Source organism: Lepeophtheirus salmonis, chromosome 13 (assembly GCF_016086655.4).
Source record: "Lepeophtheirus salmonis chromosome 13, UVic_Lsal_1.4, whole genome shotgun sequence".
Classification (NCBI taxonomy): domain Eukaryota; kingdom Metazoa; phylum Arthropoda; class Copepoda; order Siphonostomatoida; family Caligidae; genus Lepeophtheirus; species Lepeophtheirus salmonis.
Genome location: NC_052143.2, coordinates 38,376,197 through 38,486,493, shown reverse-complemented (window position 1 = coordinate 38,486,493; position 110,297 = coordinate 38,376,197). Strand labels below are relative to the sequence as shown.

The 110,297-nt window shown below is 33.6% G+C and overlaps 7 protein-coding genes and 1 long non-coding RNA gene across 11 annotated transcripts; 4 read left to right on the top strand and 4 right to left on the bottom strand.

The window, feature by feature from the left end:
- Positions 1–14,931: 14,931 nt before the first annotated feature.
- Positions 14,932–41,634, top strand: LOC121127657 (cytokine receptor). Of its 2 annotated transcripts, none has more exons than XM_071892841.1 (17): positions 14,932–15,129; positions 15,192–15,424; positions 18,651–18,944; positions 20,394–20,526; positions 24,728–24,927; positions 28,436–28,698; positions 29,741–29,973; positions 31,351–31,496; positions 31,549–31,854; positions 31,914–32,280; positions 32,345–32,616; positions 32,678–33,037; positions 33,099–33,340; positions 33,406–33,577; positions 33,638–33,761; positions 37,562–37,823; positions 38,905–41,634. In XM_071892841.1, the coding sequence occupies exons 2-17, from the start codon at positions 15,235–15,237 to the stop codon at positions 39,019–39,021; spliced, it is 3,681 nt and encodes a 1,226-aa protein (XP_071748942.1). In that variant the 5' UTR covers positions 14,932–15,129; positions 15,192–15,234; the 3' UTR covers positions 39,022–41,634. The 2 variants fall into 2 exon arrangements, with proteins under 2 accessions (XP_071748942.1, XP_040579014.1); XM_040723080.2 differs by lacking the exon at positions 24,728–24,927 and adding an exon at positions 21,817–22,049 and having other exon boundaries at positions 14,990–15,129.
- Positions 41,635–46,561: 4,927 nt separating this feature from the next.
- On the bottom strand, positions 46,562–48,560 carry LOC139907097 (zinc finger MYM-type protein 1-like). Its single transcript, XM_071893114.1, has 3 exons — positions 47,625–48,560; positions 47,366–47,568; positions 46,562–46,571 (listed from the first exon to the last, which is right to left on the bottom strand). Exons 1-3 carry the CDS (start codon positions 48,411–48,413, stop codon positions 46,562–46,564), a joined length of 1,002 nt encoding a protein of 333 aa, XP_071749215.1. The 5' UTR covers positions 48,414–48,560.
- A 4,669-nt stretch (positions 48,561–53,229) lies between these two features.
- On the bottom strand, positions 53,230–60,281 carry Blm (Bloom syndrome helicase). Its single transcript, XM_040723331.2, has 2 exons — positions 56,384–60,281; positions 53,230–53,697 (listed from the first exon to the last, which is right to left on the bottom strand). Exons 1-2 carry the CDS (start codon positions 60,088–60,090, stop codon positions 53,472–53,474), a joined length of 3,933 nt encoding a protein of 1,310 aa, XP_040579265.1. The 5' UTR covers positions 60,091–60,281; the 3' UTR covers positions 53,230–53,471.
- A 1,316-nt stretch (positions 60,282–61,597) lies between these two features.
- Positions 61,598–65,859, top strand: LOC121127448 (ATP-dependent DNA helicase Q5). 2 transcript variants are annotated; one of them, XM_040722813.2, is made up of 2 exons: positions 61,598–62,075; positions 62,889–65,859. In XM_040722813.2, the coding sequence occupies exons 1-2, from the start codon at positions 61,779–61,781 to the stop codon at positions 65,742–65,744; spliced, it is 3,153 nt and encodes a 1,050-aa protein (XP_040578747.1). In that variant the 5' UTR covers positions 61,598–61,778; the 3' UTR covers positions 65,745–65,859. The 2 variants fall into 2 exon arrangements, with proteins under 2 accessions (XP_040578747.1, XP_040578748.1); XM_040722814.2 differs by having other exon boundaries at positions 61,666–62,115.
- Positions 65,860–66,747: 888 nt separating this feature from the next.
- mip40 (Myb-interacting protein 40) lies at positions 66,748–69,225 on the top strand. Its single transcript, XM_040722815.2, has 5 exons — positions 66,748–66,870; positions 66,940–67,033; positions 68,211–68,483; positions 68,553–68,859; positions 69,053–69,225. The coding sequence occupies exons 1-5, from the start codon at positions 66,861–66,863 to the stop codon at positions 69,206–69,208; spliced, it is 840 nt and encodes a 279-aa protein (XP_040578749.1). The 5' UTR covers positions 66,748–66,860; the 3' UTR covers positions 69,209–69,225.
- A 1,724-nt stretch (positions 69,226–70,949) lies between these two features.
- LOC121128131 (uncharacterized) lies at positions 70,950–72,099 on the bottom strand. Its single transcript, XM_040723703.1, has 2 exons — positions 71,781–72,099; positions 70,950–71,727 (listed from the first exon to the last, which is right to left on the bottom strand). The coding sequence occupies exon 2, from the start codon at positions 71,634–71,636 to the stop codon at positions 71,055–71,057; it is 582 nt and encodes a 193-aa protein (XP_040579637.1). The 5' UTR covers positions 71,637–71,727; positions 71,781–72,099; the 3' UTR covers positions 70,950–71,054.
- Positions 72,100–83,032: 10,933 nt separating this feature from the next.
- On the bottom strand, positions 83,033–85,246 carry LOC121128026 (uncharacterized). 2 transcript variants are annotated; one of them, XR_005868008.2, is made up of 3 exons: positions 85,156–85,242; positions 83,508–83,752; positions 83,033–83,450 (listed from the first exon to the last, which is right to left on the bottom strand). It is a non-coding gene; the product is annotated as an uncharacterized lncRNA (long non-coding RNA). The 2 variants fall into 2 exon arrangements; XR_011783399.1 differs by having other exon boundaries at positions 83,033–83,752; positions 85,156–85,246.
- Positions 85,247–90,520: 5,274 nt separating this feature from the next.
- LOC121128072 (F-box/LRR-repeat protein 14) lies at positions 90,521–92,883 on the top strand. Its single transcript, XM_040723637.2, has 2 exons — positions 90,521–91,416; positions 91,497–92,883. The coding sequence occupies exons 1-2, from the start codon at positions 91,009–91,011 to the stop codon at positions 92,571–92,573; spliced, it is 1,485 nt and encodes a 494-aa protein (XP_040579571.1). The 5' UTR covers positions 90,521–91,008; the 3' UTR covers positions 92,574–92,883.
- The last annotated feature ends 17,414 nt before the right edge of the window (positions 92,884–110,297 follow it).

Sequence of the window (110,297 nt, the reverse complement as noted above, 5' to 3'; positions counted from 1 at the left end):
CAACCCCTTGGAGGCCCTGCAAATTGCACTCAAAGTACCTAAAATGGATCGTCACAATAAAAAAGGATACATTAATTGATTTTATTGTAAAGGGGCCATATTGTAGCCAATATGTCTCTTAAATCCCAGTCATGCTCTAATCTACAGTTGCTTCCTTGGGTATATTAACTCATCCCAGAAATTTGAATACAAGGCCTATTATTGATTCCAATATGTTATAAAACATTGGGCTATATATGTATATTTTATAAGAAAATAAATGGGCATTTTCTCTCTATCTTGATTTTTGTAAAAGATAGTTTGAAAGTTTACGCTCCACAAATGACCTTTCTTTAAACATATTTTATTAATCTTTTTCTAGTGATTTTTTAGATTCGATTATTCGAAATATTAAGTTCCCGTAGATAGAATAGAAAAATATATACAGCGTGAGATACACATGACTAAAACCACCGTTTGGAAAAATAATGGATATCTTTTAGTACAGTTATTATACAGCGAGCGTCGTTGAATGAATTAAAAAACCTAGCACAGTCCAATGACTCGTAGAGGCTGCGGGGGATAGAAAAAATATTTATTTATACAATTTACTTATTTAAATATTCAACTTTCATGTATCAAAATGTTAACTTTCTGCCTCAACCATGGCTTTAATTCTGGCTTTGAAGGTACTGCAGAGCATCATAACATATTCGTCCGGCATGACAGTCCATTGCTACAGTAGTATTAAGGGCATTGCAAGACGAATGGGTTTGGAACAGCCTCTACTTTCCACATATCCCCAGATAACATAATCTAGGTGAACACAGTCAGGAAATGATGGGGGCCAAAAGTTGGATGGCCAGAAATCAACCACATTAGATCGGCACCTCTCCTGGACTGTTTTGGCCTTGTGCCTTGGAGCACCATCTTCCTGTCATAAGAAGTTACCCTCAGGATATGGCTTCTCCAACCAGGGATTCACAACTGTTCCCATGGCCTCAAGGTACTCTTTGGCTTGGACATTGAGTCCCTTTGGGAACCAGTACGGGGCATGCACTTCCCATTCAAGGCTCCAACCCTTCATCCACCTTTCACTGCGGGCATTTCCGGCTTTGTCCAAATTCCAGTTCTTCTTGGCTGAGAAGACTAGGACTGTGGATCGCGGTTTCTTCATCACCCAATTAATGACCCGTTTTCCACTATGCAGTCTGCTGATTTTATCCGATTCAGTAAGTAGCTGAAGTTTCCTTCGGACATATGAGGTCATATCAATGTCCACCACCGCTCTGTGCATGTGATCTTTGAGACACTCAACTCCCTTGAAAGTTTACGCTTTAACTTTGTTTCCCCCATTACTACAGAAACTCCTCAGTTCCTCAATTTGTTCTGTCCTCTACTCCCCTGATTCTTCTACAGATTTTCCCCATCCTTGATCTTCTTCTTTACCTCATCAACAATTGAAAGCTGAAATTCGGAACTTTAAAACCTTTGCTCTACGAAATCTCGAAAATTGGTTTTAAAGATGTTTCCGCGAATTGGTGAAACATAGTTTATTACAAGACATCAAGGTTAATAGAAATACAAAGTTATACCATAACGCGTGTACGACTGATGTTTGACTTCTACTACGTTTTTAAATATTGACGTCATAGTGTATGAGTGGTTGCCTGTTTTTTCAAACACTGACTTTCTTATTGAGCAGTCGGTACAATACATTAACTAGAAAATTCTAACAAGCCCGTTTACATTATGCTCTAACCTTGTATTTATATTAAAATTGGGTTAGACCAACGTGTAATCGGCCTTGTTAGAATTTTCAATTTGATGTGCTGTATCGACTGCTAGATAATACAGACAGATTTTGATGTGATAGATTATAACAACAGTATATTACCAGCTTATAATACTAGAAATTATATGATTAATAGTAACAGTATATACTCTTTGATGTCACTATTAAAAAGCGTGGTGGAATTTTGGTATATCCTTGAATTTTCATTAATCTTGACTTGACAGTAAGTCACTAAAGCAGAGGTCTAAGCAACTATGCAACAAATACATACATGCTTATTTAGTTTGTAGATAGTTACATAGAATTAAGGAAATCCAAATTCCTTGGAAAATAACACAAAATATGTAGTTTAAAATTCATACTAAAAAAGTCTATTTTTATGATTCTTTCTCCTTGTAACTCCTAATAAAAATTTTTTGCTTTTAGACATCCTTTCTAAGTGTTTTTCAACTATTTTTGAAATGTATTTATTGAATTTTCCGGAGTTGGGCATGCGTCTTAAATTTTTTTTTATCATATTTGCTCTTCGTCAACATTAAAACAATCTTGAAAGAAAATCAAGAAAAGGAGAAAGTCTCAATTTATTTTTTTTACTTCATTGATACATGCAGCTCAATATTTCATAGATATATTTGAGTCAATTATAGACATATTATTCAAATTAATCGGATGAGTTGATATATTCAAGGATTTTAGCTATAGATTAACATCGTTAATTTGATTTAAGGAACTTATAGTACTAATATCCAGTAGCCATTTAAAAAAAATGGGCAACTCTTGATTAACATCGTTAATTTAATTAAGGGACTTATAGTACTAATATCCAGTTGCCCATTTTGAAAAATGGGCAACTCTTAATCTGACACCCGGTAGTAGTATACGATGTCTGCATTATTGTGTTTATAATAAAAAAATCAGAGGTTTGTTTATGATTCAATGAGGTACCTACAATGTTTATTTATTTTGATTTGATGATTTTTATTATTGCTCATGTTTATAGTAGTGTTGTTACTCGGTCTAAGACCGAACTTTTTGTCCGGTTTGGTTTTAAGTGATTTTTTAAAGACCGATTTGAGTCCATATTTCGATCCAGACTGCGATTACAAACCTTGGACTAAAATTATATCGTTTTCAAATCGTGGATTGATTTTTCCGTCTCAATCAACGGGCCAATTTAAGTACCGAATTAGTTCAGTCCATCAAAAATCATAGGGGTCTAAAACCGGTCTAACATGGTTTTCCACCAATTTTGACCGACCTATATTTAGGTGTTCCAGAACGAAATATTAGACACTCTACAGAAATTATATTGTTTTCAAATAGTGAATTCCAAAATTAAATTTTTAGATTAAAATTTGTGGAACGAAACTTTCAAATATTAAATGTTTTGGAGAAAATTCAAAAATTCAAAGTCAATCACAAAAACTTTCCAAAATAAAACTATAGATATATACATTTGTTTCTAAAAAATTTCAAACATTACATTTTTTGGACAAAAATTCATAGTTATTCAAAAAAAAAAATCCAAAATTCAATTTTTAATAACAAATTTTATTAAAAAAAATCAAATATTAAATTTCGGAAGAAAAATTCATAGTTATTCAAAAAATTAATTTTTTTGTAAAAAGATGTGGAAAATTTAAACTAAATTTCAAATAATAAATTTTCTAGTGAAAAAAAAAAATCCTTAATTTGGGAGTACAGACCCTCCAGCCCAACCTCTGCTGACGGTCCTGCATTTAGGCCCATTTTTTTCGGTTTCAACCAATTGACCAATTTTCTTCTCTATCCTGATCTAAGAACTCGACAAATTTGGTGCTTCGGAAATCAAGGAAATGAGATAATTACACTTATATTTAATAGAAATATTTTAGTCAACTATAGGCTTTGTATTCAAACTTGTGGGATGATTTAAGATACTCCATAACTTTGGATATAGTTTATGACCTTTTATTGGATTTAAGAGGCTTATTTTGTCATATGATAAGTATTGTTTATATGCTAAGTGAGCTATATCTCACGTTTAATACATTACATCAAATAAAAAGCTTAAAGTATGCTGAAAGTTTCAGCTTACACTTAAAAAATATTACCTCATTTGTAAGTTGTATATAAGTAGGTTCTCGAAAAAGAGGGGAGAAACTAGGAAATACACGTCAAAAGCAATAGATATATTGGCTTTCAGCACAAAAGCTAGCTTTGAAAGATTATTCTAAAAATGTACATAAATGATATACAATTATCGTTAAGTGCTATCAACAAACCCTTTAAAGGACTCCCAAAACGCACTTAAAATTACCAAAATGGATCATCACAAAAAAAGAATGAGAAATCGATAGACTTTATATATTTGAAAGGGGGCATATCGTGGCCAATATAAGAGCCTTAAATCAAATTAATGTTTTAAACTACATATACAGGTCTTGTGTATCTTATTTCATCACACAAATTTGAAGTCTAAGCTTATAATTTACTATAATATGTCAATGAAAGATTGGGCTGTATGTGTATTTGAAGAAAAACATATATAGGGGATGAGAAAAGTAATAAAATATATATTCTCCGCATGGTGGTATGACAGTCTGTAGCTTGTTGTTTAAAAAATGGTGCATGCTCTGAATAATTTAGAGAGGGTCTCCTATGTGAGAAACATACGTAAAAAATAACATACATATTAGCATAAGTAAAAATTTCTTGAGCGTTTTTCGCTAGATATCTTTAGTGAGCTATATTTCACCCTTAATACATTGCATCAAAAAGGTTTCAAGTATGTTAAAAGGTTAAGCGTATTCTTTAAAAAAGTTCAGTTACTGTTTTGTCTTTTATGAAGCCAGTTGTTTGACAGAGCGTCCTAAAATGTAAGTATAAAAAAAATTCATACATTCTTCAGTATCACTACGTCCAATGGGAAAAGGCGTAGTAGGCGGCCAAAAATATTTGGGGTCCACTGTATAAATTTGTTCACACTCCATGTTATCTCTTTCTATCTCGAAATTGGAGACAGTAACAGGGGAAAGTTGAAATTCAATTATCGCAAACTTTAAATTATTAAAAATTTTTAGGAGATATTTGGACAATTGGCAATTTGGAGGATCATGAAAGTAGAGGTGGATGTGGAGATGGTTATGAGTTTCTCTCTTATGGGTTATACAAGGGAAGGGGAGGAAAAAGAGAGACTGAGAGTTGACCCAAAGACTGAAGAAACAGGGTAAAGGAGATCTCTTCATCGGGCCTCATCCTCAGTCCACGGATCAACTCCTAATCTCTCTTCCTGTACTCCGATAAAATAATTTTCGGGTCACTTCACTTAGCGAAGCCATTTCATTATTATTTGAGATAGAAAGAAAAAGTATGATATGCGAAGAAACTTATACAGTATAACCAATATTTGTGCTGTTTATAAGCCCAATACAGTATGGAACGCAGCAGCAAAGCGGGGGTTCCAACGATTCCATGCTGGTAATATGGATGTCCAAGCTGTCAGTAAAATAATGGAAATTGTCTAGTGGGACCAAAATGTTAATTTTATTTATTTATTTTAATTTTTAAAATCATTTTAAATTGAATTAAAATATACAATAGATTAAATATCATTTATTGGCCAAATATTCAAATGCCTATTTGGCAAATTGTCATTCGGGAAAAATGTTGTCGGCTTAAAGTTTCCTCACGATGTTCAACATTTTGAAACACAATTCAAGTCACCGACAATTTAAATATAGACTCGGTCTAGATCGAAATTCAAGTATTAAACTTTTTGAAAAAAAAATTCAAATATTAAAATTTTTTGAAATTTTTTTAATAAAGCATTGCAATTCACAATAAGTTTGATTTTTTTGGAGAATAGTTTCAAAAATCCATAGCTATTGACAGAAGATTCAATTTTTTGGGGAAAAAAAATTCAAATATTAAATTTTTTTGAAAAAAAAATGCAATTATTATAGATATTCATTCAAAATTTCAAAAATCTATAGATATTTACAGAAAATTAAATTTTTTAGTAAAAAATTTTCAAATAAAAAATATTTTGAAAAAAAAAATGCAACACTTATAAATGTTCATTTAAAATTTCAAACATCTATAGTTATTCACAGAAAATTTAATTTTTTGGAGGAAAAAAATTCAAATATTAAAAATTTTTGTAAAAAAAATTATTTATTACATATTTTGAAAAAAAGTACAAATATTAATTTTTTTACTCTGAATGACGAAATTTTAAACAGCTACAACCCCTCAAATCCACCCCTTGTGGACGCCACTAAAAACAGACCGAAACCCAATATTAGATGTTGTAGCATTCATTTTTGTAGGAGATTAGAATCCTTCAATAATTCTATTATATAAACTCTTTTTCCCTATTCCCAGCTGTCTCAATCTCTCTCTTTTTCGAATCTTTCTGCAAATATATACATATTACGTTAGTATATACTATCAACACATATAATTACGCAGTAGATTTCATATTTAGTAACCGAAGCACTTTTTATTTTGTATACATGATACTCATATCTAAATAATAGTGTTCTGCGAACTCGGTCCGTGACCAAATTAGTTATCGGTTGGATCTTAAGTGATTTTTAATAGGTGAGGTAAAAAATTTTGAGCGTTTTTTCCTTTTGTTTTGACAATAAAATCAACTTAGTTGGGATTATTCAATTTAAATGGTTCCAAACGGTTTTTATGCTAATCTTCCGTTCCTGGGCAATGGAATAAGTGCTCAAATGCCGGTCCAATTCTGCCAATTTCCATTATTTGATCGATATGCTGTTGCATTCTATACTGTATTGGGTCCTTAAACATAACTTATTTCTCTTTTTTGGCTTTAACCTCAACTTTTTCACCTTACTCGTAGTGATACTAAAGATTGAATCTAATGTTCTAACTGTAAATCAACTTTTTTACGTTTACACTTAACCTTTAACCATACTTAAAGCTTTGTATGATGCAATGTATAAATCGTGATATATAGATCACTAAAATATCTAGCGAAAAACGCTCAGAACATTAACTGAGCACTAGAACGACGAGGGTATCATTTTTGATAGCCATTTGGGATTTAATGCAAAATTGTGAGAAACTCCTTGATTGTATTTGTTTGTGAGTATTTGAATTTTCATAACTTATTTTATTAACCAGAAAGATGACTGACTTGAAGAACTCAATAATTTCTGCTGGGGGGTGCTGTTGAACTTGCTACTCATGGTACTCCACCAATAAAAGTCCAGTGGGTGCTCAATGTTGGGAGATGATGGGGGACAAAAGTCTGAGGCCCTGAAATTTGCAAATTTGAACTTGAGAAAGGCCTGGTTCTTTCTGGGCTCTTATTCACTCTCCGACAAAATCATTATGTATCGTTTTTTCATCTCTGATAGCTGAACCAGAATGTCAAAAAATAATCACGAAACCTTCCTACATTCATGAGGAAATTAACATGAATAAACAGTCACGTTTTGTTGTCCAACTTTTTATATATGATAAAAGGTATGGAGGACTTTTTTAAGCCAGTTTAGTCTTTCTTTTCTGTCTAATAATGACGTCATTGTAATATATATTTTATGAAAACGTCGCGGAAAAGAATCTCGCTCAAATGAATGTTTCTAAGATGATTAAACTTGCTTAAAATAACTTTGATCAAATGAATACATGATTTATATTGGTACCCGTCGTCTGACAATACTAGTGGCGTTATAATAATGATAATAATTATCGTGAAATGTTATAGGGTTAAAGTGTCGTCTTATTTTGCTATTTGCAAGGGTTTTGTGTCATATCAAATCTGTCTGTTTTCAATAGCAAATAATGATCAAGTACACTTTATAGAAAATTATTCATTTTAATTCTCGTTTTTTCTGTTTAAGGATAATATTACGTATTGAACCGGTAGCTAGAGCTTTCTTCTCCCCCCTCTTGTGCTCTTTAAAAGAAAGGTGCAGTTAAGGAAAGTCATGGATGACGAAAGAACGAATTAAAGTATATTTACAACCCAAATAATTATTATTTATTGTTGTATATCAAGTACAGTATCATCTTACATTACGAATCTTTGTGAATGTCGTCATACATTATATAAATGTAGAGGTGTTGTAAAAAATATGACTTGTAATAGGGGCGTACGTAGGATAAGGGTTAAAAAAATTTAAGTTAAATTTAAAAAAATTACTTTTTAAAAATTTCAAAATCAATAGCTTTCTCAAAAGTTTTACTTTTTTTGATTTTTTTTTCACAAATCCGTAGTTATTCTCGAAAAACTAAATTATATGGAAAAACTATTAAAATATTGACTTTTTTTCGTTCAAGTATATAATTTTTGAAAAACAAATTCCAATGTTAAATATTTTGGAGAAAAATTTGAAAAATTCATACCTATTTAGAGAAAATTACGTATTTTGGGAAAAAATTGAATAATTAAATTATTTGAAAAAAATTTGAAAAATTAAATTATCTAAAAAAACTATTGAAATTTTAAAAAAATTTCCTTCAAATATAAAAATTTTTTGGTCGAAAATTTGAGAAATTCATAGCTTTTCAGAGGAAATTACATATTTCGGGGGAAAATATTCCAAAATTAAATTATTTGAAAAAAATCTGAAAAATTAAATTATTTGAAAAAAATTTGAAAAATTTAATTTATTTGAAAAAAATTTTAAATTTTAAATTATATCAAAACAATTTGGAAAATTAAATTACTTGAAAAATGAAATCATTTAAAAAAAAAATGAAAAATTAAATTATCCGAAAAAACTATTCAAATTAAAAAAAAAAATCCTTCAAATATAAAATTTTTGAAAAAGAAATTCAAATAAAAAATTTTTTTTGAGGAAAATTTGAAAAATTCATAGCTTTTGAGAGGAAATTACATATTTCGGGAAAAAATTAGAAAAATTAAATTATTTCAAAAAACTTTCAAAAATTAGACTATTTGAAAAATTGTAAAATTAAATTTCAAATAGTAAATTCTTAAGTAAAAAGCAAAAGTTGCTTTACTTTTTTCCTTTTTTGAGGAGAAGGGGGATACAGTCCCTCTAGCCGCCTCCCTGGTGACGCCTTTGTGTAAAAAAGTAAAAAGAAACCCTTTTTAATTTATATTTCATAGAGTAACCCATATTTCATACCATACACCGATTTTTGGGGCTCAAGGTATAGAACAATTTTATCGTGTCTCAATCTAAGAACCGATTTATGATTTATGTGTTGTAAAAATATGACATATACAGCAATTTTACTCCATATGACGTCATTATAGGCCAATGTTTGTAATTTTGAAACACAACTGACCCCATGCCAATTATCTACCCATAGAATCAGAAAAGACCAAATTTTAAATGTGATCGATCCATCAGGATTGGTTTGTTAATCTAATCGAGAGCGAATTTGTCTTTCCGACGCCCTAATTTTTTTCAAACCGAAACCTGTCATTACTGATAACCCATAAAATTTGAAAGAGAGCAGCTTAGCTGTCAAACGTTTTATCGGATTAGATGCTAGCAGCTGTTAGAGGAAGGAAAGAAATAGGAGTCCAATGTCGTAATTTTTTTCTTTTCATTTTTCCGGTTTATTCGCTCTTTTTTTTAAATAACAAAAAAATAATTTGAAAAAAAAAACTTTTCAGACCATATGTTACTTTAGCTAAAAGTTCTGTTCCAAAACAGTGGTTGCCCAATTCTTATTTTAAAGACCCAGAGAAGTACTCGTGTTAGGACTTGAAAGAAAGTTTGGAAGGGTTGTGGACTACTGCTTCTGAGAGTCTGTATTTGTGAAACCGCATCAAATTGCTTTGGTACTATTATCTATTCACGTAAATTCTTGGAATGTACTTGGATAAAAATATATGTTTTTCCATGTTCTACATGCTTATTTGAAGATAGATTAATAAATTATGATGAGGTAGACGTAATATCATCCCGTCCTACATGGATGTACTTCTTATCATCTGTCTATTTAAATTTGTCAAAATATTGATCAAAACACTGCATTTGTATTTGTGTAACCGCTTCAAATTTCTTTGGTACTCTATTATCTATTCACTTATCTCAAGATAACAAAGTTATTAGTAAATCACAAAGTAGTAGTGAGTCTCCCATTTTTGGTGTCATTTCAATTTTTTGACTCTACTCATCATATAGAAAGAAACCACCCATAGAGGCAAGAGGATGCATAAATGTTTGAGCAAAAGTATCAGCTGACAAAATGAGTAGAGTATGACGTCACAGTGGTTTGTTTTTCTTTCATTAATAAATAGTCGACAGTTCCAAATAAATAAAGGGTATTCGGTTTACTTTGATGTTGTAATTAGAAGTTGACCAATCAACGTCTTTCCTTTAGTTGACAACGTTTCAATTCCAATACAACTTTATACTGTGGGGACTCTAAGCTCGGGGTGTTTTGTAGTTTGCAGATCACTTAGAGTACTTATATTAAAAAACGAAGAAAATGGAATAAGCAAGTACATCAAAATAAGACATTCAAAACTTTTATCTCTCCTAAATGTCGGAAAGGGGCATTTATTCTTCAAGACATAGGGAAAAGTTTCCAATGGATTTCCTTACTATACCAGTGTAGAAGACTTTGTCTAGTAAAAAAAAAAAATATTTAGTTCGAAGACAAAAATGATGTAATTTATTTCAAAATCTATCGACTATTTTAATTTCGTGTTGGTGCAATTCGACCACGTTGAAGACCCGTCGAAGCTAGAAGTTGATTCAGTCTAGGACCAAACTTGAAAGCTCGCCGTCTGCACCTCATTTCACCAAGCCTGGAATGGACATTGGCTGAACCTTCCATCCCGAAATGTATTTCTAAAATAATTCCTTTAGAACTAATGGATGACGTCATTTTTTAAATGACACAAATAAATAAATTTTTGTTTTGTACAAAAATATTAATCTTTTTAAGGATTCATTTTCTAAAAAAAAACAAATGATGCAATAGAGCAAAAAAATTTAAACCAGCCCAACCCAAAATATATATATATAATCCTGCGGATGTCCCTGTTGTATAATATTTGACTGAATCGATTAGTTATTACATTCTGATGTTTTAAATGTATTTAGCTATCAAAAGTATATATTGTAATACTTTTATCGTATAGATCTTCATATTTTGGCCCACAAAATGGCCCGAAACCCGACACTTCGTAGCCGGACTTAGCCTGAAGCCCGATACATTATAGCCCGATCTACCTCCTTAGACTGTAAAATCATTTCGACTACAAATCCAGACTGTATTTATTACATGTATATTATTTCCTGAGTCCTGGATATCCACTGTACAGTCCGGACATGGCACCAAGAAGTGACTACCACCTTTTCATCCATGTGACCAAAGCACTTGGGAGTGCAAATAAGCCTCAATAGAGTCCTGTGAAAATTGGTTGTCCGAGTTTCTTTACCAATAGGTACAAGGGATTCTACGAAAAGGTCAATATGAAGTTGGATTCTCGTTGGAAAAAAGATATCAAACAGAAGGGGCCATACTTGGTTTAAATCAAATGATTGTAACACGTCTTATAAAGCATTGAAATAAAGCAAAAAATACAAAATTATTACTCTATATATATTATGTACACTCAAAAGATATAAATTAAGTAATTTAGGTATCCGGGTATCTAATCTGATTAAGATATTATTTTAATTATGGTTAAGTTCTGTAGAAGTGAATTCGACGGGGTGTTATTAATTACTGTTTGTCCTTGCTCGTTTTAAAAGATCCAATCCCTTCCCCTCAGATTGAATAAAAAGAGATCCCCCTGAGTAAGTTTGTTTTGTGTCATCTTATCAATTATTATTTGTAGTTCTTATTACAAATTTAATCTATTGATAAGATATTCTGTTGTTGATATGTTTTTGAATGTTGTATTGACTCAAAGAATGATGGATTCGGTTCGACTCCACTTGAGTCAATTATTTTTTAAATTCAATTAAATTAAAAAAAACTCGAGTGGACTTCATGTTATTTTATTAAGTCGGCAGTTTTATAAAATATGTCCTGCTGCTAAGTACTAATAAAATAAAGTGAGAATAAGCCTGATAATCCTCCCAATTTGAAAAATGTTATGAAGGAGAGCAGCTTAGCTGGCATGATGTTTTATTAGATAAGCTATCGAACGGAACACCGAGTGGTCCATTGATATATGAGCACTTATTATTCAATAATTAATGAAGTGATTAAGCTTAATTCATACGTAGAAATATTAAAGCATAAACAATTAGATACAAAACAAAACAAATTTGAGCTCTCTAGCTTATGTACAAGTTGAGAAAATGACACTTGAACATGATCGACGAATTTCCATTCGCGTACTCCAAGCAGTAGGGTGTATCCAGAACTACCTCTACGCCATCAGTAATTCCGAAACGTTGGAGAGGAAGAAGGGCTCTGTCAAAAAGGTAAACCTGGACCCGGAAGAGTTAAAGAAAACAGTCAAGGCCAATCCACTCAAGTGCCTTTGGGATGCTAGAGATCTCGGAGTTTCACACCAGACTGTGTTTAGAGAGCTATCAAAAAAGTGAGCTAAAAGAGCCTTGTGTGGGTGGAGAGGCCAATTTTTACGTCAGCAATGAAAAAACCAATATCGTCCGTTGTAAGACTCTTTTGATCACATTTTACAGCTCTGATATCAAGCCCTTGACGTCACTTTTTGGCTGCATGTATAGTGAAAAGCCTGCATGGTCTGTTATCACAACACCGAGGTCCTCAAAGCCACTTTCACCCAGCTCATGGATACAATGACAGAAAACTACACCTGCAGTGGATGCCAGGCCTTCCACCTCCGCCTGGAAGCCATCATTACCGCTAAGTGAGGCTACATTTATGATTAAGAGAGCTCAGCCACATATCTTTTTATAGTATTAATTTAGTTGAAATCATATGGTCAATTGTTAGATTTTAATGTACCACTCGGTAATCATAAGTCCAAATTCTTATATAGCGAGGACATAGGTACGAATTAATCCGATCCCAGCAAGGACTTACGCTTATAACTCCCGAGAGAATCCTTATTGTAACTCTCTGTCTTTCATGAACACACAAACTACTTATCACATCCTACTTAAAAGTTTTCTCTTCAATAATTAAATATTAATGATTATTTTTTTAGAAAATACAAAAAGTCTAACACGGGTTTTAAATCATATTTTATACAAATCTTGGGATTTTTATCAATTATAATTTTATAATTAAACAAAACAAAAACATTTCTCAATTAAATTCACTCATTCACTCACCCTCGATCAAAAAATGACTAGGTATGTGAGGTTTGTAGAGCGCAAAGTTTATAAAATTTTAATCTTTCTCTACAAAAATCCCCTCAATAACAATGTCTCTAGTCAGAAGAAGATCATAGGTCATTAGATGATCATAGGTCATTAGATAATTTTAATCATTATTCAATATGCTAATCTTTTCCTCATATTGATTTGTTTAGATTCTTAGCTTTTTATCTTTTTTTTTTTTAAATTTCCCTTTAATTGGTCATATGGAGTTGCAATGATTTAGTATCAGTCAACATTATAGTATTACGTTTACTCCATCTAAACCTAGGAATCTTCTTTAAAGTTCATAAACATGAAGTATATTATCTTCTCTAGGAACGACCGGGGCGCAAACCTAGACACGTTGAGGTCAAGAGAAATAATTTTCCCGAGTGCGTTGCCCAATGAGCTTCGTCCAAAATTCGTTTGCCTTTTTTTAAATTGCGTGGCCTTGACCGTGACCTCTCAAAATTTAATGGACTCTTGCCGTTTACATTTATATAACCTTCCAACAAAGTTTCACAGGATTCGATTTTTTTCTTTTCTAATTTATGGCCTTAATTGCGGTTCCACTCAAGTCGACAAAATACTACTGGTTACCTTTGTATAATACAGGAGTGCGTGTCTAAAACTGAGCACTTCTTTAAATTTTAAGCCATGCACATATTCGTGATTTTATTGAGTTGAAACCGGTTTATACTTCGAGGCAAGGGTCTTGGCTAGTTATAAACAAAACTCCAGCAAAATGTAAATAGCAACAGTGAAAAGACAGCTGATAATATGTAGAGACGTGGAGTCGCAATTTTGGAATTTTCCCCGCGGGGAGAAACTCCCACGGAAATTGACAAGGTTCTGAACTGCAGCCGCACCACTGTTTACAGCGTGGTAGCCAAAGGGACTCCTGGGGCGACCACAAGATCTAAGTCAAGGCCCCGAAGGTCGGACGAAATGGTTGCTGCCGTGAAAAAGTATGTCGAGGACAAGAGAGGCATGGTCACCGTCAGCGGCCTCTCCAGGGATTTCAACGTCAGCAGAAGGACCATAGACCGGCTAGTTAAGAACGATCTTGGCCTTAAGGTCTTCAAGGGTCGTCAAGCCCTCAAGCCTTTAGACAAGGAAACACGCCTCGCAAGGTCGAAGATTCTTCTCAACAAGCTTCATAAAACTCGCCTCACTCGCCTGATTGTTCGCCACTTGATTTGGCAGCGTTTGGGCGTTTAAAGGGGACTCTTCTCTCTCTTCTCCCTCGTCACAGCTGATTATAACTGATCTAATGAAGAGTAATGACAGCTAAGCTGCTCTAACATACATAAGAGAGAAATACCAAAAAACAAAAAACAAACGGTGCTACGTGCACAAGCTTGCAGTTATAATTGTAAATCCTTGTTAGACTCAAAGTATAATTAAGAATAAATAATTCTCGCCAATGTCCGTGTTTATTTCCTTCTTCCTCGTCACAGCTGATTGTAGCTAATCTAATCAAACGTTATGGCAGTTTACCTGCTCTCCTCTAAAACTTTCTTTAAATTGTCAGAGTTACCCTGTTTATTTTCGGTTCCTTTTTTTAAACATGCCTAAGGTACACAAGATATTAAGTGCACGCTCAAAAGTGAGCTTTCCTCAGACAAACAAAACTTTACTTTTTAATATAAGAAGATCTAAAGATTAATTGACTGAGGAGAGCACACATAAGGTTCCAAATTTAAAAAATTAAAAAACCCCTCCTATGTACAAATATTTTTTCGTACTTATTAGACCAGATAGTGGGACCAATTTAGGAGAAACCGAAGGATTTGTGCATACAAATCTTCAGAAATATGATGTATTAATGTTACTAGTAATATGTAGAAGATATATAATTGTTTCTCGCACATTGATTTTCTTAACTACTTAATTTTTTATCTGTAGTTTTTTTTTTTCCTTTTCTCCATTCCTCACAATAATAGTTCTTTTCCTTATTAATAATACGGGTGAGGAGGCCTCTTAGGAAAGAGCAATTCATAATCAATAGATAATGATAAGAATTTTGGAGTGAAAACAATCCAATTCTTTGTATATAATGTGATCTTTCTTATAAAGAAGATATGTCCTTCTTGGATATGAAAGGTTTTGTGGTTGTTTAATATGTTTTGACATAATTTAAATTTAATTATTCCTTCTAATTTCAGAAACACTTTATCTCAAAATCACTATGAATCAAAACTTTTACGAATGTCCTCAAATACGGCTCGAACCAAAAAATCAATGCTAAGCAAAAACACCAAACAAACAATGGCTATTGAAAGAATATGGAGTTGTTTTTTGTGTGCTATATTTACACTCCTGCTTGGACTGATTGAAGTGTCCTCTAGTGATGACTTTAATTACCAATGTTTTGAGGGATTTGCCATTGCGTCTGGATGTGAGTATTGTAGTTATGAGTTATATAATTAGAAATGTGTGAAATAATGCTGAAAAGTGGTGTGCGTGAAATGATAATTAATTGTAGTGATGAGACGATTAATCGGAATCGGAAAATCGGGAGTGATATAATTAGAGATGTGTAAAATAATACTGAAAAGAGGTGTTCGTGAAAGGATAATTAATTGTATTCATGGAATGATTAATCGGAATCAGAGAATCGGTTTTTTTTCTTCTGGAATCTGGATTGGTCAAAATATGGTTTAAATAGTGATTCCGATTCTTATTTATTAAGGGTTAACAATTAATTACTTTTTAGGTTATGAAAAAAAAAAAAAAAAATAGCACCTTCCAAATGAAAGAATTTTTCCTTTTTACTAGAAAATTTGAAAAATTATTAAAACAAATTTTATGTTTGAAATGAAATTAAATTTTTTTCCAAAAAATTTAACTTTCTTTGAATAACTATGTATTTTTCAAATTTTTCTCCAAATAATTTAATTTTTTTGTGAACAGCTGCAAATTTTGGAACTTTTTTTTTTTTTTTTTTTTTTTTTTTTTGAGAATAGCCATAGGTTTTAGATTTTTTTTTGTAAATAGTGGTTGATTTTGTAAAGATTTTAACTATCAAATGGTATATTAATTTTTTTATGAAATAATTCCAAAATATAATTTTTTTTACACCTACAAAGGGAGTGAGTTATTCATAGGGATGGTCAGAACGTAGAGAAAAACGACAGTTTTCAGTTTAGAAAAGCAAAAGCGTTAGGTGCTATTGTTCTTCTTTATTTTTGTGTTCATTATTTAATAGATTTCAGGGTGTAACATCCCTTTCTGAAAGATGAATAATTATGGTATAATTTTTTATCTTCAGTACATAATAAAATAATAACAAATAGTCAACGAAATGAGTATTTGATCCCATGGCAATTTTGTAAGTTTGCACCCCGATAAACTTTTGCCATGGGATTGAGGTTCGGAGACTGACTAGGTCACTCTACAACCTTAATGTGCTTCTTCTTTAGCGACTCCTTTGTTGCAATGGTTGTATGTTTTGAGTCATTATCCTGCTGGAAGAACCATCCACGAATCATTTTCAGTGTCCTGTGAGAAAGAAGTCGTCTCTCAAATTTCCCGGTAGATGGCCCTGTCCATCCTCCCTTCGATTAGCGTTGTTTCAGTCCTTATTTATTCAGTCCAATTCAGTCTTAGGACCGGTCCATAAGACCGTCAGTCCTTGGAACTGACGTCAGTACTAGAACTGATATAAAAAAAGAAATAAAGTTGGGTGACGTAATCAAAAACCGAACTTTATATGGTTCAATGAACTCAGGTAGATGAGTATACAACTACTTGGGTATACAACAACAAAATAATTAATAAATGTGAGAATATTGTCAAATTATAATTATTACTTATGGTTGCTTGCCTTTGTCCCTGTGTGTTTAGTTTTAATGTGATAAGGTTGAGTGACTATGATTCATGTGTCCCTTATCATAAATAAAATTATTTTTTTATTCGTAATTTTGATTTGACTTCTTTTTATGTCAAGCATTTTCACATGACGTTATTATTGTTAGTGTTGTGAAATACCTTTTTTATTCGGTCCAGTCCAGCCTTAGGAAAGGTCCTTGGACTGTCAGTAATAGAACTGATTAAAAAAAGTAGAGATAAAGTTGAGTGACGTCATCAAGGACTGAACTTTATAAGATTTTAAGGCTGTTATGCAGGATTCAATTGGATCGGACTGAGATTGAACTGGACGGGACTACAGTCTTCCGTCCTAAATAAGGATCGATACAACACACCTTCGATGCAGTGATTTCGTTCTATCTCCTTAGCATAGAAACACCCCAAACATAATGTTTCCCCCCTCATGTTTTAGGGTGGAGATGCTGTTTTTGGGCCGCTATACTTAACACTTTTCTACATCCAAAAACTTTTTTGGATTTTCATTTAATGTCTCTCGCTGTTAAAAATATTATTTCATTAAAATTATAGTCCGTTCTTTTCTTTCTGAGTAGGCAAACTTACAAAATCTGCAAGGGATGAAATAATTATTTTATACTATATATCTGAACACCTTGAATTTCAAACTTCAACAAGATATAATTTTTTAATTAACTTTAGAATTTCAACAAAATTAATACTACTAATAGATGTTTATCTCAGCTCTCTTAATCATTAACGTAGCCGCCCTTAGCGGTAATGATGGCTTCCACGCGGCGGTGAAACACCTGGTACCCGTTGCAGACGTATTCCTCTACCATGGTAGCCTAGCACTAGCTGAAATTGTCTTTGATGTCCTCTTTGTTTCGATGAAGGACACTGCAGGCCTTCCCCTTGACATGCATCCAAAAAGGTTTTGTACAGGGGGTTGAAATCAGGGTTTAGGGGTGCTTAAAGTGTCAAAAAAGTGTTCAAAATAATTCAAAAGAGTCTTGTAACGGAGGAGATGGGGTTCTTTCATTGTGGTTGTCTAAAGAGGCCTCTCCACCCTTGCAAATCCCTTTCCACCCACTCTTTAGATAGCTCTCTAGACAGTCTGGTGTGAAACCCCGAGATCTCTTACATGGGCCATCATGGTCTTGAGGGGATTGGTCTGGGCTATTTTCTTTAGCTCCTCCGGGTCCAGTTTGGTCCTTTTAACAGAACCCTTCTTCCTCTCCAACGTTTTGGACTTTCTCACGGAGCAAACGGTGGTTCTGGAGACGCCCAACCGCTTGGAGTTCGGAAATTGAAATTCGTCGATCAAGTTTAAGTATCATTTTCTGAACTTGTACGTAAGCTAGAGAGCTCAGGTTTTTTATTTTAAATTAATTGTTTATTATTTTTATGTTGGAATTTGAATTCAATCACTTTATGTTCCTTAATTATTGAATTAGTAAGAGTTTAGATTTGAATTTATTATGGTTTATTAGAGTATAATTTTAATACTATTTTAAATGCTGAAGATTCTCTTTTTTATAGTAGTAACAAATTTTCACTACTACAAAATCATATAACACGGAGAGCTTATGTTAACAAGGGCATTAGTTCAGTAGTACCACAAGTCTCGCTCCTGCCCTCTCTTTGCACTCTATGAAATACCCATTCCTATTTATGCAGAATTCCAAGGGAAATGTGTATTATTATTTAGCGCGTGCGCCTGTTTTAAGTATTTTTTTACTCTTTGATATTTGTAATTCCTATCTAATATTCTACAATGTTCTACTCTTCTTTTTCAGTCATAGCACCACGGCATGATCTAAACGTGGAAACTGGCTCAGCTCCAATCACCTTCTATTGTACTCTCAATCCCAACTTTGAGTACTATTCAAGGGATGGTGCCCGATCCTCAAATTTGACTTTTAATTTTGAAAGGAATCAAGACTATCCAATAGAGACTCGTATACTCAACGAAACAACGATAGCATTTGATTTTGTTCCTAATCATCCCATGTCAGATATTCTACTATGCAAGCTTGTCACGCCCAATGCGAATAATAAAGGGATCTGTTCTCGCAACGTTAATGTCGGATGTAATAACCATCGATTTTTATTAATAACACATGGCCTGAAAAGTTCAGAGCTTAAAAATTAAAATACTTTCTTTTTTTACGTTTAATTATTATTAAGTATTTTTTTGGTTTATGAAGCAGAGTCCTCATAACAATTTTCAAGCCATTGCTTCGATGGAATAGTATTTTTTCTCATCAAGAAGCATTGCAAAATGCAAAACACAAAATTGTTTTTGACCCATTGTTTTCGTAATAACAAAACTAGCGTCCCACTTGGCACAATAACTCACAATCTAAAAAAAAAAATTGTTATGAAATTTTCACTGCTGTCCTTTGAAGGTTGGTACTTACTGAAAATGATGTTAATTTAAGAAAAATAAAAATATGCCAACTATGTGTGATCAGCCCATTTGTTAATTACAATGTTCAACATCAAAAACGTCAATACAACGAAATATACTGAAATTAGGAAGGGGATTTTGATCCCTTGATTACAAATATGCTTTATATTTCTCTTTATAAGCCTCATAGCCTTTCGGTAATTTTACCTATTTTTAAAACTAAAAGCTTTTTTCAGCTCTCTCTTCCTGTTTTTCCCTCTGGCCTGCTAATAAACGGACTTTTTCTTATAAAATCAATTCAAAAAAAGAAGTTTTATTCTTTCAATATTGTGATAGACTTAAAATATTCACCGATATAGAGGGGTTTGAAGGGTTGTCTTTAAGAAAATTTTAACAAAGGATATGTATTTTTATACTCTCTGGATTTATTCATCTTGGAACGATGAGTCTTAGAAGAAAAATCAAGCATTTTTAACTTTGAACAAAGATATTTTGACCTGTACTTAAAATTAAAAATTCATAATAAAATGGGTTTGAAGCCTTGGAAAAGTATACTTCGAAATATACGAGTATTAATTGTAGTTATGTGAAATCTTTTATATTTAATGAATTTTTTTTCCATAAATATTTATTTCATTGGAAATCAAAACTGTGCTTACATGATGGTTGGACTCGATGATTTCCATTATTTTATACAACTTTTTGGCAATTGCTTGCCTTCCAGAGTAAGATGGCGTATTTCCTATTTGCTGGTGTCTATCCTTGACAACCCCTCAAACATTACTGTGCCACACAATCAAAAAACTATCTGCAAATATGTGTTAGTCCGAAATCTTTTCTTTCTAATGCCATCTAGCGTGAATCAATTGCATGTATACTACGTGAGATTCACATTACCAAAGGCATCTATTGGAAAAATAATGGGTTTTTTTTCTACTACAGCTATTAAATAACAAAAAAATTTAGCGTCTTCTTCTCAAGACTTTGAGGGTAATAGAGAAATATTAAGGTCATATTTGGAATCAGGAGAGGAAACTCTACTAAGTTGGGTATATTTCATTTTTGTGCAAAAACAACAAAAAGTGTGATTTTGACGGATTATTAATCTATTAAATTTATATATTTTTAGATTTACCCAAGGAGCCTGAAGACTTTAATTGTATTTCAAAAAACTGGCAATCTCTCAACTGTACATGGAGCATTTCCGACAATCCCATAGTTACCAACTACGAGCTGACATATTTTACAACTAGTACCAATCAGTAAGTGTAGCCTTATCATTTGGTTTATGTACAATTAATTACATTTAAAGTCTACAAACTAGGATAAATAGAACCCAGAGTTGGGGAGGGACTCGAATACATCTTATAATACAAATTTCCTGGCAATTATTATTCAATTGATCACTGGTTCTAAAGTACTACTGAAAATATCTGTTATAGCAGGGGTTTGGGAACAGGGGTAATTTAGAACATTTTTGGGGTAATGCCAGCAAAATTTTTCTAGTGTTAAATCAAATAAACATCTTGTCACTATAGGGGCGTCTACAGGGACTTGGATGGAGCCCCCCTAAAGGAATTTTTGCTTTTTACTTGGTCAAAATGAAATTTGTATGTGAAAAGCTATGGATTTTTAAAAAATTTAGCAAAAAACTTTTTGAGAATTGCTGTGGATTTTTCGAAAAAATGTAATAAAAAATTGATTTTTCAATTATATTTTTTTCAAAATAATTAATTTTTCAATTTTTTTCCAAAAATTTAATTTTTTGAATAAAAAGATAATTGATGTTTTTTTCCCAAAAAATTAATTTTTCAAATTTTTTCGCAAAAATTTAACTTTTTTTAAATAGCTGTGGATTTTTCTTAATATGTTTTTTTCCAAAAACTTAAGTTATTTGTGACTAACTTTGGATTTTTCAAATTAATTTTGAATTTTTTCCAAAAAAATTAATTTTTTGTAAATAGCTATGGTATTATGAATTTTTTTCCAAAAAAGTATTATTTGAAATTTTTTACCAAAAATTTAACTTTTTCTAAATAGCTATGAATTTTTGAAATTTTTTCATCAAAATATTTGATTTTTTGTGAATAGCTATCGATTTTTGAAATTTTTCCAAAAAAAAAAAAAAGTTTGGTAATTTTTTTTCAACTAAAATTCGAAAACCATGCTCCCCCCTCAAAAATATAATCCTGTGACGCCTTTGCACTAATTTGGTGTAAGTTAATTTTACTACTAGTTCCTTTGAGGGTAACATCCCGACTCCTGTGATATGTGGACAAAAATACAAGTAAAGTCAGAATAATTAGCAAAATACCAGCAAATATTTGTTATGGCCAATACTTTAGATTTATATGCCTGAATGTTGGTACTCCCCGTTTTCTGATCCCAGGATTCCTTGTTAAACATGAGTACTCCTCTCACAAACAGACACATTTTGCTTCATGTACTTTATTCGCCCACCTCTGCAAGAACTATATAAACCTAACATATACCCATCTCAATTTATTTATGTATATTTCTTTTTGCACAAAAAAAATCATCACAAATCCCAGGTCTAAATCCTGCTATAAAATGTCAAAAATTCAATCTAAGATTTATTGTTCTTTGGCCGTATTGGAGTCGGCCACCTATGATTTGACTGGTGACGGAGAGGAAGGGAATTTCCAGATTGATGAGGATATACATTTATTTTTCCGGAATGAAAACCATCATACAGTTATATTAACACTAAAAAATGAGCTTGGCTCCTTAAAGAAAAAATACGAAGTGCACATTTTTGATTTAGGTACCACTTTTCAATTATGTATGATTTGAAAATTTGGGGGTATTTGTCCAATGTACTCATTCAAAAATCAAAAAGGGTTATTATATATTACATAACTAATAATAGTTGATATTAGTATAAAAGTTGATAATTAGTTAATTAATTGATTTCAAAAGTGTTTTTATTGTGTTAATATATTTAGTCATTATGCAGTTTAGTAGTTAATTACATATTATATTATACAGAGTGGATCCTAAGGACTATAAAAATGTTAAAACTCATCTAACTTATTTTAAAAAGTTTAAAGTTACTTTAAATTTATTGTATTTAACGCAACCTTTCATCTAAACAGAAGCAGAATAATTGTCCAACAAAATTTGGTAGCAGATAATTATTAAATATGAGCAAACTAAATATATACATTATCTGCAAGGTGGCATGACAGTATGTAGCTATTTTTTTAAACGATGTATACCCATAAAAATTTATTCATTAAATAATATTATCATGTCGGGAGTTGTATTATTTTGCCACCTGCAAGACGGCGCCAATCTCTGTTGCTTTGTGTACAAAAAAATATAAAAGTAAGCAACGCAGATGCACCATTCTTCCAAACTATGGAATTATTGTTTGCACCTTAATTATAAGAGCTAATTCGAACCTCACCCAATCAACAACGTTCCAAACATTGATATTGCAACCTTTCATATCAAAAGATACAGAAAAAAGGTGCAAATGTAGTTGGTAGTTAGCAAAATCCTTCTCAAATATGGAGTTATTATTCAATAATTGTGGCAAAGTGTAATTCTAATTCAACGATTCAACGTTCCGAACTGATTTGGAGAGAAGACGCAAAAACATGGACAACTGACAACAAAGTTTGCGTGTAATTTTGTATGTTTTAATGAGATATTCCTAGTTAAATTTATAGCTATTGATTAATTGTCTACAAGTTTGCTTAAAGCATTTTTTTTAAATCATCGTGGTCAATTAGACATTGGAAAATAAACTTAATGGAAGGCAGAAACTTGTTTGGCAAGTCTACCAGCATTGTTTTTAGTTATTTTTTTCGTTTAAAGCCATATTTGACAAACAAAATGATTAGTTTTGCCCCCAAAAATGTATAATTGACTCTAAAGAATCCTTTGGACGTAAAACCACAGTCAGTGATTGTCTGAGATGTTTTCAGCAGGTAAATAACGCAGTACTTCCCAATCTTTTTTGAGTGCGATATGTGGCTAAACAATGTGGATCCCCTACACCTCTCATTGAAAAATGAATATAAAATATGGAGAGCATTTTATGCAAAAAGATTACTTGGTTTTTGGAATTTTTTCTTTGATACATAATTTGCATTACATATTTTCACTTTTTAAGAAAAAAAAATATGGGAAAAAAATTTGACTACCATTTTGCGGTAAAAATTTTTACTCCAGAAAAAAAATAAAAATAGTAGAAAGCAAAAATTCCTTTATATAGCAACTCCTGCCCCCAACTCACGAGGCCGACACAACTAGGCCTATCCAATATGTTATTATGGAGCACTATCTTCTGGGAAATACTTTTTAAAATGATCCAGATTAGACTTCATATCGCTACTCCTCCCTTGTTTACTGCGACCCCCACAATGAGAACCACTTGAATAAGGCACTCCTTATATTTGTCCATTTTTCCACCATTCTGGAAAAAGATCATTTCAATTTTTTGCGGTCTCCAATTTCCTGTTAGAAAGAGAATGTATTACGTGCGGTGCCCATACACAGTGTACCCATTCTTTTTTTTAAAATTATATAACCATAAGCAGGAACAGTTACCTGTTAGCTACTTTAATTTAAGAATCATTCACAATTTTTGAGCAAATACTCAAAAATTTCAATTTAAAAGACAACAACAATTATTTGTTCTAGGATATATACTTGGATTCCATTTTCAAAAATTATGATTGGGCATGGATCTAGTGGGCGTTATAGACTTAAGAGATTGTATTTCTTTTGCATAAGGAAGATACCATTATGAATATTTTTTGTTTATCACAGATTGATATAACGTCCACAGTTTTTGAATTTCTAAATTTATATACAATCATTCATTTTAGAGCATTTATGGTCCACTCTGAATATAATTATGAATATATATATATAATTTAGTTAATAATGTATTATTATTCGTTAATAACCCTGGTCAGGGTCGGTTTTAGCGTGAAATCCCCTGGGCAACATTAAATTAAATTTACCTTTCCTTCTTTTTTTTTAAATTGGATTTAAAATATTTTCACTTCATTAGAAAAATAATTTCAATGTATTGTTAGAATGACTTTTTTTATTTCTTTGAGTAAATAAAATATTTCTTATTATTTTAAAAATAAAAAAAACATTCTTAAATATATTTATTTTTTCAAAGATATATTCAGCGTGAGGCCCCTAAAACCGAACTTGACCCTTGTCATTATTGGTATTATCATGGGATTCAATAACAAAATAATGTGTAAAACAATTTTGTTTTTATTTCCTCTCTTGAAGGAATGGAGTAAAAAAAAATATATTCTCCTCATGTGGGAATACAAACTCAACCTGAAGTAAAGAAAAGAAAAAACCTTTAGAATTCCCTGATATGCCTTACTTAGTTACATTTTTTGTCCATTTTTTCGTAGTTAAAAAATGATTAATACTCCATATGTTTGAATTTGAATTTTATTTAAGTATGCAAGAATGTCCCAAACTGGATTCTAAGACTCTTCCTGGTTTTAAATATCATCCTAAGAATTTCTGTTACTGGGATCTTCGAACTCATCCGCAATATAGAGCAGTGATTGAAACATATCACTTCCTTCTAAATTGCACAAACAAATTAAATCCGTCTGGAAATTTGTCATTTTTTTCTATCAACAACTACGCCGTTGGTAAGTAATCACGAAAGGCATTTCAGATACGTACATGATTAATTATGTGGTAAGTTAACAACACGAACACAAGCTAGAATTATTATTAGTGATGGATGATTCCAAAAAATTCCGTATTCCGATTCTGTAATATTATAAATAAAAGTCATTAAATATCATCTTGCTATCTGGGGTGTTCACAGGACTATATTTATATATTGATTTTTTTAATTAATTTTCTCTAAATACCTATGGTTTTTTGAAAGTTTTTTCCAAAAAATTTGAAATTTTTATGGAATCGCTGTAGGTCATGGACTACACGCTCAGGAGAAGTTATTCTCTTGAATTCAATGTGCGTTCGCGCCCAGGCGATTGTTAGAGAAAGAAATATACTTTCTGTATATGGATTTCACCAAATGATACCTAGGTCAGATGAAGTAATCTTAATATTATAATGTGTACTTATACTTAATCAGTGCAACGCCACCTAATCAATTAAAGGAACATTAAAAAATAAAAAGATTAATTTTCTCTAAATAGCTGTGGAATTTTCAATTTTTTTTTCCTAAAAATTTAATTTTTTGTCAATAAATATTGTTTTTTTCCAAAAAAAAAAAAATCCAAAAACCAAGGGACCCCCTCCCCAAAACAATATCTATATAGATAATCCTACGGACGGTCCTGACTATATGTAAGCTTCTTAAATGAGTTGAAATACTACCTGATAAGAATGGCAACCATTTAGTATCCTCATTAGATTTATAAGGCTTAATTTAATACCTAATCCAGCAATTTTTAATTTTTTCAATATGACGATTCATTGTGTAATATCCCTCGACAATTCCAAAGGTTTAATCAGAAAAGAAGTTTTAATTTCTCCGTCCAAGAATATAAAGGTTGTGATCCAGACTCAATTTTGACAAAATTAATTCTAGCTTGTTTTCTGTTTTGACGGGCCACATATGTATGTACTAATACAATTTTTGTAGATTTTTTCTATATTTATTAGCTATTTATCGTAGTGTGTCATGTTTAATTAGGAATAATCAAGTATTAATCCACTTCTCTTTCTGTATTCTAAACATAATTTTGAATGCCACATCCGGGTCTTGCAGAAAGATCATATAAACACTCAAGTTATGTAATTATTCATGTAAAAAAACAACTAAAAATACTCTGAAAATAGAAAGGCTGGGATGATTATTATTGAATTAAGTTAGATTTCCCCCCGGTCCCATCCATTGGACACGTGTTGTATAAAATATGGCCTTAAACCTTTTTGCCTCAAGGATATTACGCCTTAATATTTAAATAAATGAGATTTATACGTCATTTTTGTTATTTTTGTGCTATGTGTATTACTATAAAGCACATTAAAAGGTTGTTTTCTGATAGGAAAATGATGGAATCATACGTGAACTGAATCTGACTATATAATTAATTCTAACCAAAAGACAAAATAGGGATAATAGAATTTGTATAATGAGAAAAACAAAAATAACAAACAGGACAACGGTTCGAACGGAGGAAGTGCTAATCACTACTTCGTAATTAAGAAATTATCATTGGACATGATGGATTATTCATAATAGAAAAGACTCATGGATTGACGTACAAGTATAATTTGATTCAAAAGCATAATTCTATCATTATTCAAACATACATTTTACGCATTTTATGGTCATAAATATTACAATCCTCCATGTTTTTATTACTAAATTCAAAAGGAACATAAGTATCAATCAAAAATAAGCAATAAAAACGCATAAACTTCATTTATGTATATATTAAGGCGAAATATCATTGAAGCAAAATATTTTGGACAAAATTGTTTAGGCAAAATGAAGATTTAGATACGTGAAGTTTAGCTCCCATAACTTTTTATTATAACACCAACAAGATGTTATGATATGAAGAAGATAAAATACACAAACCCCACTCCGTATCTAGCAAGATAAGGTAAGGAATTTACCTTAAATCTATCCTCAATTCTACTCCGAGTCCAACAAGGACTTACAATTAAAACACCCCAACCAACCTTCAGTTCTACTCTTAATTATCCAAGAGCTCAGCCCAAACTCAGTTGATAGTTGGCCAATGTATCCCCTCCAGCAATGGAATACTATTCAATGATTGTTGGGAATTGTTCAGAAATCCTTTACAAGAGCTACTTATAATCAGAGATTCAAATAATATCATGTTTGAGAGGAGAGCAGCTTAGCTGTCAAGGTGTTATAGTAGATTAGCTGCGAGCAGCTATGAGAGGAAGTACATAAACACAAATCCCACTCCGGATATAGTGAGTACAAAAGAAGGAATTACTCCTATGCCGATTCTCAATTTGATTCCGAGTCCAACATGGACTTTCACTAATTACAGGGACTCCCCAACAAATCATCAATGGTACTTTCCATCTTTGATGATCATACGTTGGTACTTTATGATTAAATGTTCTCTCTTCAAGAATAAAAGAATGGTGATAACAACTTTGGAAAAAAATCACTGTTCAGGTTGCAACTACAAAAACGTCATATTTTGTACAACTATACATTGTACTGTCCCATTATTAGATTAGTATCCTCTCCTCTTCCCTGCACAAATACCTTTTCTGCTGAGGAAAATCAAAAAACTGACTTTGGGAAAGTGTAAGGTCTCTAAACGCATTTTTGCCACTCCGTCACTGTACCGGATGGTCCATTGAAATCTGAACACTTATTAATTCAATAATTAATGAAGGTTGAGAGATTGACATTAAGTCATACAAAACAAAACGAACCTGAGCTCTCTGTGGTTCTTTCAAAAGACCAAACTGAATGCTTAGGAGTGAAAGAAAATAGCAAAATCCCCCCAAGTCCATGAATACCCATGCAATAGACCTCGGGGTTTAACACCAGACTGTTCAGAGAGCTATCACAAAAGAGGGTGGAAAGAGCCTTGTGATGATGGAGAGGCCACTTTTGACACGAGCAATGAAAGAACACCATCTCCTCCGTTGCAAGACTCTTTTCAATGAGTTTTTTGAACTTTTTTTTTTTTTTTGGACACTTTTGGGCCTTCTTACAGTCCTGATGCAACCCCCTCGACTACACCTTTTGGATACATATTGAGGAGAAGTCCTGCAGTGTCCTTTATTTAAACAATGAGGCCCTCAAAGCCACTGTCAGCCAGTACTGGGACGCCATGATGGAACACTACATCTGCAGCGGGTCCCAGGCCTTCCCCCACCGCCTGGAAAGCATCATTGCCGCTAAAGGCGGCTAAATTAATGATTAAGAGAGCTGGGCATTTGTCTCTCCTAAAAACGGACATATCCGGGGAAATAACCCTATGAATAAGACATTGATATTTAAAAAAATTGGCAGTTCTCTGACTTAATCATTGCAGTCGTCTTTTTATTTACAAGATATTGATAAATTAATATTTACAACAAAGTTAGGAGTTTCTAGATCTTTTTGCAATACCCAATCACAAAAAAAAAACAAAAAAAAAAACATATTGTCTGTTATCTTATCTTCCAACTATAATTTAGTTCAACCTGATCCCGTGAACAAAGTTCAAATCACGTCTCATGATCAATCCACTCTTATACTCGAATACCAAATCCCATTGGAACTAAGGTATTTCTCACCTGGTCTATATCAATGGATTCAATACAAGTCTGAGTATGAAAGCAGTTGGATAAATTTAGATGTAGGCAAAGAACCCATGAATAACTTCACTTTCAAGTACTTCCTCACAGACTTGAAGGCCTACACCAATTACACCGTTCGAATACGGCTTCTTTCGGGAAAGGTATGTACATTCTAGCTATAAACCAAGTGGAAAAATGGGTCTGTTAGCTTGAGTAGGTTTCTTTTATGCAGATGACGTCAGTTAATCATTTTCTCTTAGGACATATGCAAACTTTATTTTCTCTTCGCAGAATTTACTCTATTAATTAACTTCAGTTAAAATAGTTTATTCATAGCCGAAGAAATATATAGAGGCCCCAAGTTAGGAAATAAGCTTCATCTAAATTTCAGCTGTTGACTAAGATGGATGTAGTTGAGAATATAAGGAGAAAGAACAGAGTTGCAGGAGACAGTCACATTATTCACGAGTTAATTATCCTAATATGGACTGTTTAACGTCCGGAACAACTTGTCTTCAGATGCGCGGAGCTAGAATCGTGGCAAAACTCAATATGATTTTAAACGATGATTTTGACTACTTCTTATCTTGGATTTTTCATATTTCATGTATATTTTTTAAAGTTTAACTCAAGGGAAAAGGCTGCCACGGAGTAATTTGAATTTTTGACAGAAATTGGACTTCCTCTTTAGAGTTTAAAAATTGATAATCTGTTGTGATTTCATAAAACAGTCCCTATTTATTTTTTATTTTTTTGAGAAAAATTTCAAAAATCCATAGCTTTCCACAAGAAAAATAATTTTTTTGAATAAAAATTAACAAATTTTAATTTTGTTGGGATTTTTTTTTAAATGTCATTAAATTTCGATTATTATTTTTTTTTTAATTCTTCAATTTTACTTTTTTAATAAAAAGCAAATCTCCTTAATTGGGAGAGAAGCTCCCCTTCTGCAGACGCTCCTGCAACGTCTTACCTGCGTATGTACTCAAAGTTCGTTGTTAAACAACGGCCGCACATTGTATATATTTTTTCATTATTGACAAAATTCATGGAGGTTGCATAGACAGCTATAGAGGAATATTTAAGTCTACTCGACGCTTCTAGCGGAAAAGAAAGTTATCATTTCGCCACTTGGTTTAAAGCTTTGATTTTTCATCGTTTGAAAAACCACTCACTCATCTTTTCTTGGTTGCTCTTTTTTAGCGTAATTTTAGTCATGAGGATCCTCTTTGGAGTGAGGAGAGATTGGGCAATGCTCGTACACTTCCGTCCGTTCCTGTTAAATCTCCAAATACAGTTATTGGAAGCTTTGAAATAATTAGTGGATTCGATAGTCGGGATATTTATGTATATTGGCAGCAAGTGGAAAAAGAAGAGGAATTAGGTCCAAACTTTGGTTATCGCGTCACGGAAGTTTTTGAGGGAGACAAAGTTGTGTAAGTTTAGGTTTTTTTAACAATAGGATAACAAAGTTCAAGATGTGTATAAACCTATAACAATTTAAATTATAAAATATTATTTTTCAATAAACTTGTTCCACCGATTTTCCCGTTTGCTAAAGCCTTCATTAAAGGCCGTTTGTTTCATACTGCTTATGGTGATCCCCATCTAGAGATTGTTGACCTCCTGGGTTTCCTCAAAAAAGTGGTAAGTAGTGCTGTGTCGGTCCATATTTAGGACCGCGGTCCAGTCCCACGTGTCGGTCCTTAAAGAAGGTAATATCGATTCCTCATGACGTCAATGAGGCTGTTTTTCCTCCTTTTAATGATTCCCTTTTTTAATAATGGATTATAATCTTCATAAATATTTAATTCCAAGGACCAACAGTTAAGGACCGGTCCCAAGGAGAGACAGTCTTAAAGACAAGTCCTGAGGACCAATGGTCTTAAGGATACGACCGGTCCTAAATCTGGACTGGACCGAATAAATAAAGACCGACACAACACTAGTGGCAAGTCAATCTCAATTTTCTTTCATAAAATGGAAAATAATAAGTCCTGAAGTAATGTCTGGACTTTATAAAGGAATTTTTGTGTAGTCTTCAAAAAAATATTAATGATACCCATTTTGCACATCATTTGAAAGACCAAAATCTTCGTGTAAGCAATTTAGTGCAGCTGTTTAAGATATTCGTTCAAGGTTATACCGGCTGGAAGCTAGGAATTTACACGCTTGGAAATCAAATAGAAAATAGACTGTCATTCTATATTTATATTTATACATTTAACAAAAATATTTAATAATCTTTTTCTGATACATACCCAATGTCAATTCGATTTATTCTTTTGGCGACAGGCTTCTTGCAAAAATAGTTCCAAGGTTTGCGAATGGAGTCGGGTCCACAGCATGCATGGCTACCTATACAGTATACAGTTCTAATTTCCCCACACAGATTCCCCATTCAAATCAATCTAATATATGTAAGTGTGTAAGTTTCAAGTTTCTACGCGGTATGAGATGTTGCACGACAATTTTTATTCATCTCTTTCCGCCAAGGACATTATTTTTATCCTAACGGCCCGATGTACTTGAGATTTTAGATTTTTCTAGAGGATCCAACGCTCTCATGAGTCAGATTACCATTTAAAAAAACTTTAGAGTATAGTCTATAAAGACAGTTAAATTAGGGAATTTCATCATTGTTATTGAGTAAAAATTCTTAAATTTTGCCTCAGTATCAATACATTTTAAAATGGAACTAGCTAATGCCTACGAATCGAGATACTGGAACCACCGCATATTTAATTTTGTTACCCTTGTATTTAAAATAAATGCATATATTTCTTTTAATATGACACATTTTACTCACATAGGCCCATTAGTCCCAAATGGGTGACTTCTGCCTATGCATACTTTCCAAGGATGTCTTTAAATAGTTATACATTTTATATAACGTCAGAAAACTTTGTTGGTCAGGCTCCATCCACATCTAAAGTATTTGTAGCCGACTATGACAAATGTAAGTAAAATTTACTTCGTTTTTGGATGAAATCTGTATGTTTTTTTTTAAGTGAAACAACTCCAACCAAGATCCTTTACAAAAATTGCTTATGATGACGATAAGTTTGAAGTTTCTTGGCTTAAACCAATCCATTATGAGATGGTTGATAACTATACAGTTTTTTGGTGTCAGTCGGAACGTGATAGACCGTATCAATGCAAAGGATATTTGGACTGGGTTTTTGTGGATCGGGATGTCCGCTCCACAAACATAACCGTTGATCCTAACTTCTTGTACCAATTTGCTGTATCTGCAAACTCAAAAGAGTACTCCTCTGGAATGGTTTGGGCAACTTGTACTATCATTGCGAATAAAGGTATTTTCTCTTGGTAGAATCATATAATTTTTATTTTTTTGTCATTTAATTTAAAATAGTGAATGGAAAGTTAAAAAATGTGTTTGTTGATCTGGTGCAAACAACCAGGCTCAAGGTTCGTTGGCGCTTGGATTGCTCTGATCGTGTTGGCATTGTTAGTGGCTATAAGATAAGTTATTGTGCCATTAATTCCCCTAACCCAGATGCCAAATGTGACAATAATTCACTCAAAACAGCCATGGCTGATCCGGACAAGTCAGAGTTTATAGTCAATGATCTGGATCCATATGTATATTATAAAGTTGGGGTTTCCGTTGTCACTCGTGGCGGAGAAGGCGAAGTATCGGATTATGTTGTAAATCGAACATCTCCAGCACGTCCCGGAAGTCCTCCTAGAAATTTTCAAATTACAGTTAAACCTCCTAGGTAATCATCAAATTCTTAATTGTAATGATTCGTCTATTATATTAACATATATAATTTATTATAGAAAAGTGTTCCTATCCTGGGATCCTCCTCTAAAGCCCAATGGACCGATTTCCTTTTATCAAATAGAAGGATCATACATCAATTATGCCGGAAGCTTTATCCGAACCTTTTTTCAATCCAAGACTCTTACCTCAGAAGTGCTTGACTCCAAGTTTCTAGTTAGTAATACCAAATACCACATTGCAATAAGAGCTTGCACATCTATACCACAATTTGATGCTCCCTCCTGTGGACTAGTTTGGAATAATCAGAGTTTTGTCACGCCCTCTGGAGGTATGTTAATTGTTTTAAGATTATTACCATGAATATATTTTTTTTTTTTTGTCTTACACAGAATCTGGAAAGATGAAGGATCCAATCGTTTACTTTGAGAACTCCACGTTGCTACAAGTATCCTGGGACATGGACAGTTTTCATAAAGGAGGAGAAATAAGTCATTATGAGGTCCGATTAACCAAGGGAGAAAATCTCGTAGCTCCAATATTCCCATCCACTAAAGAACAGTCCGTCATGAGTGTATCCCTCAATGACTTAGATGATCCTGATGATTGGATCATTTCTGATTGTGGCTCATCCTCTACAAAAGCTGAACCATATAATGTGACTGTTAGAGCTGTAACATTTGGCTCTGGATCCAAAAAGGAGTTCTGGGGTCCTTGGAGTAATCCTACTTCCACACTTGGCTATTGTTCTCGTATGCTGTTTTATATTCTGGCTTGCTGGTCGTGGGGTTTATGCTTAAGTTTTTATTTTAGGTTATATCCCAATTGGGTTCTACATGGGTATAACGAGTGCATGTGTACTGGTTGGGATTTTTGGGATTTTGTATGGGGTTCGATTTTATATATTGAGCAAGGACAAACGGATTCAGTTTGATGAGGTGGAAAGGAAACTGAGTGCTGGGTTTATATCAAAGAATATGGTTGATAAGTTCAACACGGATGACACAGTCTACGGTACAAAAATACATCAAAAGTTTGATCGCTCCAACTCAATGGTAATCCGTGAATTAATCAAATTGTTATTCCTTCATATTTCTTTTAAATGTGTGTTTATTTACAGACGACACTTCTTAACAAAGATCCTAAGGTGATTGTTGAATCGAGTAACTCATGTTCTTCCATTACGAGTGGACGAACCTCTAGTCGCATCGATGATGATACATTTAAGACACTTCAAAGTGATTATGAGTCAGAGCAAACAGAAGAGTCGAGTAGCTTAAATAGTGATAAAGGTTTTAGAGAGATTTGCTGTTTTCTTATTTGTTACAATAGTCTTATTAATATTATTTCAGGCCCTCCTCCAACGACACTCTCATCAGGATATGTTTCATGCTCCAGTCCTTCAGTGATGAAACCTCCGTCGTCGTCGGAAGAAATACATAAAGATATCACGATGAATCCCATCACATCCACTGGGTAATGAATCGCACAATTTATATTCCATGGATCTATACATATGTATATTTACTGAGTGTCAGATAACTATTATTTCCCCACATCACCTATCAAAAACTTCAACAAGATACAGTTGCCGATTTTGTAAGTTTGCCCACCGATATAGATTTTCTATGGGAATGATGTTTGGAGACTGGCTATGTATCTCTTCTTGAGCACCTCTTTTGTTGCCATGGTCGTAGGTTTTGGACCATAGTTGTCTTGGAAGACCTATTACACGACCTTTTTCCAGTGCCCTACACATAAAGAAGAAGGCTGTCGCCCAAGATTTATCTTCCATGAGATGGGATCGTCATTTCCCATTAACAGAGAAACACTCCCGAAACATAATGCTTCCACCACCTGCTTAACGGTGGTTATGGTGCTCTTGGACCGTTATACTCAGAATTTTTCTTCCTCCAAACCTTTTTTCCTTTATTTATATGATGTATTTCACTGTTAAAATTTAACTTACCTATAGAGCCTTCTTTTCTATGCCAGTGGGCAAACTTACGAAATCTGAAAGGGGTCAAATACTTATTTTCTCCCAAATGTGTTTATCATAAAATGTGCTCCCACTAATTTTAAAGCTAATTATAGCTACTCTAAGCCTTGACAATGGTCTCCAAACGAATCCTGAATAGGCCTTTCGTCCCTCTTCTCCAACACTTAATTAAAGGAAACTATTAGAACCTTGATTAGCTTGCTCTCAACATACGACCAGAAACCGTAGCCAAGGTTGTTGGCATTAAATGAAAATGTTGGTCAGAATTTGTTGTCCTAATAGGAAAATCCATCATCGAGGAAGCGCACAATCAAATTGATAAAGTCTCCAGGGGATCATCTTGCTGTAGGACAACATTCACATCAAGAAATGTTAGTTTGAGAGTGACCTAAGAGTCCCAACGCAGAGGAGTTTAGGGATATTTATTCAATTGTGTCACTCAATCGTCTTCGTAACCGTATTTGAAGGATATTGTATCCAAATAAACACTGTTTGTCACATTTTTAGCCGTGGTACATCTCGATTTTTAGTTATTTTAAAAATGAGGGAATTTGTAGTTATATGACACAGGGTAACTATACATATGTATATATAGAAAGGGTTGTAGTACATAGATAATTTATTTGACTATGTATTCTGACCATGTTTAGAGTAATTCATTAATGTTCCCCAAACTTTGTGTGTTTCAGCTATATATAAACAAATTTTTAAAGGTTAGCTCATTGAATTTCCATTTGTATACATAACTAAATCTTCCTCTTAGATACACGCCTATTTTTCACTGCATGAAACTAGATGAAAAGAGGCATAATTTAAAATGTAATAAGAGAACTCCTTCCATAAAGTTGATGCAAGAATATACATAACTTTTTAAAAAGTACGATTTTTAAGCACTTTTTATTACAACATAAATTAATATATACATAAATATACGGGGTGCGGTGGTATTTTTTAACACTTACTAAAGCATGAATCAGGTACAAGATTTAGGAAACATTATGTACGAGGTATGTTCAAAAAGTAAGGTGTCTTTTCAAATTTCGCGGGTAAGGTATATTTGATATCCTGGATGGATTTTTTCATGTTAGTACACTCGCCACGAACATATATTTACTGTTTCTACTATATAACATGTTTATTTTGTCTGTGAGTTTACATTATAAGTCTATAAAATTAAGTTTTTTAGGGAGATTCTTAAGTTCATTTCAGATTGAAACTATTCGTTTGTGTTGTCATTTTTTTTTTTTTTTTTATTAATAGCAATTCTTTCATTTTCCACTGAAAATGTATTAAGTTTTATCTACTTATGTTGTAATTAATTTAAGTAGTTTAAGGCCTCAAATTGCTTCCTTTGAGTTACTGAAGTTACAACATAGTCCATAACCTCTTTCAAAGAGACACGATACCTGTAGGAGATGTGTGAATAGAACGTATTATACGTTTTAGCTACCATTCATTATTTTCTTAATTCTTAGTCCTAAGAACCTTTGAATGGTAAAAAAACATCGGACTGATAAAAATATAGATTGAAAGGGGTGGGGGGAAAAGACTGATACGGCAATTAGTCCTAAGGCTGATCCAACACTAATCAAGTGTTAAAAAAAATAATTCCGCACCCGGTATGTATTTTGATTGTAAAAAATTATCACCATCTGCACAATTGATTCATTATAAACTAAATTAAATATTAATAACCCATCTCTTATTATTCAATAATTATAACTAATTAGTATATTCGCACAAACCATTGTCAACCTTTACGTGTTGGCATGAATATAACCCACATACATAGAGCTGTAAATTCCTAGTATTTCCTCACGTGTGAGTTTTTTGTTGTTGGCAATCTGAACAGTGTTTTATAAATTTTCTAAAGCTATCACCATCTTTCTTTAATTATAAAAAAGAGTTCATCTAAGTATGAAGTAATCACAAGTCTTTGTATAGGGGCGTACGCAGGGTGTGGGACCCCCAAATTAAGGAACTTTTTCTTTTTACTAGAAAATTTAGTATTTCAATTTTTCTTTTCAAAAATTTAATATTTGAAATTTAATTTAATTTTTCAATTTAAAAAAAAAGTTTAATATTTGAAATTTCATTTATTTTTTCATTTTTTCCCTAACAAATTTAATTTTCTGTAAATACCAATAAATTTTTGGAATTTTTTTCAAAAAAAATTATTATTTGAATTTTTTTTCGAAAAAAATTATTTTTTTCTGAACAACTGTAAATTTTTGAAACTGTTCTGTAAAAGTTTAATTTTTGGATTTTTTTTTTAATCCATACATCAAGCCCCAAAATCATACTCCGACCAACGCCCTGGTGTACTGCTCATGAGGATTGGATAAAGAGTTCTAAGGTAAAAGTTTTTTGAAGAACTTGACATAAAGACAATTTTTGTTACCAGAAGCTTGTTAATGTGAAAATTATGACAATAACGTAGAATAATTGACAAAAAAAATTTCCTTTTCGACAAATTTGACAGCACGCTTTTAGTCAGGGGTGACCTAGTGTTCTGTCAGTACTTTTTAAGGACTGTGTTATAGTACAGTCCCTTCCAGTTCAGCCTCCCTTGTCGGTCCTTTAGTAAAGAAAGTAAATTCGGCCCATCAATGAGGGTGTTTTTCATTTTTTAATTATTCATTATACAATTAAATAAATGATATAACTAAGTGACATTATAATATGCTCGTATTAAGATACATATTTCATATATATCTGATTTGGCTTCATAAACCATTGATATTTTTATGAAAAATTCGTAGGACTGACCGTTAAACACCGGCCCCAATGATCGACTGTTCTAAGGTCCAATAGGACCGATCCTAAGACTGGACTTGACCGAATAAATAAGGACTAACACGACATTAGTGCCACCTCATACTATGTAGACAAGGGCCTGATTATATCCTATATTTATCCTATACTTATTTCCCCTCACAGCTGGGTGCAGCTAATCTATTGAAACGTCATGACAGCTGAACTTCTCTCCTCTCTAACATTCTTCAAATTGTCAGAGTAACTCCCATATCATTCTTCGGTTTATTTTTTTACATACGAAATGTGCTTACAATTTACAGCTCTATAAATCCATACATATTTTTTCCGGCTTTGGATATGTGACCTTCAGTGAGTACATATTAATGCTCTGCTATGCTAACAGAGATGAGGGCGGTTGCGGTGGGGGCTTTCTTTGGGATTTACAAATCTATCTCTTATGAATGTATCTCATTTTTCGTCTCTAATCCTCTAATTTCCTACTTTCTTTGCCTTGTTTTAGATATGTGTCATTTGACGAAGTCGTAAGAAAAGAAGCCATTCCATCCTTGTCATCCAATGGCTACGTTGCTTTAGGAGATGTTAAATTAAATACGGGGGACTTTCATTCAAACGTTGACGGGGGCGGTAATGCTAAGGATATAATTTCCTCAACGCCAGCTTGTCTCAAAAATAACTCATATACTAGAGTATCTATGCTCATTCCTCACGAATACAGTCTGAAGAAGAATCATCCTCACGTCCATAACTTTGGCTATCAAAATGTAAGAACCCTTTGGTGAATTAATTATTATAATCAGGGGCGTCTACAAGGTTTTATCTCCTGCTTTCTCATTAACTCTTTTTCTTCCAAAACGATATTTTTTCAAAACTTCCGTCATATGAGCAGGAACTACAACCTCTCCAGCCCACCCCATGCGGATGCCCCTGATAATATTCCTATTTTTAAAATTCAAAGCTTTAAACCAAGTCCTGAAACCTGCCTATTCAATTGAGGAGATTTCTTTAGCTCCGTAAAAACTTTTCTTCCGGCAAGATACTGTTGCTTTTGAGATACCGGAGATTATTTTCCCTCGTGTTGTATGAAAAAATAGAACTGATCTTTAATTTATCGCATCCTGGTCGTAAATAGACGTAAATATTTGGGTAAATTTTGGGAACCCGAACTTTCGGATCCAGATACTAAAATCAATAATAGTTCATAATTATTAACAGCTCAATAAAAACTAATTCGAATTCAACCATCGATATTAAGAACACTGGTTAGAGGTAAAGAAGAAGAAATATCCACAGTTGGCACTGGAAGTATAGGGGCCATTGGCCCCACTTTATCAGATTTTTGATATTTATCATTAAAAAAAAATATCTTGTCTAAAAAATTTAAATGTAATGATTTTGACAATGAAAAATCAATTTACCTTGTTTTAAAAACATTGTTATTCGCTCTAATTTAGTATTTTCTGAAATATTGTAACACTAAATTAATTTAGTATTTATAAAAAGCCCAACTGCTAATGTTTAATTATATTTCTTCTAATCCATCTAAGTTTTAGATAATTCTTATATATTATTTGTTATCTAAATAAAGGTATTTAAAAAAAAAAATCATTGGGACGCCCCCTGACGACGTCACCGTTTTATAATTTGGCCACCTAACTGAAACTTCATTTCGGCGCCGTTGCACCACGACAATCTATATAATAATCTACTAAAAATAGCACAGTGTTGCTCTAACAGTTGATGCAACCTTTTTTCCTTTTCCAATCTGAGTTTTTTATCTACAAAAATCCCACACTATTCATTATGATACTTAAGTAATTAATAAATTGTTAATTTATCTTTCAGCTACACTCAGCGGATCCTTCTAAGAATCTTAAAAATATGCATGTGGAATTAAAGAAGGACTCTGGAGCCATTTCTCCATTATCACGATTTCATTCAGTTAAAACAAATATGATTTAGAGAAAAAAAGTATATTATTACTATGGGCGGACTCAGCTTATGAGGAATGATTGAACTAGTACCTCTCCTCCAAAAGATAAAGTGTATTTTGAGTGTTGTCGTTTATTGTGTCAATTTCAGAAAATGTATTATTTCCCAAAAATTTTAATGTTTAATTTGTATGTTTTTCTCTCTCCCCCCCCCCGGAATCGGTTTAAGGGCAAAGATCAGCCCCCCTTTCCTTTCCTTCATTAATCGAAATTTGATTTTTATTTCTAACATTTGAAAGGAGTCAAGAGACAGAAGCTTGATGACAGGAGCAGTCTTGCCATTCCAGTTAAGAGGCGGGAAATTCAAAAAGTAAAGAACTTATTAACTCGTAATAGTTTTTTTGTTTTAGAAAATAAATTTCAAATCAAGCGCGGGAAAATTCCCCCCCCCCTCTAAAACAGGCACCCATCCAACCTTTCTCAATGTTATTGTTTAGTTTAAATTGTTATCATGATTAGGATAATTATAAAATCTAAATGGAAGGGTTGCAGCTGCATTTGGAGAAAGAATAACAGCTAATATTAATGTATGAAATCAGGGCCGTCGCTATGATTTTTTTTTTTTTTTTTTTTTTTTTTTTTTGTGGGGATTGGTGCTCAAATGGTTGTTCTTTTATGAGCATTATAGGAAGTACGTTTTAAAACTCCAATACTCATACTAACATCCAGTGTTGTGTCGGTTAGAACTGAAAACTGCAGTCCCGTCCAGTTCGGTCTCGATTTGGTACAGTCAGTCCTGCATATCAGTCCTAAAAAATTATAAAGTTCCGTCCTTGTTGACGTCACTTAACGTTGTTTATTCTTTTTTAAATTAGTTCTATTACCGACAGTCTTAAAGACCGTCGATCTTACGGACCGATCCCAAAGACTGATAGGATTGGTCCTAAGACTGTACTTAACTAGACCGAATAAATAAGGAGCGACACAACACTACTGACATCCTATTATTTATGTATACAGAAATATATTAAATGGCCTTTTTTAAGTCTATAAAAGACATTTCTCCCGTTATTCCATAAAGAAGCAACTTTACTTACGGTTTTTCTTTTCCCAAAGTAAATAATCCATTGGAGGGGTGTCACCCCTCCCCCCGGCGACGACTATGATCATAATGACTACAACTAACTCAACACAAATCATTGTATTATAATATTGTTCTTACGAGCTTAAACTCTCTAATTTATGATTTTAGTTTGGATAATTTTTTGAATTTTCTTTTTCTCTTTTAGGGTTCATTCATAAAACCGTGGTTCTTCACATAATTATAACCCCCCTGTGGACTTGATTATTTTGCTTTTGGTTACCCCTTCGTCCCCCTAAAAAAGTGAATTTAATTTATACTAATCAAATGCAGAGTCCTTTTGACCTTTTTTCGAAAGGTCAAAATATTTTACAAGTGCTCATTTAATATTTTATTTCTAAAACGCCATTAAATTAATAATTTTATTATTTTTTTCAAATTTTTCGGCCCCTATTTTATATTCTTTTTTATATAAATATTAATGTGTTAATCCTTATTTATTCAGTCTATTCCAGCCTTAGTGTCGCTCCTATCGATCCTTAGGACTATCGATCCTTGGGACTGGTCCTTAACTACAGGGCCTATGAGTTTTTCCTTAAAATATCAAATTATTTATATGAAATATGTATTAAATTTGTCATATGGTGTGAAAATGACCTATACAAAATTGCATTTTTCTTACAAGGTCATCTTTAGGTCGCACATCTCCATAAAAATTATGAAAAAAGACAAAAACTCTTTACTTAGTCAATATAGATACGACATTTTTATTTATTTTTCATTAAATAATTTTGATCGACATTGTTTTAACCTACAAAAAACGTTAAAAATATTTTATTCTAAAATTTCTGCTATGGGACAAAAAAAGAGAAAATAGTTATAGTCCCATCATTTTATTTACATTCCCAGAAAAGAAATATCAAAATTTTCTTATGTTATTCACTCATTTTGCTCCATAGGGTATGTTTAGAAAAAAACTTCAATAATATTTTCTCAACTCATTTAAATAGATATATGCATTGTTCATAACTTTGGACTATATAATCATAAGAGTGAACCAATGATAAGGCATTAATAATATGCAAAACTACAAGAATGTACAATAAAAAAGTAATGTCGTTGACAACAAATGAGTCATCCTTTTTTTCTTTTTTTTTTAATGTTAGGATTTTGACCAAAAGTTGTCATCTTGCGGCTTACGGATCTGTTTTTTGTTTTGTTTTTCCTCGAGCTTCTTCTCTAGTTCTCAAGTCCCTGTTATTTTGACTTAGTTACAAAATCATTTTAATTTAGAAAACCACCCTGCGTGACATCATGAAGGATCAATTTTACCTTATTTAAGGACCGACTGGAGGGGATCGAACTGGACACGACATAAATTCTAACCCATTTTCACTCTCCTGTAAATTTGCGCTAGGTTTTTTTCCCACACCTTGCCATGTGTTTTTTTTTTTTTTTGTTAGAACCCCCCTCCTAAAACCTCGAATGACCCACTCCCCCTCTAAGTGACCACGTGTGGTTTTGCGAATGTCACACCTTCCTTGTGTCATATTTTTGTGATTTTTTAAAAAAAAGTACATTTATTTCATTTTTTAACTAATACTGTTACCCAAAATTCTCTATGATTTTCTTTAACAAAGAAAAAATCATGTCTGTGTTAAGTACTTAAATATTTTTTTGGAAATTAATATTACCTATATTTTTATCTATATATATATATATATTAATGTTGTGTTCAAGTTGGGATTTTGTACAAGTCCAATCAAAAAATTAGATGAATAATTTTAAATTTAGCTAATGCAATATTTGAAATTAATGGTATTTGTAGCTATTTTGATACAAATTGCTACAAGTATCAGGTTTCTGTGATACAATATAAAGTTCAAATGCCCACAGTTATATACCTCATATATACATAACAACTATGTAATTTGAATAGATCAAAAACAAATGATAGTGTCTATGTATATCTGTTAATTAGAATGGACAATGCTCTAAATTAAATCATTCATTTTAAGAGGAAGAAATTACAACTTGTACAAACATCTCAAATTTACACAATAGTTATATTAATTATGTGTGTCTCTTAGTAAAAGACCTGCTCAAAAGTTAAAGAAAAAATATAATTTTTGTGTGGACAAAATTAGTTTATATTTATTCAAATATACTTATAAATAATACAAATATATTCATATATGTTTTTATAAATAGTCATGTTTTTTGCTTTTTTTAAGGCCTTGTTCTTAATGCTTGTAACTAGATTTGAGTTTTCTGCGAGAATGAATTGTTTTTCTGGTTCGGTAGATAGTGGATTTTTTATAGGACGATCTGGAGCATTGAAATATGAACACTTACTAATTCAATAATTAATAAAGTTTGATTGATTGAAATTAATTTATATTTCGATATATTAACGAACACACAATTAGTTACATAACAATACAAGCCTGTGTTCTCTAGCTTACATACAAGTCGAGAAAATGACACTTGAACGTGTTTGACGAATTTCCACTCGCGCACTCCAACCAGTTGGGCGTCTCCAGGACCACCGTCCACTGCGTCAGCAAGTCCGAAACGTTGAAGATGAAGAATAGATCTGTCAAAAGACCAATCTGGACCGGAAGGATTTTAAGAAACAGCAAAGGCCAATCCCCACTATTGAGGGTAACTGTAAGAGATCTCGGTGTTCCTCACCAAACTGTCCAGGGAGCTGTCAAAAAAGGGGGTGGAAAGAGCCTTGTAAGGATAGAGAGGCCACTTTTGATACCAGCAATGAAAGAAACCCATCTCCTCCGTAGCAAGGCTCTTTTGAACTATTTTTTGATACTTTTGCCCCTCCTCCCCTGCAGCCCTAATGCTAACCCCCTCGACTACAACTTTAGGGGGTGCATATCGAGGAGAAGGCCTACAGTGTCCTTCATCCAAACACAGAGGCTCTCAAACCCACTTTCAGCCAGCACTAGGACACCATGACAGAGGACTATATCTGGAGAGCGTGCCAGGCCTCCCACCATCGCCTGGAAACCATCATTGCCGCTAAAGGCGGCTACATTAATGATTAAGAGAGCTCATACACACAATCAATGTATATATTTTCTCCCCAAAAATCATATAACGGGGAGCTAATATTAACAATCCCCTTAATTCAATCATACCATGGTAGCTAGAAATACAAGGTATGTCAATAAGCAAAAGTGAAAATCCAGCGAGGAATGGGAATGTTAAAAAAAAAAAAGAAACCGAAAATCAACATGGTAACCCTAACAATTTGAAGGAGAGAAAGAATAATGCTCATGAAGTTTCATTAGAGCAGCTTTGACAAGGGAGGAAGGAGAAAAATATATAAACAAGCAAGGTTAATAGAAATACAAGGTTATACCGTACCGCATGTACGACAGATGTTTGACTTCCACCACACTTTTAATATTGACGTCATAAACTATGAGTGGCTGCGTGTTTTGTCAAAATCTGTATATCTTACCCAGCAGGCGGTACGATACATTAAATTGAAAATTCTAGCCATAGTGACGTCATAGACTATGAGTAGTTGCTTATTTTGTCAAAATCTGCCTGTTTTGCCCAGCAGTCGGTACTCTACATCAGATTGAAAATTTTAGCAAGCCGGATTTCACGAGTGTATAACCTTGTGTTTCTATTAATCTTGATCGTAGCAAGATTCAAGGCTTAGGGTATCCTTTCCTTTTCGTGTATGTAGGCAACACTCCGACAAAGATCTACTATTGCCGTAATTACCTTTAAATCAGCTTCGGGGAAATCAATGAAGACTAACCTTGTATTTCTACTAACTTTGTAAATAAGTACATTTGCTAGAATTACTCCGATGTCGATCCCAAATCTACTCTGAGCCCAACAAGTGCTTAATATTAAAACTCTGCAACAAATCCTCAGGATTACCTTCCGTCTTTCATGAGCACACACGATGATCAATCAGGTTTTTAATCTATTTAGGAAATGATGTTCACTACCCAGGAATTAAATAATAATGACAACTGCTAAGCAAAAGAAAATTCCTCCTTTATGTTACTATTTACAAATTAACCGACCAGCTAAAAAAAAGAAACACACTGAAAATGTATGTCAATAACATACATCCGGCCAGCCCTCATTTTCAAATTGTTGTACCGTACCGATCGCTGGTCAACCTAAATATAAGGATTGTTTTTGTGGCGTCAGAGTCGATGTGAATAGTTCAAAATATAAAATTGTTTAGTCATCGTTTTAGTAATAATTAGTAATAAATTACTATTGTATTAAATTAATAAAGTTTCCTAGTATACGTCTATTTATATAGTGACTGGCAATGGAGTCACGAAATAAAACTTGGATTTGTGCGATTGCTATTTGTGTGAATTTATATATTAATATATGATAATGCTTCGAACCACGTTCAGCTTATCTACCCATAATAATGTCAACAAATAAGAAAATCCATTTTATAACTCCAGGGATTCATTGTGAATCAACTTCTGCACATTTAGATAACCAAAAAAACCAGTTATCAATTCATGAAATATATTGAAAAACGTGAAGAAACAGTTTCTTGCTATTACATTTATAATGATTTATTTGATATACCCAAGGTTAATAGAAATGTAAGGTTATTTCTATTAACCTTGGGTATATCCCGGTCCACAGGCTGTGTTGCGTGCCTACACGATAAAAAAGGGTTCTAACCCAACGCCAGTTCATGTAATATCATCAAACACGCTATCAACTATAGCACCGATTGATATCCCGGCCCACAGGTTGTCTTGTGTACCAACTCGACTAACAAACTGGTTGTAACGTCTGTCAGGAAGAGGGATTTATAAACGTTGTGGGGTATGTGGCAAAAAATCTCCTCTCCACATTCCCAACATTAGGAATCCATACCTCATATCTTAATGTTCCACCTAGTCCATGGCCATAAACTCAATCAAGAGGGGGATACATTCAACCATCTACAGACTTTATAAACTTTTCAAAGAAAATGGAATACGAATTTAATCAATTCCAAGGCAACTATATAGATACTAAACCATTTGTTATGGGTAGACTGCTAAAAATTATTCATAGTAAATTCCCATAGTGAACATAGTGAAGTTATCAAAATATTTATACGAACATACTGGAACATTTATTCGACTAAAATATATTAATAAATTAAATAAGAGCCGTAAAAAAATAACTTAGTTAGGATAACGGATAGACAAACGGGATAGAATTGTTATAGAGCACGAGGATAATGCGTGAGCGAGACTTATTGTATTATTCAAGGTAACTAGAAATATAAGGTTTTTAAATTATACATATTTATACTTAGTTAGGAAAATAAGAAAGATGATTTATTTTGTCTTTTAAATTTTAAAGTAATTAAATATTAAATATATTAAAGGTATATTTAGCTTTAAAAACTGAAAAGCATTTTAGTCTTAATTATTAAGATCAATCGAAAAAGGAAAACGCGTGGTAGAAGACACACATCAGTCCAAATATATGTCATTTAAAAACCTTGCATTTCTAGTTACCTTGAATAATACAATAAGTCTCGCTCACGCTTTATTCTCGCGCTCTATAACAATTCCATCCCCTTTTATTATTCTTATCCCTACCCAAATAGGGGGTTGGGCCCATGCTATCTGTTTCGCATATGACTCCCCCAAAAGCTAAGACCGGCCATGCCCTGAAACCGATTTGGTATTTGGAAATCAAATATGATCATTCTATTAATACAATGAACAACCGTTCTCTTTTATTCGGACTCTTACTCTTTTTTCAACCTCTACGGGATCTTTTTTTTTTTTAATCATGAAATGTCCGGTTATAAGTGAGATAAATAATAATACTCAATTTTGTCTCAAATAAAATTCAGTTTTTGATGAAATATTTAGCAACAAAATAAGAAACGAATGGGTATATAGAAAATTGCATTCCACAACCTAGTGATTTGAAAAATGGTGTGTTGTGAGCAAGGTTCTGCCCTGAGCGGTCTTGCAGTTCTTGCTTTTAATCCTATATAGAATATATAAAGAAAATATATTTAAAAAAAATAACAATAACTTTAATAAATAAGTACATTTTCGAAGTTTTTTTTAAGCATTTGCAGCGTTTACCAATGATTTTTTACGTTGGCAGAGTGATACAGTTGTATCTGAGATGAAACATCTAAGGGTTTCTTATGGATCTGGAAAAGGGCCTATAGGTAGTAGAGGGTGTAAATACAAGAGGGAAGGGATGGGGTAGATTATGGATCGAGGTCCACTACTAAGCTTGTCGGGATCCTATAATATGATAACTATAATATTTCTTAAGCCAGTGTTTCCCAGACTTCACTATGCTAAGCTTTCCCCTACACTAATAAATTTTAAACTAAGGTACCTTTTATACGAGTTTTCGGAGCCCCTGCTGGAACTTGGGGTACTATGCACTCTGCGTATATGGTAGCTACGCCCCTGTTTGTATCGAATATCATTTCCTGGATCCGAATTTTTTAGTAACGTCTACGGTTAATATAAAAACAAGGTTAGACAATCATGTCATCGGCCTTGCTAGAATTTTCAATCCGATGTATTGTACCCACTGTTGGGCAAGACATATGGATTTTGACAAAATATGGAACCACTCATAGTCTATGACGTCACTATTCTAGAATGTTCAATTAAATGTATCGTACTGACCAGTGTTGTATGTCAGGAAGATTTTTCGGTCCGCTTTACAAGGGTGAACGGTTGATTTTCAGTGGTGAACGTGGGATATTTAAACAGGGCAAATGCTACAACATAGATTAAATCTTGCAAGAATATCGTCCAATAGACTGTCTGACCATTATTTTTTTCAGGCAAACATTGGGAGAAATAAAATGAAAAGGAAAAACTCTAGACGGAAGTCAATGCCGACCTATTCATAAAGGAATGGAGTATAAAATGCACAGTGCAAGAATGAGAGAAAATTTTGGAACTATACAATTAAGGCAAACAATTTAAACCTCCTTACATATTTTTAAAATAATAACGGATGAAGATAATGAACGAGATTATAATATACCATGAAACGGTTACATCGACAGAAAATAAATTATGTTCACAAGTCTTCATGTTCTTAACTCGCATGTATACGTGGTGATGTGTTTGAAAAAAATGAAGAAAAAAATGCATGTGGTCTTTATCATGATTAGAATAAGGAGTTTTTCCTCTCTTTCCTTGACGCAAAGGTGTCAATCAAACTGTCTATGTCTTCATGGAGCACCTTGTCCACCATCACCCTATCCATGTTCAAGAGGGTGAGGGAGGAGAACCTCTTCTGGTCCATGGTGGTCCTCATGTGGTTCTTGAGCCTTCTGAGACAGGAGAATGACCGCTCCGCCTCACAGCTGCTGATGGGCATTGAGGCCAGGATCACAATCACCTTGTATAGCTCCGGCATCAGGCGGAACACTCCCAAGCTTATTAACTCCGCAGCAATTTGTGACGAAACCATGTCTTCTGTGTCAATATCTGCCTCGAGAACCATAAATTTTAAACATATAATGCAAAATGAAACATTATAATATTAACCTTGAATTGCTGGAAGATTGCATGGTCTGACTGGAGCTGCTCGAGTTCAAGTCTGTAGTGCTTGGCGACACGCTCAATGACACAGGTCTCCACTTCACTGTCATTGACGATTGCAATGAGATCCATTGTGATGTTTGTATCGTCGGTAGCAAATCTGCTCTCAAGCTCTAATACAATCTTATTGATTGCAACATCGAAATGTGTTTCACGGAAGTAGGATTCAGTTGTTCCTTTCCACTTTATTCTCCTTGGAATCTTCGCCTCCTTGAATTCCAAATCAATTGAGTCCTCCTGGTCAAATACTGATTTCATCTCAGACGACTTCAACTCAGCAAGTTTCCAGATTGATTCAAAGATTTTCTCATTCTTAAGATCTTCAAGAGTCCTAATCACTAGGTTGACGTGTTTCTGGGCCTTTGTTAGGTCAACCTTTCTGCCTTGAAGTTCATCTGACAAGCTAGATGTGTGTCTGAGGAGTGTCTTCAACAGTTCAATGCCGAAAACCAATTCGTGACAAAAGATGCTGTTGAGCAGAGAAGTTGCTGTTGAACTCGACAATGTATCTTTATCTTTGCTCATTATTATGAGGGTCTTCATGATTCTGACCATCCCTAGAGATACAGCGTGTACAGCATCGTAGCGGAGACTCCAGCGGGTAGCAGACTGGTTCTTCAGGGTCATCACCTTGGCATACTCCTCATCTTTACTTGTTATCTTCACCGACTTGTAGATTGCTGACCTCTTTGGTGACCCTTCAATGAAGTTGTATAAAATTTGTACTGACCCCATTGTATTTCTCAACAGGGTTATATCTGAGAGAAGATCCTTGGCTACAAGATTGAGGACATGGGCGTAGCAGTGGATGTAGACACACAGTGGGGCTGCTTCCTTCCACCTGGCGGCAAAACACTTCTTGATGCCAGATATGTTGGAGGCCCCGTCCACAGCCAGGGAGGCAGTGCGGGCGGGTTAAGGCCGAGATCCTTGACAGCCTCGTGAAGCTTCTCAAACAAATATTTGCCGTCAGTCTGGATAACTTTTACAAACTTGAGGAAGCTCTCTTTCTTGATGCCTTCACTCGTCAGATATCCCTGTGACAGACTGAACTGCTCCGTGTTAGACATATCTGATGTCTCATCAACAATCACAGAGAACCAGTAGTCATCATTGCCGGCACAAGTCTTGACATCTTCAATTATATTTTCCGTCACTTTGGATGCTATAATCTCTATCAGCTCATTTTGGATGTCAGGTGAAGTCCATTTGGCAAAACCTGCCCCAGCTGAACCAAATTTTTTGACTTCGGCCTCCAGTTTATCTTTGAGAATATGATTGTCGTGTGAACGCAGGGACAAAAGCTCCAGGAAGTCTCCTCGATTGTTTTCATTAGATTCCGTCAACTTTTCTCTTGTTTCGAAATCGCCCCTAAAAGCCAATCCTTGCCTTGCGAGGAACCCAACAATTTGGAAAAGATACCTCAAATAAGCTCGCCACTTCACGACTTCCTCAGCATGTCGAGACTGAACATGGCCGAGAACCGAGGTATTCTTTCTCTTTGATGTGAGGAAATTGATCCACTTTTCCATCGACAGTTTGAGTTTTTTGTTGTTAGAATGAACTTTCAACGAGGAACTGTTTTTCCATGTTTTGAACTCAAATTTCCCAAGGTTGGAAATGGAAAATTTGGAACAGGCGAAACACTTGGCTGACTTTTCAACCTCGTCATATTCTAGCCACGGGAACTTACGGAACCAATCATATTGAAAGTCTCTGGAGTATTTGTCATCTATCTGAGGACTGTATGTTTGTAACTTGGGCTGTAGAAGATGATCTCTCTCGACTTTAGGTACAGTTTCCCGCTCAGTCTCCACTCTGGTTCTGGTCTGGATGTTCTTCCGCTTTGGATCCCGCCCGGTAAGTATCGGGTCACCCAGCTGGCTCGTGAAGACGACAGGGTACTCTGGGCCTCCGTCCACAAACTCCATCTCCTCAGTCTTGCTCTTCTCACCTCCCTGGACATTGTCGCTAGTCTCAGAGTCCTCTGCAGAGGGAATATTGTTGTTGTTGACTACAGAGAGCTGCTCGGGAGAGAAGATTGGTCCGATATCGAGATTAGGAAGTCTTATTCCATGAGAAATTCGTCCGCTGGGGTAATTTGATGAGTCGACATTATTTTCTGTGTCTGCAGTAACTTTCTCTTCAACAGAAACGGACTTTTCAGATCTTGGTTCAGGCAGTGTGAAGTACTTTAAATCCGTACGAAAAATGTTGTGTGCGTCTTTGTTTTTTATTTTTGGCTGTAAAGTACTCTTGAAATAATTGCAGTAATTTATTAATTATCAGAAATGTATCACGGGAAGCGGAAAACGCGTTTTATATTCAAAGGTTGAATCATTTATATTTATAAAATGACAGGCAATATTTGAAAGAGATATTACGGTAAATTACAGGATTTGAATTCAAATTTCTGCGATGAATTGAGATACCCGAGAGTGTTAACTGAAGTTTAAAACCTCCGTTTTATCTATCTGACTTAATTTGGCCCCAATATTGTCTTAGAGATATAATTTATTAATTCTATAAATGTGCCGGTGAATTTTGGCTACTTTAAGTACAATTTGTGGTGCCTCCAAAGGATTAATCAGAATCATTTGTTCATTTAAATGAACTATAATTTGTTGGAAAATGTATTCCATGTTCAATTTTGAGAAAAATTATCTAGCTTCCTTTTGGGTGGACGTGCTACAAATATGTAATTTTATTATAATGACTCAGTATTATTATGAGTTGGTCATAAGTTACATATATATAATAGATTTTAATAATTAATTCATCTATATTTACATACCTATATGATTGGTGGACGGTTGAGTAAGGTTTTTTTTTTTTGGTCCGCTGAAGCGGACAAAGCGCAATACTGACGTACGGCCCTGGTACTGACTGCTGGGCAAGAAAAACAGATTTTGAGAAACATCCAACTACTCATTCACTATGACGTCTATTTTTAAAAGTATGGTGGAAGTCAAACATCAGTCGTACACCACGTGTTATTGTATAACCCTGTATTTCTATTAACCTTGGTAACGCCCCTTATTTTAAGTGCCTGTTACCAAAAGGATCCTGCATAAAAAAGGACCAAGACCAAAACCGTTGAAATGAAAGAACAGAGACCGGTACCGATAGAGTCACTGAACTTAAACTGGGCACAACCTTTGATGTGAGGCATTTCATGGAAATGAAATCAATCCACAGAGTAATGAATAACTGTACAAACAAAATCAGATCCATATTTTTTCTGCAGATATTCATTTTATGTTAAGCACTGTCAAAGATGATAATAATTATACACTTAATTAAGGGGGAAAAATTGTGGTAATCTTTGGTATAAATGAACGGAAAGCTTTCGTTATTCCGTTCAAACTCCAAGCCTGTTTAACATCGACATTCATCCGCCCAAATATACTTTGTCTCTTGGAATTTTTACTCTTTACATTCTTACATATATGGCCGTCAACACACAAACAAACTAGAATGATTGGTCTTAAAATTGAGTATGGGTTAAATTTGTATTCTTCGACACATTATCCTCCATTTCTATTAATAAGGATTATTTTTATTAACCCTTTGGGTGTGGCATAAATTGCACTACTTAAAGTAGCCAACATTGATCGTTACAATACAAGATTGAGAAATTGACATATTTTATTTGAAAGGAGCCAATATAAGTCTCTTGAATCAAAAAAAAATTCTAATTTATAGGTACAATTCTTGGGTATATTCACTCATACTAGTAGTTTGAATAATAAGCCTACAATTGACTCAAATATGTCTATGAAAATATTGGGTTGTATGTCTATATGAAGTAAAAAAAGGAAATTGATATTTTCTACTCTTGATTTTTGTTTAAGATTGCTTTTATGTTGATGCTTTGCTGTCAAGATTTTGAAATATTTTGTAGTAAAGACTGCCAAAAAATGACAAGATTTACAATTTTTTTTGTCCAAATTAGAAATATTGTTCACACACGACACTAAAGTGTTGTCAAAATTTAACTCAAGAACTCCATTTTATCTCGAGAATACATCATATGATTAAATTTACAATCTGTATTTTATCAAATTTCATCAAATTCTGAAGAGGTCGGATAAAAGATGGACTTTTTTTTTTTCAATTTTTTCTAGTTAAATAGTGATTTGAATACTATTTTTGATTTCATATTTTTTTATCTATTTTGTCTAAATTATGGCAAGCTACTATACCCAAATGAAACTCCTGGTTCGTCACAAATATATCGTGATTGGATAATATTTGACATAATTTGTGTAAAAATGACGAATCCGTAAGACATTTTTGAAGAACTATACCATATTTCAAAATCCTTCATGTTGAAGTTCCCAATATTATCTACAGTACCTTCCAGCAAATCGTTGACAAAAGAGCTCCAACCAAAGGGAGAACTCTTGTAAAAAAAATCAAGGAGATCATGGAACCTAAAAGTGTATAGGTTATTTGCTGTGGATAAAAATACACCACAATGTAAAAATGAGCTCATTCCAAATTATTTACAATTCTCAATTACTCAACAACTGTATTAGGATTATTCTGTGCAAATTTTAGTCTTGAGACTCGGTCCAGCACCGATTTTTTTTTTCCAGTTCGGTCTCAAGTGATTTTTTCTAGACCTATTTTTTTATCCACAACACGGTCTCTGACCATGTACCGATTTTTTTGGGTCAAACTTTATGGACCCATTTTTTTGGGTCTCATATATTATGACTATAAGTGACCAAATTTCTTATTTTTTCAAAAAAAAAAATCTCCAAAGTGCACGATATTTTGTAGCACAAATACTGTATACATATAATATATATTTATTCATTCGATTATTCAAGCAAATCAGTTGAGTTATATAAGTAATAAGAATACGTTTCCTTGCACATTAGTTGGTTTATTTATTTTATTACTAATTGTACTTTTACGTTAGAGGGAATCGAAGGAAGATACTTCTAACTTGATCATCCATCCCAAGAGATGCTCGAATTCAGAATTCCACATTTCACGAGACGACAGGATTAAAATTCATCAGAGCCATCTCTGTTTAAACTTCGTATGACGTCATTGTAGTTAAAAATACATATGTCATTAACAATTTATCTATCTAATAGATCTAAACGAATTTTTCTTCTGGACCAAACTTTTCCTTTAGACCGGTGCAGACCAAATTTTTCCTTCGCCCCGATCTAGACCGAATTTTTCTATGAAATCGGTCCAGACCTTTATATTTTTTGTTGGACAGAACTAATTCGGTCCAACAAAAAAATAAAGGTCTCAGACCGAATCCCGAATGATCTTTACAGATTAGATTTACAGAAATTACTTCAAAAATGCATTCAACTTTGACTAGACGACTTGTAGATTAAGAACCAGTAATTCGACATGAATGAAACTTACATTTCTGAAACGCTATTTTTAACCACTACAAAAAAACCATTCTATGGTTTGAGCAAATCTGTGTCAAGGATATGCGTGAACGTAGTATACAAAATATAAAAAGAAGGATTTGACAAATATCGAATTAATAATAAATGATTTTGATCAACTAACATAAACAATAACTAATAAATTATAATTTAATCATTAAAACAAATGTAATACTAGTCTGAAGAGTCTCAAAAATTCAATCTACTTATATCGTTAAAAAAAGGGGGAGGGGTCTCAAGATTGTATTCAAAAAGTAGATAGAAAATTAATTAATTTTTTAAAAAAGGAAAAAAGTAGGGACGTAGATAATTAAGCAATTAAAATATGAGTATGTAGTTAATTTTAATAATAATAACAAGAATAAAACTAATTAAGGGAAAACGTTCCTCCCCCGAGACCAGGTCGAGGTTTTGGAAGAGCCATCAATCTTAAGCCTGAAGTGGATCCTGAGCCACCTCGACCCCTCTTCTTTGTGGGACTCCCTCCGGTGCGTTTTAGAGATGATCCAGTTCTACTAGTATTACCCGATTTCCTTTTTCCACGATAGGATTTCCTAGAGCCTCCACGACCACGAAAATATTTCCCCTTTCCTCTGAAAACAAGGAAAAACATTTTAATAATAGATGAATAAAGATATTTCGATTTGGATATAAATGAATTATAGTCTATCATATATTTATATTCATTTTAAACCTATATGGGATGATGGTACAGAGATTGTATAGTAACTAGGGTTGCAAAACTCCGGGAATTTTCAAACATGGAAAATTTCTTTGGGAATTAATAGGAATTTTTGACCTATAACAGTGTTAAACTGGGAATTTTCGGTACCCGCTAATTTCGCTTAAAGACATTTTGCCTTAATATAAATATAAATAAATGAAGCTTATAGGTCCTTAAAATCTTAATATGCAATATTACTTATTATAAAATGCATTGAATGCTTGTTTTCTGTTGTAATAATTATGGAATTATGCTTGTTCGCAATCCATGAGTCTTTTCTAGTTTGAATAATCAATCATGTCTAAGAATAATTACTAACCAAGAAGTGATAAGTAATTATTCTATTCGAATTGTTGCCGTGTTTATTTTTGTCTTTCTTATTGTATCAATTTTGTCTCAAGTTCGTATTTATTAGATACTGGGATTTTGTTGGTGTATGCATTGAAACTTTGGGGCATGATTCCATCATTTTTTAAACGGAAAACAACCATTTAATCCGTTTTATTATAATATACATTACATATTTTTATTAAAAAATCCAAGGGAACACAAAAATTTTAAACGAAAATACCAAAAACGACATATAAATTTCATTTATGTACATATTAAGGCGAAGTATCTTTCAGGAAAAATGTTCTCAGGCGAAATTGTTTAACCCATAATTACATAGCGCCGGAATTTTTGATATTGAAGGCTGTACACATATATATTTTAGATGAAAAATATTTTTTTCAACATATTAGTATATAAAACAAACAAATCCATTGATTAAATATATTTAAAAAAATCTCACTAAAAAGAATATGAGTAAATCTCTGATATTGATAGTGTCAAAAAATTCGTTTTTTGTTCCTTTCTATTCTATCGTTTGCTGCCTTTTATTAGTTACTCTGAGTCACAAATACGAACCGATAAAAATATTTAGAAATTAGTTAAAAACTTGGAACTTTGAAAGAGAAAAAATAAAGAGCTTTTTGCATAATTTCGGACGTAAGTTGGTTAGAAAATGATTTAAAACTGGCTAAACTACCAGAAATTCAAAATCTGTGTATATTTTAAAAAATGACATTTTTTGATAATCCCCTTAAGTCGCGAGCCTGGTATAATAGCCCCACTGTCCCCTGATAATCCGCTACTATTTATGTATTTAACTGAAGAAAGTCCCCTAAATTGTTTGATCAGAGGTAACACACACACAAAAAAAAGATTTATTGGGCTGAAGTTATTATTAAAATAACTAGTAAGAAAATTAATCTTTTTCTATAATTATGACCATTCAGATCTATTTATGATGGAGGGGTGTTGAAGGGAAAGGAATCTTTAGTGTCACTGAGCTTCTGAGTACATCTAATGATTAAGAGTATGAACTAAAAAATATAAAGAACTGTCCTTGAAATATATACGGAAGATTGAAAAAGCACATAACCTACTCATTTGAAAATTCCCGCAGCATTGTAAGTGTAATTGTTACATGCATTAATACATTTTTATTTGCATCATATTGTCTCACAATTGACCAATATGTGCTTGTCCTAGTTCAGAATAACTTGGTAGAGACGGATCACTGATTTGCAGCAGCTATTAACTTCAACGTCTTCCGGAATACTTTGGCCACGCGGGTGGCAACAAGGGTCTTTGTTGACGTGGGATACTACCCCCTTGAAGACCATACCCTACATTGTAAAAGAGGAGGGCCAAAAGTGTGTTTGAAAAATCATTGCACTTTATCCTGCAGTGTAATGAAATCTCTGCACACAATAATCTTAATTTAACGACGTTAATTGGGGTATAATTTGGTAAAGCTCAACCCTCCACCTAAAATACCCTAAATAATTAACTATCATTTTTGCTCTGTTGTATTAAAGTTTGCAATGTTGAACCTTTTCTGTGACCTTGACCTTAAGCAGTATAAGAAGTGCTTTTATAAATATAATTACAAAATGTCATTGATTTGAATTATGTATCTCAATTTTTTTTAAGTTATGGTCGATTATGCTTTTTTATCATTTTTTACGACATTTACCTTTGAAATTTCAAAATTTAATGGCTTCTTGCTGTTAACATATATAATCTTCTTAGAAAGTTTTAACAAAATCGGCCAGTAAGTTTTTCCGTGATCCTACTTACAAATAGACAAATAAACCGAGTCTAAAAACATTAGCGTTGTTGGAGGAGGTATATCCTCTCCACATGTACAACTACTGTAGATAACATTTAGAGCTACAAAATGAATTGAATTTCATCAAGATAAAACTTGATACGCGAGCTTAAATTTAGGGACATGATCTCTAAACGAGCTAATTTAAAAATAAGTTTAGAATTAAACTTTTTTTTATTCTAAATATTACTTCTTTTCTTGAAGATTTGTTTGTTGAAATTGAGTTAGAGGTTCAGAAGATTATATCACAATTTGAAATTTCAGGAATTTATCATTTGATTAAAGGTAAAAATCTACATGTAAGCATGCTCTGGTGCAAAACTCCCTTTTGGTAGGGAGTGATTTGATATGGAAGGACAATTTGTATTTATAAAAGTTAGATAATGAAGTAAAGTACTTAGACTTGGACATCCATCCCTTGGAATCAACATTACTACTTGGAAAATAAGGGGATCCACTATTGTCTTCCTCTTCCTTCCGTAGCATCTCAGCCGTTTGTAGATCTTCAAGGTAATTCATCCTTTTATCCAAAAATTCAACACAAATCGGAATAAGGGACTCTCCATAGCTCGCATACCTCACCTCAGTCATGTGAACAACGTCAAGCATATCTTCTTTATTGACAGGTAGTTTAGAAGCAATTTCTCTATAGCAGTCCACTGGTAAAGCAGCATAGCAGTTATTAAGCTCTGGATGTTCGATTGCAATGAAATCTCGGAGAGCATCAAAGCAATCCTCTTCCAATTTCTTAAGACATTCATCACTTTCTTCCTCTGGAGGAGTCTTTTCCAAAGATGATGAGAGAGATGCAACTGAGGCTCGTGATGGGGCCATATCAATATAAATCTTATTTTGTCCGTTAATAATTTTATTTGAGTTAGGCCCAATCTTGACATATGCCATTGCAACTCCCTCCTTGCTCACAACCAAATCCTCCCATAAATAGCCCTCCAGTACTAATTTACGAACTATTCTATTACAATCTGAAAGACCCATTTGCTTTGCCGTATTATATGCAGGGTCCGTATCCCATTGAGAGTTGAGGACTTTCTTATTTTTCATTCCTCTTAAAATATCCACCATATGATTGAGGGTAAAGTTCTTTTGATCAAAACGGGAGCGTCCAGAGAGACGAATCACCATTTCAATGATTGACTTAGCGAATGTAGTAACATCACTCTTGACTCGATCACTGCTACGGCAATTGTCACAAGTCGTTTTTTCATTATTTTTACAGATCCGTGCATCAAATACTTCGCCAAAATACTGAAGCTGCATGGCTCTACGACAGTCAGTTGTGTTCTCACAGTAACTCACCATAGCGTGTAAATTTTCATGATGGGTTTTTTGAGCCTGGTAGTTGGCATTGGAGTCCATTTCTATTAGCTTCCGTAAACGGTGCATATCCCCATATGAGTAGAACAGAATGCAATTGCTAGGACGGCCATCCCTACCAGCACGTCCACTTTCTTGATAATATCCCTCAATGGATTTAGGTAAAGAATAATGCATGACATAGCGTACATCTGGTTTATCAATGCCCATGCCAAAAGCTATTGTGGCACAAACAACTTTAACCTTATCTTTAATCCATTGGTCTTGCACACGACTTCTCTCAGAATCCTTTAGCCCAGCATGGTAAGAGAGAGCCTTGATCCCTGATGCAGTTAAATCTTCAGCCGTTTTATCACATTCTTTCCTGGACAAACAATATATAATACCACTTTGGCGCATCCAATCTTTTTGAATCATAGAAACTATATCCTTTGTTATACTCTTTCCTTTCTTGGGCTTGACCTCATATATTAAATTTTGACGATTGAATGAGGAAAGAAACCACTTTGGAGACTTCATGTTTAATTGATGCAAGATGTCTGTTCTTACACGAGGTGTAGCAGTTGCAGTGAGGGCCATGAAAGGAACTTCTGGATAAACAGATCGAAGCTTATGTAAAAGTTTATAGTCAGGTCGGAAATCATGCCCCCACTGGGAAACACAATGTGCTTCATCTATCACAAAGCGATTTAATAATTTGCGGGAGTATAAACTACTAAAGACCCCATTCAATTCGTTGGAAGCGGATATTTTCTCAGGGGTGACATACAACAATGTTAGACCAGGAGTAAGAAGCCGTAACTTGTCATAAATTTTTCTTTGTCGACCATAGTCATCTCCACTCAAATGATCAGCAGGGATGCCCAAGCCGTTTAATTTACTCACTTGGTCATAAATGAGAGATACTAGAGGAGAAATGACAACGGTCACTCCCCCTTGAATTGAGGCAGGAAGTTGATAGCAAAGACTTTTTCCCCCACCCGTAGGCATAAGGACAAAGGTATCATGGTTAAGTAGGGCTGCATTCACAGCCGGTAATTGATTTGGTCTGAAATCACGAATACCAAATTTACTCTTGAGCTTTTTAAATAATTCAGATGAGAATGAAAAGTCCTTTCGAAGTAATTCCTTGTCATTCCCGTCATTCCGAGCGTCTCCAAGAAATCTTCCTTCTATATTAATACGTGATGGCTTTTCGTAGAGGGCATCTGTATAATTGATGCATGAGCCCTCGTCCAATGACTTGCTCATGGGGTCTTGAAAACGAATGACTTCATTTTGAGTTTCAAAATCTTCAATGACTTGCATGGTGTCATGATGTTCAAAATGATGGTCTAATTCATCATCTTCATATTGAATGGGATTCTTTTTACTTTGTGTATTCCATGGTTTGTCATTTCTCCGCTCTGAAAAACTGAGAGATGTATTAGATTTTCGTTGAGAGTAATTGTTCAAATCATCTTCTTCATATTGAATTGGATTCTTTGGCGGTGTTTGCACGTTCCAAGACTTGGAGTTTTCATTTCTAGGTTTTTGAAATACAAACTTTTCTTGACTACTTGCTTTAGGCACAGATCCCGAAGGCTGAGGATCTACCTGAGATAAATGGGACAAGATGGGGCTTGAATTATCATTTTTTTGAGATTGCTTGGCAATTTGATCGGAGAGAGAAGAGAGTTTGACAGATATTTTATCCGTCAATTCCCAGAGATGATCCAAATTTTCTTTATCTACTAAATTAGAAGGAATATATTTCCCTCTATAAAAGTTTACTAATGTCTTTAGACAGGATGTATAATGACTTTGCAGCTCCTGAGTTTCAAACTCCGCCATTCTAGAATGATCCTTGTGAACAACCCGTTTCCCACGTATTTTTAAATACGTGTCTTTTAGAGTCAACGTTTGACGGTCCTTTTTAAGTCCACCACTACTACTATGACTCAACGTACGCCCTCTTCTTTTAGACGGCGCAGGGCCTTTATTGGGGGATTCATCAATGAATTCATCGTCTTCTATAAGAGAGTGTTTAGGCGGATCTTTTTTAGGGGTTTGTGAGATTTTGAGAGGGGAGATACTTTTGTTGTTCATTTTCTTTAGATTTAGATTAAATTGAAACTTTGAAGGTTGTGTCGTGGGTTTAGTAGAGCGACTCAATTTGGAGGAAAATGAAAAGGAGAAATCGGGGTGTTCGTCATCTTGGGAGGACTTACATTCATCTTCACTATCCTCACGGATGACATTGCCTTTTTTATAAATATTACTACTGGTATTAGGTTTGAAAGTAATGGGGTCATCATCAGAGGAATGTAAATGTTTTTTAGAGCTGAGAATGGGGGATTTGGGCTGAGGTTTGTTCTTGACGTGAAGCTCTTCTTCTTCTTCATCATCGATAAAAGGATTTCTTTTTCCTTCTTGTTCGTCTTCATCAATGAGACTATGAAGGAGTTCTTGTGGAGGAGGAGAGAGTCGAGGTTCATAGACTTTCCGGCTCCCACAAGGACTCGGCGTTAAAGGGATAACGTCATCGTCCTTCGTTCCTCCTTTACTAAACACTTGATCATAAAAGTCATCTTCATCCTCGTCGAGCAAACAAAAGTCCGGAGTCGCACCACTCGGCAACTCCTCTTCCATTGGAGACTCAACGACATTCTTTTTTACCATAAATGAAGTGATTCGTTTCTGAGATACTCCACGACTTTCTTCCGGGTTATTTCTCTTCTTCGTGAAAACGAACTTTTTAGCGCTCCCCAAAGATCCTTTGTCACTCATAATGAATACATGGCTTAGTGAAGAATTCTCGTTAATTGGGTCGATCAACCACTGAGGTGCGATCACCACTTATGCAGTAATTCAATTCCCGCTCCTATTTGGTCTTTATTTACTTTTTATTTGTGTTGTTAATTGTTTGTTTATTTTGATTTAGAGTGTATTGATTCGCTCCTATTTATTATTAAATAGAGAATGTTTTATTGGTTGACGGTGATATGGAGTAAAAAGGGAATAGAGCATTTTCTCGTGACGTCACAATTTTGATGTTGGGCATTTTGGGGGCCTAAACAACCAAGTTTATAACAATTAAGACTCTTTTTTCGTTCATATTAAGGATACTAGTTAACTATTCGTTATAAAAATGGGGACCAACAAATAAAAGCCTTTTAAAAAGGAAATTAACCTTACTGTCTATCAAATATGAAATATCTATTCCTCTAATGTCTAGTTTCATTATATATAATCTTATCTAACCCTAAATAATATGTATTAAAAATATGTCATTACGTCCTTATTCAATCTGATTTACATAGTGTCACAATGGTATAAATTAGATATTTTTTGATAAATTATCATATTTTTTTCGTCTGTAATTGATCTCCATAAAAAATTAATTATACAAATCTAATTTTAAAGCAAAAATAAAATGACAGATTCTTAGTACGTCAATATGTACATTTTATTTTATTCTTCAATACATCATTCATGTCCTACGACATGAATGATGGCTGAGAGGATCACCAGCTTCAGGATCGTCTCAACCTGGTGTGGTGAAATACAACATTTTTGATGATAAATTCCAAGTTTTTTTTTTGTTAGGTCAATATGAATTTGTACAATTGTACTTGTATTTTATATTATATCAGTAAATTATACAGCTTAATTAATTCGAAGTATTCTACCCTCCATTGATCTTTGAATACTAATGTGATTCATTCATATAGTCTGTAGAGTCAAGTGCATTTGCACTTAAAGTCGAATGGACTTGGAATCTCAGAATTTAGAGCCAGGATCACAAAATGTTATTCCAAATTATTAATTAACAATAATAAGCTTCATGTATAGATCTTTAAATATAATGTAATTAATTCATTAAGATCGTTATGAATTTAATATTTGAATGGAACGTACACTACAAAAATAATCTTACAAATACGAACTAAAGTGGATACTTTATTTTTGAAACAGCAAATTCCTCAGTTGAAATGACTAATTGAATAATTTTTGAATATTTACGTTAGAAAACCCTTTAAGATATAATATTTACTTTAATTTTTAGTTGTAAATATGCAGTCAGTCCATCATTTATGCCTCAAGAACATTTTGGTGGGATTTCAAATAATATCCCCTAAAATGTATGAGTTGACTAAGATACCACGTGATATTTTTATAAAACTACAACTACTACAAATATCATAACTTTATAACAGTACAAAGCTCATATTAGTTTACCAAGATCTAGGAATTTTTCGCCATAGCAGGTTACGTGATTAGAGTATCATAAATCATTGTATGTATTGGTCCGCATAAGTCCGAAGGAATTTAATTCATTCATATGAATATTTTTATTTACATGGTCTGCTGAAAATAAAATATTTTGTATTGTCTGTTATTGTTCTCCTGATCGGCCGTGCACGATGAACTGCTGTGAGGCATGAAACTTCTAGCTACTCCTCCCCTCAAGGATCATGGCAACTACTACTAATCATGATGGCGATAGAATAGAACAGGCCCTAAATTCTTTTTTTGGCCATCCGTCCTTTCGGTCCAAGGAGCAAGAGGCCGCAATTCGTGCCATTGTGGAGGAAGAAGATTGTGAGAGGGATGTTTTCGTTTCTATGCCCACGGGCTCTGGAAAGTCCCTCGTCTATCAACTCCCTGGCGTTCTCCTTCCGAAAGGCCGAATCACTATTGTCGTATCGCCTCTGATTGCTCTGATCAAGGATCAGTTGGAAGCCTTGCAAAAGAAGAAAATCCACGCTGAAGTACATGACACAAGTCCTCCACCAACAAAATAAATTAATTGTATATTCAATTCTAATTGTACTACTTGAGCAATCATCACGAATCTACCTTTGTAATAATGGGCACTTTGTAGAGCGCAAAACCTTTGATTAAGTGCCTTTATTATACCTTCAAAATGATACTAATTTGAGTGATGTGTCTCAATTGGTTCAAAAGTTATGGCCGATTATGCATTTTTTACATTTTGCGTGACCTTTGACCTTTCAAAATTTAATGAGCTATTTCTGTTAATATACATTATCTTTTTACAAAGTTATACGAAAATCGACCTGTAATCCTGCTTACAAACGGAATTTTTCTTGTGTCAAATTTGATTTTCGAGTATTTTTATACTTAAAATAGGTTTGAGCAAAGTTTTGAATATAGAAAAAAATCAATAGTTGGCATAAAAATTAATTTGTTCGTTCCAAAAAAAAATTATGCTAATTTTAAATATGTGCTTGTATTCGATATGTAAATTTCCAATCCTGAGAAAAGGGAATTTAAAGGTTTACAAATACTTTTTGTTAATTAAACCCTAATTATTGACACTTGAAATGATTTACTTTGGCGTAAAAACAATTGAAAACCCCCTATTAAATTATTCTTGCTTTAAATAAAACACATCAAATAATCAAAATTTTTGAAAAAAACTAATTAGAGATTCATAATCAATTACTATTAGAATTGAAAATGTAATTTTATAAGATTTTTGAATAATCAATAATTTTGTTGACTTGTATTATTAATTAATGATAACACGATCTAATTGTTCTTATTTTGTTACTTATTAGTCCCTCAACTCCAAAATGGGAGAACAGGAGCGTAAACGAGTACTTCGAGACATCCATGCCAAATGCCCAGATACTCGCTTCCTCTATGTCACACCTGAGCAATGTGCGACAAATACCTTCAAGTCCATACTCGAAAAGCTCGTAAAGTTCAATGTTCTGGGATACTTTGTCATAGACGAGGCTCATTGCGTCTCTCAGTGGGGTCATGACTTTAGACCAGATTACCTCAAACTAGGACAACTCCGTAAAATTATTAATAAAACTCGAGTTTTAGCACTCACTGCAACGGCCTCCAAGGAGGTTGCAGCGGATGTCTTCAAGCAGCTCAAAATGAAAAAAGAACCTCTCGTATTCAAAGTCCCTTGCTTTAGAAGTAATTTGTTCTATGATGTTGTGTTCAAGGAATCTATTCAGTACGAGTACGAGGATTTAAAAGGATTTGTTCTTGAATGCTTGGGAGAAGGTGTCTTGAAAAAGTCGACTCTTGGAAAGAATGCACCTTGTGGAATCATTTATTGTCGAACAAGAGATGGAACGCTCCAAATTGCGTCACAATTGACTAAACGAGGAATCCCTACTCTTGCATATCATGGTGGTCTAAAGGATTCCGAAAGATCTCGTGTTCAGGAATCTTGGGCTGATGGTAAAGTCCCAGTGATTGCAGCAACCATTTCCTTTGGTATGGGAGTGGATAAAGCAACGGTTCGATTTGTTGCTCATTGGTCCGTACCTCAGACCATAGCAGGTTATTATCAAGAGTCTGGACGTGCTGGACGTGATGGGAAACCATCATTTTGTAGAATCTATCACTCAAGAGAAGAAAAAGGTGCTATTGCATTTCTACTTCAACAAGGTTCCAACAAAGCCAAGTCCGAGCGTCGCAAAGAAGTAGCTAAAAGTGCAATTAAAAGTTTTGAAAAAATGGTAAAATATTGCGAGGGACTTACATGTCGACACTTTGTCTTTTCTCGTCATTTTAACGATGATTGTAAGCCTGATTGTGATAAGCGTTGTGATGTATGTGTGAGTCTAAAAACTGTAGAAAAAAAGGTTGAAGCCTTTCACTCAAATTCCCTACGCAACAATAATTTTAGAAGTGCTCCAGAGGCGAAAGCGAATAGTAATGAGCTCTATGGTGGAGGTCGCGAGGGGAATAAGCGTCATTTTGAGTCCTATGATTCTGATGGTGGGGATTCTGGACACGATTACGAAATAGCAGAGAAGAGAGCAAAAAAGGATCGGGAAATTTTGATTAAAAAAGAATTTCGAAATCGAAAGAAAGGTAAAAGCAGTGGTAAGGATGATTCAAAGGAGGATGAAGCCATCCGCTTTGCAAAAGTGAAGGGTGCAGAATTCACAAAAAACAAAATTGCTGGCCTTGAAGTACGAGCTAGGGAGTCTTATTTGGGTCTATTGGAAACAAATATACGGCTTAATTATGATACTGCTATTAAGTATGGAGCTCTCAAGGAGGAGGAGAAGAAATTATCCAACCAGGATATTCTTCAAATTGCTGTGAATGAAGAGTATCAAATATTTACATCCAATAAAGTCGTGACCATGTACCGCCGAGGGATGGCATTTCTTATGGCAGCTGTGAAAAAAGACACTGACGGATGGAATGCACATTCGTGTGTAATTAAATATGATCCTTCGGAAAACAATCACCAATCTCTTTCAAAATTGGCATCTGGTATTAAGAAGGAAGAAAAGAAAAAAAGTTCAGAGACGACGTCGGGAAATGTTCCTAAAATCATTTCCAAAGGAGGCTTTAAAATTAAGAGAGATCCTCTTACTCAAGTTGGAATAACGAACTATTTTTCAAAATCCGAACCAAAAGTGCAGTCCAAGTGGAAGTCTCTTGGCCTTGACGATGACGAGGATAATGATCAGACTAACAATCAAGGAGATGAAGAGATAGAGGAAAATCCTTCGACATCCTCTTCAAATATTAACTTCTACAATGAGGCCAACAATGATGATAAGAAAAGTTTCTCTTCGGAGTCACCCATTTCCTACAAGGCGGCACCCTCTGAATCAAGTAAAGTTTCTTCTCCTATAGAAGAAGAAAAAGAGGAAGAAGTGACGGAGGAAGCAACATTCATCGAACGAGAAAAAAGCGCTTGCTATGAGGATTCAGAAAATCAGACTGTTGAGGATTTCAAAGAGCGACTTGAAAAGGAGTATTCGAACTTTGAAGAGGATTATACAACAATCAATAATATTCAGTCATCCTCAAGAAGAGATTCTCCCAAGAGTGATGTTGTTAATCCAGAAACATTTTCAAAGCTTGAAGAAACGATTAGTAAGCTACAGAAACAAATGGCTGAAAGTGAAGATTCAATTAATTATGAGTTATTAAATCATAGTAATCAAGAAGAAGGATCTCCTTTTAAACTTGACCAGAATGAGATAGAGACATTAAGCCCGGAAGCAAGCAATAAAAAAAGTAGTAATAGTGGTTCTTCGTCTTCCATGAGTAGTAGAAAACACCGTCCAAAGATCAAAGTAAAGGTAGAGGATATAACAAAGACAAAGAAAGAGCGGCGAGGGCCCTCGTCGTCGAGGACCTCTTCTGAGAGTTCCTCCAAGAATGCTGATAAAAAGAGCAAAAAGGATGCCGCAAACGAAATAGTCAAAGTCCTTGTTCCTCACTACAAATCCGGGAAAATTATGTCAAAAGAAGTTTTTAAATTTGCTGCCAGAGAGCTCACCCATGTTTTACTTGATGCTAAAGTAAAGTCCTCCTCCTATGGAAATTATGTATCTAAATTCTTCAAGAGACATTGTAGTATTGTCTCAATTGATGATGCTAGGACTAAAATAAATCATTTTAAATCCAAAATTATCGTTTGAGCGCCAAATAAATCAATCAATGGATCGATCCATTTGATACTTACAGGTCAATATTTGATTATGTTAAATAATTATTAATCTCATTTTTTTAAAAGTAATAAAGATTTAAAATATGGATCTTTTTATTCATTCATTTGGTATGTGCATTTGCTACAAGTATCCAATAAAATATTATTAGAAATTGTATAAGTTACAATTTTTTTGTCTTTTTACGCTCTATTTAATTACCTAATAAAATAATTGATGCTCTCATTTCCTTTTAATCTATTGAAATAACTTATCTATTACAATGATTCATTTGCAATAAAAAAAGTGGTCATATATCCACAACCATTGAAATATTCAACTATTACATTAGTAAGTAATTATAAGTTATCACAACTATTCTAAATTATTCATCAAAAATTACTCAACTCATTTTTGAGCTGCAACTTGTACAATTTACTTATACAAATTATAACTTTTACACATCATAATATAAATATCGTATGTAGTGACAATATTTAATTGCAATTGTCAAATTTTAAAATTGCTGAATAATGTTGCGTGCAAGTTGCAACTTGTATGACCTAAAGTTGCAATCAAAAAATGAGATGAATAATTTTAAATAAAGGATTTACTGGACTGGGGGTGAGGATAATGCAATAATTGAATATTCCATGGATGATCGATTTATAAATGGTGCCACTTTTGACTATTCGAATACAAATTACGGAAGTATAAGTATTATGGGGCATATTATAAAGTTCAAATACCGACAGTTATGTTACTCATAAATACATAATAACGATGCATTTGTAATGGATCAAAATAAAATTATAGTATAAATTGATAGTTGGATATTAGAATGACTAATTTAGTAATTAAATAATGCAATTCAGACGAAGAAATGACAACTTGTACAATTTTCTTATACAAGTTGCAACTTGTACACAATAATGCGAAGGGGGAGGGAGTCGTGTTTATCAACAGCTGCATTTTTCCTTTTGGACCAATTGTAGTACTTTTCTAATAAGTAAAGAGCCAATCCTGGGAGTTTCCTTCCTTTTAATGTTATTGACATTTGATCGTTTCTTCGCAGCTTTTTTCATTGATTAATTTCAAATTGTTTGAAAAATGGTGAAAGGTAATTACTAATTATTCCATTGATTTGACTCTAATTTACTAATGATGTATTTATATATTTTCTTTTCAGACGAGATATTTACAGCTCGAGATCGTTTTAATGGGGCTCTACAGTTCGCCGTGGATAAAGTTGAAGAAGTTAAAACACGATCTCCCATCAAAAAGTGCGTGATATTATATATTATGTATATATCAGACTTGGATAATGAGCCCTGTTCATTTTTGAAGGAACGAAACGAAGAAATAATTCATTTCGTAATCGTTCCTTAACCCTAGTCATTATTGTGTAGTCTTTAATGTCTTACGACATATAAAATATGCTAAATCTAATGATTTTAACTTTGTATGAAGATTATATATGGTCAAAGTAAGAGGTCATTACATTTTTTGAGAGCTCAAGCTCAAACATGAAAAAATTGGCGATAAACAGATGTTTGCGTTACACCAAGTGCCCATTCTAGTTGGTTTTGTTTCAGAACCAAAGAAGTTAGCTAATAGTTCCTCAAACCAGAGGCACTTTTCCTATGGAACATTTTAGATTAAATACTTCATGTACCATCTCCTTCTGAACAGTTGCTTATAAACAGTAGCACATCGCCATTATGATTATGATTTATGGGGAAAGGCCCATCATCATGATTGTACATGTATTGATAATTCAGTTTGTCACATGTTTTTCTTTTCATATCTCTAATTATGAACGAATTATCTTCTAAATTGAAACCTAGAAATGTATATATATGATGGGATACAATATATGTCTGTTTATTAATTAGAGATTTTGAATTATTTATTCATTTAACCCTATGGTAACATATAGTAAAAAGGGCGGTAATCACTGGTGTGTGTCTAGGCCCCCAATAACAAAACCGTGATTTTGGCACTGGTGAATAATTAGTAATTTGAATTAAGAACTGTATCCAATTTCGACCTTTTAAGTGCTACTAAAAATATAAACTAATGTAGGGCCGCCCTTAACTATTGGGTGGGCCTATACGAAACAAATTGTACGGGCCAAATTCTAATTTAAGTAGGGATAAGTAGAGGATGAGGCTAGGGTTCCTACTTCCTTTTTTTCGAAAATTTGAATCTCATTTATTTTTAGAAATAAATTTCCTATTTTTTTCAAATAACCTTATTTTTAGAGGATGATTTTAAATTTATTTTTTAAACAAGCTTGTCGTTCACTGCGCCTGCATAGGTTGCACTAGCCAAGGCAGGTTCTAAAGGAATGAGTCTTTGAATGGAATTTTTTGAATGATACAACGACTCTGCGTTAAGGCCATCATTTGAATATAATAATATTCGTTTATTATTAATTACCCCTAATTTTATTTACAGAGAAGCAACTTGGCAACTCGGATCCAATAGTGCAAACAGTAGTCCAGTCAAACATGCCAGAAATTCCCCGTCTCATCGCTCACTTACTCAAATATCCGCAAGGAAAAGGAAGCGAAAGGACGTACATATGGACTTGGGATTTCATCATACATTCGTCATGAAGTTATTTGACCGAAACGTAGACTTGGCTCAATTCCATGAGAGTACTCCACTCTACCCTGTTTGTCGAGCTTGGATGAAAAACCAGCCTTTGAATAAGAGAATGCTTCCACGGTAAAGGAAATTGACCTCTCTAAAATAGATATATTAAATATAACTTTCATAATTAATTATTTTTTCCAGAATACGCACGCCTACCCCTGAACCTCCTTCCTCTGAGGGAGATGAAAAAAGTAGTGGCTCTCCTAATACTAACAATAATAATAACAATCCCGAAAACGAATTCCTAAGCGACGAGGGTAAGAAACCAGAAACAAGTAATCTGGATGAGGGTCCCTCGGACATCAAGAAGTCGAAAAAGGGGAAGCAAATATATAAAATGCCTATATTTGAACCCTTGGAGGCGAACCTCTACGAAAAAGAATTTGTCTCTCCACGGATACCTCAGCCCTTCGAAATGGAGAGAGATGAGAGCTTTGATGTCAATAAAGTAAAAGTTCTACATATTTATTTATGTAAGGGTGACCAGCCCTACTCTTTTTATATTGTGTCGGGAGCGTTTTTTAAAATTATATATGCATAAAATGTTCAGTAATGAATGAATTAAAAATAGTATAGTCACCCCAATTTATGTACGTTTAATTTTTCTCATAAAATAATAACTCTGTATAATTATGCTTTAGTTTCAAGAAGAAGACTCTCCTAGCCCTGCCATACTCTTGGGTGATCACATGGTTCGTTGGTGCCAAGTTCGGAAACGCTGGAAAACGTCTGCTCAAAAGAATGAAGAACGCTTTGAGGAAAGTGCGCAATTGTTACGAAATATGTTTGAAGAATAAAAATTGTTTTTTTCTTATTCATTATTGATTAATTATAGTAATGGGTATCAAATCCTGCCACCCCCTTAAAAATGGGAATTCTGTCACCTTAACATTGTGGATTTTTACTTGTTAACTCCAAATCTCTTTATTTTTGTGTGATCATATGATTTTTTTTTTTTTTTTTTCTGCTTTTGACAATTTGGAGAGGTTTTTCTTTTTTGACAAATAAAGTTTTAGAAAAGTGACAAAATACTTGTTTGAAATATTTTACAGTAAATATTTTTTGGAAGAGTAAAATTTGTCCTAATAACCTTTTGCTTATAGAAAAGACAAATTGAATTTTTAAGAATTTTTTTTTAAAAGACGATAGCTATTCTCAGCAATCTGACAAAAAAAGTGACTTAAAGAAATACACAATTTTTAATACAAAATACATTTTTTCTTTCAAAATTGTGACGATAAAAAATAATTCACAAAAAAAAAACGCTTTCCTTTTGAAAAATTTACAACAAAATTTAAATAAGTTACGGTTCTGATTGATTCTCAATATGCGGAGTGCTTTAATTTTTGTAGCAATTTTAGCAAATACTGTGGTGTACAAGGGTGTTGCTAGCCTTCATCAGTTTCAAATTATTAATACCGGAATATAATTATTTATATTAATAGGAATAGGTTTGATATATATAGGTATATTAGGTTGGGAGAACGTGACTTCTATCTGTTCCTGTCTATTGGCAGCGTGCTTGGAGGTACAAATTTGGCATCAATAGAGGGCTGTGAATTTTTTTTTCTTTTAAATAAAGCGAAAAATACGACTTAATTTTTCGCCAACCTATAATATGTTATGGGCAATGTGGAAAATCGGGCATTTACCAAATTGCTCGGGCATTATTTAAAATACCAGTTCTATCGGGAAATTTTATATTTATGATAAAAAAGGCTAGCGACGCTACGGGTGGTGTATATCTGATTTCAAATACAGAAATATCCAGACATAAGAGTTTATCAGTTATTTGATGGAGCTCTTAAGTCAAAGCAATTGGTCTCAAAAGAAATAATTACGCTTAAAGTGGCTCTCGCGTCCCGTCCCCAAATCGTATGTTAATGGAAATTTTTGCTTAGAATCTAGTTAGTATGGTGATGTACATATATTTCAAGATATTGTTGTAGTCGTATCTTATGAACCTCCGGTTTATTTTGAACAAAGTACAAATATGGGAGGGGAAAAAAATTAATTTTTGTAATTTAGTCCATTTTGAGCCATTACTTTACATTTGACCGTGTGGATCGAGTTGACTCTTAATCAAATTCTAAATGCCAGTTACAGTACATACATTTGGTGCATCAACATAGACACAATCTTGAACAAAGAGGAGAAAATCCAATTATTGTTTATACTTTATGTACAGCCCAATGTTCCTTGTACTTAATTATATCTACTATGGGGGTTGTAATCAAATTTGTGGGATGAGTTATGATAGCCAAGAAGAGTAGTAAAGAACCTTTATTTGATTTAAGCGAGTTTTTTTGGCCACCAATACCTTCCTTTCAAATTATGTTATTGTGACGATGAAAATTGTCTACTATAAAGTGGAATTTTGAGGCACATCCGAAGGATTTATAAGAAAAATCATTGTTGATAGAAATGAACCATCATTCGTCAAAGAATACAAATGTAATCCAGACTTGCTTTAGAAGTGGATACAAAATGGTTATTTTTGAGATTATTTGGATTAGAATTCAATTATTACAAAACATGTTTAAGAAATAAAAATGATATTTTATTTTTATGATTCATTATTAATTAATTAATAGTAGAGTAATATGTAGCATAGATATAGTCATAATAATTGTAACGAATGAATTAAGAGGAGGACTGAAGCACTTCAAAAACATGAGGATTTTCCTTATGCACCCGCTCAATATGTTCCTTCATCTTGTCACTCCGTACACTTTTATGGCCACAATGAATGCACTTGTAGGGTTTGTCCCTCAAATGCACCGTATTCAAATGTCTTTTAAGTTTGTCACTCCTCCCAAAAGAAGAGTTGCAGAGTGTACAGTGATAGGGTTTGATCTTGAGATGAACCGTACTGGCGTGTCGTGAGAGTCTGTAGCGCTCCTTGAAGGATTTGGAACATTGAGTACAGGAAAAGGACTTTGCATTCGCTGCTTCTTCTTCCTCGGGAGAAACGCCGAGCTTATGGAACTTTTTGAGATGGTTCTTGAGTTTGTCTTTGCGGACGTTGGTGTAGGGACAGAATTCACATTTGTATGGGATTTTGTTGGGGTTGGATTTGTGAGAGGTCTTTGAGGAGGAGGAGGGTTTCGAGGAAGGGAGGATTTGCGTGGAGAGAAGATACTGAGGAGTCTGGTTTCCAGACATAAATACCATTCCTAGTGCTGGGTGATCGTTCAATGCTGGGTATTGAGCAGGTAGAGACATTGCTCCCACTCAATCTAAGATAAGTGGTCCTGGTAGGGGGTATTTTGAAGAACCCAACAACTAGGTAGTAGTATTCTTCTATGTATACTCTCTATAGAATAATATAATATTAGTACTAGGAACATACATACATATTCAATATACACAGTATTTTATAAATTAAATAGAAATAAACGTCGTTCTCCTTCGTGTACCACGCAACCTCTCTTCCGAAAAGAAAGAGGGGGAAAGTCTCCAAATCAGGTGATAGTTAACACATTCTTCCCTTCTGTAGAACTCTTATCCAATAGTTGTGGAGAATTCTTCACAGCTACAAAAAGCGTAGACTAATTCAACCAATCAATACTCATCAGAGGGAAAAAACAATCCGCAGCTGACAACATATACACTGTGTATATTTCTGTGTTGGCAATGTAACACCAATCCAGCAGCGTACATCACAAAGTACTATTTTATTATTCCATTTTCTTTCTTTTATTCTCCTTTTTTTTTCCTTCTCTAGCTAGCTCTCCCCCCTCCCTTCCTTCACAGTATGGAGTATCTCGACAATCTGCTGTACGTAGGGCTATACAGTATTATTTTAACAATAACTGACAAACTACAGACGTACTCTCCTCCCTCTCCTTCATGCATATACTCTTGTTACATAAAATTCCCTCCCTCTGGCTATTGTCGCTCCTCAATCAATGAATACTAATACCATCTGGAAGGGTACCAACTAAAATCACGCAACCTGTCAAAGTAAACTACATCATTTTTGATGAGAGACTCATGTTGTTAATAGGAATTTTCAATGAAATACAATGTTAAACTCGGAATTTTCAATGTTGCAGGCTGGAGACAGAAATATTGAATGTATGTTTTTAAATATAGACTTTTGAAGTGTTGTGTCAGTCCTTATTTAGGACTAAAGACTTGTTCCCGTCTTGTTCAGTGTCGGTTTGGCCTGTTCCAGTTAAGTCTTAATTGAATATCAGTCCTAAGCCTTATACAGTCTGTCCTTCATGACGTCAATCTACTCCATTTCTTCTTTTTTAATAAGTTCTAGTATTGACACTCCGAAGGACTGACCGTTGGGTAGTTTCTATTTATATAATTATGAGTATTAAGATCCATTTGTGATGGAAGAAAGGGGGGGGGGCGTTGGGGAACGAATCTTTAGTGTATACAGGAGCTCAATATCTAAAGTATTTTTCTTTAAATTTATACGAAACATTTCCAAATCACATAACTTACTCATTTGAAAATACCAAAGAATCCCGAAGCAAAATTTCCATTGAAGTTATAGGAAACTCTCCACCACTTTGCAACTCTAGTTGTTAATACCTAGACTAATGTGAAATTTGTACAATAGAGCGTTTTTATGTGATGTCGTCATCTGGTTCCCTAAACAATCAAGTTTTATAAAAATGGAAATCCTTTTTTTATTAGTATTAAGTGAACTATTCGATGTCAAAATGGGACCAACAAATACAAGGACTTAAACATAACTTATTATAAAAAAATAATGCCTCATTTACAAATTATATATTTGACCCCTAAAATCTATCAAAAATATTCTATTACCTCGTTTTACAATCTTATTTCCATATTGTAGATAAAAATCAACTATTATAGTAGAAAGAATAAGATATTTTTCTCTAATTATTCTACTTTTCTCGTCCCTAATCGATCCAACAAATTAGAATTAAACAAATTTAACATTTCATAGGGATTTCAGTACATATTACTTTGATTTAATTCAAATATTAGAGTTGATCATTTTAATCAAGTAGTGTTCAATTAAGATGTTAAGTCCTTAATTTTATTCATAAACCCATTAGATGTAGTTTCATCAAGAGTCTCCTCCAATTGCATTGTTATGTATAACGTCAGTAAAAACGCTGTAACATACCAACTCCAAAGTGTTGGATCGGTCTAAAAAAATAAAAAGACTGCAGTCCGGTCAGTCAAGTCCTAATGAAATTTGTCAGTCGATCCTAGGACTGGTCCTTATTGGTCCTTTATGGGAACTACAAGAGCTGACATGACGTTGTTACTAACTATGTTCTTTCAGCTGTTCATCATAACCTCCTTAAATAAACCAGTTACCTGAAGTTTAAAGTGAGAGGTATTTGGCTAGAACCCATTATTAATTTTATACGTTCTAGCTATTCCAGTTTTTTTATATTATTCAATCCTAGCTATGAGTTACGAATATCTATAAAGAAATGATAAAAATCCACTTAGGAATGGGCATGTAAAAAAATCAAAAAAAACAATATGGTAACCCTGACAATTTCAAGAATGTTTTTGAGGAGAGAAAGAATAATGCTCATGACGTTTCATTAGATCCGCTACAAACAGCTGTGACAAGAGAGAAAGGAGAAAAGGAGATAAATAAGGACATTTTCTAGAATTACTCCGATGTCGACCCCTAATTCTACTCTGAGTTCAACAAGGACTTACAATTATAACTCTGCAACAAACCCTCAGGATTACGCTCCGTCTTATATGAGGCCACATGAACGTTCAAACAGGTTTGGAATATAATTGAATCTATTTAGAAAAGGATGTTCACAACTCAGGAATTAAATAATGATTACAACTGCTAAGAAAAAAAAATCCTTCTTCATACTACCAATTACAAATTAACGAACCAGCTAAAAAAACACACCGGATTTAAATCATTGCCTATAAACATAGCTGGGACTGTGGGACCGATTTATTGGTCCTTAGGGACGTAGAAGGGTAAAAAAGATCTTACCTATAAAAAATAAATACTGGAAGAGAAAAAATTAAAAAATGATTTCTTGTTATAGAACTTGGTTGTTTATGCTCCCAAGATTGCCGACATCAACAATGCTGATATGACATGAAATTCTCTATACATATACCACAGTGTTACCTAGCTAACAAAAATTTAAACTTTTTTTTGTTGTCAGCTGATTGATAATTTTATTTCTTTTCTCCTAATCAGTGTTCTGAACAATAATTAGTTGTATTCAGGGTTCTAAACGGAACGCCAAATTGAACGGCGTTCCATGGAATCTGTGTTCAATAAACGGAAAGTTGTTGAACGCTAAAAGTTCGATTTTAGCGTTTTGTTCCAATATGACTTGGAAAAAGTTCAAGGAATTAAAGTTTATATATTTGTTAATTTAAAAAAATATAATTTAGAGGGCTGATAAAGCAAGGAAATTAAGGGTAGCTACATTAAATGCATATGCTCCAGGGGTAAGTATATATAAAAAAAAGCAAAGACGAACACTTGGGAGGAGACCTATTTGTGGCTGTGGTACAGGGGTGTGTGCGGATGGGGCCGATGCTCATCATTTGGCTATTTATTTAAGCAAATGGGTCATTAAAAATAATACATTACACTCTTGTGTGTTGCGAGGGTTGCAGTATAGTCCTGTCGGAACATATAGTTTCCCTCTGGGTAGTTGGACTTCACCCAGGGCAAGAATACCTTCTTGAGGACGTTCTGGTACTCCTTGGCCCCGATTTTTAGGTCTTTTGGCCAATACAGGGGCATCATCTTCCCGTGGGATCCCACAATTCCCAGCATCATCACGGATGCTGGGAACTTAGTCTGGTTGACTAGTGGAACCTCATCGACAATGTAGGCGAGGTAGAGGTCATTCCTGGAGTTTCTGGACTAGTCCACGGTCCAGTTTTTCTAGGCTTGTTTTCATGATTTAGATGAGTTTTATTCTAAAATTAACCAAAAGCTTCTTCAGGAGGATGAATAAAATTTAGACAATCAAGTTGAGGAAAAAGGTTTGTCTCCTCCCCTTCCAGAGTCGTCCATTGTACGCCCAAAAAGAAGTATGAAGCGCTCTCCTCCTAAGAAACAAAGGCCTTCACAAGGTTATTTCCATTATATTTAGACCGGCGGTTTCTTTCTCGGAGGAGACCCTGGACTTTATTAAGAAAAATTAGGAACAATTTGCTAACTATTAACTGATTTTGGCCCTTTTTGAAATAAATGCGTGATACAATGGAACATCGATAGTTAAAACTCAATGTCTCAACATTACACCTTTTACCTCTACTTGGTCCTATAGGAGGAATATATCTAAAGGATCGAGAGAGTACTATATATTAATGAAAATACACTTCTCAGTAATTTATTATAATTATTTATTATTATGAATATATAACACGTCCCTCTATACTGATTATTAATTGATATCAGGTATTTTCAGATAATGTATTTAATGATGAACAGATTATAAAGGTATATTTTACCAAGCACCGTAGCAAATAAAAAAAATTTAAAAATAAACGGAACATTATTTCTTATAAGTAAGTTAACCTCTCAATAATTGCAAATAATATTATAATGTATTTATTTATTTGATAAACGTTATTAGAAAGGGATTGAGGACTCTTCAATTTTTCTTTACCCCAAAAAAAAAAAAATCCCCCTCACTATTTTTATACAATTTATGTAGCGACACACTTAAATAGGGATTATTTTCCCTTCAAGTTTCGAAATCCTAACAGTGTTCCTAATTTGATGGTATAAGTTTAATTTAAAAATGCATTTAAATTTAAATGTCATTGATATTTTGATATATTGAATTCGTCGTTTGAAATTCATGTATAATTATTTACGAAAATATGGAATTAAAATAATCGCAAAATTAGACTACAAATATACGGACTTTTTGATCATCAATGACCACGCAACCTTTTAATAGCTGTAAATTTATTTCATCGGTATTTTATCTTTCAACCTTTCTGACAAGGAAAAACATTGTCATTTTAAGCCTTTTTGACTCTAATTTCATGAAAAAAGCTTCAAATTGGTTTTTTTAAAACACGGAAAATTATTGTGTAATCCATGTTTTTATATTAGTAGAATAAATAATCAATAAATTCCAAAGTTGGAAAGAATTGGCTAATTACTTACTGATTTTGGCCCTTTTTTCTTTTTGGAAAAAAGTCTGCATTATACTACAAAACTAACATCATGTTACCATTTAATTTTGTGCTGGATCAAAAAAATTATTAATGAAAGAAAAAAGCGTAGATGACTTCATCTTATACCCTTTTTGTCAGCTGAATCATTCACACATCTTGTCAAATCTATACACAGGGAGCGCAAGCTATCCATGCCTCCACTTAAACGCAATTACTTGGGCAAACGCGATAACTTAGGAATCTGATATTTTGGAAGAGATTACATAACAATTGCTCGAACTCTGGGACTCAGAGTGAGACGTTCGTTTGAAAGGTTAAGAGGGCATTTGATGCCTATAAAGTACTCGGCTCCCTGACACACTTTGAAAAAAAAAGAAGTATCAAATGTCTCCAAGACAATTTTGACGACGTCATCTCGCCGGATTTTTTGCCTCCAAACCCGCTGGATCTGAATCACATATTTTTTTTTTTTTTTTGTGTGTTGGGCGAGCTCGAATGATAAACCAACCGAATTGCCTGCAAATGCAAAGACGAACTTATCTGTTGCATGGAAAAAAAAATTCCAGGATATGCCAAGGGACCAAGTGGAGAAGCCCCGCTTATGCTTCCGGCCACGTATAGAGACTGTAATTGAGGGTGGAAGTAATTTTCAGAATCTGGTTTTAATCTTTTTATGTGATATAACACCTTCACCCCCCTTGCTAGGCCAATGCTTTCCAACAATGATTAAATAATGATTAATTCCATTGTTGGAAGAATTGGCTATCTACTTCCAACTGATATGAGGCCTTTTCCCTCTTGTTTGATTTTGTAGAAAAGGTTGCGAGATACGATAAAAGCAAGGCTGTGTTTGAAATTCCATTGTGCACTACATATTATTAAACAACCTAATATGATTTTGTAAGGAAGAATAAAATTTAAAATCATATAATGTGACACTTTTGTACAGAGAAAAAATAATAAAAATTGAAGTCATAAATCTTGATGAAAAAAAAAAAAGGATTTTTTTTGAGGAGTAGAGAAAACAAATGGGAACAAAGTTGAGTTTTGAATGGGGTATGTATCCGATCAAAAAGAAACCGTTATTTTCTAATTTCAAGTTCAATTTACCTTCGATTTTCAAATTCATTTTTTTATTATGTTGTTACAACTGTCCAGAATGTTTGCATTTTTGTTTTTGACAGTTATAAGGGTAAGGCGGCTGTTGATGTCCTCCGCGATTTTCTACCATTGAAAAAACGGAAAGAATGATTTTTTTTTGGGTAGGAAATTCCTTAAAAACTTTTGTAGGATTTTTTGTTCGTCAAAATTTAGTATATGGTAAAAAATATCTCTCTTAGAAGAATATATAATCTTGTATGAGTCTTTAAATTTATTTTTTCTCTCCATTTTTCCAACAGCTGATCAAATTTTTCTTTCCATCTCGAACTAAGAGATAGCGACACCCGTAGGGTGACTGGTACTTTCACCTTAAACTATTTTGCCTTAAAATATAAATAAATATTAGCAATGTATTATGTCAATACTGATCTGTGTATATATGTCTAGAGTTTTATATACACAGTTGTCCTAATATTTACCTGTCCTTGTTTATATTAAATGTTGCTACCTCTGTGGTCCGTATGTTTATAATAACTCTTTCCCCATCGTTACCTTTAATGTATCACGCAACCTTTCGGCCAAATAGAAACAGAAAAAAGGCCCGACATAATCTGGTTGTTAGCCAAATAAGTCCATCATACCAACTGTCAAGTAACTCTTATATACTCCCAGACTATCACTGTCGGATTATTTCTTCACCATTAAAATGAATTAAATATTATTAAAATCTAAATAGTATTTTATTCGATACTGTATTATAATATTTGATTAAAAGAGTGGTCATGATTAGTTATTATTTTATATCTATGAAGAAATGGCCAAAATTTCGTCATAGAAATAATAAAATGGCCAATATATACAGGTGTGTGCGTCTATAACTGAACACTCCTTTAAATTTTACGCCATGCACAAATTCGTGATTTTATTGATTTGAAACCGGTATATACTTTGAGGTAAGGGTCTTGACTAGTTATAAACAAAACTCCAGCAAAATCTAAACAGCAACAGTGAAAAACAGCCGATAATATGGAGTGTAATGTATTTCATATTTCCTTTCCCCTTGTTCTTATCTTCTTGTATTTTCTTTTATGTATTAAAGTACTGTATTTTACGTAGGATAAATAGTCCCGTATTTTGTAAATAAATTAGAGTATGGTTTTGTATTATAAATAATACACATGATCTTATAATAAGTGTAGTCTTATTCCTCCACACCATTTCTTCTTTTCATTTGTCTCTCGGTCATCCTGGATCTCTCCACCTATAAATAACTTCGTGTCTCTCCCTCGTCAAGACACAACATGGAGAGACGTCCAGTCGTAATTTTGGAACTTTCCGCGCGGGGAAAAACTCCCACTGAAATTGCCAAGGTTCTGACCTGCAGCCGCACCTCCGTTTACAGCATGGTAGCCTAAGGGACTCCTGAGGTGACCACAAGATCTAAGTCAAAGCCTCGACAGTCGGACGAAATGGTTGCTGCTGTGAAAAAGTATTTTGAGTACAAGAGAGTCAAGGTCACCGTAAGCAGCCTCTCCAGGGAGTTCAACGTAAGCATAAGGACCATGGACTGGCTAGTTAAGAAAGATCTTGGCCCTTCGTCAAGCCCTCAGGCCTGTAGACATGGATAAACGCCTAAAATTTAAAGGAGTGTTCAGTTTTAGACGCGCACACCTGTATATTATATAGACGACTAGGGATCAACAAGGAATTGTATTCCTGTCCTTTGGAAACGGAGCATAAATAAAGAATAACTTAATATTTTGTGTATTTATGAAAAAGAATAAATTATGAAATAGCCATGACGTATCAAGGGAGAAGAGGGAATCGACAGCTGACAACAAAATATATAAGGTATTTTTTTGTTAGGAAGGTAATGCCGTAATGGATTTATTTATTTATCTAATTGCAGAGCGTTAGTCCGCTATAGAAATCCTGAGCGCGCTCCAGCTCAATAACTAATTTTGTGAGCGCGCTCCCGCTCAATGAAAAATGAGTGGCACCCATTTTTTGGCTCATATTTGAACTTGAAACTCACTCTGTATGTATGTTACAAAAAAGAATCCAATTCAATTTTTTTACCTTTAAAACATATTTTATCTTATAGATAATGGGGAAAAAGACATTTTGATACAAAAATCATGTCTCTAGCTTCAAAATTAAGGAAGTTATGAATAATTTATCATCGGAATTTAAAGCCATTTTTTTGTAGGTTTAAATCTCCTAATGTTATAATCTACACCAAAATCTGTGATATATTAAAATATGATATTTCAATAAAACAACACAACTTTCTTAAACATCAAGAGAATTGAATGAAATTTTCATGAATTACAGAATACAGTACTGTATAAAATATTCTAGCTTTTCATGAGACATTACTTGAACCGTCTTTTCTTGTAATCTTTAAAATTTTTAACTTTCAAATTTTTCAATGTTATTTCATAAAATGCAGAAAACTGAAAAGTAATATAAATTTATATAAATAAGTGAAAATTCGAGCGATTTTTTCGCTCTTCTAAAATTGTGAGGGCGCTCCAGATCAAGAATTTTGAGCGACACTCTAAAGAGCGGCGCTTACTAATGCTTTGTCTAATTGTCATAACTCTGTGTACCAGGCATTCACTGACTACAATAATTGAACAACCAATTATTTTAATTTGATTCCTTTTTTCTGACTGTATTATGTAAAAGCCACTTGATAATTTTCCCTTAAAATCATTATGTATTTATATTTTTAGGAGAAATATCCTTAAAGCAAAGTGGCTTTAAGGCGAAATATCCTTTGTTATAATGGTTTAAGGTGTAAGTTACTATTCCTACAGCGGATTGTTGAAATTTAATTATTGCAATCTTTTAATAATAAGGAAATAACTTGGCAAAGCGAAGATGATATTGTAATTGGAGGAAAGTGATCTCGACTCAATCGATCACAATTGCTCCAATAAAATTCCACGTAGGATTAGGAAATAATTGGAGTTTGTACTGTATATATTTCTATTTATGTACAAATGGCTATACTTAATGGATTTGATGACAAAGGAGTTCATCTCCATGATAACTATTGCGTTCATTCTGTAACTATACCCTAATGGTTCATGGTAAATATACAAGAAAAAGTCGTAGTGCTTTATATAACGAGATTTTGATCTCCTCCGGCCTTATTCTTCAGTCCAGGGATCGACTCCGAGTCAACCTCCCGGAAAACTTCATAAATTTCAAACTCACAGCCTCCTCTACAGAATAAGACTATCCCTCTTCTTTCATAATCTTCCAAAGTGCTAATTGTCTGAATATCTCTAAAAAGTCGCGATCCGTCTCCTACTCCAATAATGATATATTCCTTATTGTTAAAAGGTTGTGATAATTGAATCCCAGATCTCTGTGATGGTGAAGTTGAGTTGGGGGCTATGGACGACATTGTGAAGTGTCCAGGAGCAGCCTGGTTGGCAAGGTGACCAGGACGAAAGAGGATCTCTCTCCAAAAAAAAAAAAACAGAAAGAGAAGGGTACAACTTAACGAGGGAGTTCCTGTCCAGCTAGGAGAAGAAGATCAAAGGGACTCCACCAAATCAATGAATCGCCTCACCAACGACTTTTCGTCGCTGATAGGACCATCAGGAGTGCCGTGAAGGGCAGCTTGGGATTCTCTTCATACACCAAAACCTTACGTTACCTTCTGACAGAGGTCATGAAGGCTTGAGAGTTCGCGTTTTGATTCTCAACGTAGTATAAATTACTCAAATGTTGAGGCTCAATTCTACTCAGAGTTTGTTAGTGGAATAATGCCTTTAGCTAGAGTTGTATAAAATATAAGGATACTGATTCAAAATCAACAGCTGAGAACGAAATTCAGGTTACATTTTTATTTATGTACTATCAGTGTCAAAAGAATTTGGATCATAGATGGCAAGAAGGAGAATAGGAAATTAGAATTATATCCTACATCCATATGTCTAATAATTATTATTCTTTCCTCAGGGGCTGAACTCATTTAAAAAAGTTAAAACCTCTTGTTTGAGTTGAGGGAATTATTAATTGTCTAATTAATAATTGTTGTTTAGTTTTGAGCGTGTATAAATAAGGTATTTGTTTAGGGATCTACCTATCTCATATATATACCTAATTTAGGATCTTTATGAGGATTATGTGAATGTATATATACATATATACGGTAGAGTGGTTCTTAAATTTGGAGTTATACTTTTACCCCCATCAATGAAGTTAAGGTTTTGTCCCTGTTCGATAGTTACCAGTAGTATTGGGTTTCGGTCTGGAAATCCTAGACGGGTCAAATATTAAATTTTTTCGAAAAAATATCAATAATCTACAGCTTTTAACAAAATTAAAATATTAAATTTTTATGAACTGTTGGATAACTTCCCCAAATGACAAAATAAACTTTAGACAGGGACGAGAATCCCTTATTTTTTTAGAGGGGGATATAGCCTCTCCAGCCCACCTCCTGTGGACTGTGTCAACATGGAAACAATCTCAAACTAAAACACCAAAGTACAGGAGGGAACATTCAGGCATTTACCCCCTCAATCAATTCTTTTGGCCTCTTTGGCTTTGATTTGGACCTTGTAGAAGCTTTTGGTGTGTCTTTTGCGGGCACCTGGTATATAGTAGAGCGGTTACATCCCAGCACTTTAGATATCTATGATGGTAATTTTCCACGCGGGGACTGCTCCAGAATTGCAGCTCTGGGTTGCTCCATGTTTTTAGTTATCATACACTTATTTCTAGATTGACTTTACTTGTATTTTATTGACAGTTTCTTTAGAAAATTGTTTAGAATAAGTTATGAGAGTTAAACATCGAAATGTAACAACTTGGATAATGGCACGCCAGTTAAAAAAATGTTGCATTTTAGACGGAGGGGCCCGTACCATTTGGTGTAATTGACTTATTTGGCTAACTAACAGATGATTATGTCCCTTTTCTCTCTTTTTTTTTTGAAAAAAGGTTGCGTGACACAATAAAAGTAACTACGTGATATGACCGTAACTTGTGTAGTGTCTGGCTTTATTTGTTCAGTCCAGCCTTGGGACCGGTGCTATTGGTGCTTAAAATTGTTGGTCCTTTAGACCATCGCTCCTTGAAATTTTCCCTCAAAATGTCGATGGTTTATTAAGACAAGTAATGGAGGAAGGTTGACGTATACGATGTAACCGATGGGATTTTTGTAGGGAAAGATTGTAGCTGTATTCCATTTTTTTATCAATTTCTTCATTCTTTTTGACAAAAAGAAACAACACATTTTTAGAGACTGTCATCCCTCCAAGATTTCGGAGGAAACTCCCCCAATTTAAGGACCAGCCTAATATCATAAATAGTTGTATAAACAAGAAATTAGCATCCCAATAACAAAAAGTAAGACAAACTTTTTAATAATGAAGTTATATATTATGAATGAGTAAAAGCAGGCAGAGCCGTACTTTGTTGATGAAAAGAATTTACATCTTCTTTTAAAACTATGTATGAATTAATAATTTCTTTCCAAGAAAAACTAAATAAAACAAACAAACAAAGAAGCAAAACAACTACAAAACAATTTTGGGGTTAACTTCTTAAATACTTTGTGTCCCTAGAGACTCCCATAATTAAGATGAAGGATCCAATGCTGTTTGTGGGTTGAATTATTAATAATTATCAAGTGAATAATATGAACTATGTTACTAGCAACATTGTTCAACATCGAAATTCTTTGTAGAATGAAAGTTATTTTCAGTCCATCTAATGTCCTTATCAGGAGGATTAAGGGTCCGTGGCCTCCATCCTGTCCAAAATATTGTCAAAAGACTTTAAAAAACAACTTTCTACGACATATTGTATACATCTCTATTAACAAACACTTACTAATTCCATAATTAATGAAGGTTGAGGGATTGAAATTAATTTTATATTTCGATATATTGAATGGATTTTCTTCTTGCCTTTCAATGATTGAATAATGTTCTTGTAGCCCTCAGAAACTCCTTTCACCTTCTTCCTCTCTTCCTGATCTTTTTTGTAACCTTTTAGCTTGTTTAAATGAAGAAAAGCTTGATTATACGCTTTGATCTATTATTCATATTGTCTTCCTTGTTCATCAGAACTGGAATCTGTTTGAGAGGAGAAGGAAAAATTTGCTTGTAACGTAAAATAAATAATCTATGATAACTTCATTCATCGATTTTCATAGATTTTATACACAAGGGCTTTAAATCGATGTAAGTAGTATACATTTGCAAATAAAATCTATTGCTATCTATTACTCCTTTGTGAAGTAACGCCGAGTAAGTTATTAATCTTGTAGCCTGAGCACTACTGTGGTTTGTTTTTCAACTTTTTTCGAATTTCAATTACGGCTAGATTCGGAAAGCTATGCAAAATTTCATTTTTAAACGATGTCATCTTTATATAACACACCTTGTTCAAAGTTTGAAGGGAGACAAAAGTTATTTATTTTGCCAATAAGGATTAAAATACAGCATTCATCATTATTTTATATAAATTAACACTAATAGACATTGTTATAATCTATAGTTTTTTTATATAAAGCTACCCTCAGGAGCAAATATATAGAATAACATGACCATTTTAACCTCTCTTTTCTGAAAATGTAAAAAAAAAAAAAAAAAAGATGCGCGCTATACGCGGATAATCAAATTTTCATAACTTTTTCTGTTTCATAAAAAAAATCTTATAACAAGAAATTTTTTTTTGACACTTTTGTAGTTTAAAAAAATGTCTATCAAAAACATTTAATGAAAATTCACTAAAAACTACATTCACAAAGTAAAGAGTTTTCCCTTTTTTTTCCTAATGAGATCGAGATGTGAGAGCTAATGATGACCTCGTAGGACAGTATTTGATTTTCCATAGGTTATTTTCTTAGTAACTGACAACTTTTCCGCTCTACCCGTAATCAAAATTTGAAAAAAGGTGAAGAGCAAACACCTTTGTTATACATATACGAAGTATAGTAAAAAAGAAAACGATATTTTTTAACTTCAAGTTCAATTCTCAAATTTATTTATTATTATCTGGGTCCACACGTACGTAATGTGTTTTTTTTTAGAGATACAAGGGTAAAGCGGCTGTTGGTGTGCTTCGCGATCTTCTACAATCGAAAAAATGAAAAAAAAAAATCTTTTTAGCAGAAAATTCTTTAAAATCTTCTGAAAAATTAACTTATTAAAATAACTTTTTTTAGACGAATCATATATATTTCAAACTTTTAATAGAAATTTGCCCTAAATAAGGTTCAAATGAATCCTTCAATAATCCATTGTCATGCCATAGGACAATTTAAGAAGAAGAAAAAAAAAAATTTTAACACTTTTTGTCTCTTAAAAGAAATGTTTATCAAAATTATTTACTGCAAAATCAACAAAATTTCTTTTTAGTACCTATATTGAATAAGTAAAGAGTTTCTGACCTTTTTTTTCATAATATTATAAGGATGTGCGATCTAAAGATGACCTTATAGGACAATGAAATTTTGCATAGGTTATGTGCTTACCAATTGATAACTTTACAGCTCTAGCTGTAATCGAAATACGAAAAAAGTGGAAAATCAAACTCGTCTACAGTAAGGACTCACTGTTGTACATATAATATTATATATACGATTGTCTATTATTAAGAGTGAAACAACTGTTTTTTCCATCTCTCCCCCCCCCTTCCCCCTCCTATTCTTCATCATCATCACTTGTTGTTGTTATTGTACAATTCAATATTCATTTATTCTTCTCCAAAATGGACTACAGGTGTTGGCTATACTTCATACTCCTGCGTTGCTACATCCTTGAGAAAAGGATGGTCATCAAGGTCTTGTGTTGACAATTACATCACATATTATACAACAACATAAAAGATGGCGCGTCGTCAACACAAAAGTAAGCTAGAATGATTTAGTCTGGATACCATTTCTTTGTGCATTAGCAAGAATAATAAAATGCGACATATTGCATGGGAAATATGAGTTGTGGCAGTTCTTTTTATTCTATCAGTCCTTCCCACCGGTCTCTAATACAATCATCCTTCGGACTATCAGAACTAGAACTGATTAAGAAATTAAAAAAGTTGAGTTACGTCATTAGAGACCAAACTTTTTAAGTTTTAAGGGGGGTTACCCCCATCTCTTCAACGTCAAAGTGGATATATAGGGTGTACAAGCTATCTATGCCACAGCTTCAGCGCACTCTCTTAGGAAAACGTGGGTAATTAGGCAGCGGATGTTTATTTTGGGGCAGATAGCTTGTTCAAACCTGCACCAGTTGAAAAAAAAAAAAAAAAAAAAAATGGAATCAGTTGATGAATTGGTTGTCCCAAATATTTGGAAAAGTTACAGATCCCTCTTTGGAATCCGAGCTGGGATCAATAACATATCAATTGTTCGAACTCTTGGACTCAGTGCTACGTTCGTCTGTAAGGTTATGAGGGAATTTGAGGCCTCTAAAGGTCTTAACGACCCTGACACACTTCGAAAAAAAGTATGGAATGGCTTCATCTTGGCGGACTTTTGGCCTCCAAACTCCCCAGATCAGAATCCAATGGTTTTTTTTGTGTAGTGCGATCGAACAACAAACAAATAAAACCTCTAGCTAGACCAAACACGAACTTTTCAGTCGGATCAGGAAATAAATCCAGGATTTGCCAAGGGACCAAGTGACGAAGGGCTGCTCACTTTTTCAGCCTAGATAGAGATTGTAATTAATGCTGGAGGTGATTCTATTGAATGAAATTCATTCAAATCCATCAATCTTTCATAATCTACTTTTATATTTTTAACTTCATAACTGGTTGCAGAGAAAATTGCGGTAACGACAACTAACACACATATAAATGATATCAGGAGTTGAGAGAGCGTGTACACGCACGATCGACGAGGTAACCCAGGACCAATATGAAGGACTGAACTTTAAAGAGCACCGCAGTCTTCAGGCCTAAATAAGGGCCTGTAGAACATTACCCAGATGCCGTTAGCCTTATTGTATCACACAAGCTTCCATCTGAAAATAAACAAAAGAAAAACATCACACAACCTTCCATCCGAAATAAACAAGAGAAAAACGGGTAATCATCAGTTAATAGTTCCCAACTATTGAATTATCATTACTTCTGCCAACGAAGTTGAACGGAGGTAATATTTTTACCTCTATTTGTTTAATTCTTAGTCACCAGGTATACGCCAATAATTGATTGATTTGGATCAAAATTGGTACGAGGAGTATGTATGGTCACAATAAGCGGCCATTAAACTTTTGACAGGTCAAGGTCAAGCTAACACAATCAGGGGCGTCCGGATGATATTTTTTTTTTTTTTTTTTGGCTTGGTTGTTGGATTTTTTTCGGAAAACATTTTCAAATATTAAATCTTTTCAAAATTTTTTTCCAAAATTCACAGCCCTTCACAAAAAATGAAATATTTTGCAATTTTTTTGAGAAATCCATAGTCACTCTCAATTAAATTTCAAAATTTCAAAATTTAAAAAAAACCTTTCAAATATTAAATCTTTTGGAAAAAAACATTTTAAATATCAAATTTTTTGCAAAAAACTATTTCAAATGTTAAATTTTTTGGAAAAAATAATTCAAATTTTAAATTTTGAGAAAACATTTCAAATATAAACAGGTTCTCATGTTCCGTTGCGAATGTCAATACAAATTTTTGCTCGGAAATCAACTGATCAGATTTAAAAAAAACTTGTATCTTGGTCTAGTTAAGCTCAAGGTATTACAGCGTTGATAAAGAACAAACATTGAGACCCGCCACAGGTGTTCATGTGTAGGTTGGACGTTGTTTTGGCAGGTAGCCAGAAGTGTTTGGCGTCAGTTAAGTATTTATTCCACAATTGTGGAAAAAGTAAAGTGTCCTTTTTGCGCTCAATGTCGGACGAGACAATGTTGAGATTGCAAACTTCTTAAATTTGGACTAGTCCTTTATCTGGAGACTCAAGAAGGAACTCCAAGAGTCTGGAGGTGGATATGAATTAATAGCAAAGCATGCTGATCACTAGATGATGTCAGACTGCCAGAAGGATAAGAATTTCTTTGCAAATTCGCAAAAAATCATTGATCAATACCATTGTATACATGAAGGTCCTGGAAGATCATGTCAAGGAAATTGAGGATATTAGAGTTGGAAAGCCATTTGTCTGGCAATTAGACTCTGTTCTATGCCACACTGTAACTAAAACGTTAACCTGGTTGTCAGATTTTTTTATTCACTTTGTTGGACCCAGCGTTTGGCCTCCAAGCTCACCAAACCTCAACACCATGCAATTATTTGTATCAAGTGCAGTTGAGCGAAAAACCAACATATCAAAATACAAACATCAAATCCAAGCTGATGTTCAGGATCGGAAGGAATTCTGGAATCTATTTAAGGGGACTCTAATTAAGATTTGCTCCCGTTTGCGAGGTCGAGTTTTTGCCTTTATTGACGCCAAAGGTATATATACTTTTTGATTCAGCTTTCATTCGGTATTGGTTTTATTACACTCGGATGATTAGTTGGGTACTCTGTATAAGTTTACCCGCACGTCATCTTACCCTTTCAATCTCTAAATTAAAGGCAAAGACAGCAGATAGTTGAAATTTAAGCCTGACAACTTTTTAATAATAAGAAAATACTTTGCAAGGCGATGAATATATTCAATATATCAATAGATCATAATTGCTCGAATAATTTTCCACGTAGGATTAGCGAATCATTGGAGATTGTACTGAATTTTTCTATTTATATATGTATATAGTTAATAGATTTGATGATAACATAAAAGTTCAACTCCATGTTGTAGTACTTTACTTCATAAGATGTGATCTCTTCCGGACTCATCCCTTAGTTTACAGGTCGACTCCAAGTCACCCCTTCCGGAATACTTCATAAGAGACACTCTCACAACCTTTTTGAAATAATGATGCCTTCCATTTACTTTCATGATCCTTCAAAGGGTAAATCGTTCGAATATCTCGAAAAAGTCAAAGCTTTGCTAAGTTATATCATTATTTTTGAAGGGTTTTTTGTTTTTTTTAAATGGGTTTGATATTTATTCTGGATTGTTTTTATGTTGACTTTTTACCACATATGTAATGGAAAAGTTTGCTACTCTGAGAAGGATATTATTATGTAAAACGAGATCAATCCTCTAAAAAGATGGAGCTCCTGATAGTTAGGCTACAAATAAATATATTATTATTAAAAAGCAAGGGCTACTCACTCTAGCTATTCTATACGAAATAAATTAAAAAAATGGCGCCTCGTCGCGAAATATCAAAATAATAATAACAACAATAACAAAAAAGAAGAAGAAGAAAAAGAAAAAAAAACCAAGAGCAGAAAAGGGAAAAAAAATATGAAAAGAAGAAAAAAAAAACTCTGAGAAATAGAGGAATATCCCCTTTAAGGGTCTTAAAACAGGGTATGAGAGGATAGTAGACGTTCCCCTTTAAGGGATAGTATACTAAGCAACTAACATGAAAAAAGAAGAAAAAAAAAAATACTCCCAAATATATATATACATATGAAGGAAAAAAAGAAGAAATATCAATTTTTTTGACAACAATTGGTAGCACTGAATAATTAGAAGAATTTTTGGTGTAAAGAACAAAAAAATTGGTTGTATTCCATGAAGGGGGAATAAACAAATCATTCTGGATTTCTTATGTATCTGAAACTTCCCAAACCCTAAAAAATGAAATAAAATTAAGGGAAAAAGTATTGATGCTTTGAAAAAATAACCAAAAATTACATTAAATAAAATATCGAAGGAAAAAAGAGGAAGAGAGAGAGAGAGAGAGAGAGAAAAGAAGGAAAAATAACCAATATTAGTGTGGACTCTCACAACTCTATTGTTTGGTCGCCCCTCACCTTTACTACATAAAAATAAATATTATATTGTAATGCAACCACATTGTACTCTGGCTTTTGCGGTTAGTTACGAATTCTTCTTTTTCTTTGGAGATTCAGTAAGAACCAAATATTTCCTGTACATAATGTCTACAGAGAGATTATTATTATTTAAAGTCTATTTTCATATCATTTCTGTGTACAAGATGTGATTTTGTACAAGTTGTAACCTAGATATGAGATGATTAGTTTTAAAGGAAGGCTTTTGGAGTACTTAGGATGAGGACAATGAATGTTCCATGGATGATTAATATATTAATGGTGACATTTTTCACCATTTGGATACAAATGATTAAATTATCCGTCTGCTGTGGGGATTGTAAAGCTCAAATCCCCACAGTTATTTACCTCATAAATATATAATAACCATGTAATTTGAATATATCAAAATGAAATGATAGTCGCCATTAGAAAGATCAAACTTGAGGCAATTATGGATTTATTATTCAAATATCTTGGATGAGTGTAGATGCCCAAGGATTTACGCATAATTTTAGTGCCTGTATTCGATAAACGGGACTCATATTGGGCCTGAGATGATTCTTTTTAAATACATGAGCTAAACAGGGTACTTGCAGACTATTAGGGAGGGGGCCATCCAAAAATTCTCACGACACACCCTGTCATTTTGAAAATACCGTGTGAATTGGAAAACTGCCAATGCTTTATTGTTATTGCTTTTGTTATTGTTTTTCTTCGTATTTTCGTTTATTACTTGAACACTCGCCTTCCTTCTCCCCTGGTCCGTCTTGTAGTCTATCATAAATAATATTATCATATGTACTCTACGAGAGACAGAGAGAGAAAGGAGGGAGACCGAATCCAAGAGAAGACAAGGTATATCATTCTACAGGGTGGCGTCAACCGGTTTGTTGCAGGAGCAGCTTTACAGGGTGACGTTGTTCTGTTTCTATTCCTTACCTCTATTATTACTATATCCTTGACATTTTTCATGGAAAAAAATCTACTACAGGGCGGTCAAAAAGAGGAGGGAATCAGAAGTAAAAAAAATTATACTGTATACAGTAAAGGAAAAAAAAAAGGAGGGAGAATCGACGGACAAGGCGTGCGCTACAATCTATTCAACTACTACATAGTTACTACTTCTAGCACGGGAAGGGGGAAAAAGGAGCACGTTGAGCGCTCGCCCGTTTTCGAAGAAATATATTTATGAATTTGCCTCTCTGGGAATTTTTTATACTTTAGTAGTTAATTTTGCCCTCGTGAGTCCGCACTGTGTTGTTTTTTCACCAGTGTGTCAAAAAAAAAAAAAAAAAAAAAAAAATCAACCATTTCTTTAGAGAAATAAAAAGACACATTTTTACAAATTATATATTTATATAATTTACAACAGTTCCTTCTCCACTCCTTAAAGTATTCATTCTGGCTGATCTACGCGGTAATTCCGGGCTTCAGGGAGGTGCCTGCCTCCCTGGATGGTCCCCACTAGACCTTGCAGCCATGGCTGGATGGTACCACGCTCAACAGCAACAACATTTCTATGGAGCTCCATCCAACTATCCCCCTTGTTGTCCACCCTCTTCCAAACGGAGGAAGCTCGAGAAAACAGAGGAACTCCTTTATACCACACGGCTACGTAGAGGACCCGTCACATTCAGACCCTACTCGGATAGCTTAGGAAATACCTCGCAGGCACTTGAATCACGACCTGAAAGGTCGAGGACCCGTAAATCACATCTCAATCTCGACTGTTCTCCATCCATACTTGAGAATGGTGAATGTAGTTCCTCTTATCGGGCTGAGAGAGCCCCTGAAGAACTTGGAACACATGTTGGACACCTCTTTCCTGAGGTCCTTACCCTCATATTTGAGTATTTGGATATTCAGAGTAAAGGGCGTGTTGCTAGGGTAAGTTATTATTAACGCCGTACTTTGGCATGTCATTGCTGTTCAGTTGTTTATATGATTTTTTTATATTAAATTTTCAGGTTTGTAGTCGTTGGAGAGATGCAGTGTATCGCAAATCCGTTTGGCGAAAAGTAGAGGCCCGCCTTCATTTAAACCGCCCCAATACAACCCTCTTTCCCTCTTTAGTGAAGAGAGGAATAACTCGTGTCCAGGTTCTGAGTCTACGCAAGTCTCTTCGTGAATTAGTGAATGGTATTCCAAATCTAGAGAGTCTGAACCTCTCAGGCTGCTACAATCTATCAGACTCTGCTCTGGACGGGGCTTTCAATAAGGATTTGCCTAATATTAAGAGACTCAATCTAAGTCTCTGCAAGGAAGTCAATGACAATTCCCTGGGTCGCATCGCTACCCACTGTAAGAACCTGGAAGAGTTGGACCTGGGTGGTTGCACTAAAATCACAAACACGGGCCTTCTCCTCGTCTCCTGGGGGCTTAAAAACATAAAAAGACTGAATCTGCGTTCCTGTCGCTCCATTAGTGATCACGGACTAGGCCACCTCTCAGGACTCGATTCACAGCCCTCTGAGTCGCTTCTTGAGCTGGGTCTCCAGGATTGTCAGAAAATTACGGATGAGTCTCTCAGACATTTATCTGAGGGCATTCCAAACCTTAGAAAAATCAATCTTAGCTTTTGTGTTTCCGTCACAGACACGGGCATGAAGTCTCTAGCCAAATTAGGTTCCCTTCAATCTCTAAATCTCAGATCCTGTGACAATGTAAGCGACATTGGTATAGGTTTCTTAGCCGAGGGTGGGAATCGTCCTCTTACAGAGTTGGACGTCTCCTTTTGCAATAACGTCTCGGATGCATCTCTTAAACATGTTGCTTCGGGGATGTCCAAACTTCAGAGTCTCTCCATGACGACCTGTCCTGTTCAGAATGATGGTATATCCAGGATATCCAAGAGTCTACCTGGGCTACGTACTCTGAATGTGGGACAGTGTATCAGTTTGACGGATGTGGCTTTGGAGTCCCTTTCGACTCATTGCCACTCTCTAGAGAAATTGGATTTATATGGTTGTTCCAAAATCACGTCAAAGGGCCTTGAGTCCCTCAAAAAATGTCCTAAACTAGCGAATATTAATTTGAATTTATGAATACATACTCCTTATCCTATATCGCCGCAAACTTAATACTACTCCAGTTTCCTATACAAACTTATATAATATTAAATCTACATATATATATATATATATCACACAACAATTTACTTTTTGAGTGTTTTACTATTAATGATCTCGCCCAAACTGTGATGCCAAAAAACATAGACGAAATATTCATTCCTTCATCATACTTATAATTTGTTTTGTTTTCATTTCCTTCTATCTGTTTTCTATAATGACAAAATGAACATACATAATAAAATACATTCATCTTTTAAAAGAAATACATCAATACTTAAGTGTACAAGACGTTTATTTATTAACTGATATCCCTCTCACTAGATGGCGCTCTCCAATGTAAAGTATTAACACGTGAATAATATATATAATTTGCTGTCTGTCTGTTTGGAAGGAAGAGAGAGAGAGGAAGAAGAGATTCATGACGACGTTACCTCACTAACACAAAAATATACAGTAAAGTACGTTGTTAGCTGTCTATGTTTCTACTTATTTCCCTTCCTCCGTTGTTCTGAACGTTGATAGGGCAAATTCAAGTCCCTCTTGTTAAACTTTGAACTATTCCAAACAGTTGTGAAGAATTCGCTAAATATCAACTGATTTTGACCCTTTTTCTGTTCTTTTCAGAGAACAGGTTGCAAGATATCATAAAGGTAACGACGTTTTATCATTTGGAGAAAAAATATACAGGGATGATCTTATCTGGTGCTACACATTTTATATTTCAAGAGTAAAATTTAAACGAGAGGTTTTGTGAGGACATAATTGAACCAAATTATCTGCAAATAACTTTTATTCAATATGTGAGGTAACAGCTTTCATAATTCCTCAATAGGAGGCATAAATCCTTTGCAGACCTTGACTATGTAGTCAGACCCGAGCTTGGTCCACTCCTTCTTGATGGAAGCCTCTAAAGACTGAACACTCATGCGAGGATTAGCACAGACCCTCTCCTCCAGACACACCTAGATCGAGTTGTCCTAAATTTTCGCTTCTGGAGAAGAGGGCGGCCATATGGTGAGGTCTTAAAATTTGTCTTTCAGGGAGGCCAATATCTTAGCGATGAGATGACACGCAGCTCCGTCTTGATTGAAAACAAAGTTGTCCCCCAATCTTTCTCTGTCCCAAAGTTGTACTTTCTTTTCCAGAAGTTTGATAAAGCATCTGAATTGAGCCACTCCTTCCTTTCCACAAAAATGGAAAAACAGACTTTACCCGGCTCTTTTCAACCGTCTCAACTTGCTCTGTTCAGAGATAAGCTGTTCTAATGTCCTCCTCCATGATTTTGCAACAATGTCATTCCGGATTGTAAATAATAAAATGTGTAAAACTAGATAAGATCAACCCATAACAGAGGTGACAATGTATGGGAAAGACTGCTCTATTCCATTCAATCAGTAGCGCCTGTATTATAGGGCAACTGGGCTCCCACTTTTGTAGAATTTGTTCAAATGTTATACTTGCAAAAAAAAAAAAAAGTTGAACTCAAACATTTTTATAAAATGTTTTTTGGCTCTTCTAAGAAACAGTTGTTAGGCATTTATAAAAAACACACTTTTTTTTTTTGTCAAACACCAAAGAAAAATTCTAAGTGCAGCCCCCACCCCAAAAAAGAATCAAATCTTTGGGCCAGATTTTTGATGGATAGTAAAGTAACTTTGTGTTCCATTCGTCTGAAAGATAAAGGTTTTTATTCTAACACAATTTGGTTAAAAAAAGTCTGAGCTCTCCAGCTTAGTTACAAATCGAGGAAATGACACTTGAACCTGACTGACGAATTTCTATTCGTGCACTCCAAGCAGTTGGGCCTCTCCAGGACTACTGTCTCCGTCGTCAGGCCCTAAAACCCACTGTCAGTTATCACTGGGATGCTATGACAAAGGACTACATCTGCAATGGGTGCTAGGCCTTCTGTCGCCTCCCGAAAGCTATTATTGTCATTTAAGGCGCCGACATTAATGATTAAGAGAGCTCGGACACACATATATTTATAGTATTAATTTTGTTGAAATTCTATTGTTAGTTAGTCAATTATATCTTGTTGAAGTATAAAATTCAAATTGTTTAGATTTAATGGACCACTAGGTATTCAAAATGGCCGCCGACAACTATGCTGACGTCACGCAAAACCCCTCTGTAATTAATAATATGTACACTCCCCCAAAGAAAAAATAGAGGCACAGACTTATTGAGTAGCGTTCATTTCAGTACTCCTAATTCTCTTTGACAGAATATTTTTATATTATAAAAATAACTAAGAATCTTTCTTCTTTTTTAACAATATTTAAAAAAAAAAAAAATTCTCGGGTTATTATTATATGTACGTTTTTTCTTTCATAGCTCCCTTTGATTAAAGTCGGTATTTTTCCATCTACGAGTATCTACTCTAGCGGAATAAGTTATATTACTATAACATATAGGCTTATAGCTGATACATTTGGAGGGATTTTGCAATGGAATTATTATTTTTTTTGCAAATGTGGTCCTTCACATAAAAGCAATTATTTTTTTTTTTTTTTTTACTTCATAGAGGTATACATATAGATAATATTTCATTGACATATTTGAGTCAACTATAGGCATATTACTCAAATTTCTGGGATGACTTAAGATACCCGAGAATCGTATTTATAGTATAAAACTTTATTTAATTACACATATTTCGATTGACCCCGATATGGTCACTTTTAACCATAAAAAGCCGTAAATTTCACATTCTTTTATTAAGACGATCAATTTTTGCGTCTTTTAGTGAATTTTCGTCTTCTGAACTCACACAACCGTTAAAAATTTTCTGTAGAATTGAGCTCTAAATGTTGATTTTATATATATGACCCGTCAACAAAAAAAACAATCTCTAACAAAAATCAAGAAAAGTAGAAAATCCCAATTTATTTTGTACCTAATACAGCTCAATAATTTATACATATATTTAAGTCAACTATAGGCCTTGAGTTCCAATTAATGGGATGGACTCGGATACACCTGAATTTCAACTATAATTTAGAGCCTTTATTTGATTTGAGGTACTTATATTGGACCCCATATGACCACTTTTAATCATAAAACACCATATATTTCTCGTTCTTTGATGATCACGATACATTTTGGAGAATTTAAGTGATTTTTTGTCATTCTAACGCAAACAACAGTTTGGAATTCACGTAGAACTGACCTCAAAATGTTGTATTTTATATATATGGCCTGTCAACACAAAAACAATCTTAACAAATATTAAGAAAAGAAAAAAATTACAATATTTATTTTTTTACTTCGTATAGGCCTATATTTCATAGACATATTTGATTCAATTATAGGCATATGATTGAAATTACTGGTAGGAGTTAATATACCTAAGGATTAAATCTATGGTTTGGAACCTTTATTTTATTTAAGAGACACTTACATAGGCCCGATATGGGTCATTTCATATAAAATCCATCAATTTCTCATTTATTGTGACGTTCAATTTTGGTTACTTTAAGTGTATTTTGAGGCAGACCCAAAGGCTTAATAACAAACATTTGTATATATAAGTTGATTATAATTTGTCAAAGAATGGAAATGTAAGCCATACTCATTTTTGAAAAAATAAATCATTCTAGCTTGCTTTTGTGTTGACTATATAAGTAAATAACAATATTAAAACCAGTGTAGGACTCACAAAAGGGCCTACTACTTTCCTTCCTTTCGTTCCTAGTTATTGTTATATCGAAACAATGGAACTGAACTAATTTACTGGGTGCAAAAGATTATTTTTGAAAAATGTTGTGATATTTGTTTTTCTTTTCAAATTATGAACATAGTCAATGAGTGATTCAGAACCCATGGGTCTACTAAGTTATCAATGTAATTTTGATCCGTCTCACACAAAGAAATTAAAGTAATTTACATCAAAATTGCTTTTAAAATAACTAAAATTGATCCCCCACGAATAAAATTTATTTCATTGAAAAGGGCCCATATCGGGGCCAACATAAAGCTTTTATGAAATAATGAGTTGTATGTATATATGAGTTGAAAAAATATATTCGGTTAAGTAAAAATTCTGAGCGGATTTCGCCAGACGTCTTTAGTGAACTATATATCACGATTAATACATTGTATCAAGAAAAGCTTTCAGTGTGGTTGAGCGTACACTTCAAAAAATTTTATATATTGTTTTGTGTTTGGTGATGTCAGTTGTGTGTTACAGCGTTGCAAAATGGAAGTAAAAAAAAAAACCCGAGAAAATTCGGTACATTCTTTAGTATCAATACAACCAAGGTTAAAAGGCGGAACAGTTGGTCAAAAAAGTTTGTGCTGCTTATAGATCCAATACAATATCGAATGCAACAGCAAAATAGTAGTTCCAAAGATCCCGTTCTTGTAATATGGACGTCGAAGATGAGGGACGCTCTGGTAGGCCAATCAATTGGAAATGTCGATAAAATAATTTGCCGAGTTGCATTTGCAAATGTTCTCTTATTTGATATCCCAGGAACTGAATCTTAGCCAGATAACTGTTTAGAAACCTTTTGCGTAATGTTGGTCCTAACTTTGTTAATTTTATTATCAAAATAAAGCAAAAAACAATCAGAACTTTTTGTTTAACCTAATATTTGAATTTTCTCGATGGTGATAGAAAAACAAAGGACAATCAGGAGACAATTTAGTAAATCCTTTCACCTTTAATTTAGTTATTTTTTAAATCAAACTGAAAAAAAGTGTAGAGTAAACAAGAAGGAACAAACGAGTCTTTCCTCTTCTGGATTCTGAAATGTGTTCAACATTTCGACAACAAGATCCTAATTGTGCAGAAGTTTCTAAGCCATGGAAATGACATATTCATCCAAAGAAGTTAAAGGGCCTTTCAGAACTTAGCATCCAGCTGCTCATTTTATGACGTGCCCCATATCTATTTCTTTGAGCACAAGGAAAGAGCTGATGCCAAGGCCTACTATGTGTACAACGTTGGTTTTAAGGTGAACTGTCTGGCTAAGGTTGAAGTCCAATTATCCAGACGAACTTGGGATGAGGCTCTCCATCTCCCTTGCCCACAAGTTTGGCCTATTTATAAGGCGCCATCCTCACCATATATCAATCCTCTGGACTATAGTGTGTAGAGTCTTTTGAAGGACAAGATTGTGAAAACTCTCACCTCAATCAAGTGGGCGAGTTAAAAGGTATCATTATGGAGTGCTTACTGGAACCAGAGATCCAATGAATATGCTTATGCGTCAGATTTCGTTTTCGTATGAAAAATGGGATTGCTCCTGTCAATGGGGATCAGGTCGAGTCACATGCTAGTCATTACAAATATTACATTATGGAGTTTATTTACCTACAAAGACGTCACATAAAGTTAAATGTTAAACTTTGGTGAGTATCTGTCAACAGATACTAAATAGATGTGACTAGCTGTTTCATCCATTTTGGGCAACAAATATTTAATGACAGCTGGATACTCAATTTTGTCCATTTTCACAAAAAGACTCACATCAACTGACTCAACGACTTTACAACTGCACCTCCAAAATGGCTAGAACTTTGGTGAGTAACTATCAAAAAGATGTCAGATGGATGTGATTGGCTTTTATTCACGGCCATCTTCAAGTTGAGGTCAGAAGCTTTTCATTTTTTACAAATGATTTTTTTTGGGAATATTTTCCATCCGCACCCTGTACATATATATTTTTTTCAATGTTCTTCTTATTTTTTCTTCACTCCCTCTATTGTCTTCAATGCCTTTTATTCTTTCAAAAAGTATTAAAATACATTGTACATAGTTTTCTACATTGAGGGAAGATTTTCTTCCCAAATACGAACACATTTGCATTTTTAAGAGCAGTCAGCTAGGAGGAGATGATCCTTAAGAAATAAGAAGAGGCTTCTCAAAATACATATGTACATATATATTTTTGTTCAAGATTGTTTTTCTGTTGATGAGCCATATTTATTCAACATTGAATAAGGTTCTTTTTTGTAGTAAGTTCTATACAAAGTTTGAAATGTTATGTGCTTTAAAAATATGAAAATTGCCTTAAATTAACTAAAATTTATCCTCACAATAAAAAATTGAGAAATTGATAGATTTTATGTATTTGAATATAAGTATTTTAAATCAAATAAAGGTTCTAAACTATAGTAAAAAATCTTGGCTATCTTAAGACATCCCAGTAATTTAAATACAAAGGCTCTATATTGACTCAAATATGTCCATGAAATATTGGACTGTATTAATAAAAAATATATGTTAGGATTTTCTCCTTTGCTCATTTTTCTTATATTAATTTTGTGTTGACGGCCATTATATGTATATAAAACAATATTTTGAGATCAGTTATACAGAAATTCTGAATTTTTCTTTGTGTTAAAAAACAAAAATTCGGGAAAAATGACCAAAATTGATGTTACAATATAATAATGAGAAACTGATGGATTTTATGTATTTGAAAAGACGATATCAGAGCCAATATAAGTCTCGTGAATCAAATAAAGCTTCTAAACGTAGCTACAGCTATAGACTATCTTAATTTGTTCCAGAAATTTGAATAATAGGCCTATAATTGACTCAAATATGTCTATGAAATAATGTGATGTATATGAAGTAGAAAAATAAATTGGGATTATTCACTTTTCTCGATATTTGTTATAGATTGCTTTTATGTTGACGTCCAACATATACAAAATACAACATTTTGAGGTCAGATCCATACAAATTCCAAACTGTGTTGTGTGTGTGTGTGTCAAGAAGACGTAGATTCAATCCCCTTCTAAGAAGATTAAAAAAAACGTACAAAGAATGGTTCAAACGGATCAAAATAGAAAAGGACAAAAAAAAAAAAAATAGAAAATAAATATATTATAATATATGGTAGCCTAAAGGGACAACAAAAATACTCTTGGGCATATATAGCTATAATTATGTGGTGTACAATACGTTGTGCACAAGTTGTAACTTGTACAAATAGGTAGATTGTACTAGTTGAAGTTCCAAAATGAGATGCATATTTATAAAATAAGAATTTAGAGCCTATTTGTGATCAAGGTTGTCCAAAAAGAAAGAAAACACACCGACTTTCAGCCAGATCGGTCCATTTCTCTAGGTTTGGCATTCGTTTTAATCGAGGAATCGGCCGGAAAGCTTATGGCGATTGTATTTTGCATTCACAAGGAATAATCTTCATCGACTATCTGTTATTGGACCGTTGGAAAACCCAGCTGCTAGAAAAACATCCCATCATTGGCCCACAAAAGAGTCTTTTTTCTTCAGAATAATGCACCAGCTCCCACCTGAGCAGCTGTGGCCGCAAAATTAATGGAAATAAGATTCCAACTCGGAAATCTCATACACCTTGATTCTTCTGTTATGGACTTTATCAATGATTTCTGTCCAGTAGTAACCTCAACAGATCGTCCAGAACGTTCAGCATCACTTGTACCCATATGGTCACTCTGAAAACTTTGAAACCACTAATAAACTGTTCTAATCGAAGGTGCAGAGTCCCCATAATCTTTATCAAGCTTCTTTTTAGTCTCCTGAGGCGTTTTACCTTTCATAAAGTAATGTTTAATCAACACAAGATATTTTGAAAATCACTCCACTTCCTAGGTTCAAACGAACGCAAAAGAGAAAAAAATTGATCTGGCTGAAAGTTATTGTGTGTTCTTCCAAGAGGTGCTACTAACTAAACGTAACCTTCATACGCGTCAGTTATGCCATCTTTTGGACTTTACACGGATTTTTCAAACAAACTTCGTACATTTAAATACATATACTTGTACATATATTTTATAATCCATTTTTAAATAAATTTACATCAAAGATAAGCGATAATTCTTCTTTTAGAGGGAGATATTAAAACACATACTGCTAATTAAATAATGTACAAAAAAGAGGAAAAAGCACACGTATCAACCATTTTTACTTTTCTAATTGATTAACTCAGTTTTTTCTTTACATTGATCCCTTCTTTACTTATAACTCTCTCTCTTTCATGACCACTAGATATTACTGTATGCTTAGATATTCCCAACTGAAAAATGGAATAATAATGACAACAGCTTAAGAAAATCATGTTCAGGTAACAAACTAGATAAAGCCACTCCCGCTTTCTAGGATATACCATCCCTCTCTACACCCGTCACAAGGGCCCTGATGAAAATAAGGTATCAGGGCGTCTACAGGAATATATACAGGTGTGTGCATCTAAAACTGAACCCTCCTTTAAATTATAGGCCTTTTTCCTTGTCTACAGGCTTGAGGGCTGGACGAGTGGTTCTCTTGTAGACCTTAAGGCCAAGATTGTTCTTAACTAGCTGGTCCATGGTCCTTCTGCTGACATTGAACTCCCTGGAGAGGCCGCTGACGGTGACCTTGCCTCTCTTGTCCTCGACATACTTTTTCACGGTAGCAACCATTTTGTCCGACCTTCCAGGCCTTGACTTAGATCTTATGGTCGCCTCAGGAGTCCCTTTGGCTACCACACTGTAAACGGTGGTGCGGCTGCAGTTCAGAACCTTGGCAATTTTAGTAGGAGTTTTTCCCTGCTCGGAAAGTTCCAAAATTGAGAATCGACGTCTCTCCATATTATCGGCTGTTATTTAACTGTTGCTATTTAGATTTTGCTTGAGTTTTGTTTATAACTAGTCAAAACCCTTGCCTCGAAGTATAAACCGGTTTCAACTCAATTAAATCACAAATATGTGCATGGCATTAAGTTTAAAGAAGTGTTCAGTTTTAGGCGCACACCCCTGTATATATAATTGGGGGGGGGGGTAGGCTTGGCCTTTTTAATTTATTTGCAAAAAAAAGTTGTAAAATTAAATTTTTCGTCAAAAAAACTCAAAAATGCGGGACTATTTTCATATAATTAATTTTTTTTCCAAAAAAATTGAAAAATCCATAGCCTTTCTCAAAAAATTAATTTTTTAGGAAAAATATTTCAAAAATTAATTTTTTAGGAAAAATATTTCAAAAATTAATTTTTTAGGAAAAATATTTCAAAAATTAATTTTTTAGGAAAAATAATCAACAGCTATTAGATAAAAAATGAATTAATTTTTTTTGAAAAAATTCAAAAATCCACAGCTGTTCCCAAAAAATTAAATTATTTGGAAAAAAAATTTATAAATAAAATTTTGCAATTTTTTTTAAATGTAAAATTTTTCGGGGAAAAATTTGAAAATTAAACTAAATTTTCTACTAACAAGTAACAACTCTGAATTTTTTTTTCTTTTTTTTTTGGGGGGGTGGGGGTAAGCGTATGTTATAATTAAGTAAGGTTTTTAAAGACGAGGAAATAGCAGTGTGTATGTACGAGTTTTATCTTAAACACAACATACATATTTTTGTATATTTCGATCAATAAATATTACTGCATTAATGAATAAAAAAACCTGATGACAGCGTGAAATAGTTGCACATATTTGAAATTGTTATTCCTTACATATTACATGAAATGGGGTAAAGGGTGAGCAAATAACACTTTCGAATACTTTACATCAAAATCCATTAGTAATGTTTCGTTAACATAAAAACAATTTTAAGTAGAAAATCAAGGAAAGGAAAAAATCCCAATTTATTTATTTACTTTGTAAATACATACAGCTCAATATTCCATAGATATTTTTTAAATATTCAAATTACTGGGATGAGATAAGACATCAAATATTTTTAGCTAGAGTTAATATACTTCTTATGATATATCAGAGGTGTTAACGACTGTTTTCTTTTTACAAAAAAAAAAATACAAATTTTTTTCTAAAAATTATATTTTCTATGAATAGCTATGAAATAAGATATTCGATTTTTTTGTGAATTTTTGTGAATTTTTTGAAATGTTTTTTCAAAAACCTTAATATTTGATTGCTTTTTTGAAAAAATTATTAATTTTGTTTAAAATAGCTATGGATTTTTGAAATTTTTTTCCAAAAAATTTAATTTTTTGTAAATAGCCGTGAATTTTTGAATTATTTCTAAGAATATTTAAGGATTTAAAAAAAAAATGTAGAAATAAATTTAATATTTGAAATTTTTTTTTAATATTGTTGAAAATAGCTATGGATTTTGGAATTCTGTGTAAATTGTTGTGAATTTTTCAAATTTTTCTGAGATAAATTTAATTTATGAAATTTTCCGCTTAAGATATCCAAGAACTTTAGCTTTGATTTATATACTTTATTTGATATAAGAAACTTCTATTGTCCCTGATTTGGTTCTTTCTCAGTAAGACTATCAATTTTTCATTCATTCATTCGTGTGTTCTTCCATGTTTTTTGTTCATTCATTAATAAGCCGTATTTTCTGTTAACATGTCCCTCTTCAGGAAGAATTCTCGCCTATCTTTGATATAAATTGATTAAAAAATCCATAATAAAATAATGATGTTATCCCCTACTAATGCTATTTTAAATGTGGAAGGTTCTCCTTTATATATCGGTAATTCATTTTCTACCTCCAAATCATAAATTAGACGGCTGGTATTAACAAAAGGAATCGAATTCTTAATGACCTATTTTATTAGAAAACTAATCCTTAAATAGATTCTTTTTTTTTTTTTGGGGGGGGGGGGTGATTTTGTCTCCATTCGCAAAGAGGGCTACATCCCCTCTATCCTCCCACGCCTACAGACACCCCTGATTCAGACAAACTTTGCTTCATTAATATAGCTAAAATAAAAATGGCGTTAATACACTTAGAAGAGCGTCTACAGGATTTTTGCTCGGCTCTAAGTGGAGAGACTAACTTATAAAATTTAAGACACTTTAAATTTAAAAAACTATCATTTTTTCTTTGTTTTATATAGCAGAATTTGGTAGGGCTCGTCATTGGTAAGACACTTTATTTACGGTGCTTCTCATATCAATTTAGAATACTACCGTTTTAAAAGTGTGTGAACTCCGGTATCACTTTAGTACTTGTGTTGTACCGAACAACACTAATTGTTGGATATATATTATAAATAATGAATATGCAACGACATCTTCTTATAATAGTCTACATTCAACTGTACATTCTATACACGAAGGTAACGTGAAATACTGATACATAAGATCATCTCAAATGGGATTTAAATATAGGTAGATTCAATATGTTTATTTAAACGTATTACATATATATGTCGAAGTACACCATTGGGTATGTTTAAATATACTTAAAAAAACATACGGCACCTTGTTTTCAAAAAATTAAATATCCCTGAGAGTTGGGTTCAATACATACACTTTCTTCCTTTATTTTTATGGGATCAAGTAACAAAAAAAAACATGTTAATTTGATGGAAATAATATTTTAAGAGGCAGAAAACAGTTAAAAATATCCAAAATAATTATGAATGTCATTTCTTAAAGCAACACTTATATAAACAATTCTGACCAGCCGTCACCACAACAGCAAGTCATAATAATTTATTTGAAAATTGAGCCTGGGTTATATTTATGTTAGTTCAATGAATTGTGCATTTCTATCAATAATGGTTCTAGGATGTTTCGCCCAAGGAATTTTCGCCGTGGGAACTTTTGAACTCATATACAAATATACAGAGTGGTCCATTAAAATCTGAACAATTGAATTTTAAACTTCCACAAGATATAATTTATTAATTAGGAATAAAATTTCAACAAAATTAATACTATGAATAGATATGTGGCTGAGCTCTCTTCATCATGAAGGTAGCCGTCCTTAGAGACAATTCTAGCTTCCAGGCGGCGGCGAAAGTCCAGGCACCCCCTGCAGATGTATTCCTCTGGCATTGCGCCCTAGAGCTGTCTGACAGTAGCTTCGAGTGTCTGGGTTTTTGGATGAGGGACAGTCTGGTGGGAAGACGGAAATTTTCTTGCATGGGCCCTCATAGAAGAAAAGGGATTGATCAGAGCTATTTTCTTTAACTAGTCCAGTTCCACTTTGGCCTTTTTGACAGAGCCTTTCTTCCATTCCCAGGCTTCAGACTTGCTGACGGTGTAGATGGGGATCCTGGAGACGCCCAACTGCTCGGAATGTGCGTATGGAAATTTGTCGATCACGTTCATGTGTCATTTTTTTGAATTGTACGTAAGCTAAAGAGCTCAGGTTTGTTTTGTTTTCTAACTAATTGCTTATGCTTTAATATATCGAAATATAAATTAATTTCAATTACTCAACCCTCATTAAATATTGAATTAGTAAGTGTTGAGCTATCAAAGGACCACCCGGTACTTTGGCAAAATATATATTCTCAATGGAAGTCACGTGAAAATACGATGCATACATGTTTGACTTATAATAGCACTGCATATAAAAGGTAATAATATATGTTTGAGCAGTATTTGAAAGTTCCGTCAGAGGGACAATGCTTGTAATTAACAAGGCTGATTATCCCACTTTCTGCTCCAAAAATTTAATACGCTCATCATCGAATTGCCCACTTTCGAATAGCAAGGAGTTCTCTTCATTAGCTAGCAACGTACATCCGAGATAAATTATATGTGAACTCCGTCCAACAGGAATGGGAGGTACTTTTTTATGTTCGACAATATTGTATATTCATCGACAAGCTCAAGGTGTCCGGGAGTAAAGCTAAAGTGGTTTCATCAAAATTTGTAGTCACTTCAGAGATAAGTGATCTCGAAGAAATCCCTGAGTCTGAAGTGTGAAGTTTTAACTTTGATTTGGTCTCATAAACTTTAGGCCTTGACGGGTGATTGTCTTCGCCAAGGCTTTTTGCTATAATGGGAGTTGAAAAAAATGAGTTACAAAGGACTTCATGAAGGAAGACCCATTTTAAGTTCGAAAAAATAAGGAGGAAGATACATTTATACTATAATATACATATGAAGGTGAAACTTCCTAGTGCAAAACTTCTGCAGGGCGAAACTTCCAGTCATCATCAACAATAATTAAGCTGATTAATCCTTTGAAGGTGTTTGTAAATTAATATATTTCATGTGTTTGAAAGGGATTCTTTATTTAGACAAAAATTAAGTGCCTAAAACAATGCAAATCCATAGCATTTTGGTCATGTTATTTTAAAAAGTAAGCAAAAATCAACATGGTGACCTGACAATTCGAATAATCTTATGGAGGAGAACAGCTCGGTTGTTATTGCGTTTTATTAGGTCAACTACAATCCGCTGTGACGAGAAGGGAAGGAATTAACAAGTGCATATGTCAGAATTACTCCATTGACAATCTTCAATTGTTGTCTGAGTCCAACAAGGATTTAGACTCATAACTTTGCATCAAATCCTCATGGTTACTCTCCGTCTAATATTAGAACACATGATTCTTCGATCAAGTTTTGAAGGTAATTAAATCTATTGAGAAAAGGATGTTCAGTACTCAGAAATTAAATACTAATGACAACTGCTAAGGAAAATAAAATTTGTTCTTTATACTACCAATTACAAATTACTCATGTTCGATCCGGTCTCGTATATATCAATGATGGCTTGAATGTAGTTGACAAGAAAAGTGGCTCTTCAAATTTTCAAACTTCCAAAAATGGGGGAAGTAAAAAGTGGATATGTAGGCTTTCAATACAAAAACAGGCTAGAATGATGTCTCCTAAAATTGAGTCTAAATTACATTTGTATTCTTTGACAGATTTATTACAGAATTTTATTCTTTCTACGCGTCGTAGATTATACTCAAATTAATCAAAATGGATCGTCACTGTTTAAGAATGATAAATTAATAGATTTATTTATTTTATGGCAATATCATGGCCAAAATAAGTATCTTAAGTAAAATAAAGGCCCTAAACTATAGCTGAAACTCTTGAGTATCTTAAGTCATCCCAGTAATTTGAATACAAAGGCATATTTGAGTCAAATATGTCTACGAAATATTGGGCTCTATGAAGTACAAAATATATTAGGATTTTCTCCTATTTCGTGATATTTGTTCAAGATTTTTTTTTGTTGACACATCACATATGTATCCTGTTGAACTATTATGCATGTGTTCAAGCTGCTAGAAGGGCTTGAGACTTTTCTTGGACAAAAAAGGATGTTTATTCACAAGGTTCGAGGGAATTTGAGGCATCTAAAAGTAATTTTGAGGCAACAGCAATGTGGGCTGAGGTCGAAGTGACTCGTTAGTTCAAAAGGCTACGTCATGCCTCCTTTTATGTTCCTCCAAGGGCTCAGAGTCAGTACTGATGTCTTCCTGGACGTGCTAGAGACCAAGGTGAATCCCTGGATCGACATGGTTGCCAATGCAAGTCATTATATGTGACAGTAGGACTCGGCTCCCGCCGGGTAGTTCCATTGTATTTCAATGAAAATTTATTTTAATGCATCTTTGCATAAAGTATCAGTAAATATGATCATTTGAAAAATAATTTTAAAATGGGCCAACCGATTATCGAGTTATGGCCCTTTGGGAAATCTTAACCACTTGACTTTAATAACTGATTTTAGAGGTCATACTTATGATAGAAGTATAGTTTTGCTATCAAATTTTATGTTTTTCGGGTGATGAGCAAAATACCTATGGTTGATAAATGTGAAAAATTACTTTGAAAATAGCATGTATTCAGTTAAACTTACACTTCCAGAAAATAATTTTCATAACGGCGGACCGGTTAGCGAGATATGGCTCTTTTTAAAAACTTAACCACTAGGTGGTGCTCAAAAATTGAAAAACACTGATTTGAGAGGTCATACTTATGAGTGAAGTACGATTTTGATATCTAATTATATATTTTTCGGGGTGAGGAACTTGAAGTTGATAGTATAATCATTGTAAAACTAAGGAAAATCAATTATTTCCAATGTTTTTTATTTATGGTTGAAGACGCATGCATGCATATCTGGTGGGGCCAATTTGAGGATGAATGATAGCACGAAATTTTGATTTTTTTTTCAAGAGTTTTATGCTAGTTATTTCCTTCAACTTTAATTCAACCATGCAAATTTAATGTTAATTTAATATAAAAACATTGAAAATCATTGCTTTTCCTTAGTTTAACATAAGTATCACCTCTAAAATCAGTGATTACAGTTTTTCAATATCTCGCTAACCGGTCGGTCGATTTGAAAATTATTTTTTTGGAAGTGTAAGTTTAACATAATTCAACCATGGGTGTATTACATTGGTTGAAATTAAAAGGAAATACCCTGCCACACCTCTCAAATGGCACCAAAACAATTTTGACGATTTAATGTCGTCGGAATTTTGGCCTGCAAACTCGCCAGATCTGAATTTGATGAATATTTTTGATGTTGGGCACCATCGAACGACAAGCCAACCGAACCTACTGCAACACCAATGACGAACGTATCATTGGATCAAGAAATAAATCCAGGATTTGCCAAGGGAGCAAGTGGCGAAGGCTTGCTCGCACTTTCAATCTCGTATAGAGACTCTAATTCAAACTGGAGGTCATTTTATGAAATGAAAGAAATCAGAATATATCAAGCTTTTAGAATGTGGTTTTATTTTTTTATCTTGGAGAGAATATTGCGTCTAAAAAAATAGAATTATTTTCGTGGCACAAATAGCTTGTACACCCTGTGTAATAGAGAGAAAAGAGTAAATTATATTTGAGTTAGTTTTTGGGTAAAAGAACTCAAAGGGGTTAAAATATCCAATAATACAAAATATAAATTGCCAACATGTTCCTTACTACAAAAATTATAATTTATTTATATATAAGATAAAAAGGGGAGAAAAGAAGAAGAAAAAGAGAAGGAACAACAAAATGGCCGCCGCCTTCTTTGGACAGTTTATTATTCCTCTTTCTTCAGAATATTCGATATTCTTTATAGTAAATTAGAATTATATATGTACTAGTGATATTAATTGAAGGGTTCGAGTCAAAGGAAGCGATGAGGGGGACTCGGAGCGGTTTCTTTTACTAGCTAAGGGGCTGATAGTCTTTCAAAGACCTAATATATAAAATAAAGTGGATTGAAAACTAACCATTGTGGTGACAATTGACAAGTCATTGCGTAGCTGTGAAAACATTTATGAAAACACCTGAAAGGGGGGGGGGTGTAAGGAAAACCAATCCTTAGAGAAAACCTGAGAGCAATAGTTTTGCCCTCTGTAGCAAGATCTGGTGCTTTTGCATAGAAAATATCAATGATGGGTGGTGATTCCTGGGACGATAGTAATGACGTTGTCAAATATAAATAGTTAGAGTCAAATAGATATAGAACTATTAAAAAAACAATTGTCCGGAGGTATGAACGTATTGAGGTATTTTTTTTATATTATTTAGGTTGTAATTGTTTTTTATGACTATTTGATTGTTGGACTGTTTAATTTAATTTTTACACATATGATATGAATAAAGATTAGATTGAAAATAATATGTTAAATCCAAAAATGTTGTTTCATGAAGAAAGGCTTTCAGATCTTAATAAAATCTCGACGTTGATCCTTAGAAATTGGCTAAATATAATGGATTATGTTATCAATTATAATTATTAACTTTTAAATATAATGGATTCCAATTCTTTATTCATCTTTCAGAGTGGGTTGATTTCCCAATTTTGCAAGATATAATAATTAATAATGATAGTCACGCACTTCACAACTCATCCAATCAAACATTATAATCAAGAAAGAAATAAAAACCCCTATGGACAACAATGTACTTTAGGACTGAGTTCGTAGAAATGAATCGAAAGAAGGACTAACTGGACTGTGGATTCCTTTCAGATGTCCTTGTCTTAGGATTCTATTTTGGAGGAAGCTTAGTTTTTGGAATTGTTTTTGAAAAATTACATTTTTCAGGAAGAAATTAAAAAATAATTTGTTTGTAAAACCCACAGCTATTCACAAAAAATATTTTTTCTGGAATAAACTTCAAAAATCATAGTTATTCTCAAAAAAATTTATTTCAAACATAAAATTTTTTGAAAAAAAAAATCAAGTATTAAATTTTTCAGAGAAAAATTTAAACTAAATCAATAGTTTTTCTCATAAATTGAATGTTTTGGGAAAAAAATTCCAAAGTTAAATTAAAAAAAAAAAAACTTTGAAATTTTTCTTCCAAATATTAAATTTTTGGTGAAAAATTTCAAAAATCCATAGCTATTTACAAACGATTACATTTTTTGCAAAAAAATTGGAAGAATTTAATCAAATTTCAAATATTAATTTTTTTGAAAAAACCAAAACAAATATTAAATTTTCTATTAAGAATCAAAGATCCCTTAATTTGTGGGGGGGTACAGACCCTCCAGCCCTCCCCTGGGGACATTCCCGGTATTAGTAACAAAGTTTCGCTTATATCATAATATAACTCGAATGGGCACCCGGTAGAGCGCTACCGATTTTGCTTTTTTTACGTATTGCAATACCTTGACCGCTCAAAATGTAACTACCTCTTACTGGTACAATACATAACTCTCGCACCAAGTTTGATCCAAATTGATTTGTAACTTTTGCCGTAATCCTGGTAACTAACAAACAAACAAACAAATTGAAGCAAAAATATCTTTAAAAAACTACAATAGGCTCTCAGTAGAATGCAAAACCTCCACCTCAAGTCAAATTAAGTTATGTATTTCGATTTTTTACAAAGTTATGGTCGATAATGCATTTTTGAGGTTTTGTTTTACCTTGCATTGACCTTTTAAAATTTTATGACCTCTTAGTGTGACTATATATAATCTTCCTACCATTTTTGATCAGCATCTTTTGTTGTAACTCTGTTGACAAACAAACTGGAGAAAAAATAATTACACTACAACTTTGTTGTGGAGGTAAAACGTTATACTTCATAC

Coding starts and splice junctions, on each gene's coding strand:
- LOC121127657 (XM_040723080.2), top strand. CDS start 15,235: ATGTCCTCAAATACGGCTCGAACCAAAAAATCAATGCTAAGCAAAAAC. Junction 31,497..31,548: donor TGTAGCCGACTATGACAAAT/GTAAGTAAAATT, acceptor TTTTTTTTTAAG/TGAAACAACTCCAACCAAGA. Junction 31,855..31,913: donor TACTATCATTGCGAATAAAG/GTATTTTCTCTT, acceptor AATTTAAAATAG/TGAATGGAAAGTTAAAAAAT.
- LOC139907097 (XM_071893114.1), bottom strand. CDS start 48,413: ATGGGGTCAGTACAAATTTTATACAACTTCATTGAAGGGTCACCAAAG. Junction 47,569..47,624: donor CAATCTTCCAGCAATTCAAG/GTTAATATTATA, acceptor ATGGTTCTCGAG/GCAGATATTGACACAGAAGA.
- Blm (XM_040723331.2), bottom strand. CDS start 60,090: ATGAGTGACAAAGGATCTTTGGGGAGCGCTAAAAAGTTCGTTTTCACG. Junction 53,698..56,383: donor GGATGGATGTCCAAGTCTAA/GTACTTTACTTC, acceptor CCTTGTTTTCAG/AGGAAAGGGGAAATATTTTC.
- LOC121127448 (XM_040722813.2), top strand. CDS start 61,779: ATGGCAACTACTACTAATCATGATGGCGATAGAATAGAACAGGCCCTA. Junction 62,076..62,888: donor AGAAGAAAATCCACGCTGAA/GTACATGACACA, acceptor GTTACTTATTAG/TCCCTCAACTCCAAAATGGG.
- mip40 (XM_040722815.2), top strand. Junction 68,484..68,552: donor AATAAGAGAATGCTTCCACG/GTAAAGGAAATT, acceptor TATTTTTTCCAG/AATACGCACGCCTACCCCTG. Junction 68,860..69,052: donor AGAGCTTTGATGTCAATAAA/GTAAAAGTTCTA, acceptor ATTATGCTTTAG/TTTCAAGAAGAAGACTCTCC.
- LOC121128131 (XM_040723703.1), bottom strand. CDS start 71,636: ATGTCTCTACCTGCTCAATACCCAGCATTGAACGATCACCCAGCACTA.
- LOC121128072 (XM_040723637.2), top strand. CDS start 91,009: ATGGCTGGATGGTACCACGCTCAACAGCAACAACATTTCTATGGAGCT. Junction 91,417..91,496: donor GTAAAGGGCGTGTTGCTAGG/GTAAGTTATTAT, acceptor TTAAATTTTCAG/GTTTGTAGTCGTTGGAGAGA.